At 38.3% G+C, this 129,796-nt stretch overlaps 2 protein-coding genes across 8 annotated transcripts in view; both read left to right on the forward strand.

Moving 5' to 3' along the window:
• The first annotated feature begins 27,686 nt into the window (after positions 1 to 27,686).
• On the forward strand, positions 27,687 to 108,677 carry mef2aa (myocyte enhancer factor 2aa). 6 transcript variants are annotated; one of them, XM_046864909.1, is made up of 12 exons: positions 27,687 to 27,842; positions 32,678 to 32,800; positions 54,162 to 54,381; positions 65,648 to 65,851; positions 86,903 to 87,034; positions 87,101 to 87,235; positions 88,964 to 89,192; positions 99,803 to 99,987; positions 101,888 to 101,911; positions 104,049 to 104,175; positions 104,496 to 104,619; positions 104,919 to 108,677. In XM_046864909.1, exons 3-12 carry the CDS (start codon positions 54,328 to 54,330, stop codon positions 105,259 to 105,261), a joined length of 1,557 nt encoding a protein of 518 aa, XP_046720865.1. In that variant the 5' UTR covers positions 27,687 to 27,842; positions 32,678 to 32,800; positions 54,162 to 54,327; the 3' UTR covers positions 105,262 to 108,677. The 6 variants fall into 6 exon arrangements, with proteins under 6 accessions (XP_046720865.1, XP_046720871.1, XP_046720867.1 ...); XM_046864915.1 differs by lacking the exon at positions 101,888 to 101,911; XM_046864911.1 differs by lacking the exon at positions 87,101 to 87,235.
• A 2,416-nt stretch (positions 108,678 to 111,093) lies between these two features.
• Positions 111,094 to 129,796, forward strand: part of mctp2a (multiple C2 domains, transmembrane 2a) — a 33,420-nt gene continuing 14,717 nt past the window's right edge. Inside the window, exons 1-18 of one of the 2 annotated variants that reach the window (XM_046864738.1) lie at positions 111,094 to 111,229; positions 117,788 to 117,991; positions 118,094 to 118,563; positions 118,649 to 118,702; positions 119,907 to 120,018; positions 123,098 to 123,240; positions 123,325 to 123,401; positions 123,521 to 123,632; positions 123,736 to 123,771; positions 125,593 to 125,742; positions 126,296 to 126,429; positions 126,665 to 126,845; positions 126,937 to 127,030; positions 127,114 to 127,216; positions 127,360 to 127,462; positions 127,650 to 127,751; positions 127,993 to 128,067; positions 128,289 to 128,408. In XM_046864738.1, coding sequence (XP_046720694.1) covers positions 117,823 to 117,991; positions 118,094 to 118,563; positions 118,649 to 118,702; positions 119,907 to 120,018; positions 123,098 to 123,240; positions 123,325 to 123,401; positions 123,521 to 123,632; positions 123,736 to 123,771; positions 125,593 to 125,742; positions 126,296 to 126,429; positions 126,665 to 126,845; positions 126,937 to 127,030; positions 127,114 to 127,216; positions 127,360 to 127,462; positions 127,650 to 127,751; positions 127,993 to 128,067; positions 128,289 to 128,408 — 2,235 coding nt within the window. In that variant the 5' untranslated portion in view covers positions 111,094 to 111,229; positions 117,788 to 117,822. Of the gene's footprint in view, positions 111,230 to 117,787; positions 118,564 to 118,648; positions 118,703 to 119,906; positions 120,019 to 123,097; positions 123,241 to 123,324; positions 123,402 to 123,520; positions 123,633 to 123,735; positions 123,772 to 125,592; positions 125,743 to 126,295; positions 126,430 to 126,664; positions 126,846 to 126,936; positions 127,031 to 127,113; positions 127,217 to 127,359; positions 127,463 to 127,649; positions 127,752 to 127,992; positions 128,068 to 128,288; positions 128,409 to 129,796 lie in introns of both variants that reach the window. The other variant, XM_046864737.1, reaches the window with a different exon arrangement.

Raw genomic sequence — 129,796 nt, forward strand, 5'->3', positions numbered from 1 at the left:
TTTGGAAGGGCGGGAGGGGGCTTTGATCTGGAAGAGAGGGTTGTGTATGCAGTGTGAGGGAAAAGGACAGGATGGAAATGTTTCAGATGCGGACAATGTAGCCACATGAAAAGGGTCTTTGTGTCTTTGCGCTTAGTTCTCGGCAGATGGACAGCTTCCCTCCCTTTAAAATAAACATGAAAACCCTTCTCCTGTCCAGATGTGGCAATTCAGGATTGTCTTGTAAATTAAAATGTATATAAAGAAAACCTTTACTATAAGTTGAATAACTAGCAATAATATTGAAACACAACTTGATTGGTCAGTTAGACTAGGACAATTGGATAGACAGCCAAAAGGTTCAGATGACAAGAGATCAGATTTGCATGTCAAATTAAGGAGGATTAATCTTTTCTCCATGTCAAAGCAATTAAGAAATAATTTTTTTTTTCTTATACAGAAATTTTATATATATAATTTCTGCTCAAACAGAATGTACAGAATGCTCACTAGGTGATTTTGGTACTGTTCTTTACTGCAACACAGTACAGAAGTAACAACACAGAGCAGTAATAACACAACAGTTTGCAGGTTTTGTGTTAGCATTACAAATCTCTAGTTGATTTAGCCTGCAAAACTGATGAGCTGGAGTGGAACAGGGCTATAGCAGAGACTAAAGCTGACAGCTTAATAAGAATATCCCTGGATGCCCCCATTATGGCACCACACTCCCTGGTCTTTATGTAATACTAGTGGCAATGGAGCATCTCATTGCCTCTCCTTTTCCTTATGAAAAATCGTCTGGCTTCCCCCTCCCCTCTCATTGCACAACCAATAAAGCATGTCATTATGTGGGCCTTGTAGGAGCTTTTTCCATTGTGAAGTGGCATAATTGACAATATGTCTTAGCTGTTTAATGGAAAATGAAGGAGATAGTTACCCAAAGGTAGCTGCAACGTACTCTGCTATACCTTCTGCCATGAATGTCCCATGACTTAAGAGGAGAGAAAGAGATTGAGCAGTAGTAGGTTAGAGATGGGTACAAATTAATACCATTGTTTACCATGATTAATACAACAGATACAGTATTGTCATATGTAATACACAAAGGTCATTTTCTTTTTCTTATCCATGATTTTTGCAGTTGGATAATAATGAGCTCTATATGCTAATACTAAGTAGAGTTTTCCTCCATGAATTTCTGCTGTAAAACTGCTTCAGTCACATTTGCTTGTTTTCTTATCGTCAGTCCAGGACAGTCTTTAATGCCTTGCACTTCAAAAGATTTTTTTCATGAATTTTCCTCAAGTTTACATTTGCATTAGATACCGCAAATACACACTCTTGATGCTTCTGCAGTGCTTTGCAACATCTGAGGAGTGTCTAGAGAGTCAGCAGTTTACTGTTTGACATTTAGTGGCGGATTAGTGAATTTCACGCCGCCTGTCCTCTCTCTCGTAATTAGCACGGTAAGGTAGTGTGCTCCTGTATGGAGCTGTATGTGTAGCATCATTACCGAACACCTGGAGATGAACAGCTTGTGGCTGCTGCTTGGTATGACCCTGAGTAGGGCAACTCGCTGAGCCCGGAGTTGGTGAATGATGGTGGAAGAGGATTTGTCAGATCTAGGGCATTCCCAGGAGCGGCAGTTTGTCTCTGTTGACAACCTGCACTCATCTAAAAGGCTACTTATCTAATCTTTGCACTAATGTGAATGCTGTGTGGCACCTGATGGCCTCTAGCTCATCTTCTGCAGTGTCCTTTGTAGTGTCTCCTTGTTTGGGCTTTTAAATATGTTTTTTCACACTCTCTTGTTTTTCACCCTCTTTTTATCGCTTTTATCTATGTTCTCTCCTCGTCAGATCAGTATGGATTCACAACAATTCATGTTTCAAATTACTAATGACATAAACGTATAATGATGACACCAAACAAGCAAACTGGAGATATCTACTTATTACTTATGAGACTAAAATGTTACACTGTTGCAGTTAAGGTTATGTTGAAAGGATTTTTATTCTCAATGTTACTAAAATAAAAATTTTTTTACTGTTTGTGCTGGCTGAGGCTGCCAAGTAAACCTGAATGTTATATGAGCTTTTTGTTATGGCAAGAGAACAAAAGGAAAAAGTGATTACATCAATGGCAGATGGATACAACAGGAAGCATATAGAAGAAGACTGTAGAGAATTGTAAGACTTTGGCCAGGGCTGACATCCTCTGGAAATGTTTGTGGTCTTTATGCTTCTCTAATCACAACAGAGTGACTTAATCTGCTATGAGATGCAAACTCAGCAGAGTATTACACCATGTCCTCTGTTCTCTGTTTATTATTTTGCTCTGGAAAGTTATGCATTATCTCAAAGTTCTATTCTGTGCATACAAGTGCACCTACTTTTTATTTAATCACTTTATATTTTATCTTATCAATCAGTATTTCATCTAAAAGTATATTATTTAGTATATACTAGAAAATGCCCAGAAATACAGCAAAAAGAATAGGAAAGGAATGTAAGGAGGAATATAAGTAAGAGCTCATTAGTACATGCTATGAGTTTGAAGAGTTAAATAGTATTAAGCTCTTAATTAATGCAGATTATCTAGTAAATAGTCCTCATGTCATGATGTCTCTGCCCAGGATTGATTTGTAGGTAGTGGATTCTTCACTGTTGCTAACTTTTTTGACCACATGTTGTCTCAATATGGTTTTTGCAGGTGACAGAAAGTGAGGCTTTGGCCAAAGCACTCATACAATGGGTCTCTGTAGTACAGCCAACCACAAGGAGCTCATTGTAGAGGAGCATCTCAGGCTTCTGGAGTCAAGTGAGATGAAAACTAATTGCAGCTGACTGCGTGCTTAGGTTCCTGCTTTTTTTTTGTGCTGTCTGGTTTTGTCCAGACCATTTGGCAGTGTTTATTAAAATACTGTGTAGAACTGGAAAGGGAAGAACTGACTGTTAAGGTTTGAAGGCTGAATCAAGCACTCTGTAGATTGTATTACACTCAAGCACTGGCTACGTTTGTACTAGGCTTGATCGAATAAATATTTTCTTTTGCTCACTTTTTCTCTCTTGCACTGTCTAAAACATTTTATTGATTATTCTATTACTAGTATGCTCAAGCAAGGCTATATGCTCAATTCTACTAGTGCAATATTACTGTTCTACAATGTCAGTGAGAAAACATTCTTTATAGACAGTTTACAAATTGGGTGTCCATTTCCTTTGTCAAATGGCTGCTGATTCTTTTGCAGGGAAGTCTATCGGGAATGTGCCCCTCCTGTGGTGGTCATGTTTACCAGTTTCTACCTCAGAGAGGTACAAGCAGGGGTGTAGCACACCGAATCCCCCCTGACTCCACATCTATTTGTAAACAACCTACATGCTGCTTGTCTTTTCCCCATCTTACTCCCTGTGCCTCCTCTGATTTCTTTTTCAAAGAAAAATGCATCTTTGTTACTCTGCAACAAATTTGTATTATGATCATAAGTGCAAACTTGAATTCAACCTAAACTCAGTGTAAATCCAGGCAATGTGTAATTTTTTCATTCATGCTATCCGACATACAAGAAAAGTGATCAGTTGTCCAGGCCATTACATCCCTCATTGTTGCAATTTTTCATCATTTGCCAAATCAGCTATCTGTTGAGTATCTGTGGAGCTGTCTTGTGTTTACTATGTTGCAGCTCCAGCTGGTGTACTGAAGCTCATCACCTGATCCTGATTGCTGCTTCCTTGCCAGGCATGGACTGCTCCTGGTGCTTGTCTGGGCATGATGAGAACTAATTGAAAGCGAAGGCTGCTCGGGTGCTGATCCGGACGAACAGGGATTTGTAGCCAGAGGAGAACTGAACAGTGCTGTGTAACCATGCAGGAAGTTAATATAGAACAAGAGAAAGTACATCATAAAGTATGACATATGGCTTTGCTGAGATTACCTGGACTGCCAGTTAAACAAGGTGAGGTAGACGTCAAGTTTTTTTTGTTTGGTGTAGTATGCTAAGAAGCAGCAATCATTTTAGAATATGAGGTCACAGCTGAGCAGCAGCTGAGCCATGGGGCCAGTTGAAACACATAGTGAGACAACTGCTTCAAATACCTAACAATGGAGCTCTTTCAATCTGTGAAGTAATGAGCTTTGATTTTGTAATCACATACTGCACAGATAGGTTAATTATTTTCATTAAGGTCTTGGTCCTTTAACTGTCACTGACGCGCTATGGAAATGTAAGCTAATACACAGAGACAAACAGGGACTGCTGCCTGAGCCTGAGCAAATATGTGATTACCACTGGCAATAATTTATAAGAACAGTTGATTGGAAACATGAGAGGTGGTAAGGGGCAAATAGGCACTATCTTAAGACGCAACGTTTGAGCTGTACCAACAGTTGAGACAAAAAAACATTTGCCAAGCAAGAAATGTCTGCATTAAAGATTGCTTGTGTTTCCATAATTTTCTTCCCTTTACCATTTTAGTCACGCATACTACCCCCCACCACCACGCACACAAACGAAACTCAACTACATACTGTCACAAACAATTACAGTAATATTTTATAATAATTCAGTTAGTGCCGATTGAGTGCTCCAGACTAAAATGTAAAAAACAGCAGTGTGCTGGTTTGGCCACACTAGCTTTATACTAACCACCTTTTGTCATTATTCTTAATTGAAAATGGCATGTTAATGTCTGAGAGATATGTTTTATATTTTATTATAATTGTATAGAAATATATCAGATTTTTTTTTAGCTCTGATCCTCTGCACCTCCACATTTGATCATCTAGTTAAGTACAACACATCATTGTTTACATCCTCATCCTTAGGACTATTTGGTTAAGAAATCAATGCCTTGGTAACGCCCTTGTATATGTTCTCACAGAATATAGTATACAATCAAAAATGTTCAGAATTTACCAATAGAGACCTGTTTTGATGCTGTCACTAAATAGTAATGTAAAGATCATATTGCTAGAAAAAGCATGAGTACAATCTACTTTTCCCCTCAAAGATTAATACACACTTGCATTACAATTGTCTTTTTTAATTGGCATTTTTAATGCTTTCATTGTAAACATTGTCGGAACTACTGCTAAACCTCCGGTAGAACTTTTTTTTTTTTACCAGTGTTCGAGTTAGTCTACCAAGAATGAATACGCTATAACACCACTTAATGATACAAGCTAATCGGCCTGTATCTACATATACAGGCCGATATACTATTGATACAGGCTCAAATACTTAAAACAATAAAAAAAAAAGAAAATGTGATGTGTGTGATGAAGTTAAATGATTGTAAGAATGTGAACTTTCAACAGATCTCATTATGAAGACTCAGTTGGGTTCCTATTTTACATAAAGATGGCTACTGCTCTTTGAAACTCTAGGAACCAGCTTTGCATACATCCATGCTGTTACAGGTAAAAGAAATTCACATTACATATCAGATAGGCAAAATGTTATCCCTGTGACTTTTAACATGGCCTCATTGTTGGTTCCAGACAGGCTGGTTTGACAGGCTGAGATTTTCACAAAAAACATACAGTGAACCACAGTTCTGTGGGCAGAAACGCCCAGTTGATGAGAGCGGTCAAGGGAGAATGGCCAGACTGGTTTAAACTCATTTCAATTGTATGGTAACTCAAATAACCAGTCTACAACCATAGTGAGCAGAAAAGCCTCTAAAAATGACAGAATTACTTGTCGACCATCCAGCTTCAGAGACCATGTGCCAATGTATCCTCAGATTCCTTTTGTTGGCTGATAAAAGCTAAAGCCAGTGGGGTCTTTTGCTGTTCTAAACATTATGTAAATCTTTTCCCTTTTTTTGAAAAATCATTCTGCTTATATTGAACTGGGTTTGCATGCCGTGAACCACACATACTTATTTTTTCTTATTGGTCAGTAAAGTCAGTAGCTTTACAAATCAATTATAGTAAGGTTAATTTGGACATCAGTCCAGCACTTGTCATTAACCCTGCCATTAGGGTTGCACAAGCCAGTGCACTCTTAGTGCAGATCCCAGGCCCGGATAAATGTGGAGGGTTGCGTTAGGACGGGCATCCAGCGAAAAACATGTGCCAAATTAAATACACGGATATGCCTAAATTTCATACTGGTATTGTTAGCCAACAGGATATCGATGAAAATTGGGCTACTGGGAGGAAGACGTCTACAAAGATATCAGAGAAAGGAGAAGTGTAGGAGAGTGGGGGTTAGGGCAGGCACTTTAATTGTTGGTACTATGATTGGTAAAGTGAAAGAGTTAGCTGATATGATGGAGAGGAGAAATGTAGATATGTTGTGTGTTCAAGAGACAAATTGGAAAGTGAGTAAGACCAGGAACATTGGAGAAGGGGGATTTAACTGTTCTATCATGGTGTTGATCGAAAAGAAATGGTGTAGTAGGGGTAATCCTGAAGGACGAGTACAGTAAAAGTGAAGTGGAGTGAAAGAGAGTTTCTGATAGGGTGATGAACATGATGCTGGAAGTTGAAGGGGTGATTATAAATGTGATCAGTGCTATTGCTCCACAAGTGAGATGGAGGAGAAGGAAAAAAAATCCGGAGTGAGTTAGATGAAGTGGTGGAGAGTGTACCTAGGAATAAAAGATTGGTGGTTGGGGCAGACTTTAATGGGCATGTTGGTGAAGGAAACAGGTGATGAGGAGTTGATCGGTAGGTATGGCTTTAAGGAGAGGAATTTAAAAGCCCAGATGGTGGTAGATTTTGTGAAATGGATGGAAATGGCAGTGGTGAATACATATTTTAGGAAGAAGGAGGAACATAGGATGACCTATAAAAGTTAAGGTGCACACAGATGGACTATATTCTATGTAGAAGATGCAACTTGAAGGAGATTGAAGACTGTAAGGTGTTGGCAGGGGACAATGTAGCTAAACAGCATTGGATGCTGGTATGTAGGATGGTTTTGGAGGTGAAGAAGAAGAGGAGGAAAGTGAAGACTGAAAATAGAATAAGATGGTGGAAACTAAAGAAAGAAGACTGTAGTGTGAGATTCAGGGAAGCGGTCAAACAGGGGCTCAGTGGTGGTAAAGAGGTGCTTGTTAATTAGGCAACTACTGCAGAAGTGATAAGGGAGATGGCTAGGTAGTTATTTGGTGTGATATCTGGAAAGAGAAAAGAATGCAGGAAAGCACAGGAAGAAAGAAGTTGGAGAAACAAAATTGGGATCGATGAGATGAGAAAAATTACAAGAAGTACAAGGAGATGCGGCAACAGGTAAAGAGGGATGTGGTGAAAGCCAAGGAAAAGGCATATGGGGTGCTGTATGAGAAGTTGGACACTATGGAAAAGGATTTGTACTGGCCAGGCAGAGGGATCATACAGGGAAGGATGTACTGCAAGTTAGAGCAATAAAGGATGGAGATGGAAATGTGTTGACTAGTGAGGAGAGTGTGTTGAGAAGATGGAGAGAGTATTTTAAGCAGGTGATAAACGAGGAAAATGAGAGAGAGAGAAGGTTGGATGATGTGGAGATGGTGAAGCAGGAAGTGTAAAGGATTAGGAGGAAGTGAGAGCAGCAATTAAGAGGATGAAGAGTGGAAAGTCAGTTGGACCAGATGACATACCGGTAGAAGCGTGGAGATGTCTAGGAGAGATGCAGTGGAGTTTTTTAATTAGATTGTTCAACAAAATTTTGGAAGGTGAGAGGGTGCCTGAGGACTGGAGACAGAGTTTGCTGGTTTAGATTTTTAAGAATAAGGGAGATGTGCAGACCTGCAGTAACTACAGGGGAATAAAGTTGATCAGTCACACCATGAAGTTATGGGAAAGAGTAGTGGAAGCCAGGCTGAGAGAAAAGCTGACCATCTGTGAGCAACAGTATGGTTTCATGCCGAGGAAGAGCACCACAGATGCAATATTTGTTTTCAGAATGTTGATAAAGAATATAGAGAAGGTCAGAAGGAGTTGCATTGAGTATTTGTGGATTTAGAGAAATTGTACAACAGAGTGCCAAGAGAGGAGTTGTGGTATTGTATGAGGAAGTCAGGTGTGGCAGAGAAGTATGTGAGGGTGGTGCAGGACATGTATGAGTACAGTGTGACAGCAGTGAAGTGTGCAGTAGGAACAACTGGTTCAGGGTGGAGGTGGGACTGCATCAAGGATTGGCTCTGAGCCCTTTCCTGCTTGCAGTGATGATGGACAGGTTGACGGACGAGGTCAGACAGGAGTCTCCATGGACTATAATGTTTGTGGATGATATTATGATTTGTGGTAAAAGTAGGGAGCAGGTTGAGATGAACATAGAGAGGTGGGGGTACGCGCTGGAGAGAAGGGGAATGAACGTTGGTAGGAGTAAGACAGAGTACATGTGTGTGAATAAGAGGGAGGGCAGTGGAGGGGTGCGGTTGCAGGAAGAACAGGTGGTGAAGGTGGATGAGTTTAAGTACCTGGGTTCAACAGTGCAAAGGAATGGAGAGTGTGTTAGAGAAGTGAAGAAAAGTGTGCAGGCAGGGTGGATTGAGAGGAGAAAAGTGGCAGGAGTGCGTTGTGATAAAAACGTGAAAGGAAAAGTTTGTGAGATGGTGGTGAGACCTGCTATGTTGTGTGGTTTAGAAACACAGGCACTCACAAAAAGACAGGAGGCGGAGCTGAAGGTGGCAGAGCTGCAGATACTGAGATTTTCATTGAGAGTGATGAGAATGGACAGGATTAGAAATTAGTGTATTATAGGGACAGGTCATTTTGCTGACAAGGAAGGAAAATTTGATTAAAATGGTTTTGACATGTGCAGAAGAGGGACATGGGGTATATCGGTAGAAGAATGTTGAGGATGGAGCTGCCAGGAAAAGAGGAAGGCCAAGGAGGAGGTTTATGGATGTGGTGAGGGAAGACATGCAGGTGGTTAATTTGAAAGAAGCAGATGTAGAGGACAAGGTGGTATGGAGATAGATGATCTGCTGTAGCGACCCCTAACGGGAGCAGCCGAAAGAAAAGTCCACTTATTGTCATTGCTAGTTAGAATGATTTTGTGAAGGCAAATAGCAAGTAAGTAGGTTTTTCATAAGGGGATATCAACAAGCACAGGATGAGATTATAAACTTTCAACCTACAGTTTACAGTGCAAATCTGTTGTGGCCTGAAGCAATCTTGTCAGCACCCTCCAATTTTGCACACAAAAGATACTGTTCGACACCTGAGGAGGGAGAGAAAAAAACAGCAGTACTGTAACTTCATTGCTGTCATTATACACTTTGTACACAAATTATACACTATCCTGAATTATAAACATGCTTCAGTAAAATAGGCAAAAATACAGTATAAAATTAAATTAGCATACAAATTGTGATATTATTAGCTCAAAAATATATATCCTGTAGTCTATATTGCTTTATTTCGGTACAGTGGTTTTCTTTATTTAAAAAAAAATATGTATTAGGTATTAATTAGGCATTAAAAAATTTCTAAATGTATTTGTAATCAGCAGAGCTGATAGTGGTAAGGAAAAATAGAATCAAAAGAAAAAACAGATCTTGTCTGGGTGACAGTGGATTGTGTTAATACAAATAGTTTCTCTTTGTTAACTGTGTGCTACACAGGCAAACAAAAAAAGTTTTAGTTGTTTTAACTGGAAAATAATTATGAGCTGCAGAGTTATTTATGAAATCGTTATTTTTTTGAACTTTTAGTCTGTTGTACCAGAATTACTGGAGTTATTGGAGTTATTAACTGTTTAATGATGTAGACTAGAGTGCAAACTGTTTATAGTAATTATAGTCCTAAGGCTGTCCAAGGAAGAACATACACAGTCATCTTTATGATTTCTGTGTGGTACCATCCACAGAAATCTAATGTTGATATTTAGGCCATATATATAAAAACTCCAGATCAGGCTGCAGATCAGACAGGATTAATTGTAATTTAGAAGTAGGATGTGTATATTGAGGTAAGTTCTTATTTTTTTCCCCATTGGCTTGTATGAATTTAATTATGTTTAAATATATATATATTTTTTGTTTATAATACTTTTTTATCTTGGTATTCAAAAAATATATATGTATATATAATACTTCTGCCCACTTTTTGCCAGTAGAGTTGACTATATTTCACCTCTTACTTTCCCAATTTAAAAAAACAGGTACTGGATAGGTTAAAGGTTAGACTCCACATCACATTCTAAAGTCTGCCTAATTAAGAAGCTCTACACCACTGATCTTGTCATGGGTAATATCTCTTCTTTGTGGGTCTGGAAAAGGACACCGTTGTTTCTTGTCTCAAATACCTGCAGGGTTTTCTTCTCTTAATCTCAAATGATTAGCCTTTGCCACTAGGTCCAGGTCATTAATCCCATTCCTCCTTTCAGTGAATGACAATAATCTCTGCTCACTGGGCTTGGCAGACCAGCTCCATTTGTCACTCTGTCACCCAATGGTTTGTCGCAAGGGAAAAGGACAAGGACCATTTACTGCATCTAGTGAATGTGCTGGAGAAACTGCAGGACTGGCAAAAAAAAGTCAGGTGCACAATAGGATGTGGCAGGTAGTATGTGATAGCTTTTCCACTGTATTAGCCTCCTGAGACCCAAACATTAATGGTATGTGCCTTGTAATTTCTCCTCCCTATTTATGTTTTTAGAACACCATAACTGTGGAAACAGCAATATTTTTTAAATACAAAGTACTTTCGGACAAAAACTCAACCTCATATCATGAATACTTGTTGTCAGCAAGTCATTAATTAATTCATCTTAAACTAATACTATTGCTTAGATGCTCTTCTGTGCAGGTAGCCTTGTGTTAAAGCTTGTGTTACTGCTGATGCCTACAGTGCTCTATTTACTGAGAGAGAGGGCAGAACAGCCACAATCAAGGCATCTAAACTCATGTGTTCTGTTTCTTTGTATTTTTCTCTCTATGTACCACCTGGAGCCTGCCTGCACAGAGTGAAGGCAGCTTTTCTGATGAATAAATTTGTATAAATTATAGCACACCTCTCATCAGTACACAGATCCTCCTAAGGTCTCTTTCTCATTCCAAGCATGGAGTCATTAGTCTCATGGCTGTATTGAGTCTTTAATCATCTGTAAGCCTGGGAGAAAGAACATGGGGAATGTGGCACTGTCAGTTCAGCCACTTCCCACATCGGCTGTTCTTTGAAGCGAATGCACTGTTTAGGTCAAACCACATATTCTGCCTGTACTGAATCCAGGCAAGAGAACTGAAGTCCTGTCGTCAGCCTGTACATTGTTAAGTTTGACACATTCCCAAAGGTGAAACTCAGGGTTTATATAGGCTTGGATTTTTTTATGGTTTTTTTTTTACCCTCCTGGCGAGTGTGATTTTTCCACAGATAGACAGCAATAGCTCTCCAGGAATTAGCTCTGGCACCAGTTTATACTCTCCTCTGCCTGGATACAGGATATTGTAGGCAGTTCTAACAGTCTACAATGGACAAGTGGTAACTTAGTTTACAGCTGGTCTGAGAACAGCTGGCTGTCTCATTTAATGTAGCCCCCTTATGAACAATCACGCACATGCACTTAAAAATTTAGGAACTGATGCAACAGCTCAGACTATGGGGATCAGCCACAGCAGATGCTGAAGCCTTATTCCAGACAAAAGTAGCATGGAGCACTATTACTGTAGGATGACCTCTCTGGCGACCTCATATATCAGCATGAACATTAAACTGACACTTAGACAGTAGCATATCAAGGGGGACCTAACCAGAAATTACCATTTGTTTTTTGGGGGGGAATTTTTAAATATACATTAGAGATGTGATTTGAGTTAAATGATATAGTTTTTGCAAAGTTTTTGTTGCAATTTTTCTGATTTATCCATAGCTCATTTCCTCTTTTTACAAATTTGCAAAAGCACAAATGCATGTCAATATCACACTTTCAACATATGGTACACACCTAATGCAGTTGGCCTCAGTTTGCTGATTATATTATGCTTCAGCACACATTTAGTACAAAAAATGTAGGTTAGCCTAGGTATGTTCATTTACTGTTCAATGTTTGTAGAGTCAGTGGCAAGTCTCTACTGAATACTTTTAGACCCTTTTTTTAATACCTGTTTTAAGACTTTCCTCTGGTTCTGTCACTTGATGTATATTATTCTGACCCTTGCCCGCAAAACTAATTTGGTTTTAGATTGTGTATCAGTATTATAAGATCTATCATACATACAGCAGGATATAGGGTACTAAACCTCCTGTTACCCATTTTTTCAACATAGATTTCATATCTGCCTGGAGTCAGATGAGTTAAACAGCTTATTATGATTTAGAGTGCAATTCAGGCTGCATTTATAAATTAAACAGTGACAAAGAATGTGTGATTTGTCAAAGCTGCTGTGTTTGTGTTTGTGAGATACCGTATCTATCTATCTATCTATCTATCTATCTATCTATCTATCTATCTATCTATCTATCTATCTATCTATCTATCTATCTATCTATCTATCTATATATATATATACATACATACACGGTATCTCACAAAAGTGAATACATTTCACTTACATTTCAGCAACCATTTTATTATATGTTCTAAAGGGACACTAATAGAGAAATGAAAAAAAGATATATTTTAGACTAGCAAATGTGACGCTTGTAAAGCCGTATAGATTTACTGTCCTATGAAAATAACTCAATATACAGCCATTATTGTCTAAATAACTTTCAACAAAAATTAGTACACCGTACTTGAACATTTTAAAACTGTGTCCAAAGTGTCAATATTATGTGTGAGCACCATTGTTTTTTAACATTTGCGCCATTTAGCAGTAGGATACTAAATTAACACATTTAACACTGCCTAGATCCTTCTGGGCATGGAATTCACCAGAGCTGCACAGGTTGTTGCTGGGATCCTCTTCCACTCTACGATAATGACATCACAGAACTTCTGGATGTTAGACAAATGGTGCTTCTCCACCTTGCCCTTAAGGATGTCCCCCAGGTGCTAGATAGTGTTCAAGGCTAGATAGTGTTCAAGACAAATACTTGGCCACTCTATCACCTTCACCTTCTGCTTCCTCAGCAAGGCAGTTGTCATCTTGGTGGTGTGTTTGGGGTCGATTTTTTTTTCCCTTAATGAACTGCAGCTCCCCACTTACACCAGCACTCATGTAGCCCCAGACAATGATGCTACCACCACCATTAATGTAGGCAAGACACAGTTTTCTTGGTACTCTTTACCATGGTGTCACCACACATGCTTGACACCATCTGAGACAAACAAGTTTATGGTTCCAGAAATTCATGGTTTTGTTCAGCAAACTGTTTGCAGGCTTTCTTGTGAGTCAGCTTTAAAAGAGGCTTCCTTCTGGGACGACGGTCATGCAAACCGACTGTTGCAGTGTGGCATGTGGTCTGAGCACTGACATGTGGACCTTTCACTTCTGCAACCCCTAAAGTAATGCTAGCAGCACTTGTGTCTGTTTTTTTAAGCAGCTTCTGCACCTGACGCACAGCACAAGGACTCATCTTCTTTGATGGACCCTTGCGAGGCCTGTTCCGAATGAAACCCCTCTTGGAAAACCTCTGTATGCCCCTGGCCACTGTACTGAGTTATAGGGTGTTATTGATCTTCTTATAGCCTAGGCCATCTTTGTGGAGAGCAACAATTTTAATTATTTGCCATGGGTGCCATGTTGAACATCTAGTGGTCAGTATAAGAGAATTGTAACTGCTCTAATAAATGATACACAAATGTGTATGGTCCTGTCAAACAGATGAAAACACAAACATGATGAAAAGGACATGTGGCTTTGCACGGTTACATGACATACAGCTGTCATCACTTAGGGTGTGCTAACTTTTGTTGCCAGCTATTTTGGCAGACAATGATGGCCGTATGTTGAGTTATATTCAGAGGACAGCAAATCTGTAATGCTATATAAGCTGCTCCTTGAGAAGATATACTAAAATTGTGTCTAAAATGTGAGGGGTGTACTCACTCTTGTGAGAAATGTGAGGGGTGTACTCATTTTTGTGAGATACACACACACTCACAAACACACATGCAGTGATTAGACTATTCATGTATGAGGTGGCACTGTGCCAAAAGATGCAGGAGGTTTTGTTGAGGCCCTGTTTGCCCTCTCTTGCCCAATTTAGCTTGCGAGTTCAATATAGCTCTACAAATATTTACTTGCACACACATGAAATGTGTTTTTTTTTTGGATGTTTCGACAAACAAACCACCACGGTATATTAAATGCAATATATGTCCAACAGCGCCTGCAATTATGAACTTCCCATAAGCTGCCTTCTGCAGTGAAAGATCACCTTTGTGTTTGTGAGTCTTATTTGCCCTGACTGTTATTCTTCTGTCTACACTGCTCTAATTATTTATATATAAACTATTCATATATGCAGCTAGCTCATAGAGAGGTGGAGGATGTACCTGCATTTTCTGGGAAAGGTGGTTTAGATTTATGGAATCCACTACAAACCTCATCTGCAACAGTGTTCACTGAAGGGTCAGTTTGTGCTGATGTGGAGCCAGGCTGACCTTTCACCTGGGTAGATAATGAGTTTCCTGCTATTGTGGGACACTTCCTCTCTGCGCACATTCAACTTTGCGTGTCATCCTGCTAGTGCTCCATGTCCTGCTGTTACGGCCCTGTCCCTTGGCCTGCTCCTTCCACAGCCTGTCATTGCACATCCACCATTATGTTACTCTATTGTTTAAACTATACCCATTTGAGTAGAATAAACCAAAGCACAATGAGCACACAAGTAAGCACATAGAAAAGCTTTGGTTGACCATGGCAGTTTCATAATTTTTTTGTTTTTTTTATTTGAAACTACATTGAGGAAAAAAATCTATGGTATTTGGGAAGGAAGTTGTAATGATAATCTTCAAAAATAAATTTTTTGTTCACCTACTCTTCATTTATGAATTCATTCTTTTATCTGCAGTAGCTGATTGATCCTTGTCAGGGTTGTGGAGGATCTGGAACCTGTCCCATCAACACTGTGCAGAAGGTGCGAGAATTCACCCTGGACAGGACACCAGTCCATCACAGAGCATGATGCACAAAACACCCACACACTTACTCACACCTATGGGCATTTTAGCATAACCGACTAACTGCATGTTAAGGTGAGTGGGAGGAAACAGGAGAACCCAGAGGAAACCCACGCAAACACAAGGAGAATATGCATAACTGCACACAGAGAGCATAACAAGCTCAGTATTGAACCTATTGCATTGTTGTTGCATACATACAGTATGTACAGAATGTAGTAAATGTGTTATTTATTTAATATAATGTGCATAAGTGTATTACAATCATAGTATTAAAATTATGTATGCAAGAAGTGCATTTCTTGTGTTTTTTTATAGGCATGTTATTACCTCCACAGTAGATGTTTGTTTGTAAGGACGTAAAAACACAAATAAATGCAACTATTATTGAATTATTGTGGAATGTTATAGTGTATAAAGCTGATGTCTAATGTGCAATCCGTAAAGAAAAATATTACGACATAATTTTGAGAATAAAGTCATAATGCATTACTATGACAGAATGGTGCATGCCAGAGCAACAAATTATGTTCCTTTTTTTCCTAACACAAATACATAATAAACTTGGTGTCACACCAACTCTGGAATTTGTCCCCGACTTCCTTGCATGACACTAGCACATCAGCACCAGATAATTATGTAGCCTATTAGAATTTTAAAATTACTTATTTAGAACAAATAAACCTGCCTCCTTGTTTGAAGAACAATTTGAAGTCTATTCCACAGTGAAAGCATTATTCATGAGAGAAAATTTCAATACATTTGTCAATCTTTTCAGGAGTAGACCACCTAGCAAATTCACCCCAAGGTCAGACTGTGCAGTGCTCATATAAATTGCACAAAAACAAGGTTACATCTTAAACACTATAGGCATAAGTAACAATTAGAAAAAGACTAAACAAGTACAGTATGGTTTGATTGGAAGGGTTGCCAGGAGAACCTCTCTTCTCTCTAAAAGGAACATTGCATCTCCTTTGAAGTCTCCATCTGAACAAACCACAAAACCTCTGAAACAATTTCCTTTAGACAGACTAGACCAAAGTCGAAATGTTTGGCCATAATGCACAGCACAACATTTGAAAACCAAAACACAGTATATCAGAAACACCTCATACCACCTGTCAAACACAATGTTGGAGGAGTTGATAATTTGGTGTTATTTTGCAGCCAGACCTGAGCAACTTTAAGTCATTGAGTTGGCCATGAACTGCAACTGTGACTGGACTATGATTCCAATTATTTATACACAGTGCATTAATTTCGAATTTATTGAACTGTCCAGAACTACCTGTGTATTCAACACACAACTTTTAGCCAAACAAAAATGAGTATTCAAACAGATCATCTAAGCAGTAAAAAGTAGTAATTTTAATTTCAATGGCAGTTAATCGTGTACCATTCATTTGTTTATCCTATTTTGGTCTTAAAGCTTACTCAAATCATATCTGTGCAAATACATAATTTCCTTAGCAAAAATGTACCATGACTACATTTAAATAAGTAATATTTCGTTTCCACTTAATCTTTTAAAGAAATCAACTTAAACAAAGTAAATACAATTTTATAACACACTGTTATTAGGTTAAGCCTTTTTAAAGATAATCTTCCCTATTCATTTTAAAATCATCTGATGAATCGCCTTTACAAACTATTTGAATGATTTCCAAATTCTTTAATAAAATGTAAAGTTTTCATTCAAAATATATTCCAAAACATTGATTATACCAGTGAGAATCTGTTGTATGGCATTATAAATTCTCCTAATTTGTAATGGAAATATTGTTTTCTATGTATTTTTTTATTTTTATTTTTTATAATTAATGAAAATAAGTATGTCATGGAAAATATAACTTTTTTTTTTTTGCACACTGTTCATGGCACAGTTCATATCAAAATCAAACAATAGCATGCCTCCTTTGCGCTATGCACAATGTCAACTCCAAGGACATTTCTGCTACAGCACCGGAGGCGATCCTGGGAAGGCTTTAACCCTGAGAACACTTGAAGGACTGAAAGTGCAACTCATTCCCGCATGGGCTCTGAATACCAGCCCTGCAGTTGGTCAGACATACTGTTTTTAGAGCTGTATGCCACACATTCGCCAGCCTGCACTGAGCCAGCTGTTTGGTTTTAAGGGTGAGTGACTTATTTAGATCTCGTGACTATTTGCTGAAGAAGGAATGGGTGTGACAGAGGCCTGCAAAGCATGTGAAAGAGTTCCCTGTGCTATTGGTCCTTATGAAATATGAATTTAAATGTCTGCATTGATTGAGCCTGAATCATGGCTGATTAACTTGTCAGGTACAATTTACTATCACATTTATTTCTTCAAAGTGACAAATATTGGCACACCTTAAGTCAGACACTGGACTTGTGTGAGGCAGAGGTGGCAAAAGTACACGAATCCTTCACTCAAGTAGAGGTACAGAAATTCATGTTTAAAATTCTCTGGTAAAAGGTTGAAGTACTGACTATCCTTTTTTACTCAAGTTAAAGTAAAGAATAGGCCCTGGAATTTACGTGTCCATTACTACTACCAGTTTTAGTGTCACACTTGTAACTGGATCTCATTTCATTATTAGTATTAGGGTTATCAATCGATTAAAATATTTAATCACGATTAATCACACGATTGTCATCGCAACTTAATCGCACATTTTTAATCTGTTCTAAACCTTAAATTTATACTTTTCAAGTTTTTTATACTCTAATCAACATGGGCATGGACAAATATGGATGCTTTATGCAAATGTATGTTTATTATTAGTGAAACCATCCTTAACATAGAGCATAAAGACAAAATATTCTTGTAAATGTTTTAAAGTAATTATTGTGTTTTAAATTAAGTAAATCATCTGAAAACTGCTTTGTTTCCACACGGACGGTTTATGAGGTGATTCCAGAAAAACTGTACCTCTTCTAATGTTCATATGGATTACATAATCAGTTAATAGTATTTGATGTCTATTTGTTTATTTAAAAGTAGACATTTCAAGCTTTCTATTCATATATTTATTATATCCGTGAGCAAATATTTATTAAAATTCAGGTTGTTTTATTTACGTGTCTGCGAAGAGAAATGAAGAAGAAAGAGACAGCAGAAAGCGCACACTGCCTGTTTTCTTTATTTTAAAAAGCACAGTGTTTTGTTGTTATAAGTGTATACAAATAAAATATACCCTTTAAAGATTTAAATGATGTATTGATTTTATTTGTAGGATCAAAAAAGACACTGTAATTTGAGAGAGAGAAAGAGAGAGAGAATAAAGAGAAAAGACGCTGTGAATGAACGTGTGTTGCGCTAAAGGTTTAAATTTCACCTTTTATATTTATTTTTTATATTTTTTATAACAATTGTCAAACAGAACTACACGCTGTATTAATCGCGGGTTAAAATCAGAACCGTTTAAATTAGTTTGCATTTCGACAGGCATAATTAATATATTAATACAAAAGAATTTCAAATGTTGTTACCTAATGAATGTATCCTGGCTAAACAACCAACATATAGAACACAAGCAGAAAAAAAAAGTTCAGGAAAGTCTTTGTTTTCGCTGACTCCCTCTGTCTTAACCCCATACTTTTAATTGCCTTCTGCCCTGCTCATTGTTAGCTCCATAGGCTAGCCTAACTCTGTGCTGCATGATAGCAAGGAAATTACACACTAGTGGTAGGTTGAAAAAGCCATGCAAAGACAGGAAATAGGTTGATTGGCTTAAAATGGTGTGCAGTTTGAAGAAAAATATTGACATTTGATCAAATAGATTAAATCTAAAGTAACACGCCTGATTTGAAAAGGCAAGAATTAGAAAGTACTGATATTTGTGTAAAAATGTAATGAGTGAAAGTAAAAAGTTGCCTGAAAACTTAATAGTGAAGTAAAGTACTGATACCAGAAAAATCTACTTAAGTACAGTAACAAAGTATTTGTATTTCGTTACTTGCTATCGCTGGTGTGAGGCTACATGAAGCCCTACGAGAAATGTTGAAAAGTAGAAGCAATTCTTAGCACCTCCAGCTATCTCTGTGCTCCTTATTCCTAAAAATGACTAACTTCAGGGTATGACTTATGGATTTAGTAGTGAAATATATATATATATATATATATATATATATATATATATATATATATATATATATATATATATATATATATATACTATATATACCATATATATATACTGTGTATATACAATTTACAAAAAAAGCAATGGTAGGAAGGTGAGATTTTCTCACCTGGAAGAGGAGAAATGTTGAAAAGTAGAAGCAATTCTCAGCACCTCCAGCTATCTCTGTGCTCCTTATTCCTAAAATGACTAACTTCAGGGTATGACTTATGGATTTAGTAGTGAAATATATATATATATATATATATATATATATATATATATATATATATATATATATATATATATATATACTATATATATACTGTGTATATACAATTTACAAAAAAAGCAATGGTAGGAAGGTGAGATTTTCTCACCTGGAAGAGGAGTCTTGGCATGATTAATAGTGGAAGTATGTGGTATGGTAGGCATCCACCAAGCAGCTGCAGATCCGTCATCATGTAGTACAAACATGACACCTGCCCCACCTTCTGTTTGCCTCATCCACCTCCTCTCTTGTGCCTCTATTTCTCTCTTAACATCATCACCAAAAACCTCAGCTGGTCGCTGCCAAGTGCATCGTGCCGCCATCACCCTCATAAATCACCCACCAAACAAAACATACTTAATCTGTGACGTGCAGGCCCGACACACAAATTTATCACCTGTGCTAGAGTTACAGTTGCACACCACTGCGAGCCACTGTTTTCCAGGGGAAAGAGAGAGATAGAGAGGGAGAGAGAGAGAGGGAGAGAGAGCTGAATAAAAGACTTAAATGGCTTGAATACTTGAATAACTCTTATCCACATGCAGAGGGGATGGCAGATGCTATTGGTTCAGTGTGAGGAACAAAAACATTACAAGGCTGCTTAATCTGTATGGCTAAAAATGTGCATGTTTCTGCACTATTGCCTTGGTAAAGAGTGTTAAGGATTCTCTTGCACAAGCATAAGTGACTCTGTCATGGATTAAGCTGGCAGAGAGCTATCAGTCGACAGTGGCTGCAGATTTACGGATACTGCATAATCAAAAGCACCATAAAACAAAATCTTAGTGTAACATAATCTTAGGACAAAAAAATATATAAATTAGCTTTATGTCTTGACTGCTGGCATTGCTCTAATAATATTTTGTAATGCATGGAAAAACTAAATTTTTAGACGATTGAACAGCATTGGTTAAAAATAATTCTTTTGTTCATTTTATGGGCAAAGCGTTTGCAGATGAATCATTTCCAACATTACAAAACAAATTCTGATTTGTTTTTCTCAGTGTCTGTATAAAAAAGATTTCCATCGTTTATATGATATACTCAAGTGAGCTTTCATGGGCATTGCCATTTTCAACAAGCACATATACTCACATGAGCATAACAATCCCTGGGCCCAGCATCTGGAGTAGGCAAAGAATACAGTCCAAGGCCGTCCTTTTACACCCTTTAAGGCTTTTGGCAGACAAAAACCAGACTGATTACAACAAGGGTGTGAGTCAAACAGTCAAAGCAAACCGCAGCAGGATTCCTCCCTCTGGAATTGAGCTTTGTTCATTTCATAGGGTGAGAGTTAGTTCCATCATCCTTTAACTGAAAATGAACCAAAATCTAAGTGAGCAAGCTTCTATTAGGTGAGAGGGCAAGACCTCTGCTACAGACTTGAGAAAAAAAGAACTAAACTAAAATATTAAATGACTCGTTACTGGATAATAAAAAACAAGCTTGTGCAAATATACTTTGCATCTTGTTTAGCTGACCACATGAATTTGCTGCTACCTGCCATTTATTTGCTTTCACAACCATGAGAATGCAACATGACAGCACCTGTTTAACCACTATAGCAAAAGCACGTCAATTGGAAAAGACATGGCATAGCACAAAAATGAACTCTAGCTGTTTTCAGAAGGAGCACTCCAGGCAAAACATGTTCCAAAGGGAACACCCAGATTTAAGTCTGGAATTTCGGGTGAATAAACCGCAAAAGATAAATTACATTAGATTTTCCTTTATTTCAGACAAACTCTTTGACAAACTCTCTCTATAAAATACATACATAACATTGTAATTAATATATACTTTACAAACATAATACTCAATCGGGTTTTATAAATAAAGTGTTTTACATGAATAAAGTGCAATTAAAGGCTTACAGGCCAAAGTTATTGGACCCTGTCTGCATGGGAAGAGCACATTAATTACAATCCCACTGACCTTTAGTTGCGATAGCATGCATATTGTTCATGCTTGCATTTAAAGCTCTGATCACCCTTAATTGAGAAAGGTCTTGAAATCCATTACACTTTTCCAATGAAACTCAGGATTGTTTAAAACATGTTCATTAGCATGTAATCAGCAAATATCCCCCAAATATCTAAAGAAAAACCTGGAATCCCTGAATTATTGTCTTATTATATATCATTGTAATATTATTATATATATATATATTTTTTTTAGCTATAAACATATAAAAGCCAATAAATATGAAAGTATGCCAATAACTTTCATTTCACAGAAATTAAATTGCAAGGTTATTTTATATGACATTGAGTTGTTTTCTTCCTATATTTCAGGGTAATGAGATGAAAAGCTGTGATTTACTGCATATTTTAATGTACATAAGAGCCCTAATCTAGAGCAGGTGTTAATGTTTTCCATACTCATGTTTTAAAAATGAGTTTGTCTATAAAGTTTGAAGAAAGATACTTTGTTGGAATGAAACAGCAATTTATTTACCAAATGCACCTAATTATTGAATTAATTAAACATCAACCTAAATGTTGGTAATCAGAAGAATGCATTTTGTTTTTGCAGACCATAAGCAAGTTTTAATTCAGTGATACATGGCCTCAGGTTAAAGGAATAATTCCACACCTTAAAAAGTGATTTTTCAGTTAATCATTTAGACCAGCGCAAGACAATTATTTTATGAATTGTTTTGTGGACATCAACACACTTTTAAGTCTGGCTCTTACTTATTCCATCCCATAACCATTTGGACTAAAGAGTATGCTAACAACCTTAATGTTAGAAAAAAAAGGTAGAGAACAAGGCATTTACAGTACACTCCGGTTTGCCTACATATTATTGTCTAAGGTGTGTTCAGGTCTCTTTTGTTAATGACAAAGCACATCCAATATTTTACATTGTGGTATGAGATACAAACAAACTCAACTCTCATTACAACTTTTTCAGTCAGATTGAAAGTAAATGTGTAGATGACCTGTGCCCTTAAACCTTAACATTTTACTATCACCATTTTAACAAGCATCTCTTAGTGTACCTAATAATATGTCATGACATACAAGCTCTGTTGATAATCAACCAAAATGTGCTCCTATTTCAACCAAAATATTATTTGAAATTTCTCTCTCTCTCTCTCTCTCTCTCTCTCTCTCTCTCTATATATATATATATATATATATATATATATATATATATATATATATATATATAAAGGACATTATTGGGTCTCATTTAAACTGAGCGGGAATTTCATTCATGACAAGGAGAATATCAGTATTACAGATGTATTACAGTTAAGAACAGTGGATATATTGTTACAAAGGAGTCAAACTTCTGTTTTTCTTCACTGAGCTTCCAATATGGTAAAATGTCTTTGTTTGTTGCTCTCTGCCATTTCAATCTTTGTTTATCAGAGGTAATTCTGCTAATGCTACCTGACAACAGCATGTCAGCATGAATTATTCTGCTGCCATTTTGCTAGATTAATGACATAATGGACAAAATGAAAAATGGGGAAGAGGAGTTTCATTTCTGACCTTGCTCAATTTTTAATGAACTTGTTACAGTCCATGCAGAATGGCTGGCTCGTTTTTTTTTTTTTTTGTTTTGTTTTTATATATAAATGGCATTATACAGTAGCTTCACCAACTATATTGGTGAGATAATTACAGAATCCCTACCATTTTTGGAAGTAACACTAGGCAAGCACAAAATACAATAGAGATGGAGATGGCACCAATCTGTGTTCATGAAAGTTAAGAATAGAGCATAATATGGAAGTGGTTTAAAGTCGAAAGCATCCTTTAGCATCTATTTTTTTTGTATTTCTTTTTTTTTTTTACAAATAATTTCCTGATTGTGTACTGCAGTCCACATATTTAGAACACAATATGACAGTTTTCCCTAATGAATGAACATAGAATATGGAAGACAATGCATTGCTGATCCATCCTAATGGAAGGGGCAAATCAGAAAAAAAGTAGAAAGAGTAAAAAAGCAGAACTTTAAACTTAAAGTTGTTTTGATCCTCTATATCCTCACATGACTATGTGACAGTGGTGGGGGGCTGTGCAATAAGTTGGGGTGGCATGCTCAGTGTTAATTACAGGCAGTAATGAGAGAGCTGATCCAGACTGCAAGACACAGGATATTTTTAGAGGCCCTACATAGTTATCTAATGCACAGGCAGCATCTGCACTGACACAGAGTGCCGAGTCTTAACACCAGATTCAGCTTTACGCTTAGCTTCATATCCTCACCTGTAGTTAGGCTGGCTTGCCGGGTGTGGAGAAATGATCGTTTCTTCACAAATTGCTGATCGCTGACAAGTTCAGGAAACTGTCTGCTTATTCACAGTCGGCTGATTCCTTAGTGCAGCCGTCCATGCCATTTAATAGTTTAGAATCCTCACTCATTTAAAGCTTTAAACAAGTCTCTATTTATTAGCAGTGAATAATACATGAGTATATTCTGCTCAGGTGAAACATTTGTCAAAATTGGGGTTTGACGGAAACAAGTTTTCCACTGAAATAAGGTAGAAGGAAGCTCACAGCTAAAACAGTTTGAGACCATGGTGGCCCATAAAAGACAATTTGGGATTTGGGGCTGGTTCCTCTAATTAGGAAAAAGATAATGATGCATGACGCAAGACATTGAAGCTAAATGGTGACCTTCAATTTGTGTGTGACTGTGAGAGACTTTGTCATTCAAAAAAGAAAGAATAAAATGACCTGCTCTTTTAGAGTTTGTACAGCGAATCATCTTGACTTTTGGAGTTTGTTGTGAAAGGACCATCACGTTTTAATTGGTGCCACAGTAGCTGCGTATTTGTGGTGTGATACAATCTTGTAAATGTCAGCTGTCTCATATCAGAACATACTGAATATAATGTGTGGCGTTTGTCGTATCTCTTTCACCTTAAACTGCTATTGAATAGATTCTACAATAAAATAATGATGGATAATAACAGAGGTCTTTGATATGTATACAGCTGTAGCTTAAATGATGCGAAAATCCATAAAATATGCTAGAAAATAGAAACCTAGTATATCAATAATGTACAATTTTGATAAAAAAATCAACTGATTTTTTTTTATCTTTTAGTCATGAGGCTTTTAGTCATTTGCAATCAGGAATGTGTCCTTCTCATGTTAAAAGTCATGTACTCTACCCCTCAATTTCTCACTTATATTAATAATCAAAACAAAAAGGCACCCAACAATCTTTGTGTATGTGACAGCTGTGACTGGTCACAAGCACTCCCCAGAGCCAAGTCATGCAACACACACACACACACACACACACACACACACACACACACACACACACACTTGTGTCCTGAGTGTGTGTGTGTCCATCTGGGATCATAGCCTTCAAACTGCTGTGATTGAGCTCCCTCCCGGCAGAAAGACCAGGGGACTGAGTGTGTAAAGGAAAGCCTCACACGGGTGAGGAGGAAGCAGTCCAAAGCCAGCTGGCCTGGCTTTGAGAAAAGCGAGAGGAAAAGTGAGAGAGAAATAAAAAAAAAAAATAAAAAAAACAGGCAATAGAAAGGTATGAAAAGGGGAGTGAAAGAAGGTATCAAGTTTATAAAAAGTTTCTGGCTGTTAGAAGGAAGTGTGGCTTAGCTAAAGTGAAGACAGACACGTGGAGAAGGCCTTTACAGCAGGTTCTGTCGAGGCAGCTGCAGCAGCACATTAGATACAGGTAAGATACAACATGGGCTTTGGGAAAGTAAACTTAATTTTCATTAAAAGCATGACCTCACCGACTATGCAATGATGCAAGTATGTATATATATATATATATATATATATATATATATATATATATATATATATATATATATATATATATATACACACACACACACACACACACACACACACACACACACACGCTATTTTCACATAATGGTGTACCCGCAAATGCTAAATATTACATTGACAATGCATTTTTATTACAATTGATTTAACAAGTAAAATAAAATCCCAAAATGGCATTTTGCAAAGGTTATGTAGGTGCTGCTTTATAAAAGAGTGGAGAATAAGTGTCTTAATATTTGTGCTATGGTATTCACTAGATGACTATTATATCCATTTATCTAAATGATAAAGGACACAGAAGTATACAAAATATGACCATAACCAAATAACTATTGAAATTACCATGTGTTTGATTTTTCAATATTATTCTAAATGTATCTGTTTTAATTTCAGGTTAGTACAATGTCCAAGCATGTATCTCATCAATTCTAATGAGAAATATATGCTGACAATTTCTGCATGTAATATAAACTTTAGCATTCGTAGCAGGCATGAAATAACAGTATAACCTCATGAAGGCTTTTGTGGTGCAGAAGTAATGCGTAAAATATGTCCTGCTTTGCTCGCACTAATCTCACGACCACAGGTGGCTGGGGTTTGGTGTAGGCGGCAAGTCCCCGATGCCAACAAGTGTGGTGTACATGCGCCCAGCCCTTCATGGCATTTCGTTTATAGGCAGCAACAGCTTTAACAGAGCTACAAGAGAAAAATAGATAGGAATAGGAATGAATAAACTCACAGAAATGCACATAAAGTGTACAAGGAAAAAATATGTGTGCTTGCAGTAAACATAAGCATCATCTGCAATGACATTCGACAATTCTCTGAACTGACAACTAATATCTGCTTAATTGCAGTATTTGGACTGTGAATTGGTGTAATTTGATATGCTCTCATAGTAGAAGTTAAAAGTGTACTGAGGTTGTGGTTATACCAAACAATAACAACATAACTGAAAGTGATCTTTATCTTAATATAGGTTGGTTTGATTTACACACATATCAATGTCATGTTTTTTTTTATAATGATGACTATTCTATGTAAATTATTATTTATTTATTTTATTATATTATATGATTCATATACAGTAAAGGCTTAATCCTTTTGTACATTAAGAATGTGCATGTAAATTATTCAGACGATTTCAGGTTCTAGACATTTTATCTCACCTCAAGAAGGCTATCACTTTACTCACAAAGTTGGTAAATGGCAATTGCACACATGAACAATGTAAACGTTTTCTCTGTTCATGTAATTTTGTTCTCATCATTTTTTTACTCAATTACATCAATACTTTTTTTTAGGTTAATAAAAAGTATTACTGCCAGTTGGATCAGCTAAAAGATTTCTCTATTTTGTCCCTTGAAATATATAGATTGCTATTTTAGTTATTATTAATTTTTATCAATTCGTTTAGAAACTGTTTGTTTATTGTATGGGAAATTATAAAAGTTCATTCATGGTAGAAATCCAAAGCTTAAAAACAAAAGCCAACAAGTAAATTTCTGTAAATTTTCTGCTGTAAATTTCTTGCCTGACATAAACTAACTCTTCTTGACTTGACTCTTGTGTTGCAGTGTGAATAATCAATGGTTAGGGATAAAAGGTCCAAAACATAAATACAGAAAAAAGTTACAAAAATTAACCACAATCAATCAAGAAATCTTGTCAACTTCACAGCCTGGGTTTCACAATAGTCATACAGCCTCATGAAAACAATGAATTCCATATTTACTGCTACAGCTTTAAAATGTAATATCGGGTGTAAAAACCGGTTTAAAGTAAGCAGTGATTTCTTTATCATGAGCTCCATAACTTAAATTTGAGGACGTTGCTCCTTTAAATTCTGGTCAAAACAACTCGTGTTGTGCAGCACCACACCTCTTCCTGAATCTCCGGCAAATTTACACGTGACTCTGCCACACGCGACGCAAACGGATCCAACCTCAATTCACTGATTGGACACTGACAATCCGATTACGAATCCCATTGGTCGAGACGGCTGTCAGTTTAGAAGAGTCAGTCCTATTGTTGCTGCTGTCAAGAAATGACGTCAATGGTCTCTAAGGCTGCGCAGCCTCCAACTTTGATAAATATTTAAGCGCTTTACTGGAGCGCAGTCTTACAACTAATAACGCTATTGCGTTACCTAGTTCGTATATCTTTTCTTATTAATGTATATAAATGCCCATTTTTTAGACACTTTGGCCACCATCTTGTTTGTGTCCGCCCAATATATAAGCGTGTTTCCTGTACTTTTAGCTTTTTTTCCCCCCATTATCTCACTTACACATATCAGCATCCCGTTTTTCAGCAACTTATCTGTTGCATCGTGTTCTCCTTATCTGAGTAAAATCAGCTACGCGGTTTTTAAACAGGTCTAACGTAGTAATATTTCTTGTTAAGGCGCATAAGTTTCCATATCAAGTTGCTAATTGAGACGCGAGGAGGAGTGGGCGGGGCTTACGGGTGTTCGTCTGACGTCACATTTCGGAGGCGGGGCTTTTGTTTGACAAGAGCCTGCTTCTTCGGAGTTTGTTCGCGTCCCGAAAATAGAAAAGCAGCCCTGCGTGTCAATGTGACTGAAAATACATTTCTGTCGCTCCGCGTCCCCGCGACTCACTGATACACCGTATCTATATCCAGCGAGGGAGTGCGGAGAGAGAGAGAGAGGGCGAAAGAGAGGGGTGAGTAGCAAAAATAGCAACAATGTTCCACAGTGAGTTGGTGTGAGACCGAGAAAGCGCAAGAGGGAGTAGTGGAGTGCGTTCAGGGATCACGAATTAATCGCGTCCTGTACACTTCAGTACAACAGTACAGCTTTTATGAAACATGTTTATATAGAAATATCTTTATTTTCTGTTAGTATCGAGGAAAAGGTTTCGTTTTTAGGTGTTTTGCTGTGCGTTTTAAAACTTTGTTTGACGAATTTCAGCCCGTCCGTAGCTGTTTATATTTTAGCGGCGAAGAGGAGGAGACGCGCGCGGGCTGGGAGCTTCACACACACACACACACACACACACACACACACATATATACATATATCTGTGTGTGTGTATGTATATATATATATATATATATATATATATATATATATATAAAATGTATGTTCAATATGGTATTTATTTCACTTCAGAAGACACAGCTGCTGTAAAGTCGTGCTTAATTGTGTAGTTGGTAATTAGAATTGTTCTGCATTCGTGAAAGATGCATAAGCAAAAATATGTTATATTACAGCAAAATAAACCGCTGTGGACTTTATTCTACTATTATAGTCGAGTAATAATACACACAGGCACATTTACGCCATGACTTTTCTTCTTAATACCGTGGACGGGAGCTCTCTCTCTCTCTCTGTGTGTGTGTGTGTGTGTGTGTGTGTGTTTGCTTTTGTGAAGAGAAGTTGAACTCCAGGAATCGATGCCACTGTCTGAAGTTTATATATTTTTTAAAAATAAACTCTGTGCCTTTTAGCCCACACACACCATCTTTTCTTTATCGTGTCAGAACAAACGCACAGATTGTGATTATTATTAAAAGAATGTGATCATGATTTTTATTTGTATCCGTGTTTAAAATGTATGTCAGATATTAAACCCAACTTCATGTCTTTTTTCAAATGAATGCTTTTCAACTAAGGACAACGTGTGATAAATACTGACATGAATCCAACCCAGGATTAGATTTATTTAGGCTAATTGTCTGGCTGGTGGTGATGAATTTACATCTGCTGTGTTATTTGAGCAGTTACAGTTCTGAATATCCATCAGCAGTGTTAAAGGAAAAGTTAGACTACTGAATATCCAGGAACAGTTACAGTTCTGAATATCCATCAGCAGTGTTAAAGGAAAAGTTAGACTACTGAATATCCAGGAACAGTTACAGTTCTGAATATCCAGGAACAGTTACAGTTCTGAATATCCAGGAACAGTTACAGTTCTGAATATCCAGGAACAGTTACAGTTCTGAATATCCAGGAACAGTTACAGTTCTGAATATCCAGGAACAGTTACAGTTCTGAATATCCAGCCACAGTGTTGCACGGAACAGTTACAGGACTGAATATCCAGCAACTGTATAGCAGGAACAGTAAGAATGCTGAATATCCAACAGGAGTGTTGAAAGAACAGTTACAATACTGAATATCCAGCAACAGTGTTGCATACAAATATTGTGGCTCGAAATTACTGTAGTGAATTTCCTGAAGAAGTCTAGTAAGAACTATTACAGTACTGAATTTCCCGAAGTGGTGTGGTATGCATTGATATAACCGTGTTATATACTGAAAATGTCCTGTTTTTGTTATCTAACAGAGGATTAGTTCTTATTGACTGCTTGTCTGGCTGATGGTCCTGAATGTATGTCTACTGTGTTACAAGAGCAGATATAGTACTGAATATCCAATGACTGTATAGCAGGAACACTTACAGTACTGAATATTCAGGAACAGTGTTGCAAAAAAAAAGTTACAGTACTATATTTCCTGAAACAGTGTCCTAAGAACTATTAGAGTACTGAATATCCTGAAGCAGTATAGCATAAACTGTTATAACAGTATACATTACTCTCTATTTCCTCTTTTGTGTACTGAATTAACGTATTGAATAAATCAATGGTACGTGAACTTTTGCTTTGTTGAATTTAGCTTTTGAATGTGCAGATTTTTATGGGAAAGCATAAAGTAAGCTGGTAAGTGGTATAAATGATTTATTACCTGCAGAGAAATAATTAGGGAAGTTAGTTAGAAATGTGTCTGGATATGTGGGGAGATTAAAGAGGTTCATTTTTCAGTGTTGAACAAACTGTGTTGAGTAAAATGCTACAGTGTTCAATAAGCTCTTACAGTGTTAAATTAAATAGAATTTTTAATTGAACTCATACTATGTTGCATTTTACCTCACGTTTCTCTCTTATTACTCAGCTTTTATCCTAAATCATATTGTTCATTGACTGCTATAAATAATTCAACAACTCTAAAACAAACGAAATTTATAGGAAAAACATTTTCTGTTTATTTAGTTCGAGGAAGATTGAGGACTGTATGGAGACACTCCAGAATTCTTTCAGTGTGCAACACACTCTCACTGTGTTGAAAGAAATACTGCAGTGTTCAATTAGCGGTTATGGTGTTAATTATATATGAATTGTAGTGTTGAATTAAAGACAAAATATTGCATGTAATATTACAGTATTTAGTGAACATGGTCAAATGTGTAGAATGAACAATTCGAGTGTAAAACAAACTTTTAACCTCACATGTCTAATGTTTGTGTGGATTTGTGAGGCTTTTGGCCGTGTGGTCAGTCTTTGTGTAGTCCTAAGAGCTGGCACATAGAGTCCCGTTGGTGCACAGTTGGCACGGTTTGATGGAAAACCGGAGCCGGGGTCTCCTGAGAGCAGCGCTAATTGATGCCATCAATTATAGCACAATAACATGTTCATTTCTGATTTGATTTAATGTTATTCATAATGTCAGGTCCCCTAGTTAAGCACTAGCGAGAGGTCCGTCTCTTTCTTGGCATCGCGCTTCTCACACAGCCACAGGGTCACCACCACCACACACTTCTTCAGTTTAATGAATTTCTGAAGCACAGTTCATACAGTAAATGATTATGCGAAGCACATTGTTTTAAAGAAAAGTGCAGGAGTCCAGAAGGATGGGTTGTAAATTATGTCCTCTGAATGGCTGCAAGCATTAATCCAGAATACAACACTAAGCCAAATGAAAGTAAAATTATAGCAAGTGAATACTGTGAAATATTGATTTAATTTTTCTGTATAAATATTTATTTTATTTTAAGTATTATAGCTGGATGAAACCTGTTCGATGATATTCGATTAACTTAAATGTGAGTCGGATATTTGAAATTGGAATTATATTAAAACATTCGTCCTGTAACCTTGTTTTTCGGTGCACTAAAACAACTGTTCCTGGAAACTGCAGATTGTTACTAGAAGGTGGTGTTCAAAGTCTTGCACACAGTAAAATCTAAAATGTGAAATGAATGCACGAGTCCCCAACCTGTGAGTGATTTAATGTTGTGAATATTGTGCTAGTTTCCTTCTCCATGTCAGTTCAAGTACGCTTGACACTTCTTCTGTACGCTTTTGGACCAAGATCATATATCAGATAAATCGGAAACTGCAGTCTTGCCATGTGAAACGAGAATGTCTTTTCATTTTGAAGACCAAAGGCGCTCAATAAAACAAGCGGCATCAACATTTTTTTATCCATCAGACTTCGTGTATTACCATGTGTATTGTTTTTCAGTAGCAGAATTGTACATAAACACTGCTTGCTGCTGCCATGGCAGTAAACGCGAAATTTTACTAACATGTAATTTAAATGAATGTTTCCAATAATATATTCAATGATGCATCAGGTTTTTTTTTAATGACTGAAATGAAGTTCTTATGAGCAATGTTGGCCTATTAGACTGACTATTTATTTTCATAAGGCTCAGGCCAGTGGCCTTGTCTGGCAGAAAGGCAGAATTTTCTTAGTGCCGAAAAAAAAGAAAATGATGTGATTAGATTGCACAGCATTTTTTAGGATTAGTTAAAAATGAATTACAGATAAAAGCTCAACTCTGAAGCATGAGGATGTGTCCAAAACCCCCCCCCTGCTCTGGCTGTAGTGTAGTCTGAAGCTGCACTAAAGTAAATAAGTGTTGAAGAATGCTATCAGGTACAAGACATATAGTGTCCTTTCTTAACTGGGGCATGTGGTCTCCAATTATTAATTCCCATATTGTGGCGCGAAAAACAATGACTGTTTTACTGTTTCAGTAAGAAAGTGAGAATGCAGCTCTGACCAGGTCAAAGTGAAACTCGTGTCATTAAGAACGGTTCCTTTCTAATTCAAATTCTTTTGCTTGTTTGCTAAAATCTGAAGTCTTTTCAAATCTACAGGAATTTTATATTTATGTCTATCAGTGAACATTTTGTGATCAACAAAATTTCTTCTGGAGGAGAAAGAGAATGTGGTTATTCTTTTTGTCTTGCAAAACCATAGTGCAGCTAAAGAAGTCTCTCTCTCTCTCTCTCTCTCTCTCTCTCTCTCTCTCTCTCTCTCTCTCTCTCTGTGTAAATATATATATATATATATATATATATATATATATATATATATATATATATATATGTGTGTGTGTGTGTGTGTGTGTGTGTGTGTGTGTGTGTGTGTGTGTGTGTGTGTGTTGGGGGTGGGGGATATGAACAACTCATGCCATGCTCTTCACAGCACTCCTCCATCTAACAGTCTGCTCTCAGCTTCTTCCAGGATAGAGGAAGGGTGAGAGAAAAAGAGAGATAGAGAGGAAGAGAGAGGAAGAGAGAGGGGGAGAGAGAGAGGGGGAGAGAGAGAGGGAGGGAGAGAGAGGGAGGCTGGAGTGTGTGGGCGAGTCTGATCTGCAATTAACGCTGGCTGTCAGAAGGAGAAGGCTGGCGTTTACACCGTCGCTTCTGAATCACTGAGTGCAACACTTTCCTCTGCTCCCCCCACCCCCACCCCCTCCTCCAGGAAAATTTCTTTCCCAAGGAGGAGGAACCAGCAGGAAGTGAAGTGCTGTGCAGGAAGGAAGAGTGCAAGATTCGAGCTGGACTTTGAGGCCTGAGTGAAGTTTGTTTGCGCCTTGATCATTGGGTGAGTCCAAATTATTATTTTTTTCCTTTGGTTATCTTGCTTTCTCTCACGTTTATATTGTGTGGCTATTTTGAGACATCCCAATAAAAAAAAGTTTACTGGTACTGCTTGGAATTTAGCTACTAATTCCCTCTGTGCTTTGTATACACAAATATAATGATGATGCATGATTGATGGCACAGCTGTGAAGTGGGCAGAGGAAATCCAGTGCGCAGAGTGAATCTTCCGCCTGTACTTCAGTACTGTAATCATTTCTAATGCGTCGCTGCATACAGTCGCTCTGTGTTTCAGCTTTGCAATAACGTTGCAGTAACTGGCATTAAACTGAAATGTTTTTAGCATGCTTTTGTTAAGGGTGTGCATTTGACAAATGCTGTATTTGACAAAAACATGGGCTTTATTTAATAATGAGGTGAACATTTTTAAGCTCTTGTTCCAAATAGTCATTGTCTCCGTACTGAATGCATCAGTGTCATGGCTCACTCATACACCCTTGTGGAAGGCCGTCCCTTTTTCTCAGAGTAAAGTGTGAAGGCACTTTGACAAATGTGTTCCACATATTTCCCAGATCAGCTGTAAGGAATGTACCATAATTTTGGCCCATGTCCATTAAACACCGTCTATGTTCTTTTTTGTTTTCTCTCTCTTCCTCTGTCTGTCTTCTTAAAAAAAAAAAAAAAAAAAAAACAACACACAAAATTGGTCTCTCTTAATCTTTGCGCATATTCATGGCCAGTGTGATTCATTGTTTACTGGAGCATCACCACTGAGTTGGAGATTCCAGCATTCTCCCGTGAGACCTGGAGGCAGGATGCAGAATCTTGAACCCAGCAGATAATGTTTAAGCCATAGTTTTGCTTGTGTGAACAACACTGAGACACCTCACTGAGGGTCTTTTATTAAATAACAAAATGGCCTAAATTAATCTTTGAAGGACGACTCTGTGAATGTGTACTGTTATAGAGCAGATTTTTTGGGTGATTTAGCCACTAGAGTCTTTCCTCTACATTATCCGTGGGCTCTGGGTCGGCGAGCTAGGGCGGTGGAATGCAGTGTCCCTGCGGGGTCAGCCCAGCATTTGGCCTTAAGGAGCGGCTTCAAAACAAGAAACCTCTGGCTGCCCCTGATTTTGCTGCATGTTTGATACTAAAAAGGTTACCTCAGGATACACAGAACATGCTAAACAAACATAAAGATCACTGCTTAAGACTTGTATGAAAACATTAACTCCTTGTCACTCCCCCCACCTCAGTGCTCTACACAAACCTGGCCTTGTTGTAGCCTGTAAATAGGTTTTTCTGGGACTTGCCAAATAAAACCCTCTATCAGAGTCTTTGGCTCCACAGTTTGAACTATAATAGTAGCTCCTTAATATGTAGCGATGATGATTTTCAAACCCATTGGCTTTGCATTTAGCAAGTAACTTTGGCATGAGCCTTAGTGCCACATGTGTCTTATTAATACTGCACACTTTCAGAAATGTGGATTAAGTTTCAGTGTGAATATTCATCAAATCATATTTAAACACGTATCCAGTGTTTACACATTTTCTTGCGGGGAATCTGGGAGCGGCGCAAAGTTATAATTAAACAGGAACATGTGAGAGGGACTTACAGTGGCAAATTATCTGGCTAGACCCGTGTCAGCTGAATATATTTTTGTTGTTCCATTTTTGTATACCTTGAAAAGCCTTCAGAATAGTTGCGCATTGATGGTCCCCTGCCTTCTTTAGAACTTAATTTCTAAATGCATGTTAAAACAAGTAAAGAACGATGGCTTAATTAACGGATAAACCCAAACGCCACTTTCATTAAGCTGGTAAATTAGTTCTTAAGCTAAATGTGATGCCATAGAATGTTTGTTCATCACTGCAAAGAGTTTTCATATGCAAGCATTTTGTTGGCCCGAAAATGTAGCTCAGTTTAACGATAATAAATGACTCCTGGATGTTTAAAAAAAATATATAATGACCACACAATTCCAATTTTTTTTCACACTATGAAATTGTCCAGAAATGTTTAGGAAAGGAGATAAAATATTTTTCTTATGTTTTTGTTATATGACTAGTATCTTTTTTTTTTTTTTTTTGCGATCACATTCACAAAACCAACAATTAACAGTCATTACTTTTCATTTATGAATTTCAGCTGATGCTGTGTACTCTATTCTGCCAGGCAAGCTGAAGTTTTCATGGCTTACTTGCTGCCTTCCACACCTCCACACTAACCCAATTTGACCTGTGAAACTCCAGGCTCTGTCACATGCACTAAAAAGAATGAACACAAATCCCCATGTAAGTCCATCCACAGGAGCAGCTGACGTTTACACACACTGCTAAGAGTGTGGGTGGTGCATTTAGCTGAAAGAATGAGTCTCCCCTGACCTTTCGACTGCCCTTGCTCTCGACCTGCGCTTGTAAGCCATCTCATACGGCTCAATCAGCACATGCACTGCTGAGCGGAGAAGAGCAGCTTAGGGATCGATGTGCTCTCTCCTGTCCTATTCCTTTTACTCTTCCTTTCCTGCAGGCAGAAAGGATGTGTCCTCAATAGGTGACTAGGTACGCACCAATAATCTGCTATACAGTACACAGGGATTTATTATAGAGTAGATTTTTTATGTTCACAATTCAGCATACTGCTGTTAGACTGAGCATACTGCCCAGAATAAAGATTGTTCTACATTCATAGTGATATTTTTAAGTTGTCAGATTTCATACAATTATCATCATAAACATCAATAAGTTCTTATGAACGGATAAAGATAACAACAGGAACTATGTTTATATTAGTAGTAAATTACTTGTAAATGTTATTTATATTTGTTTATAAATATATATCGTCTCTCTGTGCATTATGTTTTCTTACGTACGGTGGGGCTGAGGGTGATGCTCTCGTATTACGGCTTCATTGCTCTTAGATGGGCTTCAGGTTCAAGTATCCCACTGAAGATACTAAAACAAATCCCAGTGATAATGTGAAACTGTAATTCAAGCACTTATTCAGACACAAATATGTAACATCAACACAAATCTTGTTCTCACCCCATTGTTTATGTGTAACGTGTCTGTTTTGTAGTTGGATGTCAAAGAGTGTGTATAAGAGGTGTGTTTAACCTCAGAGCCAGAACACTGGTCCAAATCTGCAGCTAATCCTCTTTGCACCCCACACTGATCCTCCTGTCTGCCTCCTCGTGCTGCTGCTCACTCCGGGTTGAGAGCGAGGGCTTTGCTCACTGCCCTGCCAAAATAAAACGAAAACACAGAGCAGCTAATTGGCCTTGTTCACCACCGGGTGACTCAGTATAGATTACATCATTTTTCCCACTCTAGCACTTGCCTTTGGCCTGATCTGTGTAACTGATGCTGTGTCTACTGCTGTAAGCACTTTTAGCTGAGTTTTTGTTAACATAAGCATTAATGTTAATGTTAAAGACACAATGGCTGTCTGTGTTAACACAGGCAGTGATTAGTTCTGTTTAACAGTTTTTTTTTCATGCTGTGATTGGCAGAGACCAGGTCTGATAATTGAGTAAGAAAACTATTCACCAGTGAAATGTGGATTGATGCAGGGGCCATGGATGAGAGGCAGTGCCCATCTTTGTTTCATATCTTCTCGTGTTGTTTTCGTAGTGAGTCTCAGGGGATCAGCACTCAGCCCACTATCTTTAGAAGGCTCTCTATGCCCCTTTATTACTGCAGGCTTTGCAGGAATGGGTAGTAAATATAAAATGTGCCACTAAGGAATACAATTGTGTACAATTTGGTTGAAAAATGCAAAGTTTCAATAAGTTTGACTAAAGCTACTTTTTTTTTTTTTTTTTTTTTTTTTGCCGGGAATCTAATTCAGAGTTTTTCTCTACTTATCGTTGCTGAATATTACGGCAAGTGTTTTGGCTTAGATGCTAATCACAGAGAGTGCATGATTATTTTTTGGCCATGTGTCATGAGATGCAGACTGTTAACATATTAGGCTAAACTAAGGCGTAAATGTTTGTCTAATGAACTCGCATCAAGAGAAAAAACAGAGTGAACCATTAATGTAATCAAATGCACGTGTATTAAATTGACAAATTTATATATATATATTTTTTTTTTATTATTATTATTTTTTATTTTTATTTTAATATTTGTATTTAGCTAATGTATTTTGTATTCGTATAATGTTTTACAAAGTGAAGAGCTCAACTGCTTTCTGGTCATATCATACAATCAATCACAATAGGTGCATGGCAGGAAATGGGGCTTCTGAGGTGTTCCCAGGAGGCGCGCACACACACACACACACACACACACACACACACACACACACACACACACACACACAGAGGGGCTGATGGCTCTGCACGATGCAGACTGCACCTGTGTTCTGCACCCCCATGTCTCATTACCTCTGCTCTATGAGCTACAGTAGCTTCAAACCGCAGCTGTTTTGCGCTGCATGTCATGTTGCATGTTCAGAATATCTGAGCTGGATTGTGTTATGTGAAGTGCGCACTTCATGAGTGACATATTCCTACAGCCTGCTGCAAGACTTCATTGCCACTTGTTAACAGGTTAAGGTGTGTGAGTAGTTTAGCTCCTCTTACGAGCAGAGACAAAGTTAAAAAGCCGTCTAACCATAGCTCTGTGGAGGCTTGTAGAGTGGAGTGAGAGTTTTATTAAATACCAGTAGTTCTCTCTCTGTCTACGTCACCAAGTTCTTAGACATTCCTCAATAGCAGGCTGATGTCATCCAGAGCTGAAAACATGTTTGGCACTTTAGGAACAAAGACATTGGCTGTTTATGGGTGTGCCTGTTTTGTTTAACATAATATACTATTAGAGATGTGCTTTTTTCAAACTTGTTGCTGATAGCAAAAATGTATCTGACTGGTTTAGCTCAATTTATGCTTCCATTAAAACAGGTTTCTTCTGTCTGCAGAACACTGGAAACATTGGTAAGCACAACTGGCCAAAAGAGACGTGTGAATGAGCTTGGGGTGAACACCCTCTCATCAAACGTTTATCTCTGTGCAGTGTTGAGCTGCAAATGAATGAATATATTTACATTTACTAGATAAGATACGTGAATCAGCGGGCAGTTTTAACTTATGAAATGATTTTATTGGTTGAGACATAGAAACATCATTATACATTGTACTTAACATATCTTACAAATTTTTGATCTGATCACATCTGAAACACTGCTCGTGATTCATTACAATAGTTTACCTTTCTAGCCATTTTTCTCAATTGAACTCAGTGTGATTGGTTACTTATTGTATTAGTGTTGTTTTAATCTTACATTTACATACTTTTGTCCGTTCAAGTGTGTCATTATAGAGTTTAGTGCAGGTGTTTTGCCTTAATTAAGCTATGAGAAAAATTCACAATTCTAGAATCATGCTTTCAGATGAACCTACCGTATGCCATTAAGCAATGTGATTTTTATGATCTTTGAATGAGGCTACAGCAGACATGATTTTCTCATCTCATATGATACATTGCTACCTTTTATAAAATAAACTATGAAACAAATACTTTCAGTGAAAGACTCACTGTTTACCAGTAGTCTCATTTTGATGGGTAGGTAAGATCATCCCACACCATGAACGCTCAGAGCTGTCTGATATTCATTTTAGAGTCTCTTAGGTGCATAAGCCAAGTAAGATGTGGCGGACTTATCCTGCCGAGCTGAGGGAACACACAAGGCTAAATTCCCAGGATATCTTCATAATTTTGATTGCTGTGGCTGTCCTTTTTTGCAGAATGTTTAGATTTTCAATCTGTCGAAACTGACAAAATGTGTAATTAAAGCGTTAATGCACAGGGAAGGTATTAAGGGAAGGTGGGCTTGACTGTAGTATCTGGAAGACACGAAGCTTAAAGACAATTTGCCAAAAACATGGTGAGCTCATCGACTTACTGATACAGTACAGCGCTTACACAGATACTACGTCACTTTAGACTGCCTGGGAGTTTTAAAAGACCTTCATCTCTTTAACGATGTAATTCCTGTAATTTATGAGTGGAGGTATATGTTATGGCCTCATGTGGTCTATGCTCTTTTAAATCTTTATTGTTGGACAAAAAGGTACTTTGTAGCTTTACTGACAAATGAAAAATCTTTGTTGTTTGAGTCCACATTCAGTGATGGTTTTTTTTATGACTGACTGGTCCAACTAAACTGGGAGATTATCTAAATTTTGCTACCTGTTTCGTAATTTTTGCATCATAATATGAAGTTCTGTATAAATTACTGCCTTAGAGAACAAGGAGTTAGTTTTGTGACATTAAAAGCAAACCCAGGCCTATTAGGTTCCTGTGCACTGTAACCAGAGCATTGACTTTACTCCCATCGAACATAGATCAGTACTTGAAAGGGTCAGCAGTGGCCATCCGTCACTAGGCTGTCTATTAGATACAGGCAGACGGATGAGAAGGTTCCCAGCCTGCTGCGGAACAGTTGACCTCTGCCATGTAAGGACAAGAAATGAAAGCTGGGACAAGAAGGTATCAACTTCACTGGCATGACATCAGTCTCCCTACGGTCTCAACAGGCACTGGGGTTTCTGAGCCAAGGAAAACACGATACCATTCCCTGTAGGAAAAAAGTGCAATTACACAATCACAGTGTGCAGCAGACTTTGAAAATGAGAAATGCACTTGATGGATGTGTTTTATGACACGATGAAAGGCTTCCCATTTACCTAAAAATAGGCCAGTGTGGAAATGCAGGTAGTTGATTTTACAAAACCTTTTTTTTTTTTTTTTAATATATGAATATTATCCATTAATCTGAGATAACCTATATATCTGAACAATAAATGTTCCTAGTTATCAACCTTTCCAGGAAATATTTTCTGCCTTTTTTTTTTTTTTTTAAGCAATTGTACAGGTTCTTCGTCATGTTTTCATTTCTCTCTGCCTTTCTACTTTCTACCCTGCTTGTGTTGGATATTACCCTGATATAGGTAAAAGAGTAGCTACGGATATCTCAGCTGATCTCTGGCCCTACTCTGGTCACATTGTCTTGCTCACTAGGGCTTCTACTATCTGTCCTGCTGCTCTTGATTGGCTCTAAACTGAGCCCCATTATGCCAACTGCCTGAGCAATTGTGAACTTACAAAGTTGGGAGGATGGAAAAACAGACAAGTTACATACCACAGCACCTCAATCAAAGCTACAAGCCATCAGGGAACATATGAGGAATCCAGCAGTGATGAAGGCAACTACACATTTAAACAGCAGCATGTTGTCTAAGCAAGAGCCACAGCACGTCTGCAGTCTATTTATGAACCGAATATAAAGTTCTTGGCTGTTCTTCGGGACATTGAAAGGAAAAATGGCTGAAGTTGTATCTTTGTAGAAATGACAGGAAAGTTTTACTTGTGAATAGGAAAGAAATTGAACTGAAAATCTACAAGCTGATGCAATCAATCACTGATAATCCTTTCCATTTTCAACCAATAACACAAAATGCTAATAAAGAAATATAAAAAAAATAAAAATAAATAACAAAACAAAGAAACACAAGTTGTGGTATGTTTACACATCCTCCATATGGACTGGACTGTGCCAGAAAATATGGTGTAGCATACATGTGTGAAAATTCCAACGGCAGCTGAAAATTGGTTGGTTCCATGTCTCCAACCATTATTTAATTTCTGGCGGACAAGATCCAACACGTCTAAGATTGCCTGCATAGTGTCAGCTTTGATCTGCTGCTTGCACTTTATAAAAAGTAAAAATGGAATTAAAATGTTATAAAAAATTTTTAAGCAATAAAAATATATCAATAATGATATATCATACTTTGTGTCACGTCTTTTCCCTGACAACAATCGTCTAATTTCTATGATAAGCATTTTCAAGTTTCAAGTTTTATTTGTCGTATGTACAGATGTCAGTGACGGTTTGTACAATGAAATTCAGTTGGTAACTAGTAATTATAAAAAACTCTTGCTAGCAGTTACATGTGTTTCTGTATCATGGTATGGTGGAAAAAAAAAATTATCTGACTTTGGTGTTATTTTTTTTTTTTATAAAGTATGGAGAAATTATGGAAAAATGACAATGGCAAACTGTCATAGATCTTGCTTTGTGCACAGGGACATTGTCATGATGGAACAGGAAATCTTAATGCTACAGCATGCAGAGACATTTTAGACATTTGTGTAATCACAGTTTAGGGAACTTACACATATAGAAGTTATGGTCAGGTGTCTAAATACTTTTGGCCAAATAACGATGATCATAAATTGTAATTGTTTGAAATGATTTGCCAGGTGCTTCATTTCAGCACATTGTTGTAGTGATTAAAACCAAAATGTACAACGCAAAGTGTACTATAGGCACATAGTACATGGTGCATTTTTACATGGAAACTGTTACTTGGTTTGGACACTGACTGCACAAAGGAAAAGAACAAAATGACCTGCAATTTTACTATTAATAGTCTTAACCCCAAATCAAGTAAACAACCTTTTAGCATGTAATTAACTGAAAGGACTATGGATTTTTTGTTTTGTTTTTTTTCGTGATCTTGGCATCCGAAAGTTTAATGGTCATTTATTTTAAAAGTCAAATCCAGATTTTAATTTGTAGCACTGCTTTTAAATTATTTATTTTTTTCATGTTCTTCACCCCTAAATCTTTTCAAGCTTATAATAGATCATTTACTCACTACATACAATACATGGTGTACATTGTGTTTATTTTCCCTTCCATGTACATCTTTTGTAAAGCTGGTGAAAGGTTATTGTACAAGTTCACAACCTTTCCTGGTTGGTGAGTCACAGGCTTTCCATGCTGCCTGGATTGCATAAACCTTTTATATAATACAGCATTGTGGAACACAGCCACCATGAAGAGGATTGAAATGTCTAAGGGGAAGAACATAACATCAAATATTTATTCTAAGGCATAAGAAAGTTTTCCCATGAAAAGCCGAAGCACTGACCCACCGACAAGAGTGACGTAACTGGCAGGGAGATACAAAAATAATGTTTTTGTGGTCTGTTTAATACAGAGAATATTTTTGTTGTTCCCTGATGTAACCACTGTAGTTATTTTTTCCACTACATATCTCTTCCCACGTGGAGAAAGGGCGTAATGTTAGAGATCTCTAGCATCTGATACACATGTCTGTGTCACCTCTGTAGTCAGTGGATTATTTATTTGAGTGCGTGCATGTGTGCGTGTGAGAGAAGACGTGAACTGCAATAATGTGATGCATTCTCTAATATCTTCATGCACTCCGTTCCCCTTAGGAGGAAGATCTCGATTCATCTGCACTGTTTATCATTTCTGAGTTAAGATCTTTGTAACATCAAAAGGTTGCCACGAAACTTAACACAACTCGCAGGCTGCATTTGGGGACAAAGTAGGGGCATGGGAGAGACATTTTTTTTCTCTACATCTTCATCTCTTCCTGTCTAACTTGCCTAATGAAAAGCCTGGCAAAAAAGGAGCCATGGACACATGCGGTCATTTCAGACATGTATGAAAAGAATGCTTTTGTGTTCTCTTCTAGCATTCTACATGCTGCATCTATGCATACATTGGTGCATAGAAATGATGGGGAGGGAACAACACTTCTTCTTAAAGTTGCATCTTTATTTAGGTCATCTTAATGAAATGCAAACTTCTGAAAGATTGCATGTCGATCCTCATTCTCTGTGTAGAAAAGCTTTAACAAACCGGAGAAATGAACTTGAAATTTTCTTCCAAGGAGAATGTTGACATATTACTCTGACTTCAACATTTGGCACCGACATATAGATGTCACAGTTCCTTCTCAACACTGTGATACTTGATGCAAGTGTGAAATCTTGGTCTTGATATGAAAAGATTGCTGATATTTGTGCCATGGAAAGCCATTATTCTTCAGATTAACAGCTTAAGCCGTGTTTGTATTGTTGAGATTCAATTCCATGTGTAACACACGCACAGAATCAGATTAGCTCATCGGAAATTCAGATTTTATCCTTGGCCTAGGTGCAGATTTCATTTCAAATATAGATGAAATACAGAATGTTTCAAGGGTAGATATTCCAGGAATCTTCTAAAACATGATGTTAATTTACGTCTTACAGTATGAGCATGAAAATCCTCCTCGATCACATTATTACTTTTGAGAAGATGATGTGCACATGTGCATTAAACTGGTGCTAAACAGTTTTGTCAAATTGTGGAACTAAAGCAATTGCAGATGTGCCACAATTAGCAGGAAGAAAAATTCCACATGGAGAGTATGTCCTCTTCTGCATGTAATGGATCTAACCATAAGCTGAGGGTCATCACTTTATCCTTGAGAAACTGAGAATCCATTCATCGGCTCGGCTCCGAAACCTGACTGACGCAAATGGATCACTGGGAATAGGAGCATCCCAGCAGTAATTATGTTACAACGCTTCTGCCGCACACGACCGGGAGGTGGGGGAGCAGTGATGGCACATCTCTTGTTCTACTGCAAGCTTTTTTTCTTATTAATTGTATGTCCTTTTCTTATTGCCATACATAAGACATATGCCTACACACACACACACAGACACACACCTAGGATTATGTTATACCAGGAGGTCAGACCCAGTTTTTACTGTGACATTTACATGCTTTGTGGAGGAACATGATATAAAGAAGTTGCGTTTGAAAATTCAGTCCCAAGTGTGGTGTGTAATCTCTACTGAGAACCAGATCCAGACTGTAAATATCCTGATTATGTCTATGGCACTTCGTAAAGCTCTTTAGAGACTGTGCTAATTTATCCTTCTGAAGTTTTCGCCTAAACAAAACAAAATGGCACGGTGTGCGGATACTAAACAGGGTCCATCGAGGGCCGCGGTGCCCACAATGCTGTGCAACCTAAGTTCTGCTTGAACTAATTGGGATTCTGCTCTATTAAGTCTGAGCTGGCTTATGTATTAGAACTCAGGTTGTGTTGTGCAAGAATAGAAGCAAAAAATATAAAGATGAAGTTTTCGCTATGGCCTTTGCTCAGCCCTTCAGGCATCAGAACTAGTCAAAAGCACCTTGGCCAGTACTCCTTTCCCAGCTCCTACCATTGTTCAAGTCTATAATTCATTGTAGAAATGTCTACTCCAGCATGACCTTGTTTCCTTTTATTTTATTGCCTTCAATTTTCAATTGCCTTGTAATTTTTGAAATACAGACTTTTTAGATTTGAAATGTATGCAAGTACAGGAAAGGATATGAGGGCTTTCAGTGACCCTAATCCTAGTGTTGAATCACACTGAGTTGTCTCTAGTGTTGAATTTGGAAGTGTCATGCCTGGATTTCTGCTTACTAAGCATGTGATCTATGTTACTCGTGTTCCTGACCACAAGCTTCAGACTTCTAATTAGTTGTCTTCACTTTGCATGAATACACAATGCAGCCAAAAGTGCACACGCCCATCATACCCAACTTACAATGTTGGAAGTGGAGGTCATTGTAATTTATATCATTACTAATTACCTTCACTGGAATAAAGAGTCCCAAATCTGTTTCCAAAAGTGTAACCATGCAAGCAAAATGAAGTCACCTTTGGAATGAATTGGAACGCCCGACATCAATGCTTGACCTCACTAATGCCATTGTGGCTGAATGAACCCAAATCCCTGTATCCAACACCAATCATTTGTGGAAAGACTTCCCCCTTAAAGAGTGAAGGGTATTAATGCAGCAAACTAAATGTGGAAAGAGAGGTTCATTGGCACACATGGATGTGATGGATAGATGTCCACAAACTTTTGGCAGTGTAGGCACTTGTAGTGTACTAAACAATCCATATTCAAAATGTATTTTGTTAAAGGTGCCTGTAATACTGTATGTACTCTATACTATATATCCTATATGATATAATTATATAATTTGCAAGAATAGTTCTCTATTTTTCTCATTTTTTTCTACACGTTTAATGCCAGTGGTTTGCTCAGTGGTATGTGATCAGCTATCAGGCTGTTTTTCAGGCAGCTGTGGGACTTTCTCCATCTTGGGATTTGGAAGGTGGTGATGGCATTTTGGAGGTGATAAGTGGCTTTTTGTCATGCTGTGTAGCTGGTTGAGGTCTTGTACTAGCAGGATAGGCATTTGCCTGAACTGGCATTGATCCGGTCAGCGATTACAGTGTGTTTAGTAGAGAACTGGAGTGAGCACTTACTGGCAGAGATTAGCCACTTGCGGCTTGCGTCCTCGGTGATAGTCAGCAGAGCTGGCTGTATAACCATCACAGGCACTACACATTATATTCACTATGTGCTTCTCACACACACACACACACACACACACACACAAGAGTACAAGAGTACCTATAAACACTAGCACATGTGCATGCATACCTTTTTGCCTACCATTCAGGATACACAAATTCACCCTGTTGACAGGCCTGCCGTGAGAGATCCGAGTTCCTGATAAAGAGATGATCAGTGTGATAGCCGTGGCAAAAAAACAAATCCAGCTTCCGCCTACCTCTGAATGCGAGCGTACTGCCACAATTTTTCACCATAGATCAGCACAGGTTTATGTTTACATTACATTTACCTAGTGTGGGAGGTTTGCTGCAAAATGCACAGGTGTAGCTGTTAGTGCTCTGCTGCAGGTTTTTGACAATAAAAGGCTCCAGCTCTCAGACACACCTCTGTATTAACGTCAGGGAAGGACACAAAATCTGCTGATGGAACTATTAGGTTTGCGGCAGATTTCGAAGATTTCCTCTATAATAGACACACACTCTATGTGTGAGGAAATGCTGTCAGGGCCTATTTCTGTCCATTTTGGAGAAATGAAACTGAGCTATTTTGGCCCATACCTCATCCTTCCCCTTTCCCTCAGCAACACCCACCATGCATACATGAAATCACAATCTACTAAAAGAAGCGACGATATGTGGGCAGCATCAAATTTTTTAGCTCTTGATGGAATCTCCTGATTTCTAGCTGCTAAATAAATGTTTTTATTGTTGAATGTAGTTTTCAGAATGTCCCCTTTGACCATTATATACAACATACTGCTAACATTTTCTCACAGATTTTTAAAGATGTGAAGTGCAAGAATTCACACCTCAGTGTAGAACTTCTGATATAATAGATGTCAGACTCAAATTGCATTCCTTGTTTAACCCGAATATAATAATTCAAATGTAGTCCAGAAAATCTGAAGAAAGAAAAAGATTTTCGTGTCACTCACTTATTACATTTCCAATTCTGTTCAATCTTTCTGACTTTGTTTGAAAATCCACAGGCTTTAACATTCTATTCAGCTACATTTGCAACAGAGAGTTGTGTGAACATGTGTGAACAGTCCTAAATGCGGAAGATAGACGCGGCGCTTTACATTGTTCCCCCTGAGTTCACACTCTCTGTTTGAAGCCTCCGTCTCACTCATTTCTGCACACAGCCATCGCTCCGTTCTGTAGATCTTATTAATTATGTCTCATTAGTTGCCTTGGAAACAGGTGAGGGAATGAGGAATGGCAGGAGGAGAGCGAGAGAGAGGGAGTTAATGAGGAGAGGAACAAGATCGAGCGCGAGAGATTAGAATAGAGAAAAGTGGCTCCAGCAGGATCAGGTTAGTGTTAGATTAGCATCAGTAGAGCTACCTGTGGGAGCTGAGGCCTTGCTTCAGACCTGCTGCAGAAGAGGAGTCCTGCACTAAACTCAGAAACAGAGCTCCACAGCTTTGTCTGTCTGTCTCTGTGAAAAAAGGAGTCAGAAAAGGGACGAAATTCAGATTCATTGTTCTCTTTCGATTATTTTAATGTTTTTTTACCATTCATCTTTACAGCTGCACTGATCAGTGACTTTAACACTTCCTTCCTGTATTTGGATTGCTCATTTGCAGCTCACAGTCATGTGAAGTTGGTGAGGTGGGGAAAATACATACATGATATGAACTGTCCAGCAAAATATCACACTTCTGGTGTATCACATTTCTTTCTTTGCACTTAAAAACCATCAAAAAACTGCAAACCTAATAGATGTGAAAATAGGCTTGTCTACAGAAACCACTTTATATTTTTATAACAGACTTGGTCAGAACATTTGTCTGTCTCAGGATCTTATTAGTTTTCCAGTGAAATATAAAAAAAACACATCAATTTTCCTCATATGCTTCTGTGATGTCAGCCTTTGTACAGTCCCATGCGACATTTAGTTTTTCATTTAAGAGTTCCTTCTGGTCGTATGCAGTCATATGGGGATCCCATCATCAGATTTCGACTTTACAACACTCAGACATGAATTCCTGTCTGCTGTATTGAGTTATCTCAGCAGTTGACTAACTCAAAAAGTACCTCTTTGGTCTCTTGCTGTTATTGCATGTCTATTCTCAGTTATGTAAGCCAGGGCATGTTTTTGCTGCTTATCAGCCAAGGCCAACATAAGGGATGGTCTGCCTTTTTCTTTTTTTGTCAAACAAGTGAAAGCATGGCAGAGAAAACCCAGCCCAGGTTGTAAACACAGCAGAACATGGCTCGAGAATCCACCAGAGATGGGCTTGTGTTGTTGTTTAGTCTCTGACTCTACAGGCAGGAAGATAACAAGCGGAAGGATCAGAGCGGATGCTTGTCCCACAGGCGTGCTGCCTTTTTGCTTTTTGTCTTTCTCTTTTCTCTTACGGACTTATGTACGACCGCCTGTTAGTGGTCATCTTTAGTGGTCTGAAAAACAGGAAGTGGAAAAGCAGGATGTAGGAGAGTGTTTTGCTCTCCCTATGGCTTGTGATGTGGAACTCCACAGGAAGTGCCAGTGTCATGGTTGTGCACACAATTCTGGCTGCACACTACAAGTAGCCGAAATTAGGGAATGGAAGGACAATTTTCTGTCATTATTTCTATTCACATTCACTTTAAAAAGTTTGCTTGTTTTTCTCCATTTTAATGTGTTTTATCTGATGGTATAATGTAGAAGCACTGCCATTTTCAGGCCTGGAGGGGAACGACTTCATCAGGGTTACTGTGTTTGTGCTTCAGTAAGATTTTTTTTTTTTTAAGTCTTACTGATAATTGACTGCTCTAATACAGTAAACATTCAACAAGCCGCAGATACTCCTCAAAGCTATGCTAGCTATATATGCTATGAGAGAGTTGGCAGCGTTCCTACTGTCCCTATAATGACCAAAGTTGTTCTACTTCTGATAAGATACCATACACCCTAAGTCCCTCACCCACCTGGCCTTAAAGTGCCAATAGGCTTCTGTGCTCGCAACAGTGTTGGGACTCTCCAGATCAGGTATTGGGGGATTGTGTTTGCAAGAGATTAATGTTTGCAAGGGAAAACAGTCTGAGAAGATTTCTGCCATTTTAGGTGTCATTAGTAGTAGTAGAATTAGTAGGAAAGAATCATCAACATCATATTTTCTCAGGTATCTTATTTTTGTGGCTGAAGTTCAGTCACAAATATGAAAATATCATGACAGAAATGTTGAAACATATTTTTGTATTATTATTGTTATAATAATAATTATTATGCTATTAATAACTTTGTATAACTCGTTTCAATTACTGTTTTCTTCCATATGCTGCCTATTTACAAAGTCCTGAAAGGGCTTTAATGCAGTAAAGGGGATTAGGGCAGCCCTGGGAAAAATAACAGGTTCATGCGGCAATGAGGTGGCAGGGTCTTATATAAAGGTTTTGGCAGTTTAAAGACTGTATGGTCTGTGTGTGTGTGTACAAAAATATGGTGCGTGTTTGTGTGTGGTAATTATAGTGGTAGCAGAGTGTTTTATTGAGTGTGAAAGGCTTGACCCTTGAATCAGCCTCCCACTCCCCCATGTCCTAGAGGGAAAAGAAGAAGGAGAGAGGTATGGAGAGAAAGTGAGACACACACACACACACACACACACACACACACACACACACACACACACACACACACACACACAGGAGCACCCATTCACTAGCACAAGACCCAAGTCTCATTTTTCAAACACACTTAGATGTGTTCACTTTCTTGCACACAAACACAGATGTGTCAGAGGAAAATGGTTCAGGCTGACAGGAAGGATCTCAAATAATCACTCTTTACTGTGGTGACTTGAAAAGCATCTCCGCATGCACAAATCCTCCAGCCGTGAGGTGGTCTGGCTACAACAGCATTATACCAGATTGCATTCCACTCCTGAAAGAACAAAAAGTTTGAGGCAATCCGGGGTACAGACTCAGCAAAAAGGACATTTTAGAGGCATGAAAAAAGAAGATTTTTTTGTTTCTAATCTTTAATTGAAATAGATGTGTGTGTATATATATATATATATATATATATATATATATATATATATATATATATATATATATATATATATATATAGCAATTAAAGATTAGAAAACAAAAAAAAGATTTATTTGTCTTACTTTATTCTTTCTCGCAGGATCTGTCTTAACATGCATGTTTTCACTCGTAGAACTGTTTTTTGTCCCTCACGTAATTCTTTAAAAACTTTAGAAACTGATGTGTGTAAAAGGAGATTAACAGTTTCTGGAGTACTCAAACCAGCCCAACTGGTAACAACAAATGCCATAGTTATAGTCAAATTGATCAGATTCTTCACTCTTCTGATATTTGTTGAGAATATTACCTGAAGCTCTTGATCTTTATTTGAATAATTGTCTGGATTGTGGTGCTGGCAAATGATTGGGTGATTAGAAAGTAGCATAAAGTGCTCCTGTTAAAAGTGGACGGTGAGTGAATCACTTATCCTAACACAATTCAATCAGTCATTTAGTTCACTATTTATTCCACATCAAAATAATTTATTTCAGGTTATGAAATACTTCAAAACAATGAATAATCTTATATTAATTTGTATGAAACACATTTGCATGCAGATCGAAAGAGTGATTGAAAAGGGTTACAGTTCAGTTCTAAAGCTGTTTTACTGATGAATTCATGATTTAACACACCAGTGATGGCTTTCATTTCTGCAGGGTTTATTTTACAAGAAATTACACCTAACTACCCACCTACATAATTCACTCAGCAGAGAATATGGAAACATTTTAATTACATGAATTAGAGGGAGTAGTTTTAAGAAGGCAGGGCATTTCTTGTCATGTCTCACAGACATTCAGTTACATATTTGATTGTGTCTAGGTCAGTGCATGCGGACATGAGCATATTCCATACACTATGTGCAAGCATTGATTTTTACCTTAAAAACAAAGCCAGTGTTTGTTTTAGAAACATGTTCCAAGCATATAGATCTGCTCCTCTACAAACAACTGATAAACACCTTACATAGAAGCTGGGCTGGGTGCAGTAAACTCTAGCCTCCTGTGCATGTGAACGCTCCAGTGTGTTTGTCCAATTTGCCCAGTAGCACAATTAACCAATCTGAAAGAAATCTCACTTAAAAGAATGACAAGCCAGTCATTAATGTCTAAAACATACTGTGGAAAATAATGAAGCATTTGACAATAAGTGAATCCTTCTGGTGATTTAGATTTTTTATTTATTTTACTTTTAATCCTCTTCTGATAATGGCTCTGCTGATGAAATGTCCTGTTTTTAGGCAGAAAGTCGTCTAACGTTTCAGCTGTGGGCTGTGCTCTTTTCTTCTCCCACGTCACGACGCGTCTGTGTAGCATCTTAATCTTTGCCTGGCGAAGTGTTTAAATGAGAGGTGACTTTGAGTTAAGCTAGCATTAGAGTTATATAATTCTAACTTTTGAGTTTCTGTGCATCATTGTGCTGTTTTTTTTTTTTTTTTTTTTTTTTTTTGAATCAGTTTAGTTTTCCATATTTCTGAATCTGGAAAGAAAAAAAAGAAAAAACGTCAGCAGCCAGATCATATCCATAGTATGTGTGCATGATGTGCAGGTTCAAGATTGGAAAATAAAACAGCACACGCTACAGCGAGGTGCATCACACCACTCACAAATATATAAGACGGTTGGTGTGGCATTTGTGGCAACAGACCATTTAAACAAACATTCTTTTGTGAAATGTAATTAAGAGAAGAGATTTGTTTTTGTTTTATTAACAGTTTCCTGAACTTGTATAATCACCAGGCTACAGTAAAAGAAAAACTGATAGCCCTGATATGCAACGAGCTGCTCCCAATGTTGGAGTAAATCTATAAATAATTATTTCAGTTTTTAAATTGCAGCTTTCTAATTACATGTGACAAATTACAGTATGTGTGGACAGTACTGATGTAATTTACATGCATTTTATTTGCAGCTGATTATTTTGATAAATACTAAAGAGAAGACATGGCACAGGTGTTGAGAATCTTGTGAAGTAGAAAGAGGGTGTTTGCATTTGTGCGTGTGCGTGTGTGTGTGTGTGTGTGTGTATGAGCCTTGAAACTGACCACAGAACAGAAAACAGTCATCTGATACTTCCTAAACAGAGAACAGGAAGGCAGGAGGTTTCTGGATCAGCATTTACCGTTTGTAGCATCTTGTATTAAAAGCAGAGTTTAATAGAAAGCATTACTCTCGCTTATACTGCACTAGATTTACATTACACGTTATTTACTATTCATGTTTTTTTACAATATAGCAGTTTGCTTAATGATTATTATAGCAAACAATAGCTATTATTTGAATCCATCTTGCAGAAGAGATCACAAACCTTATATAAGCTCTTGCCTTGCTGTCGTGTTCTGCATGTGTGACAGGTATGCTGCACTGCTAGACACATAAATAACATAACACAGACTCCACAGGTCCCTGCTTTCCACTTGACAAGGTGTTGATTGTCTCAACAGCATGTTGTGTGTGTCTCACATGCATTGTCTTTAGGCAAATGTACTAAATGATGAGCAGAAAAGAAATGACATTTTCACTGCACTTTCATACATCTTACAGAGAGAGTAGTGGCCTTCTGGCTGCTGATAGGGCAGTGTACTGCTGGCACAGCGAGGGGGAACTGGTGAGGGCAGAGCACATTCATCAGGCTGTGTACATTATTGTATTTGCACACTTCATCATTAGTGCCAGTGTTTGGTTTTTGTTAATCCTCCCTGTGCTCAATGTAATATTTGATAATAGATTAGAGTTTTCAGTGCAGGCCATTGCTCACAACTAGACACTGTTTTATAGTTTGTGCAAGCAGATGCCCTTGACTTGAATGTGTTAGGATGAGTGGGTGTATGAAGCATTGAGTGAATCGCTCTGAAATGAAAAGAGAAATAGAAGGAGCTATGAGGCACTGGCGAACAGTCCATTTTCAGAGGTAGAAGCCATAAGACAGCCTGAGTGAACGCAGAGCGCGGGGCCAAACAGCTGCCATCTCGCTACTTTTTCATGCTTTACACAGACACAAAAAGAAGAACATGACATCTTTGCTTGCAGATCGAACGCTAAAATGTTTCTCTCTATTCATCATCAACCACAGGACTGAAGCGTGTCAGCTACCATTAACCTGACAAAATGTCATGACACGATGCACTGTGCTCACAGAGTTGCAGATGGTCATGACAGCGCTCAAGTACAGGTTGGAGCCATAAGCTGTGGTTCTGCATCTGAGCAAGCAGAAAACTCTGTGATGACTGGAGATGGTTTACCATATATGAATAATATATTTTTGGATATTTTAGCTACTTGTTTTTCATTTAAGCAAGTGTTTGATTTAAAGAGGTTGGTGTACATACCAAAAACTACACAGTGTAAAAACAACAACCTCAAAGGCACAAAGCTCTTGATACCACATATCAAATGGAGAGAAATGTAACTTTATGCATCTTAACAGAAATTATACAGCTATTCCTCCATTACATTAGGTAGTTAAATGATTGCACTCCACATTTTGTGGTTTTAAAGTGCACTAAACATGACTGCATGGCGGTTAATCAGCCATGCAGCAGCCAGTCAGATTTAAAGGAATATGTAAGAAATGTTCAGTCTAGAGCTGTCAATTCACCTGGCTCAATAAAATGCCATAACACTTTTTACTGCTCATCTTAAGTATATGCACATCTTTCTCCGAAATACCTAGCAATGATCTCACTCTATTCCCAAACATAAATGGCCCGATAAGACATTGAAGGTACCGAGTTTATATTATTCAAATGTTGAACAGAACTGAAAGCGAGTCGAGAAGTTGTCAGAGTGCACGAGCTGTGTAGGACATGGTGTACTGATAAATAATAGTGTTGGCCATTAAGATGTGCCATAAGGGAACTTCCTCATTTGGCTCTGGCATGGTAACAGTTTCCTACTGTGAGTTCCCAGGGACATGACCTCCTGCGAAACTTTTCAGCAGAGCTGAAGCTCACCTGGTGACTCATGGACACCCAGACAGTGTCTATGTTTTAACCTGCTAATTATTGGTCCTCTGTGCCTCTGCTCCCTCTCAATCCTCCAGGTCATCACATTCTGCCAGAGCACAACCACAAAGAACAAGACGCTTGTGTTTCATGCCACCTCTCCATCTCTGGAGTAGAGTGAGTGTTCTCCAGCTTTCTCAGCTGTGACTCTCTGATCAGAGATGTGTTTACCTAGGCATTTTCTATTTGGACAGGGATGATGAATGCCGCCGTGGTGGGGTTCTTTGTGAGCAGGTTGGCTCTAGGAGCAAGGGCGAGAGAGGAGGGGCAGACGGCCAGCTCTCTGGGGGCAAAGCATGCTCTGAAGCCCAGGGCCCACAGTGCGAATTGCCTCATCCAAGGCCCTAAGGATTTAAAGCTAATATCAGCCTGAGACTGGGTGCACTCTTAATCATCTTAAGCGCGAGAGCCGGCAGCAGGAGAGAGAGAATGAGGTTGTCTCTGGAGGCATGCATGTGTGTGCGTGTTTATCTACTACCGCACAACAGTGGAAGACAAACCTGGACCCAAAGAAGGGAACTGAGTAAAGAAAAAAACCTTGCACAGCAAACACATAACACGAAGACTGTCTCAGGGTAGTATGCATTCTGAAACCAGACAGGTGGTCTGATCTGCTTTCTGGTGTTGTATTGATTACAAGTTCTCACTTCCCACTTAATCAAATGCTAGACTATCAGACAGTGAAAAGCATCGCATTCCGGAAGAGTTTGAATTTTTATGTTTGTTCATTCACTTATCTACATTTCATTTTAATAATGGACAGGCTGCATTCTGAAGCACGCTTTGCCACAATTAAGCTTCACAGCGTGGATGAAGTGTGTGAGAGGAGGTTGATTAGTGCACTTGTGTTGTGTTGAGTTGTATTACTGCTCTGTATTAGCTGCTTTGCGTTGAGCCCCAGCTGTTTACCGAGATGCAGGTGTGGAGATAGATATTATCATGGGCCTCTTTCTCATATCCTCTTCACGAATGGCAGCCAATAGAACGCAGAGTGCTCGCCTCCTTTCATCTGCCTTGCAGCACTTCCTATGAGTTCGAATGTCACCAACTCCTGCTCTCTTTCTCTCCCTCTTTCTCTCTCCCTCAATATCTATCTCTCTCTGCAGATAGCGGTGCAAGCACTTCAAGAGAAAGAGAAGGAGAGACCGAAAGAGAGGAAGATCGAGAGAGGAAGAGAGACGGTGTACAATGTGCTAGTGGAGAGGAGGAAGACGAGTGCGGGTGTTTTTCTGATATTCTCTGGGTACCAGAGAGACTGACAAGGACGCAAAGATGGGACGGAAGAAGATCCAGATCACCCGGATTATGGATGAGAGGAACCGTCAGGTATGCCATTATCAACTTTCTCTTCTTCTTTTAGTGTGAGACTTTTGATACTTTATCTCGATGATAATGAACAGTCATGACTCTAATCTAGACCTAACCAAACTTTAATTAATTGAAATCTAGACCCGATTGTATAAAATACAAAATTAAGTGTACATGAATAATTACAGTAAAACTGTAACTTGGTGATGTTAAGGAAAATATTGATAACTTGCAGTTCTCCGGTTCAATCCTGGTGCTGATGTTACTGTCGGTGTGGAGTTTCCGCTCATGTTTTCCTCTGTCTGTGCGCATTTTCTCTGAGTTTTCTAGTTTCCTCCCGTCTCTTAGAAACATTGCTAGTAGGTGGGTGGTCAATGCTGAATTGCTGCTAGGTGTGAAAGAGTATATAAATGTGTGCGCAATGTGCCCTGCGATGTATTAGTGTTCAATTTAAGGTTTTACCGCTTTTAACAAGTGTTCCCAGATCCACCAAAATCCTGACCTGGTAAAGCCTTTACAGAAGATTCTTCTTCTTCTTCTTAATAATAATAATAATAATAATAATAATAATAATAATAATAATAATAATAATATTACTACTACTACTACTACTACTACTACTAATACTAATAATAATATTTATAATAATAATAATAATAATAATAATAATAATACTATTTTGTGTTATTGCATAATAATACAAACAGCTACTATGATGATGATGATGATGATGATAATGATGATGATAATAATAATCATCATCTTTTTGATTATTCTCCCATTTCTGTGTATTGGTTTATTGTATTGGTTTAGCTCTATTACTGTTATTTAATCTTTCCTCTTTAAAAAGTGCTTCAGTAAGCACCCTGGTCAAGCTTGCAGTGAATTCAGAGATTAAAACACCAACCATAATACAATTGCAGTGGACTTGTACATACATGCCACAAATTCACATTTTTGGAGGAAACTAGAGAACCCAGAGGAAACATACACACTCCATACAGAGAGTAGCAAAAAATATAAGAATGAATCCATGGAACTGGGAAAATATTATTATAATAATTATTATTAATATTATTAGTAGTAGTAGTACTGTTGATGTTTAATTGTACAAACGGAGTCGTTAAAAATGTTAGAATTCTTGGCATTTTATTTTAATCAATATTTTAAGATTTGGATTAAAACAATGATTTTTAGGAGTTTCATGGCCATTTAAGAAGCTTCTAATGGCGAAGCGTGATTATACGATATTAAAAGAAAAAGAATGTCCTTAAATTAACTGTACAACAGAAGTTTCCTTTTCGATTCCAAATGTCTTCAGGAAACAGAAACCCCTCCAGGAACCTTTTTTTCTCTAAGAATGTAGGATCCACAGTAAGCAAACCTCTGCTGAGTGAAGTGCTTGAGATGAGCTGCACAACTTCGCCACATCAGAGAATGATGCTGGAGCTAAAGCATTTAGGGCTTAAAATGTCATAAACATGGCTCTGTAGTCATTTACCTCGGGATTTATAAGTACTTATTTGCAAAGTTCTCATTATTACCTTCAGCTAAGCACAAGAAGCGAAATAATTAGATGGGCAAGGTGATTATTGGTCTTAAGTTAAATTCAGTAGTACAAAAACTAAAATGACCGCCACAGCATTCCTTTATAACATTCTTAGACTGTCCCATCTTACGCCTACCACACAGACAGTCGTTAAAATGGGACCAGGACACGTTTACAGAGATATATATACAGACGTGGCTCCCACATATCACCCTACAATTTAAATCCCTGTGAAAGTTGATGAGGCAGCAGAAAGCTTGGTGTTAGCAAGCCAGGATAGTAGCGAAGGCTAGCAAGAGGTGAATGAGGTGAAGAGGACTGGCTACAGCCTCCCTCTCTTTCTGATTCTCTCTCCCACTGTCTCTATTCTACTCTCTGTCCTCAGTGGAGGGCTCACGGCCCAGAGGGGGCTCTGCGCTCCCTGTGGTTGCAGCTGCTTGCTAGTAATTAGGAGCGGCCACTGCACCACAGCACCCTCTCATTAGCAGGGAGGGTCAGCAGGACACACAGCATCCCTCTCTCTGTCTCTTTCTCTGTCTGTCTCTTGACTCCCTCTTGCTCTCTTGCAAAAGAAAAAAAAAAGTGGCAACTCTGGCCAGCCACAGAGACAGGCTGGAATTCACCCTAGTCTGCACACACTAAATATAAACAGCGCAAGCTCGCTCAGTCTGCACTGCTCCACCACTGCCTCCCACACACATCCCTTTCATTCACGGATGTCTCCACCAACTACTCCTCAGTGCTCTTTCTTATAAGGAGAATACACCGTACATGAGTTTTTGGGTTGGGCTGATGTAAAACATTGCATCTTTAAGCAAGGTCTCTATGCGATTTAGACATTATACTGCATGTATAATGGTTTTTCAAAGACTACAAGGGCTCCTGTTTAAGGATACGATAATGGAAAAAGAAGTACCGTGTCAGAACCTGGATGCACCCCATTCACACCCTCTCAAAATATCATTTGCACTGTCTTGCCAGCGAAAGAACTTTCTTGCGGTGCTGGCGGAAAACTAATTGAGGTTTTTTTGCTCGCTCTCCTGAGGGTGATAACATAACAGCCAGTTGCACCCCCCCCTCCTCCTTGCCGCCCTCCGGCTCGCTCGCGCTCATCCCCTTCTCTTCGACAGCAAGTGTGGAGCTTGCAGTTCATTCGAGTGAGAAACTCCAAATTTACAGGACAGGCCAATTATCAGCATAACACCAGCGCTGGGTGGGATCCAAACACGGAGGCAGGCAGACAGAGCGACGGCTGCGAGGAGCATCAGCATCTGTGCTCTCTGCCCTGGCTTACAACATCAGCAAAAAAAATCAAAAATTAAAAAGGGAATACAAGCAAAGGGAAAAAGAGTTGTGTGTAAAATGACTTTGTAGCTTAGTGCTGAATTAATGAAATGTATTCATTTATGCTGGAGTAAGGAGTTTTAAGTGAAATTGAATGGAAAATATGGGCTGAAGTGGCAGGGAGTGGCTGTTTAAAATGCGCCACTTCGCAAGTCGTCACTGGAAACATATTATTTTAGCAGGACTTGGACTCGGGTCTTTACCTGTAACCACAGCTCAACACACAATGCTCACTGACATGTAATTAATAGTTATTGCAACCAAAAGATTTCAAATGTCAGCATCTGCATCATAGTTAGAGGTGTTGCTGGAGATGACTTTTCACACGAGACTAGACAGAGTTGCTTTATTATGCAGAGTATGTGTGTGTGTGTGTGTGTGTGTGTGTGTGTGTGTGTGTATTTATATCGTTTTATTTTTTCCTTTCTCTGAAGCAAGTTATTAGCATACTAGGCTCATTGCGGAGGTCAGTTTAAATCTTTATTTGTATATTTGTGCTGTCACTAGTCTGCATTTACAGCACTGATTCGAGAAAGCATACCGTGCAGGCTAATTTAATAAACTGGCAACGCTGCACACTGCTTCCTCCAGCATTATAGAAAGTACTCTAGAATGCTTTGTAGAGCTGTTAGGATTTATGAAGAAGAGCCTGGCAGGGGTTGGACGGGCCATATTTGCAAAATCTTTTAAAACAAATGGCTCCTCCTCAATTACATTACAGTATGAATACAGTTCTGTTGCTGCTCCACATTTCATGATATTGTTACAGCTTGAATATTTTTGCAGTTTGAATGGTACAGTGTGACATCTTGAGCTCTCATCCGCTCTTAGAATGACTTTTTTGGTAGCCTGTCCAGTCGATGCTGTTTAAACCGCTGGGTTTGTTTTGAGTGGACCGAGTATAAACCTAACAATATCTTGTTAGGTTAATGACATTTGAGCCTCTTCCTCTTTTCTTGGCTTCATACTTTGTCCTCACACTATATTAAAACACCTAATAGGTTTAGAGCCTGTCATACAACCTGCGCTATTCTTCAGGAATGTTCCCCCGGCTGCCATGCATCTTAAAGGAGGAAGAAGAGGAAAGGAGGAAAAGAAGGGAATGAAAGAAACCGGCGATCCTCACAGCGCTGCTTGGTCTTGACAAGCTAATTGCAAAGCTGTGCAGGGGCGTATTTCTGCCATAATAGTGCAGGAGGGCAGAATTATCCTGTAACAAGCCCTGTTTCTCCCTCCTCCGTTCTTCTCTGCCCATCCGTCTTTCCCCACAGTTCGAGCTCTGATTTACTTCTCGAGCTCTCAAAGCCTGTAATTACTATGCCTTGACGATGACGTGCACCTGTCTCGTCTGGACAGCATGGAATATTTGCGCAGAAATGTGCCATCAAATTAGCTCTCGCAATCAAGTGCATCTTAATTACTGTAGTGGACTCAGAAAGGTTCTAATGAGAGATGCCTCTTCTGGAATAAAAAAAAAAATTAATCCAGCTCTTCAGTTTCCTAGATTGTGTAAGTGACAGCACTTTGCCTCATGGATAGCCACTCATAATATTATAAGTGCTATTGTAAGTAAGGACACCAGGGGACGGTTCTGCGAAAGCATGCAACAGAACTTGACCACGTGGAGAGAGACAGATTGAAGCAAGAGGTGAAAGGGATTCTACCGAGTAGCTTTTCACTAGGAAAATGTTTTAAAATAAATACATTTTATATATATATATATATATATATATATATATATATATATATATATATATATATATATATATATATATTCTGTGTGCACATGTGTGATTCCTCCTGCCTAGCAACGTCCTCTGTACACCATTAAGCAGGCTCACTGGGGGTAATTGCCCAAGTCATTAAAAGTTTGATGATTTCGCTGTTGGGAGGAGCTCTGCCTGCCCTTGCTACTTTGACGTAGCCATGCTGCATGCTCACGACTCTCTGTTTCTGTCTCTGGTTCTCACATCTATTATCTGTTTCTCAGCAGTTTAAGGGAAAAGCACAACCCATTCTTCTCTACACGATTTGCGTCTCTAAAAGCAATATTTTTTCCTTTAATGCCTTCAAATATACGTTAAATAGAAAGGAAGGTTGAGAAAAATGGGGGCAAATTACAGAGTAAACGGTTGAGCAAGTCATAGGCATATTTATAGACCTCGACTAGCTATGCAATATCTTGTAGAATTTTTAGTGGATTATTTAAAGTGAAGTGACTTTTGTTTTTAGTGTAATTATATTAGCCTGCAGTAGTAGGTTTTGAGGGGAAACAGTGTAGGTGGCTTTTGTGTGTAATTTCTGGCTGATGTCAACATTTTAGATCATCCCCCACCTCTCCTCGTAGCTCCGAGACTGTGTAATGCCGGATGATTCATTTTAATAGCAATAGCAAAATCATCCAAGTGCATCAGCTCATTATTATATCATTCAGTGAGTGGTCATGACGTTTTTGCCCCAACATGTTTGTGGCTTTTGATTTTGATTAGCAATGTTATCGATTTCATTTGAGCACATTATGACCAAATATACAGTATGCTGATAAATGGTTGATAATATGATTGAGATAATGCTCTGAGAGAAATGTGCCAAAACAAAATAATAGATGAGGATGATTGTTTCAATGTTTCAATCTTGTGTTAACTTTGCTATAAACATTTGAACCGAGGTTAAAATTCATATTGTCTAGCCAAAGGTTTTCCCAGTTTACATCAAATGTGAAATCACAAAATGTAATGACTGTCAAATTTGTCTGAACCTTAGACTCTCTGACAGCAATTGTACTCTCTTCTGGCCACACTTCAGAATTTTGAAGGTTGCAGTCTGATTGGCTATCTGCACTTCTGTGCATATGTACTTCCTGGCACCTGTTTCCAGCGGAAAAACACTGTCACAATGAACCCTTTTGATGAAGAATAAAGTCAGTGGACTAAAAAAAGTGAACAGAATTTCTTTAATAAACAGTTTTTGTTTTTATGTTGTTTTTATTATAAAAAAAAACCAATAGTTTATGTCTATACAGAACTGTCAGGTGTACAGAATGCATATTTAATCAAATTGAACTTCAATTCAGACCCCTTCACCCCATGTGCATTATTTATGATTGGCAGAGACAAGATGACCTGTGAAACCAAGGCCAACCCATCATGGTCACAGCTGGACTGCATGGCCCTCTGGGTTTCCCTAACTGCAGAACCCAGACATGAATTGTGCACCCGTTGATTCAGTTGAAGCTGATATGATAAGACAGGGAAGAGAGTCTCTTGTTTCTGCTGCTTAGGCCTGGATCTCCTTCTGCCAGAAAACTTAGGTTTATACAGCAGCTGCTATATAAGACTGCAATTGACACATAGCACTTATGATGCATCTCCAAATCTCACTTCCTGCTTTTCCAACATTTTCCACATTCGAAATCAGACACAGACATTACCTTCATCGCCCCAGACTGGTGTAGCCCACCATGCCTCATTTTGCACGTTGGCTGTCATCCCTAAGGACAGCTTGTGATGCAGTGCCTGACTGACAAGCCAGTCCTTGTCATTTTCAGAGGCAAAAATCATCCACAGACATACACGGACAAGCATGTGTGCTCATACATACCCGCTGATGTAGTCAGATAAACATAAATACACAAAATATGAAACATATTTTGTCCTCTAAGAAATTTACATAAAACACATACATACATTACAATGTAGTCCACAGGAAAAAGCCTTCCACCAAACACATGCTTTCAAAATGAGTCTCCTGCAAAATCTTTCTCCATTTCCTTTTCCGTTGCACTAAGGAGGGTTTATTTTTAACTCTCTTCACCGCTATTCCATGGCCTTCCATCATCACCCCTAATATCACATCCATTTTCATTCACATAAAACCTCTTCGCAAATGCATAGCTGGACCTGCTGCTGGCACTAGAGAGAAGAGCAGATGATAGAATGGGTGAACCAGAGACAAACCAAACAGACGGGCTTGTAGCTGGAACTGAGTTAACACCAGAAAACTGCTCACTTGGAGAAAGAAGTTTTGAAAAGGTCAGCGTTTTCATTCCTGGAACAATTCGATGAGAAATGCTAATATAATTACTGTATGTCTGGCATTGCAGGTCATCAGAGTGACCTTATCAGAGGCTGTGTGAAGTTAGAAAAGAACAAGGGAGAAGTTTGGTGTACAGTACATGACTCATAGTTAGACTTCTTTGTTTCAAGTACTCAGCATCTCTTAGATGTCAGATAAAACTGTTCAGAAGCTTACGATTTTTGTACTGACCAAAACGATCAATACGCTAAACCTCTGTCTTTTTTTTTTTTTTTTTTTACAAGGCACATGAAAGTTTCAGACCTTCTCTTAAAAACACATAACAGATTTAGAGTTGAAATTGGTTTATAATGATATATTTTACACTCTATATAGTGCATGCTCTCTGTAGTTTGATAGCATTTCGAACTTTCATCAAGCATACACTTAGTGTTCGTGGTTTTGTTTGTTTTAATGATCGCAAATGTCATCTTGAGTAATCTCAAGAATCTTTGTGGTTTCCCAGTCTCCCAGACATCGCCCCCATAGTGACTGATGACTGGGAGCAATGCCACAACCTATATATGCTGTATCTTACGCACTTATGGTCATGAAACCGTGGCAGTGACAGAGTCATTTCCTCATGGGAATGTAAGACAGTTGATTCATAACTGCTTGACACATATTGTGTCAATAAGGGATTCGATTGATACGCACATCTGATGGAGCACTGTTAGGGTTTGTTAATTGTGATGCTGATATTGATGTCACACTGTATATATATCCTCTTTGTAGTCTGACTTGGAAGGATATACTTCCTGTGTGTGGTCTGCCACATGAGAGTGTCATTTTGTGTGTGCGAGTGTGGGAGAGTGTGTGTGTGTGTGTGTGTGTGTATACTTTAGTGACCTGCTGTGCAGGTGAAATGAAGTTCTGTCCTGGTTCAGCAGGCCCACGCATGCTGAGCAGCAGTTGGACAAAACAATGTCTTAGCATAGTCCTTCACAGCAGGCTTTTGCTGTTCTTCCAAAGACATGACCAGCTTCAGCCTGCTAGACTGGCTCCCTGTAGAGTTGTAAGGCAATGCTTCTATCTCTGTATCTGTGGCTATGTCCGCATTAATCCAGTTACATTTCAAATCGCATCTAGGTTTTGCTCTTCCATCCACGCTGAGATGCTTTTTTGTTTTTTTGTTTTTTTGGTGCTTTTTAAAAACGTTCTTCTCAGTGGAAACATTTGAAAATAAAATCTTCATGTTGTAATGTGGACCTGGAAAACGAAGATTGTTTGAAACAGTGAGTAATCAGGTGACCCATTTATCTTAATTGAAACAAAAGGGTGTGGACAGTGTACTTTAGTTGTGCCTGCTAAGTTGTAGGCCAGGGTTACTTATGTTTTTAGACATTTTAGATTATTCCGGACATTTTAGTTTGGACAAACAAGTTTTGGAAAACATTTGATCCCATGTAGACTGCATTTAAAATGAAAATGTAGTTATAATATCCATCTGGATTAATATGGACATAGCCTATATTTGGATACTTAGCTCCTCTGATTCAAAATTGCTCCTTTTGAGAATATAACTACATTTTCATTTTAAATGCAGTCTACATGGGTTTAAATGTTTTCCAAAACTTGTTTGTCCAAACTAAAATGTCTGGAATAATCTAAAATGTCTAAAAACATAAGTAACCCTGGCCTACAACTTGATTGATTTAATGTTTTTTAAATTTTGGTTATTTGTAAAACTAAAAATAGAAAATAGAAAATAAAATTCCAGAACTAGAAATGCCAGCACTGTCAGCATGAGCAAGGATTCTTAACAGGAATTTTAAAACCTCTCGCACAACTTTCTGTTGCATTTTATAAAACCCCTCCGTCCCCATGCATAACTCAGCTGCTCCTTTAATACTCAAACACTACAAAAACAAATCAATGTATAGTGTGACTCCTAAAATGTGTCGATATAACTAAAAGCTGAGTTTGATCACTGTTTCTCTATTACTGCTATATCTGCTATGCTTTTTTTTTTTTTTACACCCCACACCCATGGATCGGATCCATGAAGATCTTGTGTTGTTTTTTTATATGGACAGATTGGCATTGCAACAACTATGGGTTTTTTATTTGCTGGGGGAAGAGAAAGCAAGACTAATGACATCTGGGAACGAGATGCTTTTACTGGGTCTTGGGATTAAGAGGCATGCAGAGCAAGCTGCTCTCTGTCTGCTGTGAGCTCACTCTTCATCCTGGACTTCCCAGGTACAAAAGGGCTGCCTACTCAACTGGCTCAGCCAGAACTAGTGTTTTTACACTTTCCCCTCTCCTGGGTCTTGCAGGATGGACAAATACATCTATCTAACTTTTATAATTGTATAAAACATCTCTATCTATAAAAGATTTCAATTAGCACACTCCATGTCTTTTAGGCAGTGCGGTATATAGCTAACGAGACTAGATTAGATGCTGGCACAGTTGTTATGTCTGTGCAATGTTACACTGGATTTGGAACAGGCTGTGAGCCTGAAATGGAAAATGTCAGCTTTAATTAACTAAGGGTATTGATATTTTTACTGATTTAATCATATGAGTAATATAACTAAATAAAAGTCCCTGGTTTTGATTGCCATGTGTTATTGTATATATCAGGTGAATCACTTTAAATCCCCATCACTTGAATATGGAGTAATGAGAGGGGATTGGTGTTGTTTGGAGGACATTGAGCACTGTAATCACCTGCAATTTGCAACATGTGACATTACTCCTACTCCATTGGCACTGACCCACGTGCTGTGTGCTTTCAGAGACACTCTATAGCTCATTGGATTATATTGCATTGAAAGGGTTGCCGCAAGCTGTGACCAATTAAAATTGAACAAAGCCAGCTCATCTACTTAGCTCTGCTTAGTAGGTCAAAGAAATTGGCAGAAGTAAATGCACACACATACACACTCCCTATGACTCTTTTTTTTTTTTTCCCTAAGGCACTGCTTTTCTAAGCCACAGCTTTACCATCCATGGATATTTTGCCATGTGCCCTGCCAACCTGTTCTGTGTAAGAGCAGATTACTGCGCTTCTCTGTGCTGTCATCTGTCACTTCAGTATCACATATTCAGATCTGCTGTTCACCTCTTTCATATACTGGAAGTAGAACATACCATGGAACTAAGCTTTCATTCATAAACATTTCAATGTATTCTTTTTATTATTTGATTTTTTTTTTTTTTTTGTGGAAAGAGGATGTTGAATGATCTCTCTGGCTTTCTGCTGTACAGCCTGCAGGTAAAGGTAAGCAGAGTACAGCTCATAGAGCCTGAAGACTAAGAATAGGTCATCTGTGTATGGCTCAGGTTACTACAGAATTGATGCGTGAGCTGCAGGAGTGAACTCATGTTACAGTTCCAGCAGATCCAGAACAGAGCTGTGAGCAAGAGCATGGGGAGAGTGATGACCCTGTGATTGTGCAGGCTTGGAGCCATGCATGCAGTTGTGCTTTTTGACACGGAATGTATTAAGCATGGCTGATTCGCTGTCTGGTGGCCTGAAAAGACTGGGGCAAGACTTATTAAATCTAAGACTTCATGATCTTCTGCATCTGGATGATCCACAGAATATGCACTCTAGTTAACAAACCATATAAAGACTGTTAACAACCTTCCAGGTGAATGTCATTAAACGGCCGGTCATTGTTGCTCCGAAAATATATTTATATACTAATTGCTTGAAACATACAATAAGTAACAATGTCTATGAATAGGGTTAGTAATTCTATTTTGTTTATTATAGGAGATACCAATTAAATTTCACAATATTCAAGATATTCTCACTTATTGTCATTTTCCTAGTGTTGAATATCAGCTCGTATCCAGTCTTATCCCATTTTCAAAACCAGTTCATGTAAACTTTGTTGTACTACAATGTTTGTAAAACTACAATTATTTTGGAATATTTTGGGGAAAAAAGGCTGACACCCTTTCACATCTCAAGCCCTGTAGCCTTTAGGTGGACTGTAGAATATCTTAGGTAGAATTTCTAATTTAATCAAAATAATTCCTGTCTAGTTCCCAAAAACAATAGTTTAAATAGTCATAGTTTTGAACAGTGAACACTTAAAAATGCCTGTGAGCAAAACAAATCAAACCATTATCAGACACAATATATACTGATTGATCAGTAAGACAGAGACAAGTTGGCACTAGTACTGAAAAATATTATGAAGTGGCATTCAGAAAAGGAATTTATTTTTTTTGCTGGTGGAGGATTGTTAGACATCTGTCCTGGTATAATAATCCAATAATCTAAACGTGACATTTCAAAACTTTCCTCACTATTTTAATTTTCTCTTACATGCTGTTATACTCCCTCCTGTCTCTCAGGTCACCTTCACTAAGAGGAAGTTTGGCTTGATGAAGAAGGCCTATGAGCTCAGTGTCCTGTGTGACTGCGAAATTGCCCTGATCATCTTCAACAGCTCCAACAAGCTCTTTCAGTACGCCAGCACTGACATGGACAAAGTCCTGCTCAAATATACAGAGTACAACGAGCCTCATGAGAGCAGGACAAACTCTGACATTGTGGAGGTGAGTGGATTTTCATTTGCTGCTGTACTGTATGTCTAGCTAATAGTTCATAATTAACACTTGAATAACGCGTTAATGCAAATTCATTTTAACAACACTAATTGTATTAACGCGTGATTAATGTAGCACGCATTTCTGTTTGACGATATTCATACAAATAAATAAATATAAAAAATAATTTTGAATCACTAGATATTTGTTTTACTGATGCGCCAAGTCTCAAATCAAGCACCAAAATCCGCCATGATGCACACATCCGGCAATTAAAACCATCCGTTTGGAAACGTAGGAAAAGTTCCTTTTGGTGTCCTGATGATTTACGTTATTTAAAATACCATAATTTAAAAAATGTACGAGGATTTTTACGAGCCCCCCAGTCATCTGAAAATCAAACAGTCTCGTGTAAGTAAATTGCTCAGTGCAAATAAAGAGGAAACCTGGTATTTCTGTGTACTTTTTTTCATGTGTCTAATAGACATGAACAAGATCTTTAAAAACACATCTATTCCCTTTGAAACATGTCTAGTTTTCATGCCCTATGTTGAGTTTGGTTTCACTAATAATAAACATATATTTGCACAATGCATCCATATTTGTTTATGCCCATTTTGATTAGAGTATAAAAAATGTATACATTTTTATAAGTATAAATCTAAGGTACATTTAGAACAGATAGAAATGTGCGATTGAGTTGTGAGTGTGTTTGTTGTTGTAATTGTTATTTGATATTTTTTAAACTCATTATGCCAGTTGATTATAAGCTGGAAGATTTAGTGCCAATCATTATTGTAATGTAATCTAATGCAATAGTCTTTACCAACAATAAAAGGATAGAAGAAATTTTTCCAAAATACGTGAGAAGCTTAAACAGCACTGTATAACAGTAAAGGACAGAAAGACGTCAGGCTGACGGGTAACTGTTTCCGTCTCATCTTGTTCTGATATGTTCTGAGGTTTTCAGGATATCTGCTAGGTCTGATAAGTTCAACTAACAAAAAGCATGGATCATAAAACAGCTACACCAACTGTATTACTAGATAAACAGGAAGAAGGTCATGTTTAAGATTGCAGGGATGAATTTATTTATTTATTCATTTTTTCAAGTAAAGATATTTCACACTATAGATTTGTTGCTCCTTTTAAAATGCCCTCCTCTCTAGCAAGTGTTTGTATAAAATGAAAAGCCATCCTTCTGGTGCAGTAGCAGTAATAATAAGAGAAAAGAGCTTGCTTGTTTTACAAACCTACCACCTTCAAATGGGCTGGTTTTATTGAACACATTTGTCATCAGTCAAACCTTCTGGCACAGCTGTACATTATTTCTGATTTCAGTGAGCCAGGTCAAACCAAATACTATTTTGTAGCCCATGTTTGACAATTGGGATTCAATAGCTCAATATCCTGATGTAGAATGGTCTGAAGTGTCATGGATCAGAAGGTTGTGAGTTTGAATCCTAGGATTGCCAAGCTGCCCTTGAGCCTTTTAAGTTGCAGGGGCTCATGACCTTGTGAAATGACCCCCAGCTTTCTAACAATTTGGAATATGTGAGAAATAACCACTGTACTGTCTTTGTGTATATGACAGTAAAGTCATGGGAACACTGGACAGAAGGTGGGAATACATACACCATGTTTTGGATGCCTGGACAACATGCAAACACATTTATACATTTCTTTCATGCCTGTAGGTAATTTATCACAGTCAGTAAACCTTAAATATCTCTTTAGGAGATTAGAAGTCTGAGAATATAGAGTAAACATCCAAAACTATATAAAAAAAAAAAAAGGAAAGCAGTCGGCCATGCAGCATTATTTTTCTATTCATGCTGATGCCACTGCTAGAGCATTACCTGCTTGGCAGAGCTGTAAAAAAATGGCCAGCCATCCGCTAGGCCTTGTTTTTGTTTTTTTCTTTCAAGGGCCCTTATGCGTGCCCAGCCCTGCCGTTTGCAAAGTGCAAGCCCTCACATGTGTTAAAAATGAATAGGCACATGTTTCCTATTATACAACTCCCATCCCTAACAGCTTTGCTGTTTCTTATCTTTTCTTTTGAGGAAGATGCTAAATAACTTTGCTCAGGTGCTTCTTGCAGTAAACAAAAGGCAGCTTGGTTACGCTTCATTTGTGTGCCCTGCTGCTCAGAAGTGTTAGGGCTATAGGCTGATGTCTTCAGCAGCTGATGGAATGACAATTCTGTCACGAAAATGACATCTAGGACACACACACACAGCATTCAAGTGTAGAAGCATACAGGCTGGCTGGCGAGGTGCTATTTTTCCCATGTCAGTGTTGAGGGAGCCTGGCTCTGTGCATGAAAATGTCCAACAAAGCACTTGTTGTCCTTGCTCAATGCCGAGCCACAGTGATTCCCCCTCAACCCTGCTGCCTTCATATAAAGGCCACCTGAAGCCTGGTCTCTGTTTTCTTATCAAAACCATGTGAATGCATTGCCAAAGAACATGGTCATAAGGCAAACCAGGCCTGTTGTCAGCATGCCATTTCTGATCATCATGAGCTGTTTTACAGAGCCAGATAACAGTTGCACCCTGCATTTGGTTTGGTCAGAGGATAGCAATGCTAATTATTACTGAATGTTAAGCTCATCCTCTCGTTTTAAACATCATATTATGTAAGTATTTGAGCCTGAGGAAGGGTTTATCCTAAATTAGGAGAAAAAAATACAAATATCAAAAGTGATTGTGTAAGTCTGGCTGTCTGTGAAAATGGAAAGCTCATGTCCCAATAGAGAGTAACAGCGATGTGCAGCTATGCTATCTGCTCTGGGTTTGCACTCAGCTCATCCTAATGGGCATAAAAGGCTCAGAACAAGTATTTAATGGAGGAATTCTCCATTCACTTGCATCTCATGCTCTGGTCCTCTCTCCCTCCTACCCATCTCTTTTGGTGAAACTATTACATGAAGGTGCTTTACATGAAGCCACTTACACTTACCTTAAATAAAGAATGGCATTAACATTATAAACACCACATGTACTGAGACTGGTTGCTCTCACATTTGTAATGTTTGCCTTTCCCAGTTTTTTCCACTGGGCAAGATTGGCGTTCGTTCCATGTGAGAAGCCAAATCAAAGGTCACATTCCTCCTCACCAGCACCATCTGTAGATAAAGGCTTGGCCTTGTAGCATGTTAGAACAGATGCCACACTTTCCACAGATGGATGTTTGCCTCGGGCGCAATTTGATAACCAAGTACAGGGCGACGGACTTCGTCTGTTGGGACCAGTGCCATAGACTCAGATCTTGAGGAAGGGTGTCTGAAATGGGGGGTAATGATGTGAAAAGTCCATGTCTATGCTTGTGAATGCATATCTGTGACTCTGGTGTGTGTGTGTGTGTGTGTGTGTGTGTGTGTGTGTGTGTGTGTGTGTGCATGGCCAGCAAGCAGCAGTTCAGCTTCAATAACACTCCAGGCGACAGGTGAAGCGTTGCGTAAAATCTCCCTTTGTGGATCCTGTCCACTTCTCTGTCTGATTAAAAGTGGCCACGATCCCATCTGTGTCTCCCTTTTCAAAGGTTCTTGGTCTGAAGCAATCCCTTTTATTTACTGAATAGAAATGCAGGGTTGATGGAGCGTTTCCTTCGAGGTTACAACTCTCATTCTGGGAGTGTGTGGGGTCTTCAAGGACCACAGGTGTTCTAGCATATCAGGTCTCCTTCAGCACACTCTGTCCTTGCTTTCACCTTCCTTCCTGGCTTTAGAGTATGGAACAATGGAGGTTCAGAGATCGTTCATAGCACACTTGTAAAACTCTAGCAAAAAGAACTAGCAGAAAACAACGAGAAAAACCAAAAAGAAACATCTTGCAATCCAAAACTGAGTTTAAAATCATGCCATAGCAATTGCATGATTCTGAATTTAAGAGGTAGTATTTAGACAAAGAGAATATCACCGTTTTGCTTGATTGATGTAAAACATTCTGTACAGTTCTGCCTATTTTCATACTCTAAGGCTGAAGTTATTCAATCTCCATTATTCACAACCTTTACAATATTAATTTGACCATAATGTTGTTTTCAAGTCTATCACATGTAATTTTGAAACAATAAATTAAAGACCGATTTATTTTAGCTTTAATTCAGTATTGTAGAATTCCAGTGGGTCAAATATTTACATACACCATATTGACTACAGTGTGAAAGTTTCCATAAATTAATGTTATGACTTTCAGAAGCTTCTGATTGGCCGGTTGTTATAATAATAAGTTGTATTGTTAATGGATACATACCTTTAGTGATTGCACTTTATGCAAAGGCAAAAAATGATAGAATTGGGAAATTGTTCATGAAGGATACAAAAATAAACTCCAAGACAAGTCTAAACTGAGGTCAGAAAGGTTCAACTCAATGCCAAGGCACAATGAAATAAGGGTTAAAGGCATCAGACACTAAATATGTATATCCAGTTATAAGAAAGCCCTACATCTTAAAGGCTGTTGTGAATTGAAGAATCCTGTACTCCAGATTGGTGTATAGAAGCCAGACTGAAGTTCACAGGTGATCAGCAATCTTTTGAAGGTGTGTTCTCTTGTCAGATGAAACAAAATAATTATTGCTATGGCCATAAGTCCCCCAATAGGTGAAGCGTTTCAACCGAAGAACTCCATGCCAACTGTGAAGCGTGTGGGTGGCAGCGTTATGTTGTGGGGGTGTCTTGCTGGAGAAGGGACTGATGTACTTCAGAAAGTAGGAGGAAATATGAGGAACTAAATAGATCTAAAAATACTAAAGATAAGCCTAAACACATCAGCCAGAAAATGTAAACTTCCATTAAGACAATGTATCCATACCAATGATCCAAGATTATGCGGAAAAGTAGCTATAACATGCCCTAAATATTTTAGCACAGGATGCTGATTTGATGTGTTTAGTTGTGAAAAATCAAGTTTGAATATCTTTAGCTTAGGAATATGTAAGCCTCAGCTGTATTAGAGCAAGCAGGGAACTATGTCATTGGGTAAGCTATATAATAAAGATAATGAAAGGATTATGGTTTTTGTTCTTGTGCTAGCCTAAAGGACAGCCTTAATTACAGCCTAGAGGGCAGCCTAGAGGACAGCCTAGAGGACAGCCTAGAGGACAGCCTAGAGGAGAATTTAACGGCCTTAAGCACAGGGTCAGACTTTAGTCCTAGGGGGGGGGGGTTTACCTTACAGACATGCATATTTGCCCTTTTCTAACACACTAGATTCATCCTGCGGTGGCATTTGCAATTAACTAATGAGTTCAATCACGTGTGCTAAATAAGGGAGAACATTTAGAACTAACTTTTCTTTTAGTTTAGTAGCCGTATTTTTTAGTGCTCATAAATTCAGCACAAAGCAGTGGTGGATGACAAGTTTCTAAGAGTCTAAACATTCCTACTATTTATGGAGGATTCTATTTTTTCTTTTTTTATTTACATGATAATACAGCCATTAGTAGCCAGGGGTCCAAACAGGAACAACTGGTACTGCTCTCCAGGTGTGAAAAATATTTCCTTTCCTAATTCCTCTGTCCATCAGAAAGGAAAAAATCAGCTTGTAATGCAGAAGTATGCGCTTCCCAAGTTTTAAAAGGATGTGGATAATATTTCCGTGCATCATTCAAACCGACGTGCGCTTCTTTTACTATTGTAAACTCATGTAAAGGTGCAACAACAAAAAACAGTGTGTCAGTGGAGGATTCTGGGCTACAGTATATTCTTTATGCACGACTAACAAACTATGACAAACAAACACACACGCCTTTATGGACTACCATAACAACCCACCCATATACAAGGCCAAACATAATGCAAGATGAAATACAAAGTAAAAATGATTTACTAAATGATAAGAACAAGTTGAGACAAACATCCAGCCAAAAGGTATTTGTCAGAATAAGGGTGTCAGTTCTAGTGTTTTGCTGTGCTTGCTATGATAATGTAAATGATCAAAGACTATCTAATTGATCAAGACTCTAGCAGGGAGAGCATCCCCAGGGATCTGTGGGGAACGTACTGACAAAAATCACCTCTCAATCATTTTCTTCATCTTGATAAAATGATAGAGATGCTAGTCAAAACAGAGTTAGCATTTACTCAGTTGCTAGCGTTTCTCAACAAAGGAATTACACTACATGCACAAAAGTATTTAGACACCTGACTTGTCCAGACATATGAGGCATGGATGCAGTAGTTGAACATTTGCTGTTCACTTGACCTAGGAGATTAAAACCTGTTCTAGCATGCGAATGTCCCTGTGCAAAAGTGAGCTCCATGAATATATATTTTACATCATGGGTCGGCATGGAAGATCTTAAATGGTCTGCTTTGAAGCACTGAACCCTATTAAACACCTTTGGGATGAATTGCACCCCAGGCCTCCTCACCCTTTATCAGTGGCTGACTTGACTAATGTCTTTGTAGATGAATGAGCACAAATCTCCCCAACCACACTCTAAAATCTAGTGGAACATCTTCCCAGAATAGTGGAGTTTATTATAATTGCCAAAGTGGACTAAAATTGGATGTTCAAAAAGCATATTCTATTCTTTGCCAATGTGGGAAAGGTCTGTACAATGCACAGCTCATTGTCCGTATAGTGCATCTTCATGCCATTGAATGGTCCATAGACTTGCACATTATTTATAATCATTTATGAGGCGCATAATATGTGAAATGCACAGAGTAAATGCAAGCAGCACAGTACTTAATCAGTCATCATGTCTGCAATTCCACACTGCACCAAGACCCCTGGAGTTCCTGTTCTTGTTCCTGTGTGTTTCAAATTCAATTTTATTTGCACTGCAAATGAAAAAGCTGCTGCAGGTAATTAAAATAATTCAATCGTCTTTACTCTTCTTGGTCTATGACTTGAAGTAATGAAATCATCCTTGAGTTGCTCTTGGGGCTTCTTATTTCAGTCCAAACACAGACTCAAGATTTCTTGCAACTTCATATACATATGGAGCACATGCATATAAACTTTATTTAAAAAAAAAAAAAAACATATTTAGTGCATAACAAATTTTTGATTGAATGACAGATAAATGTCAGTGATCAATGTTCATTGATTGGATGACATTTAGAGTCTGGCTAGTGTTTTGACAGTATGTCCTGTTCATTAAAATACTAAACAAATCAGAGGCAAATATAGTGTCTGGTTTTTAAAAGGCATATAAAGGTGACATTTTAATTTGTGGTTAAAAAAACCCCCCAAATGTTTCTTTATTTCCTGACACTAGTATTCAAAGGTGGAATTGTATTTGATACAAAGAGATTTTGAAATGTAATGAAACCTGTCCTGATACTTTCCCATGTCAGGAAACTTGATGGAGCAACTTTAGCTCTGGCTGTTAACACAGTGCTGACATTTGAAACCTTTACTTTATCAATTACAAACATTTTTTAAAAGATGTGATTGTTGTTGCTATATAAAATAAAACATATTAGAACACTCATTAAAGTAAAGCTAATGATTGCATAGTGGCCAAAGCTACTGCATTCTAACCAATCCAAATTGGAAATGAAGCTTTGGTGTAAAATAATGAAATACAATACAGTAGGAAACAGATTTACATTTTCTGTAAAGAATGTGGAATTGTCTAAAATAAGGGGCTGTACGGTTAGCAATCTTATAATGGATTTTAATGGGTTTTTGAATCCTTGAAAAAAACCCAACTGCCTGTCCTTTAAAGGCATGCTTCTGAAGATGTTTAATGGTCAAAATAAAATTTGCATGATATGTAAATCTTGACCATTTTAAAATGCCAGCGATCCCTTTTTCTCCTTTTCTCTGAGTTTCCACTTCTGTTCCACATGAATTGCACCATTGTCTTTCCATAAAGCACGGGACCAAAAAAAAAAAAAGTCAAAGTCCCTTGGTCCCTGCACTTGAGATTGTGAAGCTACGCATTTAAACTGGCATACAAAGCTGCCAAACAACAGCCTGACTGAATTTCTATAGCATACATATTCATTATACAGTCATCTGTGTTCATAAAGTCCCATTGACAATGAGTTGGCAGAGTGAGTAAAGCTGTGAATGTTGGATAAAAAAGAGCGACGAGTGTCTGGGAGCGAGGGCGAGGAAAGGAAGGAAATGGGGCTGAGTTGAATGTCTGGGCCTGGGAGATATTTCTGATAAAGGACTTTCCTTCATCACTGTAGCCTCAAGGGAAGGTGGAGGCATGGAGAGAGGGGCGTAGCTGATGCCATGATGTCACGGGGGATTTTTTCAGTGACTTGACTGCTGTGCAGAATCCCCATGGTTCGCTTTTGGTAGAAATGCCACAAGAGTTAGGTCATTTTTTCTGCTTTACTTTATCTGAAAGAGTTGAAATCATAAAAATGTACGTCTGCCGTCTTTTAAAAAGACAGCTTGATACAAGCCCCTTTGCATGTCAGTGTGCATCATTACGCTGATAGCAAAGTAAGTGGAGGCACACCATGGGCTTTATGTTTAGAGCGTTAGAAACAGAATTGTTTGTGCTGTCAATCACAGCGGGCATAGTGATTAAGACCCCCAGTCTGTCTTAATGAATGCAAATTGGCACATCTGCTTCTGTGCTCTGGCTGGCCAGACTGTTCAATTAGCGTGATTGATCAATTATCCTCCTCCTGGTGTTGAGTAGGAGAAAGGAGGAGAAAAAGCAGCAGCATTGTGAGGAATGGAAGGGCAAGAAATCCCTTAAGGTCAACCATTAAACTACAGTTTAAATGTCATTTGGGTAAATTGATGATGATTAAATCACTTAAGTCATCATTTGCAAAAGATTCAGCCTTTACATTTACTAAGATGGGATATAAAGGTAGCTTTCATGTCTTGCAAGCATTTATCTCCACTCGTTTGGTACCACAGTAAATAAAGTGAAGTAAAGTAAAAAGTGAAAATTGTATTCATTAGTATTTTTATTATTCTGCAGTAGTTAACATGCTATCAGCTAGCAGTCCAACTAAGAATGTTATCAGATTTTGTTAGCATTTATACGCGATGAGATTGATTAAACCTGAAAAAAGAAAAGTGAGTCCCCATAGTTTTAATTGTCTGTTGTATTGCCATTTGTCTCTATATGCTTGACTGTTAAATCAAACCACTGCTCTGGGGTGCTCTGCAAGCACAACATGCGCAGTTAACACCATGGCAATTACAAACCCATTTCTCTTTTAGCAGGCAGGGGTGGCACTCCTAATAGGGGTATTATTTATATGCCGCTGTTGATTCGGCCTTAGTGGCTAAACTAATTTTCCAAACATTAGGGGGCTGGGTGTTTCAGAGGGGCCCTGTCTGGGCTCTTTCACTGACAGATCAGGCCTGGAGTGTTGAGGATCTGCGATCCTGACATGCCTAGATAATGGAGCGTTGCTCACAGGCTGTTGGAGCTGGCACCATCCAGGCCTGTCACTACCCTACAGGCTTCCCGTAATGCCGTTAAACTCTCAGCCGTCAAACAAATAAACAGCCATAGAGTTTCCTCTTTGAGGTGTGGACATTTGTACTGAAATAAAAGTGGTTAATAAAGTTGTAGTGTTGTGTAGTTCCTATCTGTCTGTCTGTCTGTCTGTCTGTCTGTCTGTCTGTCTGTCTGTCTGTCTGTCTGTCTGTCCGTCCGTCTTTTTACAGTAAACTTGTTAGATTTACACTTAATGGATAACTAGATGAGAAACTAAACTATATTGTGGTACTTTTCTCTACTTTAAGGAGACTGCTTGTTTGTATTTATGAAAGCCATTTCAGTCATGTTGCATGACCAAATTAAAGATGCTTTTAATTCAGTTATGAAACAGCTCTTATTCTGAGGTCATGGCTAGGACATTTAAAGTGAGAACCCATCCTTCATCAAAAGCTGGAGTGTTTTCAGTCCTTAAGGATTACCTGTCTATACACACACACACACACACACACACACACACACACACACACACACACAGACACACACACACACACACTATCAAGGCATTGCTATCATTGAGCAATTCTCTTACATCTGCAAGGAGAAATCTAAAAGGGGTCAGAGGCTTAATTTATGTTTGATATGCACAGATGACAACATGAGAGACGGAAGGGGAGTAAGATTACATTTTAATTGGTAAGTGCTTAACTTAGCAGCTTGACTTTGTGACTGGCCACAGGCCAGGCTCGCTGTGTGATCTGCTAAAGCCTTGTTTGACATTTGAGCAGGCTCACGGGTCTGCCTGGTTAGTTACACTGCTTGGCGCTTGAATTGGGGAGGATCAGGTGCAGTTTCCTTGCTTCTTAATATAAAGCAGAATAAATCTGTCATGCTGCCTCTATATTTAAAAAAACATAGATAAATAAGGACACCAAAAAAAGGAAAACATTCTTTATGATGAACCTCAGTATGACAAAAAAAGTATTTTGTCCTTCTAAACACTGGAAGAAAGTTTCTGACATGATAATTTAAGTCATCTTAGCAGCCCTCTTTTTAACAGCTGTCAGTTCGATTCAGATATCACTTTGGCACTATTTTTTTGATGTAACGGTTATTAAAGCTTGTCTAATTTCCCTCATGATCTGTAACATTTCGCTTCATTTCAACGATCCTCATCTCCGACTCTCTCTGCTCAATTCCCCAGCGCTCACTCCTTAATGTCTTCTCCTTGGCAAGTCTTTAACCCCCTCCCTTCACCGCACATCTTTTCATACCCGTTTCCTTCTCACATTGAGACGTCTCCATATTAAAGGAGCGATTAAACCAAACCAAATGTCAGCTCTATTGACACAAGGCTGAGCCTTTTTTTTTTTTTTTTTTTTTTTTGAAGCAATCGGGTATAGAGGAGGCATTTTTTAATAATGAGTTCCAACCACAAATAATTACAGTTGTGTGCACTGAAGTTTTATATGGTATTATAAATTATCTGACTTCTTCAGCATTTTTTAATTTTCACATTTCCATCAACATTGGAGATCATCTGAAAATTCACTGTGAGGATATGTACAATTTATATGTGGCAAATGTTTGTTTTGTCAACCGTTATCTTTATCTGGGGAGATTTTTTGTGCCTCACAAATGTAAATGGCTTTTTATTTGCTTCAGCTGTGCATCACTGTCTGGTGTTTAATTAGCAAAGGCCAGAATAGATGTGCCAAGTTACTATAACACATCACAACAGTACAGAAGTACTGTAGTCTGTCACTGTCTGGGAATGCCTTCTATGTTTGGCCGGATAAGACAACTTTTATTCATTCCGATTGACAACATGGCGTGCTGTTAATGTAACGTCTCAGCACGCCATATCAACTGTACAGCGTCCGCATTCCCTCTGTCCAAATTTGGTCTCGCGCATAAACCTTGCTTGTCCAGTTGACCTGTTCTGTCTGGAAAGCTTCTAAACAGCATGACCACATTTTTAGTGTGACAAATAAAAGGAAAAGCAACACTATGAGATGTCAGCGCATCTTGGCAGACATTGGCAAAACACTATTCTATCAAAAGATATTCATTCAATGATAGGGATCACTGTCAACCTTAAAATCTCACAGGAGGTTTGAGATCTGGTGACTGTGAAGCAAGGGAATATCATTACAATCCTTTTCAAGCTCATCACAGCATTCAGTAAACTCCAAGAGGATAGAAGCATTGTCATCTGAAAATAGACCACTCCCATTAGGAAAGAAATGCTTCATCAGATGAAAAAGGTGATCCGTTGGAGTAATTCTGCAATGATTTGTAATGCTGCTTTTCTCTAGGGGAAACAGGTGGACCCAAAACAAGCCAACAAAATATATAACTGAGATTCATTATTGTGAGCTACTATATAAACAAGCCAATATAATCATAAAAACTTTGGACAAAGATCGAACATTATTTTCCCACTATTTGGAGAAAGAGGTTGGTTACTTTAAATCATTAACTCTTAATTGAAGTGATAACAGCGCCACCATTTCTATAGTCATATATACAGCATATGTGTGATATTTCTAGCACATCTGTTCTCTGTGATTGACTAATGCTTAATTCGGGCGTATTCCTGTATCAGGCATGATGTTCTCGAGATATGCCCTGGATCCATTTCATATCTGTCCAGGATAATGAATGAATCCCAACAAATGTTATAGGCTGAAATCTGGTTTCAGTTTTACACTCAGAAAGGCTTAAATACATTTCTGATGTCACATGAAATGGATCAATTGCATTTTTTGTACGCCTTATAAATACAATTACTTTGTAAATGAATTGGTTCTTTCTCTTCTGCTGCGGTGAAGCACATGTGTCGGGTTTAAAAAGCACTGCCTTAATAGACCATGCTGAGGGCCAGAACACTAATTGTGTTGTTCCGAGCCTCCCACTGCTTTTCAAAGTGCCCTCTTTTATAGGACAAGGACTCCCTTTCCTCTGGGTGTTCTCTAGGACAGGACCAAAGCTCTCATTCAGAACATCCCATTTCTTCCTTCTGAATCTGAACCAAAACAGTGATTCGTGCACTTGCTGCTTTAAACCAGACATGAGAAAAGATATTAAGTCATGGTAATTTTTCCTCATATGTTAAGTGTGAGAAGGTTGCTGTGGCAACACTGTAGCGTGTTTACTTCCTAACAGGGAACAGACAGTGAGAAACACGACTCAGATCATCTTCATCTGCACTATGAACATTAGTCCAACAACAGGAAAAATAGTGTGTAAAGAGAAAAAACTCAAGCAGCACAGCGTTTCAAACTTGCACTTTTTTTCAATTTCAGGTGCCCCCTTTCTCATTTTTCTGTTGACCATTAGTACTATGATGCATCACTTAATAGCCTGTGTCTAAAAAGCTCTTTACCAACGATGTGATGTGCGTGTGTTTTGCGTGTTGTTGTGTTGTTGTGCATGTGTCACAGCCTCTCATACTCCGCTCTTACAGAGCGTTTCTGCCCTCTTGAGTGCACCGTTTGTTACCTAGTTACTGCCAAGAGAGTCTTATTTTCAGCATGTCATGCCTCATTGACGTCAGTGACTCTCTTTTTGCCTGCTTCCTCAGCCTCCTCTCTCCCCTTTTCTCACGAGTCTGATATTTTTTCACTTCAAAACCAAGTATTCAAAATGCCTGGACAAAACAGCAGACAAAGTCTTGCCCTCTGTAAATATTAATCATGATTAGACTAATGAGGCTGCCTCTAATCTTGAGTGCTTGAGTGCAGGCCCTGCTGACTCTATGCAGAAAACCCTTGTGTTTTTTTTCTTTTCACAAATTAAATGAGAGAGAAGTACAACACGAGCAAATGACTCATTTTGCTGCATCATTGTAGCCTTTTAGTTTAAGAGATGTGCTGTTGTCTTGGTTCACAGATTTTATTTGGTCCTTTGAGGCAATGAGGGCCAGTTGAATGCTAATGAAGTTATTTATGTGGGTTTTTTGGTGTAAGGTCAGAAAAACAGAATCATTTCACTCATAGCAAGAGCTTAATCCCAGGCCAGTTTCGAACCATCTATGGCTGTGTATGCAGGCAACCTAAAGACCCATTTTTCTGCACACACTTTCAAGCTCAGCCCGTTTCCCACTGAAACACTATATGCTGCTATCCTATTTCCTGCTACTAGTGATGGGTTATAATGTCATGTTAAATGCAGTCAGCTTGATCATTTGTACAAAATCATGCCACCTCAGTTCATCCTGATGCTCTTTCTGCTTAACTATGTATTGGATACATGATGTGTATGTATTAAAATTGTATTTATTTAACTGCAATTTTGCAGGTCTAGTCTTTTCACTTTTCTGCACTGTTTACACTCATTTGTGTATTTTTGTGCATTGTTTTGGGCAACATTTGGCTTCAGCCCATACTCCAGACTATACAGTTCATGCGTATGAATGGGATAGCAATAGAAATCCTCTAGATCTGACCCATTACTTTTAAAAAGATGTAGACACATATTTCAAAGGCCACAACACTTTTTTTTGTCTTGTTTTTTCTCAAATCAGGAATGAATTTTTCAGTAATCCTATACCTTGAAAAATAGCATCACAATGAGATCTGTGAAAGCTCCTGCAGAGAAAGCAAAATACCACTATCCATTTTCCTTGTAATGTGAGCTGAATGAGCTGTAATATTTTACCAGGAAATGTAACTTATAGCTTATGCACTCGCACAATTCGTCAGGCAAAATTGGCAAAAGACCCACAAGGCTGGAAATGCTAGTTGTAATAGTCACAAGCAGCAATTCACAATTAGAAATCAAGCATCATTGGAAATAAGCTTTGCTGTGTATCAGTCTTCAGATTTTTAAGATGACTCAAGAACAGGCCTTTTGCTATTTGTTGAACCAGCTTGTGGTGATGTGATAGAAACCAAATAGAAAGCAGTGAACTACAATGCTTTGTTCACTATGCTACTTAAACTTAACCAGCCTCCCCTTCAGCTTTTTCTCCCTTCTCATAATCAGTCCCTAGACAACAAGAGCTAGGGCTAATGGAGGCCTGCTCTTGAGCTATTGATTACTCTCCAGTGAGAGAGGGGAAAGCAGCACCAACACAGCCAAACATGATTGACTGTGATTCAGTAAAAGCAAGAATAAATCTCTATCCATCCCTTTCTGATACATTTGCTCATTTTACTCTATCTATCCCTATATCTCATATTTCCTGAGACAAACACATTCCGTCTGCTATAGTTCATCTTTAATCATCCTGCTGTACTCTCTGTGCCTGTTTCACTTCAGTTACCCAGAAGTGTCTTCTGTAGTGCTGAAGTGAAAGATTAGTTTTGTTAGCTCAGGCTTAGATTGGGCTTAGAAAGTGCACATAAACTGTGACATAGGCACACACCTCTGCTTTTGAACGAAAGCTTTTGACTTTGCTACTAGATTATTACTTGCCTTCAGTGACTCTAGCACTTTATGAACTACCCAAGGAAGGTTTTCATTATGTTTCCAGTTTGGTAAGGTGTTTACTCTGATTCAGGTTTCAATAAAAGGAAGAGAAGGACTTTTATTGCTAACAGATTGTTGGAGTGCAAGGTGTATGGAACTGTTAAAAAAAATGGGGCTACGCATGCCTTCTCACTTTATCTACCTTCCATCATCAACCTGTCTTCATCTCCATTGTGCACTTCCTTCCAGACTGTGCACATTCACTCTGACATGCATATGCAGAGACAAAATCATTCCATCATGTCCTTGTTCCTGTTCCGCAGGTGTTTACAAGAGCATGCATAGTAACTGTTGCCAAGAGAAGGTTAATTCGGATTCGGTGTGGAGGGAGAGAAAGAGAGAAAGAGAGAGAGAGAGAGAGAGAGAGAGAGAGAGACAGACAGACAGACAGACAGACAGACAGACAATAACTTGAATTTTCTTTACAAACATGATTCAGAAGTCACATCAGGTTAGTAAGAATCACTCTTGTTAAGGTTTTTTCTTTTTTCTTTTTTTTTCCTTTCCTGTATGCTATGCTTACCCTACATTTCAGAGCTTTTTCTCACTGAGCAAGGTTACTTTGGCAGTTTAGTGTAGCAGAACTTGAAGTATGTCATCAGCTGACCTAATTTGGTTGGAATTGCTAATGACAGCCAGGCAGCCTCTTTCACATGAGGATATATATGAGGGTTACCAAAGTGATGCCCGGTGGTTTATGAAGCCCTTCAGTTTTTGACCTGAATTTACATTGTGGCTTTGAGGTAAGTCAAACCCACCAAGCCACGCAGAACCATCGCAAATGATCGCTCTCCCAGATCGTACAGACCTTTGTTCAGTAAGTGTGTTATTGCAGATGTTAAACTGTCTGACAGCACCTGAACACCTTGCTACATAAACCAAAATCATGCACATTCTTGTACTTGAAATATCGATGGTAGGTAATTTTCAGGCTGAAAGCCATGGATAGTGCCAGAAAGCTGTGTGTTACAGTGATCTGGCTGGCCACAGATTGATCAGGCTGACTCTGTGGCAGAGAAGGTATAAAGTGCTGCAGTTGTGCTGGCATGTCCTGCCTGCTCTCTTCTCATCCTTCTCTCTTGACTTATCGGAACTCCTAATTGTCTTTATGAATATTTTATTGGCCAGCAGGAACAAGGTTTCAAGGTTCTGACAGCTAATGATCCAATCTAAGGGAGAGAAAGGAATCAGAGAGCAATGGATTGAGAACAGGAGAAAGAGAGGTATAAACGAATACGAAGGAGAGAGAGAGAGAGAGAGAGAAAGAGAGAGAGAAGTTTGTCCAGGAAAGCTTAAATGCAAGCTTTAAGAAAAGTTGTGCTCTTAATTTATTGTACAGTACAGTAGAATAAGTCAAGTTTTACAGTTGGGAATGAGATTTTGAGGTCAGTGGGGATGGGAGGCGTACTTTAATGCCATGTCGTTTGCACTATTTCATTTTCACATGAAGCCCATGCAATGACTTTGAGATGCCTTCATCCTCAATTCTGAGTTGAATTCCCAGACTGCTCTGGTGTCTCAAAATACTCCCTGACTAAAAGTGTGTTCTCTCTCACTCTGGCAACCAATAGCTTTGTCGAGTCTGATCGTGTTTTGTCTCTGGGCAGCTGCCTCTCTTAGTGGGGTAGCTATTGCTCCCTGCAGTGCAACACCCCAGCTAATAGAAGATAGTCATGTCTATAATAGTGATAATCTCAGTGGTCAACCACTGGTAATTAGCGACCATATACGGCTGAGTCAATATTAAAGCATTCTCTTTCTCACAGTCTGCGTAGACTCCCAAAGTGCACATAAATTTTTTGTTGTGTTTACATGTGGAGGGCTGAGATGTGTGCCCATATCAGCATCCTGAGGAGACGTATAGAAGTTTTTTTTTTTTGGTTTATTTTTTTTCTATACATTTACGTACTGATCAAAATTACCAAAGAAAGCCCCCCACCAACACACTTCCTGTGAGTATAGCTAGCGGACAATAGCACCTTGGCAGGAAAGACAAACATGAAGTCACATCCTGTTTTACAGTCTGGTCAGCCAGGCTCTCAGGGGCTTTTGAGATTCTCGACAAAATAGGTTCAGCAATGAGAATAATGCACAACATATATATTTTTCTTTGCTATGGTTAAACAGAACACACTTCCACTGTAAGCTGTGCAGATGTTTATACTTGGGCAGAAATGCTTGTCAAGCAGATAAAAGGCTTCCTTTCAGCCAGCATGCTGTACTCATTTTATTTTGCTATGCTGCACACTTAAAAGCCAATTCTGATAAGCCTCTTAGACTGAACAGCAGGTGGGAGTTCTGTCCGAACCTAACAGCCATGTTGTAAGTTTCAGTGTGTCACCTTACCCATGTTGCCATGTGACCATTTTATCTGCGTTTAAGAACATCTATTCAGCTTTTATATTGACAATCTGTTTTATTGTATGTATATTGCATATATTTTATTTTATTTTATTACTATGCATGCTTATATCAATACATTTCGGGTTTTCATTTGAGACAGAGAAATTACATTTCTAGAATTACAGTACATAGCTCTCTCTCTCTCTCTCTCTCTCTCTCTCTCTCTCTCTCTCTCTCTCTCTCTCTCTCTGTCTCTGTCTTTCCCAGCCAAGTGCTTTTTTTCCAGGTCTGTTCCTCTTTTATTTCTGATCTTGGGCTTTTAGACCCACAGTTTCAGTGAACATTTATTCACATACAATACATAAATAAGTCAGACTTAAAAAGCCTAGACACCAGAAGGTTGCAGCAGGCTAATGGCATTTCAAAGCATAAAGCCCAGCCATTTCTCTGAATGTACATCACGTGTACAGGTAATGTAGGTGGCTTATGCTATTGCTTCACTTGAATGGTATTTTTAGCTCTCCAAAAACACTTAGGATTTTAATTTGTTCATTAATGGTTGACCTAAACAAACACATGTTTTTACCTGGATTTTATGGGCGCATTATGATGTGTGTTTCTGATGTGTGATGTGCATATGGAAAACATCTAATTTCAAGAGCAATTATTTATTAGCTTCTATTTGTCTATTCAAGGTAAATGAATAGTAGCTAATACTAATGGAAGAGTAAGAACAAGTTTTTGAATAGAATGGGGCTAAGAGTAGAGCCATCAAACAGTCTATTTTTGTAATTTATGCATGAATCTGTTTTGTACAGATGATTGAGGTTGTCACTGTTCTCTTTAGACCCTTTGATAAACTCCTCCCTTTCTGTCTCCTATTAAAATTATACCAACATTAACATTTCATTACAAATTCAATTCAAATCAAACTTGGGAAAGATCTCGTAACCCTTTTTCCTTGTGTTTGGGGGTGGAAACGGATCCATCCATGTGCATTAACACTTGGCAACCCCTCATACAATGTTGGGGCATTTGTAGATCCAGTAAGGTGTCAAATGACAACAAATGTGATGGTTGGGTTGGTAGTTGTCAAGGGGGCAGGAGGTATTGCAGGGGGTCATAGCTGATGACCTTCAGGCTCCCTTCTAAGGCTATGTTGGTGTGCAGAGGCTGCTGATTGGCTGGACTAGGCAGCGAGGCGGGTTGGCAGGTGCTGGGGATAGGGCCACCTGTTTAGCCATGTGCTGATTTAGTGATCCGTTTACTAGGAGCCGCGGGCAGAGTCCGCAGGACAGCCGAAACGTGCCAAGTCATTTAAGAAGGATTTACAAGTGCACCATCCCACATTTTACTCTGTAACACACTCCATGTCACAGGTTTTATATACATATATAGTGTTGGGTTTTCTCAACGTCTCACCCATACGTATTATTCCCAGTTCTAGCACTTGAGCCAGCAAAAAAAAATAAATGTGGCAGCTCCATCCATCATAGACCTTCACCCCGCAGCATGCATGAACAGGCCCTCATTGTTTGGGTGTGTCATAGTGTCTCTGTGTCACATATTTCATGACCTGCATTATGCGCTCATGCTTTGTGTTCTGGCACAGCCATTGGGTGTGTCATTGGGTTTAAGTTGCCCCGTCCTTATCCCGCCTCCAGTGCTCCAGCCCAACCACACTATTGCCCACATAATGAGCAGGTCAGGCTTTAATTTGCAGGTCTTGATGGAATCTGTGGCACTCTTGGGGAGAAAGTGCATAGTTTCTCGGGTAAACACAGGCGTTCGGGTGTAAAGAGGCCTCAATAAACAGGAAATGACTCAGGAAGGCGTTGCTCGGAAAGAGCGAGCAAAAGCCACTCTTGCCGACCCACCCACAGTTGTATGGGCAAGCCAAGCACCTTAGAAGTTGTTAACAGCAAACCATTAGTGGACATTGCCAACTGCCAGAAGCAGCGTTTTCATATTTCTTTATGTACAGAGTGTGTGCGTGTACATATGCCTTACAAGATTTGCATTCAGTTCAACTCTGGTAAAGCAGCAGGAATATGTCTTTTACAGCACAGTCACAATAAGAGCAGCTTATGAGCCTTAAAGCTTGTGAGAAGATGAAGAACTGTATGTGCCACAGTACAGTGCGGAATTCATATAATCATAGCATATAACTGTTTCCATACAGTGGGTTCTGAATACAAGCATGATAAATGCATAAATGATGAAAAGAGTGTCACCATTCTGCTACGTACCGACCTACCTGAGAATGACAGCTAAATCACACACACACACACACACACACACACACACACACACACACACACACACATATACACATAGACATTGCATAATTCCTTGAACAACATAACTATAACACCAGAAAGTTAATGTAACGATGTGTATATTGAATAGGAAAATATATTGATCATAACACATAATTGTGCCATTTTCTAAACCCTGGGCGCACACATTTCCCATGGAAACATCTTTTCCATGTTATAAGATCAATACAAATGTACTTGTTTCTCTTAGAATAATCAGTCTATTTTATGCCCAAATAAGCATTAGTGGCCAGATATGACAATCCATTATTTTAGCACTTGACATGCTCTGTGAGTGGCAAGTGTGCTGGAAGAAACTCAAAGCAGCATCCAAATGGCTGCGCTGTGGGACCTTCTTATGTGAGGCCGCCATCCAGCTGGGTGGCTTATGTTAACTGAAAAATAATGAAAAATGTATTGAAACACACACACACACACACACACACACACACACACACACACACACACACACATTAAGCAGGAATATGAGTGTGTATGTGAGATATAGACAGAGTATAAAAGAAACATGATTTGACTTCTCCAGAACTAAATGGTTTAAAAGTACAGTGTAAGAATTTACTATATTCTCTAGAGTGGCTAATGCATTGTCCATGGAGCAAGCATCACAGTAATAAACATATTTATTCACTGAACATCTGGCTAACATCTCGGTTTTTTTTTTTAATTCAACCAATAGAAGCTAACCGTACTCTCTACCTGTACATTTACAAGGTAGACTAACTGAAAAAATACAAATAAAATGAATAAATATATCTGTATGTATGTGTTTGTGTTTGTGTGTGTGTGTGTGTGTGTGTGTGTGTGTGTGTGTGTGTGTCTGTCTAATAAAGTGGCCAGTTAGCATTGCTCCTAAGCTTGCTACACTTATACCAGTGCACCAGTGCCTTCTCCTTCATATCATTGTACTGAGAATCTAGCACCCAGATGATAATGGTCAGTGGTGGTGGTATGATGATCCCCTTTCATTAATGGATGGGAACGGGACTGGCAGCTTGATATGTTGCAGTCAGTAACTATAGACCAACAAATAACATCATCTGTCCATAGGGTCCGTGTCGATATTGCGGTTGTAAACAAACACTGATAGATTATTCCGAATTGACAGATAATCTATTTCACAAAGATACGAATAAGATTCTCTTCAGATTTTCTGGAATATAAGAAAATAAATATTATCAGATGGCTTTTGTTGTCAGCTATAAACATTCATTAAATAATAAACAGTGCTATTAAAACCCAAAAGATTGACAGGAGCCCTGTTATTAGCCCTTAGGGGCATAACTGAAGGGTTTACATATAATTTAAAAAATCCTTCCAGTACACACACAATATAGATATGCATGTTTAGACACTAAATATATAGATATAGTATGTAAGCATATAAGGTAGGTATAAATAGAAAATGAATTGTGTGCATGTGTTCTTTGCATCCTCAGAACAGTATCTCTGCATAAACCTCTACAGTCTTTGTGTTTGCATGTGCCTGTGTGCATTGTATGTGAATTTTCCAATTTTATTTCAGAAATTAAGAACCAAAGGCCATAGTGACTGTGCCAGTCCTGATCCTGATGACTGTTTTGGCCATAGTCCCCTCATGGATGACCGTTTGGGCAAACTAAATGAAGAGAGCGATTTAATATACAAGCGCTCTGGTGTAAGTACTGCTTTCTCTTCTGCAGTTTTTTGTTGATCCCTGTTTCTATGTTGATATTTACTGCAGGCCTTAAACAAGAAAGAACACAGAGGCTGCGATAGCCCGGACCCTGATGCCTCATATGTCCTCACACCCCACACAGAAGAAAAATATAAAAAAATTAATGAGGAGTTTGATAATATGATGCGAAATCATAAAATCGTAAGTAAATGTAATATTTTTGCTTGGCTTTGTGGCAGAAAGGATGCTCCCTCCCTATTTTTCTTTTTTTTTTTTTTTTCCTCCCTCATCACTCCACCCTACAACCTCTGTCCGCAATTTTGATGCAGTCCTTTTTAGTATTAACCTTTCACATTTTTTTAGTTGAAAGTGTATTTTGTTTTCCTCTGTTCATTTTTTTATTCTAAGCTGTTTTTAAACACCCCGATAAGATCACATTGTTTGGATAGGGTGTCACCCTTTTGGAAAGCTCCACTGCAGAGCTATTTCCACAATATTAGGCTTTGGCGTAATCAAACAGTTAATCGAATTGTAGCCGAATGCCTTATATAAAGAGTTTTTTTGTTTATCTACAGAGACAGCTTTACACTTCCATCGGATGTCTCCTTTAGTTCACTGTATTAGCACGGCTATAGACAGATATGAAGGCTGTAGTGATTGATGCATGCTTTATGCTGAATGTTTGCATCCTTATAGTGCTGGAAATTTAATCCTTTTGCTCCAGACCTGCGTTATACCTGAGTCATGTGTAAAAGACAAGGAGAACTTGAACATGCTCTTTCTCTGCTTCATGTTCTCTCATTAAAAGGTCCATTTTTTGACTTGCCAATTTTTTGGTCTTTGAAAGGCATCAATCGCTCCCCCAATCAGACTGCTTCCTCTAAGTCTGCACTTTTTTATACAACCTGAAGACATTTTACCCTTTTTTTTTCTTGATACAATGGTGATCTTATTGAGAGTGGTGACCATAACATTTTGAGACGCTAAGAAGACAAGCCACCTCCACTGTCCAATCTGCACATGAACAAAGCACCACTTCTTTGTGCCATTAACTCACTAATAATATCACTAACGTGCTCACTGTAGTGTGCTTCCAATGGAGTGGTTTCACTTTCACTACTCACACTGACCCACCCAGAATTCACTGAGGTTAATCAGCACTGCACTGCCCTTCTGTATTATGCTTTATTTATATTATACAGTATGATATGTACTCATTTGTTCACCTTATTGCAACAGAAAGGAGAAGTAGCCTGGTTTTTGTACAGTGTACTAATCATTTGTAATTCTTGTAAGCAGTATATACTATACTATAGGTAGAAATCTGATCCCACAAATTTTTGCTCTTTAAAAAAAAAAAAAAAAAAGATATTTGTTTTATTAGCGTGCAGTGCTGACTATTGCGATGCTGGAATGGTAATGTCTTACTGATATATGCATGCTAATCTGTGTATACATTATCTCTGCGTTCTTATGCGTGTTGACCGGTCTATGTGCACAGTGCAAAAACAGTGCTATAACAGACAGTTGTTTATTACACCAGATAGCTGAAGGTGATCCTGAGATTTTCCTCCCGAGATTACCTTTTTTCCCATTGTGCTATCCATCTTCTGGTTTACCCCATTGTTTGTAAAAAGCACTAAAAGCCAGAAGTCGTCTTTCAATCCTGATAGAGGCCTGGAGATATGTATGCGTTCACACACGATGTTAATATGAATCTTAACTGGATAATGAATAAAATCTGCCTCAATGTCATTATGGATTATGATTTGACACTTCACAATGCTCACATATTTTATGCTTGTATTTGATAAGTTCCCTGCAGAAAAAACACAAACCCTATATATATACATATATATATATATATATGTGTGTGTGTGTGTGTGTGTGTGTGTGTTTCTTTGTGTGCATTGCTTCTTCTCCCTACAGCCAACAGCTTTGCCACAGCAGAACTTCTCCATGCATGTGGCCGTGCCGGTGACAAACCCAAACTCCATGGGCTATAACCCCGGGGGCATTCTGAGTAGCCAGGGCCTGTCAGCTGCTGCCACAGCCTCACTAAGCGAAGCCACCATGCTGTCCCCTCCCCAGACCTCTCTTCAAAGAAATGTGGTGCCTGCCGGCGCCCCCCACAGGCCTCCCAGCACAGGCAGCGCTGGTCAGTAGAGCGTTACCTCACACCTTAGGGGTCTAACTGCAAAAAGATGTTATTTCATATTTACATTACTGCTGCTATATTAACTCTTACGTCTTTCTGCTTTGAGGGATGAACCTGTGGAGAGGTTTCAAGATTGGGGTGGGGATGGGAGAAAAAGATATGATTTTACATGAAAATGGTCTACTTAACGACTGCTTGTGGGAACCAAAATTCTCATTAATGGGTGAGCAAATAATGCTCAGATCTATAAATATGTGATTTTATTTGTACAAAAAAATAGTTTATTTGACATTTTTATTTTAAGGTTTTACTTAAGCATGCTGGTCTGTTTACACTTTGGTTAATAGTTTTTTTGTGGTAGCAGCAGTGGTATTTAGCTCTCGCAAGTGTGAAGAGACACTTTCGTTTCTTAGTCTGTCCGCCTCTCTCATCTCATCACCTATACACTCTGCTCACATAGATAAGGTTATATTGCTAATACTGCTGTCCTCCATCAAACCCATTGTGGTTGTAACCTTATAGAATGCTTGGAACTAGCTGAGTCTCTGGTATAACAGTAGTATAGATGACCTGCATTCTGTAAACCAGAGTTCGTGCCGCTGGACTGTCATATCAGTGTGATGCGTAACTGCATAGTTTATCATAGGAACTGCAGAGATACAGCAGCAATCTACAGATTAGCACCAGAATCGCTAAGCAAAAAATGACAATAGATATTCAAAAGATGATTTGGTGTGTTTGAGGTTGGACAATTCCTTTATAATAAAGCACAGTGAAGCAGGGAGTGTGTGCTGCTACAGCTTACGAGAGTAATGTAATGTAATTGTTTAAGAGTTTGGTATGAATACATTTTTGCAGGCTTCTTAGTGCTTCACTTCACAGCTTTTTTAGTATTGGAAATGCCGCACTGCTTTATTATGCGTGTGTGTTCAGTGTGGAGGGACAGAGCGAAAGCATGATTAAAAGTGCATGCAGGGGAAGTTGGCCTGCGTTGCAGTGTTGCAGAACACTACTGAGGTGTTGCCGCAAAGCCCCATACCCTGACCACAGCTTTGGCCATGCGCTTCTTTATTCTCCACATGCATATGGTAAACACTTCCTGTCAGCCAACACCTGCATCTGTGTCTGAAAGTTCCATTCTGCCGTTTAGAATTAATATTAAGTAACTATGGCAAAGTACTTTTTATTCTTTTTTATTTATTAAACAACAAACTTACATAGCATAGCCATTTATTTTAAATATAAGACTCACAAAAAAACTACCTTTTAATAATTAAAAATTAAAAAAACTATAACAAAATAATTTTATTTATATATATATATATATATATATATATATATATATATATATATATATATATATATATATATTGTGATCCAGTATTTTGTCATTTCACCCACACCTACATTAAATATACACTGTTATTACTGTTTAACTGTGCAATAATAACTATAACAAAGGTTGTTTTTTTTCAAACAACACACGGGCAATAACAATAATTTTAAACCATTCAATATTACCTATGTGCAATATGTCTGTTAGAGTAACTACTTACTCGTGTTTTTTTTTTTCTTTTTGTATTTATACGTTGTGCTGTGTATATACTGTATACTGTATTACGTCCCCATTCTATTATATATTTGCACATTTCTGTTCTTTGCTGCTGTAACAGAGAAATTTCCCCACTGTTATCTTATCTTATCTTATCTTATCTTATCTTATCTTATCTTATCTTATCTTATCTTATTTGAAACCAATACACCAATATCATATATAGATTTATCACATGAAGTGAAATCAGAAGTTTCACTATTATTCAGTATTAAATGGTGTTGCTTATGGAAACAGTGCTTACGGAAAGCTGAAATCAGCAATTCATGCTTGATATTTTCAGCGTGGCTCTTTGCAGATGAAAAACTTCCGGGCAGTTGACAGTTACTGCTAGTTGCACAAGATAAGTATTGTAAATTGTTAGATGTTGTATTTAACTTCATAATAATGTGAATTGTGACAAATATATAATGAAGTGAAATTGAGAAGTTAAATTATGTTGTAACATGTAGTCTGAAGAATTAACTCCCAGCATCAGACTTGTTGTTGGCCAGTGTTTTATATACGGTTTGTGCAAAGGGTGACTATTTCACTATGTCAATTAGTCAGTGTGCTGGTACAGCACATGTAAGAGTTAAGATAAGATAAGATATACCTTTATTCGTCCCACAGTGGGCAAATTTCTCTGTTACAGCAGCAACAAAAAAAAAAAGTGCAAATATTAAACATAATACAGTATATACACAACAAAATCTATAAATGCAAAAGAAGAAAAAAATAAAATGTACCTCTGAGAATAATCACAATTTGACCAGTAATACTAACCTGAGCAACACTGTATGAAAGCTAGTACTCATTATTAGTGATATAATATGCATTCGCTGGAACTGTACCTTTAAAACGGTCAATCACACAGCTTTTTCCAAATCAGCAGAAGGGTACAGCAGTGTAGTAGTATTTTATACAGCTGGTATTAGGCTTCTCTGTTATATGTGAAATGAAGTACAGTAGTGCTCGCTTTTCTCCTGCTTCTGCTGATATTTGGGAATTTAGGTCATGTGCACTCAGTTTTGTTATGAGCTTGTGATTGATAGTAAAGAGACTTTGTCCTTTATGAGGACAACAGAAGGAGGTTGCGGGGAATTGTTTCTGAAGCATCTTGCTCAGACTGCATTAATGCCTTGTTCAAGTCAAAGAAAGCTCAAAAGTGTAAATGAGGGCTAGTGACCATCATTGTATTTACATAAGTCTACCTGGCATTCTGGAGAGTATTAGCAGCTGGTTGGCCACTTGGTGTGCAATAGTTTTTAATGGGTTGTAAAAGATAACGGCAAGCTGTTGAGTGTCAAAAAGCTAAGTCTCACCAGTCAGGTGTGTCCACTTGTCCAGTTGTGTTTTCAACAGAGTGAAGATAAACAGTGGAATACTCAAAAAGTGGTGACAGCTGCTAGCGTCCCTCTGCCCTGCTGCTTGTGTGTACACACACTCTGTTGAAGGACACACACAAGGTCATGTGTCCAACTGTTCCACTGTGACAGTTACAAATAGTAGGATCGGCTGTCTCAGTGACAATGTTGTTGCGTGGCTGCCTTTTCCCCCCCTATTCCACCAGAGATCATTTTTTGCTTATGTTATACACTGTCACTCCATTGTGTGGCCTTATTGAAGTCCATGTTTCTTCTTACATAAAGGCACGTCTGTGTATGTTATCATGACTATATCAAATTGGAGTACTTGGTGAATGCAGCATTTTGAGCAGCTAAGCATTTTTGTATGTCTTTACACCTGGAATGCTTAAACAGTTTATTCTGATAGAGACAGGCCAATGAACTAGCTGTTTTATTTTGAGCCCCCCCCCTTCTGTTGCTCCCTCCCTCTTGGAGTTTTCTTTCTCCTATTGACATGTGCATCTGTTTTTCCCAGTACTGCAGCAGTCCTTATATGGCTGGCGCAGGCTTGCAAGATAACCTAACCCAAGCATTTGGGCCATGACATCCCTCTAAGTCCTCCGTGCACAATGATCAGACTGGCTATCATAAGCACTTGAGTACGTGACGGGCAGAGACAGGTGGCTTTTGACCGTCTGCCTGGGTTTGTGTGGGTGTGTGTGTGTGTGTGTGTGTGTGTGTGTGTGTGTGTGTGTGTGTGTGCACGCACATGCGTATATGCTGTATAGTGTGTTACTGCATGCTGAGCCTGAGTGTGTTAGGGTTGGATACCCGCATGTGATGATGAGGAGTGACATCTATATGCAGCGTGGTGATTATCGCATTTAGCCATGCACAGACTGAAGCTCTGTGTGTGTGTGTGTGTGTGTGTGTGTGTGTGTGTGTGTGTGTGTGTGTGTGTGTGTGTGTGTGTGTGTTTTAGACAAGCAGTTGCTTTACTGATCATTCAATGTCAAAGCTTTTTACTTTATTACTTTTAAGTCATGCCGGCTAATATGATGATTACAATATCAACATGATTATGAATTATGTCGCATTAGTCCAATCAATCATCCCACTCCAGTAACCACTTTATTCTGGCCACAGTGTTTTTGGAGCCTCTTTTGTAAAAGGTTATGTAAGGGACACAGAGCAGCAAACACACACACACACACTCACACACACACACACACACACACACACACACACACACACACACACACACACACTCTCACATGCTCATTCACACCATTTAGCGTAACCTATTTACCTACCAGCATGTTGTTCTGGTGAACCTGATGGAAGCACATGCAGAGAAGTGCAATGCATAACCCACACTCAGTTTTAAAACTGGACCATGAGAAGCTGATTTCTGGAGCTGAAAATGTTTTTCAGTGTAGATTATTTACATTCTTCAAATAAAATTGTATTGATTTATTTTTTCAATAAAATATTTTATTTTGCTTGTAAACCTGCATATTGCGATGCCTTTAAGCATTGTGATAAATTTTGTGACATACAGTATTACCCACTTCTACTTAACGGATGCTTTCTCGTTGACCCAATTCCAGTGATATGGCAGTGCAAGAGTGTAGTCTTGATTAAGCAGCCATTGCGTTAACAAGGATTACTCATCTGAGATGAGAGCGTATACTAGTGCAATATCTCTTAGCGAGAGTCTGGGCCTCTTTTAATCATTAGAGTACTGCTTATTAAGCGCAGCCATTGCAGGGTGTGGTGAGGAACTTGTGCCTATACCATAGCTCTTAGCCTTTTCGCTCTCTGGCAGCTCAATTCAGCTGTTGTTTGTTTCCTGAACTACGGCCTGGAAAGAAAAAAAAGTCCAATAAAGCGAACATTCCACACATACCCCAGTTTTTTTTTGGGTTTTTTTTTTTTGAGCCACAGGTATCGTGGGAGTAGTGACATTTCAAAGCAGCAGTTCTGGTTACACCACTGGAAATATACACTGCTGGAAGTGCTGGAAAACACTCTGAAGAGTTAACTCAGTGGATGGCAAACATACTTCCCACTGCAAAGGTCCCTTTGCTCTTTTCTGTTTTAAAATAGAACTTATAAAGTTGCAATGCTTTTGTTAGATTGAAAACACATCTACACCCCCCCCTACACCCCCCCTCTCATTCGAGCTTGATTTGTCCTGCTTTTTTCAGTATTTTGGTGCATTACTTAACCATGTGTACAGTTGCCAGAGGACAGGGTGACTCATCACATCTCTGGAACAAAATGGCTTACTTTTTTTTGCTTTTAGTTCTCCTGCTGCTGCAAAGCGCTGGAGTTCCAGACGCTGCTCTTCCATTTGCATTTCACATTTTATGTGTGCGGAAAAGAACAGATGGCTTTATGCCAGTTGTCTACATTTTCTTTCGTTCTTTTTTTAATTGGCACACCAAATTTTCACGTGAAGCAGTAAAAATCTCATCACACATGGTGGAGCGAGCTGTTCCAAACATAGCTTGAGAGAAAATACTGTTCTCCTTACAAGGATTACATTACAATACCCAACTAATCCATTTAACATAGATGGATTCAGGAGTGCCTTTAAAGGCAGCTTACACACTCATGTCAAATTTTTTAAAAGGAATTATTTGCTAAAAATTAGATAAAAAAAGATTATATCACTTTAAATTGTTCTCATTAGCATGCATGTATTGTTTTTCACATTGGAAACTTAGGGGACACTATTTCTTTCTGGGCAAACTATTAGTCTGGTTTAACTACTACTACAGGAAGGAATCAGTGGCACATCATATGTACAAAGACAAGAACCAGAATCACAGATTGAATGCCTCTCAGAATAAGACAGCTGCTCATTTGGACTGGCTGTGCTTTGCCTGCATGGCACTGCCAATATATACATTTCCTCAGTGCCTCAGTGCCCTCAGTGCCTCAGTGACAGTTCTCTCTGGATGCTGACCAGATCTTTTTTTTCCCCCTCTAAGCCCAGCTGACTGTGCAGTGGATGCTGCTGTATGTGTGTCTATTTTAACTGAATGATTGCTTATACTACAAAGAGGAATGAATTCTAAGGCAGCTTATGTGGAGTTAAATCAGATTTACCAGAACCTGAACCTGAATTAATGGTGCTTAAAATATGCACCTGAAAGATTTTCCTGCAGATTTTAGTTATTTATATCTTTAACTATTATTAGGTTTTTATCAGCTGTTCATGTCCAAGTAAGTCACAGCATAATAGGGAAAGTAGAAATGAAAAAAGTGCTTTTTCAATCAAATTTTTTCTTCCTGACCTTGATTTCAAATACTACGTGTAATCAAATGTATAATAGCTTCAGTAAAATAAATGAGATGACTTCAGAATCACAGTCGTTTTTTTTACACACACACACACACACACACACACACACACACACACACACACACACACACACACACACAATTATCTTGTATTAATATGTAGATATTGCACCCAGTATGCAAATATTAAACTTTCAAATTTACACCACATGTTTTATTCATGCATGTTTTATTCTTTAAAATGTCATGATTTCAGAAATCTTGACCGGCAAGTGCATGCCGCCAATTGATGATTCAGGCCTCTCTGATTTGTGCTTACATCTTACATGATCCCAAAAATGTATAGTTTTATTTAGATTTGTATGGATGTGTGCGAAGTGCATTTTTTAAATAAAATCACATTAAAAGTAATTGAAAATGGTATACATGCACTGGTTATTATATGTATCTTTGTATGACTATTAGGTTTCAGAATAATTGTTACAGGAGTCTAGCACTTTTTTCATTTGATCATTTGCTTTTAATACGGCTGCGAGCTGTGACCCATGAGTATAGGCCAACTCTTACATAGATAATTTTAAGTTGCACATAAGTGTGATCGTGTGCAGAGAAGCAGTCATGCTCTAAATTGTTCCAAAAATATGCTGTGAGTGTTGTGATGAGCACCAGTTAGCGAGATAATATGATCTATGAGGCAATTTCATAATCAGCTTTAAACATTGCGTGCTTTGAATCTCTTTGGTATACCAGATAAAAGCCTTTAAGTATTTGCTCGGCTGTGCAACATGCCCAGAAGCGTAGCAGTTTCCCTGACTAATACAGAGGATTTCCAGGCTGTTAAAGAGCAATTATAAGGCCTGTTGGTTTGAGTTGTTGGAAGAAACTGTTTCTGTGCATGTCGTATCCTGTCATGAAGCCTGTAACCACCGTAGCCACTTTATCCAGTTTCCGAACCTAAACCTTTTTAACTCGCCTAGATGCCGTGAAGTATTTATTTTTGTGCTAGAAGACTCTCCAAGTAAAATGTTAAATCGAATTTTCTTGGCGATTGTTGTCTGAGCTTTTTTTTTTTTTACAGGCCTGCATTGTTCTCTTGTGCAGTTTCCTGAGCCAAAACAATACGTCTGCACCCACTAAGGAGGTACTTTTCAGCCTCATTAATTAAAACTATAATTAGAATTTGGTCTGTTTTCCACTTAATCTATTAGGAAGGCAAAGCTTTGATTCTGGCAATCCATTAGATTTTTCTCACTGGCTTCTCCCCCCATCCAACATGCTACACTTGCTTAAGGTAATGATAGCTCAGTAGCAGTCAGGCCTCATCTAGCGCCTTGTGGTGCTTCTGGAGAAATGGCATTTTTTGTTTTTTTCTGCTTTCAAAAGAAAACAAAGTGTTCGTGTTTGTAAAGCCAAGCCGTTACATAAGTGTGTTCCCAAAGGATGCTGCATTTTTCAGAGCTGCAAGAGGCTTTGTTTGACTACGTGCAACCGAATAATGCAGCCCGTGTTCTGTGTTCATTTTTGGGCAATTTTGTACTGGGTCCAATCGATGGGATGGAATCCAGCACGAATCAAACATAAACTTTTCTTTCTGACAGACATGTATGAAATAACTTCATAGTACTTATTTACAGTTAATGCTCAGAAAATTATAGGCAGTTAAATGTAGTTTATTATATTTGTGCTTCAGTTAAATAAAAATTAAATAATGTTTATTGAAGGTTTTTGCACATTGGTCTGTTATAGAATAAAACTTTCTAAAAATCCATGTGAATAATACCTACATAATACACATAATCATACACTTTATGCATAAATGTATTGTACATAACTGCCTTTATGTATATTTTATAGAATTGATATCCATTCTTGAATAGTAAAACCACCAGTTGGGTTTTCTTTTTTTTCTTGATCATCCTCTTTAACAACACCGTGCGAGAGAAGGATGTTGTTGTGTTTTTTATTTTTGTTTTGTTTTTTTATATTAACCTAAGTGTGAGTTTAACACCACACAACTATACAGGTTTGTTGCTCCTTTGTTGAGTTTCGGTTACTGTGCAAGGCAACACCTCCAAGTTTCAGAGCAGAACTTTTGGATTGCTTCAAGGCAATGATATCATAGAATAACCCTTTTTCTGATCTTTATCATAGCTGCCTTATGTTGCTGTGCCTTTTACAGTAAAAACACATCTTCCTTCCACTCTTCATCAGGTTTGCACAGACCCCTCCTACCAGCCACATGCACACTCCCTCTAGCACGTGCACTTTATATTTCCTGTTCAGAGTTTTAGATTGTTTACTAAAGGTTTTGTGAGTCCAGCAAGCTCTGCAGAGTGGCGTGTCTTATTTATGTCAAGTGTATAATAAAAAAAAAAAAAACACTTTTATTTTGTTGTATAGCATTTTTGGTGAAGTGATAAAATGAAGCAGAATTCATAGATCAGTGTTAAATAAAGCTTTGTGTGTGCATGCAGCCCCCAGTAAAACTGTCCATTGACTCATTATTCATTCATTGCTTGTGATTTGTGTATAAAGACACTTGTAAAAGAAACACGATTTCCTCATTATTTATCGAATCGTTTTGTACCATTTCCGATGCAGTCTTTTGTCTTAAATGGTATCAGAAAAATAAATAAATAAAAAAAACGAATCTAAGTTTAGACCTACTGAAGTAAAATTATTTTTACTTTGTTAAACTAAATTACTGTAATTATTTTCATTCATTCACACTAAAATAGGAATTCATAATATTTATTTCATAGTTATATATTTATCAGAATAAATTAAGCTCAAGACAAAATGTTCCCTATATGAAATGTGTCATCATAGGAGCACTAAGAACTCTAAACACAGATTAATATATGTTTTGTTTTGGGCAGTAAAGAGTTTTTTCAGGCAGCACATGATCAAACCTGTATTTATGCATATATACAGTTCAGTGCATCGCCTAAGTGGGTAACAGTAGATAAAGTTGTCATGTTCAAAAGCGTGATAAATCCTGAACTCTGGTCAGACAGCTTCATGTCTTTTCTCCACATGACACTCTCTCCTCTGCCCCATAGCTGTCTCTCACAGCAAATCAGCGTGAGGGAGAGGACGGAGAAAAACCTCTGGAAATAGCGTCATGCTTTGCTAAGCATGCTAAATGCCAAGAGAGTAGAAATTAAATGATTCTTTTCCTATAATGGATTGCTCACATGTTTGCTTTAAGGGCCTGTTTTGTTTGGTTGCTGAGTTAAAACCAGCGAGGTTCTATGACCATATGATCACACACAACAGGAAAACAGTGCTTGTTCCCAGTTCACAAAACAAGCGAGGCATGCACTGTCTCCACTGTGTACAGTGCACATGTGTGTTCTGTTGGTGTTATTTTCAGTGACCAGTAGTAATTCCTGTGTTTGTTTGCCGGGATTGTACATCCGTGTGGCCAAGTGACCTGTGATTGTTGGAGAATAAGTCAAGCGGTTGTGCGAAGGAAACTCCAACAATGTGGGCCAGCAGATGGTAGAAAGACAGCTTTGTAATAAGCTGATGTTCACACAGGGAGCTGGAAAATCTAGCAATGAATATATGGATGGCCATGACGTCAAGCATAAAGATGCGGTCACAATAGGAAACTTGTTTTCTCATTAGGAACTACAATTTTGAACTGGTTTTTATTATTGTTTGTTTTTATTTTTACTAGGCAGGATCCTGTGTAGTGTAGTATGTTAAGCAGTGTCAAGGCTGGTACTTTGTAAACTGTGTGTAAGTTTATATGATAAAGATTGCATAAGGGGTATAATTGAGTTAATTACATCAGATAAATAATCCATGTGCAGGATATTCCTTTCTTTTTTTATTCCAAAGTGTTATAAATATCAGGAGGACAGGGTGTTATTTAGAAATAGTAAAGTAGAACTTAATTTCTACCTGCAGTGAACCACTAGTAAAGCGTTCGACTTTTATTTTTTCCAAGTGGAGCTTTAATAGTTTTTTTATGGCATTAAGTGGTTGCGCTCAACTCTAACGACTTTAGCCATTCGCATCTTAAAAAGCTCAAGTCACACTACATTTGTTAAACCGAATTGCCTCCCTCACCCATGGACGCACAAAGCCGGCTTTGATACGTTCACTCACTGAGAGAACCGAGGGCTCATCAGTTCTAATACGCTCGTTTTATTTTCGTAAATGTGCGGGATAATTAAAGAGTCTATTATAACTTTCCCAGAGGGTTGGGAACGCTTAACGTTGCATGCCACTCTACGCCATGACTGCAGCTGCGTAATGGCGTGTTGTCGACTCGGCTTGCGGCTGATGGGAATCGGATGATTGGAAAAACGTCCCATGATGCGCTACATCTTGGTGTGTCTCCACAGGAAACGGCTTTGTGAACCCCAGGGGCTCACCAGGACTTCTGGGTACCAGCAGTGGAAATGGACTGGGAAAAGTTATGCCCACGAAATCACCACCTCCGCCGGGGGGAAACATGGTTATGGGGAACCGGAAGCCAGACCTGAGAGTGGTCATACCGCCGTCCAGTAAGGGAATGATGCCTCCATTGGTGAGTATGAAGAACATAGTTATTTCTCTTAATCTCTGGTCTAAATGTTATACACGACAAAGAACACACACACACACACACACAGGGCTGTTTTGTAGTTTTACCTTTTGTTTTTTTGTTTTTGACAATGAAGCTCTGTCGAACTGTGTGTACTGTCCCTTTTACTACTGTGAATGAAGTTCACACTGCATCTGTGTATACCAAAAGAAAATTGGGGGCATAGATTCAAGAGAAGCAGCAGAGTGGAATGTCTCGGAGGCCCAGGTGCCATCACACTCTCTCAATTATTTATATAGAAATTAGAGGGCCTCTCTAATGATTATAATTAAGGCCCTGACAGTTCAGACCATATTCAACACCTGAGGCAATGCTAGCCTGTCGCTTTCATAAATCACTGCAAAGGGAAAGGGAAAAAGAGAAAATGGAGGGAAAAAAGCTATCCAGAATTGGCCTGCGATGTGCTTGTTTCAGCCTTGCGTGCCACTCAGCTTGGAGTTCTTACAGAGTTGTTTGGGAAATATAGCCAAGGTTACATTGGGTCAGCACTGGCTGCTCTGTGTAAAGTGAGTATGTGTGTGTTTTTGCTTTCCAGCATCTGGAAGTAGTGGACTTTGTATATGAATCAAAATAGCATCTACATTCCAGGCTGGTGATATTAGCAGCCTGGTGGATTAAGTGGTTAAGAGTGTGGATAGTAGAGTACACGTGTGTGTGTGTGCGTATAAGGATTGAGGACTCCCCCTCTGTGTGCTTCAGACAGACAGGCTAATGCAGGGGCAGGCGGTGTGCCCTGCAGACAGCCTGTCATTAGGATATAATGGCATTAAATTAATCACATCCCTAGTGTGACAGAGTGGGGATGAAGGCTTAATCAGAAGCCCAGAGTGCGAGCCAGATAATATCTTGTCGCCCTTGTCGTGTCTCCTCAATGTTATTGATTGAGTGTTAAGACAGTTGTGACCTGGGCACAAATGGAAGACCAGGCACAACTGTATCTCCAGCGAGTAAAGGCAAATCTCCATCTATTTATTTCAATCTCCATGTAATGAACAGCTCTTATTTCGAAGGTACATGTAAGTTAATGATACTTGTGCAGCCTATTAGATGAGGTTGGAAGGAGAAAATAGATGTAGAAATAAATATAAATAGACGTCTGTACTAATGACCAACCAACATATATTTCACTACTTTGTACTGACCTACAGATTTTTACACCTTTAACACTTTGTGTCTTTCCCACTTTATTATCAAACTTATGATAGAGCAGTAATAGCAGTGTTCTCATGTGTTAAACCAAAGCCGTTTAGCTTCTAATTTTATGAGCCATCTTTTTTCTGCAGGATTACTACAGTACATCTTCAGCCCAGTGTGTTTTGTTACTCCCCTGTGGTGTCACTTTTCCCCTATCCCCTCCAGTAAGATCTAGTAATGTAAAAGGAGGGATGTATAAAGAAGAAGTGAAGGATTTTGTGTAGTTTTTGGCTTCAGTGGCCACCTTACTGATAAGTCTCACATAAAAGGTTAACACATCTTAGTAGTGAGGTCAAGTCCCTGAGAGAGCATTGCTTGAGCATTTAAAGACCAGCTCTAGTACATTGTTCTACACCAATTAAGGCAGCTGTAATCCTAATGTGGGCTTCGTTTCAATTTATTTCAATTAGAGAGCTCTTGTGCACAAACAAATTGAAACAGGAATGTGGTATAGTTTAAAATACATTTGACTAGAGTGTGCAGGTCATTTGACTAGTGGACAACTACACAGGTAACTTGAGTATTGTCATTCACAGGATTTAAATGAGTTTATTCTATGGTTTGTACTTGGGGGAGGGGGGGGGTAGAAAAAAAACACAGGTGTTAATCTACACTCATACAGCACACGATTTTTTTCTGTTTGGAACAGTCAGAGGAGGAGGAGATGGAGTTGGTGAGTTGCATGGTTTGCCTGGATGAAGATTGTCAGCCCTCACTTTATAAACTAGCAAAGCGGCTCATTATGCATTATGGCTTTTTAGAAAGACATGACTAATATGAGTGCACTTGCTTGAGCTGGATGGCAGTTAAACCTGGCTAGGCTGAGTTCTGGATATGTTTACCAGTGTGCTATGCAAAGACAGCCTCGTTTCAGCATTGTTTCTCACACACACTCTGCATGATTTCTTCAGGCTGGTCAGGTTAAGCTTAAAAGTACCAACTACCACAGTGTCAGTTGTGTGTTTTTTTTTTTGTGTGTTTATGTGTGTGTTATTGTTGCATGTTGTTCATGTCTCTCACTTTTGTCTCTCTCTCTCTCTCTCTCTGTTTCTCTCTTTCACACACTCTCTAATTCTGTCTCTCATTCTCTCCCTTTGTGTGTATCTGTGAGAAGGAGACAGCAACAGAGATCACTCATAGGAAAACAAATCCTCCGAGACCCATTAATCAATAATTTCAGTATGTACATGTAGCTCTCCAGTTTTTCCAGTTTTTGCTCTGCACAGACTTTTCTTCCTTTTCTAGAGTCTGGTTACTCAATTTGGGATGATGTCATACAAAGATAGAGTACAGGCCAGCATGATGTCATCCTGTCAAAGGGAGAGGCCAACCACAGCTAGCTCTATTTTATTATTTTTTTTTAACTTCTAAAAAAAAAAAACAGAGGTTTATGCGAAATGATAAGAAGATATTAACTGAGCCGTGGTAATGTGTGAGTCCTTCAGAGATGCCTAGGTCTTTTACATGCATATTCAGTGAGTCATTTTTCAAACAGAATAGTTTCTCACCACAAGTTTTTGTATGAATATATTGTTTGAATAATAACTTTGAAGAAACACGCTAACCTTCGTTCACTTTTAAACCACTTTCTTGCATTAGTGTGAAAATATTCAGCAGCTGAACTTTAAAGTTGACTCAAATTCTTTGATGTGAAATCATTGACCGTTTATTATTCCTCTGCAAGTGTTTGGTTTGGTGTCAGTATGTGTGCATGTGTGTGCTAGGGATCAACATGAGGACATCTCTTAATAGAACTAATTGTCCTCACAATGACAGGAATATATGGCAGTTTTGACCTTGTTGCCAAGTCTTGCTGCGGAAAATAAGTTAGAAAAAGGTTTTAGTGTTAGGGGTGGATGTAGGCATATCATTATCAAGCTGTGACTACATGACAAGTTAGTGGAAATATCCCACAATGATACAAGCTTGCGTGTGTGTGTGTATAAACTGCATGAACACAATTTCCAGGAGTAAGGGAATGCTTGCACTGCATGTGTGTCACCACACTGAGATGTATTCACAACAAGTCACTGCATTACCTTAAACACACCAGGCAAGTGGTTTGTTTTGACACTGAATAAAGCACTTGGGGGAATTCGAGGTAAAGGCTTGAATCGAATCTTTCCCTTTAAAAGAAATATGGACGTTGAAAGCTATGGATGAGTTGTTTTTATAGTTTAAAATGATGTGGAGCGATACCTTCTTAATATATATTAGATTCTGAATGGTGCTATTAGCTGAAAAAGATTTGCCTACCGTGACTTTCATTTGGCGAAATAGAAAATTAGGAGATAAAATACAATAAGTAGCAGAAGCCATATAAAGTATCACCCAGTTTTGCAGCATATTTTAAATGTAACGTACTGTACAGATTAACGCCAGCTGTTTGATCACATTTGTAACGTCGAGCAGGGCCGTGTTTAAACACAAGCTGGCTGGTGAACACAGTGTACTGTATTATTCTGATGAAGCTACAGCGCCCCACTGTGGTGTGCCACAAATCCATACAAAGAGAATCTGAGGAGTTGGCACTTTGTTTTTCTTAAGACTTGTTAGCTATCTATATAGTTGCGTGCTGCTGAGAGGGTACCAGTGGTAAAAACCTGCTTCTGCCCGTAGATATGCCGTAGAGGTCTAATCCAGGGTGATGTGCTTCAATCTTTCCAGGCATATACACATACAACTCATGAACAGCAGTCCAGAAAAAAGCAACTAAAATCTTAATCTGAAAGTGATCTTAAGATCACAAGTTGTGATTCTGAAAATGTGTGTTTCATTGAGTGTGTTTGGCTTTGGTGTGGTTTGTGCAGAACACCCAGAGGATAAGCAGCTCCCAGTCAACCCAGCCTCTTGCCACACCTGTGGTGTCTGTCACCACCCCAAGTCTCCCACCACAAGGCCTTGTGTACTCTGGCATGCCAACCACCTACAACACCGGTGAGTTTGTGCGCTCACACACACACACACACACACACACACACACACACACACACACACACACACACACACACACATTTTAACATTCAGACATCTTTTATTCTTGTAAAAAGGACTTAGCATCATCTGTCACATATGTGACATACTAAATATGATAACCATAATGAAAAAATTTGATGTTCAAAAATGACAGTAATGCACACACACTCATCTGTTGCACCCAGAACGTTCTCTGAGGTATGTAGGTGTGAGAGGTGTGCTCTCCAGAGGTGTGGAGGTGTATGTTGTGCTCACTCATGACCTATGTTGTGTTGTTCCAGAATATTCCCTGAGCAGTGCTGAGCTTTCCTCGCTGCAAGGCTTCGGATCTCCAGGGCTCTCGCTGGGCTCCATGTCGGCATGGCAACAGCACCAACTGGGCCAAGTAGCTCTCAGCTCACTGGTGTGAGTAACACAGACATTGTGTTAAAAAGCATAATAAAAGCACTCATATACACATGCACACGCATGCGTGCAAGCTGCCATAAGGTCACATGAACGTGTTGGTAATAAAATTTTCTACATAGGATTTATGTCATGCTCTTTCTCAAAATTGTAAGCTTTTCCAAGAGTCCATACGCATGCGTTTGACAGAAGGGCTGTGGTGCTCATCGGCTCCATTTGCATTTCCATAGTTCCATCACTTGTTTTTATATGTAACTTCCTGTGATAAAGCTGGTTATTTTTTTCTCTCTCTTTTTCAGGGGTGGTGGTCATTTACCTCATGGCTCCAACCAGTCCATTAACACCAGCCCAAACTTCACAATCAAGTCAGAGCCCATCTCACCTCCACGTGAGCGCGTCACTCCGTCCGGATTCCCACAGCAACAGCAGCAGCCTCCCTCCTCCAGCCGTCCTGATATGGGCCGCTCACCGGTGGACAGCCTGAGCTCCTCGTGCTCCTCCTATGATGGCAGCGACCGCGAGGACCCACGTGCTGATTTTCATTCGCCACCGATTGGCCTGGGTCGAGCCCTCGCACCTGGAGCCGATGAGCGCCACAGCCCTTCTGTTAAACGCATGCGTATGGACTCCTGGGTAACATAAAATGCCCAGCGAGGCCAAGACAGGCCACATAGGCAAGCGAGAGCGACAGGCCAGAAGCAGGGAGGGTCATATTTCTATTATTATTATTATTATTATTATTATTATCATCATTATTATTATTATTATTATTATTATTATTATTTTTAATATTAATATTTAAGTTCGCTTTTTTGGGGGAAGGCTGTGGGCATGGCAAAAAAATTCAAGATATCCCAACATATTGAAATTAAAGTTGGGTATTAACTGTTATTATTGGATTATTTTTTATTTGAGTTGTTTTGGAAGGCAGGCACACAGAAGGAAATTTCATCTGTCCTGACATATCAGAATTAATGGTGCAACTGGGTGGTAAAAGAGAAATCAGTTCCTCAGACTGGTTGGGTTGCTTAGAACAGTTATCAGGTACTTGAAGCAGTAAAGAAAAAAAGGAAGATGTGTGGAGATGTTTCAGGATAATGTTGTCTGGTCTGGCACTTGTAGTAGCTGAATTTCTGCTGTCGAAAATGCAGGGTTGCACACAATCAGAGCAAGTTTAGTCTGTTTGCAGGCTCTTACCAGCTGGCCTCTTTAATAATCCAACTTTATACACACAAACATTTTAACTTATTCAGGATTGATCATGTTTCCAAAATGTTTTTGGTTTACAAAGGGAGGTTCTTGACAAAAATGAGATCACACTTGTACCGTCTAACATAGGAAGATGATTCAGTTATGTCTGTGCTTTTTTTTTTTTTTTTTTTTCGTTTTTAAAATGAAAAATTAAACAGTAGCCCAGTTGAACTGGAGACAAGAGTTCTAAATTAAAATGCAGCTCAAACAATAGTTACAAAAAAGCCAAAGTATGTTTGTTGGTTAACGTTTTTGGTTTGAAAATTCTCATTTCTCTTTCACTATTCGTTTCCTCTTAGTTCTGTTGTAATGTATTTTGTTACAAGCTATGAAAGAAAAACAAATACAAACCAGATCTTTAAACCGATATCTAAAGCCATGAACACTTGTTGTTCTGTTTGTAAATTAAAGATTTGAGCCAAACCTTTCCTTTTGTTATGTATATAGCAACTTTAATATATATCACCATCGGTGTAAGTACGTATGTATTGTACTTTCACCGGATTGAAGAAAAAAAAAAAGTATATTTTTGTGGATTACTGCCAGTTTTACAAGGCGAGATCCTTAATAAGTAGAGTATTCACTGGTTAATATTTACTATTTTGTTAACTATACTGTACTTTCTTTGAATCTGATTTATTGCTATTAATAATCAAAGTGTTTTTATTTGAAAGAAGGACGTTTTATGGGTCGCGTTCCCATTAACAATGGTAAATGTCTGTCCTTAAAAAATTGTAACAGTGCTGTAAGTTTAAAACTCAAATGTCTCTTTTTTTTCTATTTTTGTTTTTGTAAAAGGATTACTGTAACATTAAGGAAATCTTTTTTTCCCCTCTCTTTCTTTACTGTACACATTGTGGGAGGGGTTGGCTAAGGCTGCTGAACACACTGCCTACTTTCACAACCAAGGATTCATTTCAAGCCAATTAGTGACACACATCTCTCACTGTATTTTTTTTTTTTTTTTACTGACTTGAATCACAGTGTAAACAAATAACACCCTTTGTTGATCAAATTAGATTGATACACTTGCCTCCTTTTGATGGAAGCCTTCATTTAAGTCAATTAATGCCCCCATTATTTTCTACATATTGTAAATAATATAACCTAATACATACATACAGTGTACAGAACACGTCCAATTTTTGTTTGGTGAATTGGCTCGCTAAAATATTGATCCTCTCCAGACTGAGAGGTCACTCTGAAAGCGCCAGACGCTCTGTTGTTGTGTGTGTGTGTGCACTTGTGTGTGCGTGACTCTTCGTTTTCGCATCAATCTCTCGACACTGAGGCTCTTTCGTCCATGCTTCTTTCGCCTGCCTCGCACCTCACTGCCCCCTTCAGGTGGAAGAAGCATCAGGGGATTCAGCAGCAAAAAGACAGTTCAAATGCTAGACAATGCAAAACCAATCTCTCTGCTGGATTGCACATGTTTGTACAGTCAGGTTCGGCAAAAAAAGGCTTCCTCTCTTTAAATTTGCTATCTGTTTCCCCCACTTCGTGTGCTCTTGTCCCCTTTTTAGATACCTCTCTGCCCTAACAGGCACCATAGCAGCTGGCAATAAGCTGATGTTAATCTATGCAGACTCTGAACACACAGCACATCCAGAAGGCTCATTCCCACAGCATTCATAATGTTTAGGATTTAGAATTGAAATTGGTTATTATCATCTGCCCATTAAAGACATTTCCTTGCTTATGAACAGCATTCTCTGTATGTGCACAGTTGAGAAAATGACTGTTAACCTTTAAACCCTTAAGTGCTTGTATATTAAGAAGGCACACTCTTTTATTGGCTACTTTCTAAGTACCACAGAAAGCCATTTCATGCTGGGTAACCTTAATGCAGACCCCGGCTTCAATAGCTTTCCCTGCCTTTGTGTGGGAACAAGTTTAGCTGAAAAGTGAAGTTTCAAAAGTTCATTAGAAACCCATTTCAATGATGTCTATTGCTAATGTTACCACAATTAATGCGTTTCAGGGTAGATAAGCAATAATGCAATAATGCCATTGCAGTGCTGTAAACAGCACTGTGGAGTATGATATGCAGGGCACACACACACACACACACACACACACACACACACACACACACAAACTAGATTAGGAATCAGGGAGTTTTTTCTCATGTGCACAGTTAGAGCTTTATCCCAAAGAGTTCTAAATTGTGCATGATATTTTTCATCAACATTAAATTCATTCCCAATTTTTAAAAAAATGAAAAGAAAAAATGGACAAAGTGCCAGTTTGTCTATCAATCCCCCAGCAGAAACATACAAGAAATACATAGGAAATCTAAAGAGAGGAAGTTGCTCGTCTTGGTCTGAGTGCTGCTTACGACATCAAAAAAAAAAACAAAAAAAAAAAACATTGAACTGAATGTGAAATGAAGGGTTTCGGGAGGAAAACAATTTGTAGAGAACTTCACTTTGCTGTGCAAGAGTACACTGCTTTGCTTTATGGCTTTTTCTAAAAACAGAACTATGTATTTGGTAATTGTTTGTAGTTACTAGTTCAATTCAAGAAGCTGTTTGCGGTTTGGATGCTCAAACCGTTTGGCGGCACAAGCTGGACTTTGTTGCCATGAACGAAATGAAATGTTTTAGATGAAAAAAAAAAAAGAATCAAGAGAAAATTTTAAGCTAATCTGCATTCTATTTCCCTTGAATGTGTTGTTTTATCTTCATTATACAATAAATATTCTAGTGAACTTTTTATTGAATGACTAAGATATTATGCTAGGGATTGTTGTACAAATTTGTATTCTGCATTCACTTAAGTAAAGATATTGGCTTTAACTGTGTAAACATAGATTCTCTTGCTTATTCTGTAAATCTGAAGTGAACATATCTCTGAATATGAGTAGACTTTGTCCACCTGTGAAGTGCAGAACCTTAGAAACTGTCCACTTTATTAAAAACCTAAATGTAACCTCAAATATTAACTCTATGTGCCTTCCTCTTATGACACTGAGGGAGTTTCACACCTTGAACAATGGATTTAAAGGATTTAAATTTATAAAGAAACCTTTCACTACTATACAAACATCTCATGAAACACTTTCAGATAATTTGACTGCATGTTAGCCACAGTGCGTGACAAAGAATAAGCATGATATCTGAAATGTCTCAGATACAGTGTTGGCCTCAGGTGTTCCAGGATTATCAGGTAAAATTGTCATTAACCCCAGGCAGGCAGTTATTCTCAGTTCCATAGATATTTATTTAGTTGTCGGGTATCATTGATAGTGTTCAGAATCCTACAGCAAAGTAAATTAAGTAGTTCATACTCAAGGCAGGAACAGAATCATTATTTTCTCATGAACTGCTTTAACATGACATTAGAACATAAGTAAATAAGTCAAAATGTAAATTAGATTATATCAAGCTTTTTTAACCGTATCTAATAAGAGAAGTTAAGGTAGGGGCAGGGAAGAGATGCGGCAAACCTTTTGGATGCATTCTTTCAGATCTTCAATGATTAAGGTTTTTAAATTTAAATAAAAACAGGCAGGTCGTTAGGACCAACCAACACCAAAGGGCACATACTGTGACCTCATATTAGTCATTTAAATACACATGATTTTTCCTACATAATTCCTACTACTGTGCCCCCCTTAGACCACAATTACAAATTCTGTTAACAAATGATCATGTCTAACATAAAAAAAAGTTAAAATGTTTAGGCAAAGGCTACAACAGATATAAAATTCTATATCTATACACAACTCTCAGTTATGCAACCTAATGCAATAAATAATATGCTTTTATTAATGAAACCTGTTCATTGTCGGCTCACAACAGATATTTTAGTAAACAGACAATAAACTTAACTGTAAAGTTAATTTGGAAGTTCTTTGCCCCTTCGACACACAGACACAAACTATCCAGGCATTAAAACACAGGCCAATGTGTCCATAAGGGCATGGTCACATAACTGTTTAATTACCCATGAATTTTGTGACCTGACTCACCCCTCGTGATCTGCTGGCTAACCCCTTACTAATGTTTTTGCTAAACCTCTCACCTATGATTTAAACCCTGACAGTACCAAAATAAACGATTGCAATTTTCAAATAACTCAGCTGATTAAATACAATAACATTTAAAACATAATGATAGCTACTTCTTAACTTCTTTCAATATTTGAATACTAATCCCTAATTAAAAATAATTAAAAATTATAATATAAAAAGATGAAATGTCTCGACACAGGTTATACATCCATCCATCCATCCATCCATCCATCCATCCATCCATCGAATACTGTATTTAAATGCAGCCTAGTATTAAGTTAGCTTGCAGTTACACACTATGTCCAGCAGATGGAGACAGAATTCCCACCGATCAACGCGTAATATCGCAGTATAATAATCAATAATAATCAGGGGTGGAACAGCGCTGAAGTGTCTTTATTACTATAATTCATTATTTCTTTTTATTTAAGTACTTTTATCAGTACATTATTATGTTATTATTTTATTTTCAGAACAATTTACTTGTATTTCACTACATTTCAATGCGTAATATATTCGTTTTAACTCCATTATATATTAAAACATGCTGTTATTTAAAATAAATACATCGCGTTGTGATAACCCATCTAATCTAATCTAATCTAATCTAATCTAATCTAATCTAATCTAACAGTTAACCCGCACTTAACCCGCTGTGCGCCTGCAACAACTGAAAACTGAGAGATAGCAGAGATAATGCGCGGGAGAGTGAGAATTGCATAAATTATTAAAATATAGTTCTCATAAACTCAGCAATAATTCAATACTTTCAAACGCAAGCCTTTCTGACTTTTACTCAAGGAGAAATGTAAAAAGTGTTACTCTTAGCGGAGTAATATATTAAGCAGGGAATGTGTACAGGAAAGAATTATTTCATCCGCCACTGGCCACAATAAACACGAATAAATATTGTTCCCAACCTGTGATAACGTTTCCTAATCACATGTTTAATATGATCAGTGATTGTTTCTAGTATTGGTGCCTTATTGTTAGTTCTCTTACAAAAAACAAAAGCAAACAAAAAATATATAATAATAAAAGAAAAAAAAACGATGGTTTCGTTACTAGATGCGATTCAGAACGAGTTTTAAGCTAATCAGCTCTGGCCAGGTTTCAGCAGCTGATCAGACTGGATTTTTCAGCAGGAACGCGATGTAAAGGCGCCTGAACCTCAACTACAGTGTTGACACGCTCTGCTCCGCCCAGCAGCGACACAACAAACCGGTCAAATCAGACTGACAACTTCACAGACTCTGGGTGTTTGAGTTGTACCGGTTTAATACTTTACACGAGGACACGCACAACGCACAAGTCTACATTACATTTGAACGAACCTCTGTATAGGTAAGAACATGTTTTTCAATTTCACAGGTCTGAAGGTGAGTTGACTGCTGCCGACCAGGTGACCAGGTCAACCATGTCTTAAAGGCTGCTAATGTAACACAGATAACAAGTGTCTGCTCTCTGTACACGCTTATCCACACTACTCTTTTATTCTTCTTCAGAGAAACAAGATATTATATCTTCTTTAGTCATATAGAAATTCATGAACTGTACAATTGAATCTTCTTATATGTATATATTCATATAACATAAACAACCTAAAGATCCATGAAGTTACTGAGCAACTCATAAACAAAGAGGATTGGTTTGAACCTAATATCAACTGTCTTCTACACGGGCTTTCTTCCTCATACCATCTCGGGGAGTTTTTACTTGCCATAATCGCCACTCGTTCGCTCATTTTGGATAAACTTATAAGGAATAAACTTATAGGCACTAAACTTATACATTCAACTTGATAGACTCTTTATATCTATAAAGCTGCTATGGGACAATGTCCATTGTTAACAGTGTTATAGAAATATACCTGAACTGAATTGAATTAATACCATGTTGATGTAAAATATCATTTTCTGAACCTGTTTAAACTAGACAGGTTCGAAAAAAGTCTTGGGTATTTCCGAGAAAACAGAAAATCTCAAAAATGTGAGACAGCAGAGGACTCTTTTCACATTTCACATGTTTATTAGCTTCACAAGACAGACTACTGCATCTGAGAGCTGAGGTACAGAAGCATTTTCATGCAGTAAGATATATACATGTATTTTACATACTGGTAGCCTAAGGTTTTCTATTTATCTATCCTTGTTTTGATGTCATGTGGACCTAAAAAAAACATTCATTGCAGAATTACTGCACTTTGGTATGCTGCCGAATAGAACAACCAGCGTGGAAACCTGTTTGACACCATTACGTATGCAGGTGAACAGGACAGGATTTTCTACAGCATTATCATGTTCATTGTTTCACTTTTAAAAACTGCACTTTTTTGCCCTAGTGCATTAAGCAATATTCTGAGCAAAAATATTCATTTTCCAGAAACAAAATTCAAGATTTTTTTAATAGCAAACAGTTTTGTATGGCTTAAAGGTTCAAATTATACACTACTATAGTCACTAGAGTGTGCATTCGTATTTGTAGAAAACTAAAATAATAATGTATTGCTACAGATAGATGTTTAATATTGTAAGAAAAATGCACAACGAGAGCAACCATATCTACATAAATAATTAAAGAAACTGATAAATTCTCCCCCAACTTTTATTATTTTTTGATTCAGCAAACAAAGCACCTGACTTTAAAAGTTAGTTCGTGAAACATAATGAGCTCTAGAGCAGAAATAAAGATCCAATGTTGAAATGCAGAGTTTCCTCTCTCCTTCTCATTTTTATTTCATTTCTATGTATTTACTCATTTTCAAGTATTTAAAATTCAGTATTTTAAAATTCAGTGGGTGCGGCTTATATTTGGGTGCACTTTATAGTCTGGAAATTACGGTACTTATAATGATCTAATTTATAAAACTTTTTAAGGTTTAAGGTCATTCTTGAGGACATAGCAGTAGCTGGGAATGGGATTTGAACTCTAATTTTAATATAAAATAGCAGCATTTTTCCCACTATGCTACCACTTCCCTGGCAGTGTCAATCTTTTAAAAGCTACCAAATCACTCAAGTCAAGTCCTCAAGTCCTACTGTAAAAATGAGACAACGTTCCCCCAGAACCCTGGTGCTACACTAAACAACATAGAGCTACATAACATAAGGCTACATAAAGTACATCGAGTGCAACCTAGTGCAAACAGTGCAGATGAAAAACAGTACAGACAGACAGTACAGACATACAGACCACACAAGACAACACAAAACATTGTGGGACAATACACATAACACAAGATAGTGCTGACCAGTAAACTTACTGTATACTCTGAATATACAATACTGTGCAAAGAGGACTATAAAGACTATAACCAAGAGTTTATATAAACAAACACAATACATTGCACTCTATTTAACCATTATAAAATTGATCACTATATAACATACAGTATATATATAACATATATAACATACAGTATATATATAACATATATCTGTTCACAAGTACCGATGAAGCTTAGAGAAGCACAGAGAAGTATATTTGTGTGTGTGGAGTTTCATGTTCTTTTTGTGCTTTTGGGTTTTTTCCAGGCACTTTAATTTCCTTCCCCAGTCTACAGACATGCATCATAGACTGATTGGCATTTCTAAATTGTGTGCTCTGCATTGGGTTGGCACCCTGTCCTGTCTGAGAGAGGCTCCAGGCTCCCGTGATACCCAGTGTAAAATAAGGAACATAGAAAACGGATGGATAGGTTAAGCAGATTGAACCTCTTTTGTTCAAACAGTGCAAGTGTATGAGATTCATGATTAATAGAATGCTGGTATAATATGCAGTTCCTCAATGCACACTGTCTGATTTTTGTTACAGAATGCATACCATTATGATCTATTTTTACACTACAAATGTGAAATTTGCACACAAGAACTCATAGGACCACAGCATTTAGCTGCGTGCAGTAGTAGTATTGAGAGTAATATTTTACAGTGTACATTTACATTTAAAGCATTTAGCAGACACCCTGATCCAGAGCGACATACAAAAGGGCTTTGAGTCTCTGTCAACAAATTTATTAACAATAACAGTGTAGTAAGGAGGGTAAGGCTAAACAATGATATTGATGATATTAAATCTTTCATTTTAGAATATTGTTATTAAGAATTTAATCAACGTGGACCATTAGCCTAAAAGGAGTAGAAAAAGTTAAATAATAATAATAGTAATAATAATAATAATAATAATAAATTGTGAAGTCAGGAATTGTGACAATTGCAGAAACTCAGATGGATGGGGGACCTATATCAGCACATTTTTGATCAAATCCTTTCAACATTTGTCCAATAATGATATGGCTCTCTGTTGAGGCAGAAGAGCTCAGGAGAGAGAAGAAGGGCACCGGTATAAAACAGAAAAACCTTTAGTCAATTCCTAATGATTTATGTTGACATTATTTGTAGAATAGTGTAGTATCAGTGTTAAACATAACATTGCATATTTTTCCAAGATTTTGGTGGCATTCTTAGTAAATAGTGTATAGTAACACAATGTTAAATACATATTTGATTTGATATTAAAATATGAATACGCTAAGTAGGTGACATACAATGACTATTTCACATAAACACATTTATAGGAGATAAGATACAGTTGTGTTCAAAATTATTCAACCCCCAATGCTGTAAATGGTTTTAGGGAATTTAGTGTACATTTGTAATTGTATTCAGAATGAAATCCTACAAGGACTTCTTAAAGAACCATATGCAACTAAAATGACATCAATTAGTTTTGTAATACAGTAGTAAATGTTTCTTTTGTGAATTCTTCATTGACATAATTATTCAACCCCTTAAAGACTACCACTCTGAAGAACAGAGGTTCAATGAAGTGTTTTTAATCAGGTATTGAAAACACCTGTGGATATCAGGGAGCAGCAATAAAGCCTAATAAGCACCAATTAGGCAGCTTTAAAATGACTGTGATACTCAGCTCCTTCTAGACATTTACTGGTGTGGTTACAAACATGGTGAGGTCAAGAGAATGGTCCAGGAAGACAAAAAAACAGGTGATTACTCTTCACAGGAAGGGCAATGGCTATAAGAAGATTGCAAAGATGTTAAACATACCAAGAGACACCATAGGAAGCATCATTCGCAAATTCAAGGCAAAGGGCACTGTTGAAACGCTGCCTGGTCGTGGCAGAAAGAAGATGCTGACTTCGACTGCTGTGCGCTACCTGAAGCGTAGAGTGGAGAAAAGTCCCGTGTGACTGCTGAGGAACTGAGAAAAGATTTGTCAGATGTGGGTACTGAAGTTTCTGCTCAGACAATACGGCGCACCCTGCGTAATGAAGGCCTCCATGCCAGAACTCCCAGGCGCACCTTGCTGTCCCCAAAGAATAAGAAGAGTCGACTGCAGTATGCCAAAAGTCATGTGGACAAACCACAGAAGTTTTGGGATAGTGTTCTGTGGACTGATGAAACAAAATTAGAACTGTTTGGGCCCATGGATCAACGCTATGTTTGGAGGAGGAAGAACAAGGCCTATGAAGAAAAGAACACCTTGCCTACTGTGAAGCATGGCGGGGGTCAATCATGCTTTGGGGCTGTTTTGCTTCTGCAGGTACTGGGAAGCTTCAGCGTGTGCAAGGTACCATGAATTCTCTTCAGTACCAGGAGATATTGGATGACAATGTGATGCAGTCCGTCACAAACCTGAGGCTTGGAAGGCGTTGGACCTTTCAACAGGACAATGATCCCAAGCATACCTCCAAGTCCACTAGAGCATGGTTGCAGATTAAAGGCTGGAACATTTTGAAGTGGCCATCGCAGTCACCAGACTTAAATCCGATTGAGAACCTCTGGTGGGACTTAAAGAAAGCAGTTGCAGTGCGCAAGCCTAAGAATGTGACTGAACTGGAGGCTTTTGCCCATGATGAATGGGCGAAGATACCCGTAGATCGCTGCAAGACACATGTGTCAAGCTATGCTTCACGTTTAAAAGCTGTTATAACTGTAAAAGGATGTTGTACTAAGTACTAAGATTGAATGTCACTTGGGGGTTGAATAAAACTGATAATGATGTGAGCTCAGAAAAGACATTTGTGGTTATTTCATTATAAATGTTATGTTATATTTGTCTGACCTACATGTGCCTCTTTGATTTAATTGTAAGCAGGATGACTGAATGATCATAATCAATGTCAAACCGACCAAAACAATCAATTTCAGTGGGGGTTGAATAATTTTGAACACAACTGTAGATAGAGATCAATAGGTCGAGATCAAAATACCAGCAAAGATCATTTAATATACAAATGCCATCCATATTTTTATTGGGGGAAAACGATTACTCTTACAGTGTATTTTGAGTAATAACTTAGACTAACAAACTATCATGTAATGTACTGTAAACTGTATACATGTACAATAATGAAATATAATTTAGGGACAATAATAATATTAAATTGCACAAACCTAATTTAAAGTTTTGGTATTCTTTGGTGGTGTAAAGGTGAAAGTAATGATTAAAGTGCATTTTGAGAATTGAATAGATGAGAGAAGTCTTTTTAACTAAGAGGAGTCGCTGCATTGTTTTGTAGAGCAGGAACGATTTTTTGAAGTTGACAGGCATGCAGTTTACTCAGTACAACTTTTTTCCTGACACACTTATTTCACAAGTCACAAGGAAGTTATTTTTGCACCTCTGATGGTATCTATATATTAAATTCTCTAGTTTAAACAGGGGAATGTACAGTAGTCTGAAATTAACATTGTAGAGGAGAAGTGATGTCAGTTGAGTAAAACATCACATACCTCCTATATTAAAACATGCTTCAGTTTGTTTGTATGTAATAAAACATATAATAAAAGAAATCCTTTGTTTTAAAATTGGATAAGAAATAATGTATGTACTGAAGAATAGTGACATATACCAAGGAAACACTAATATTATTCGTAACGTTTGTAACTGCAAATGTTTAACAGTGGTTATGACTGATAAAATATATGTTCTCACACAGAGGTTTAGCAGTAACAGTAAAGTTCCTGTTTTTGAAACTATGACACTTTTTAACTGCCAAGAGTTTGCACTCTTTAAACTTTTGTGATGTATTTCATTAATATGCTGCATGAATAAACAGACTCTTTATTAACATAACATCCAATACTCTTTGAATGTTTTGAAATGGCAAGGCTAATTATTTTGTTTTTGCTACACGCCAATAATTTGCTACACCTGATATTTCAATCTGTATGCTTTAAACAACTTAGAACATGGTGAAGTAAAACTATTGGAAAAGATAAGCAGAAAATACAGTAAATAAACAGTTCTTTATATTTTATTGCATATTCCTTTCCTTGCTTGATTCCACTGAGTTCAGAACTCATCTGAAGATGATAACTTTTATTTTTTTATGCTTTTTCAGTTTGTATAATTTAGCTTCTTTCAGTCTTTTTGTATTTTGCGGTTCCTCACCCCGATTAAGTTCCTTGTTAAACTGACAGTGCATTTTGGCCCATTGCCTTAGTGCATGATGATGCATAATGAAGTTCCTTCCTTAAAGGGGATGCATTTCTCTGTAAATTGGCAGATTATTTTTGTAGACCTCTGAATTTATTTTTCTCCATCATCAGTTACATCATAATCAGTAAAAAAATTTGTGACATCATGCCAGAAGAAACCATGCATGATCTTATATGTATTGGATTATTAGCAGAACCTTAATCAGTGTTCTTCAAAACTGTTCATTTCTCTCTTGTAGAGGTTATTGATGTCAGTGAGAGCTGTTTTTGTTCACTCCTCTCAGAATGCTTTTGTCACCAACTGTTATTTTTCTTGGCTGACCTGGTTATTAGTACATTTGTGTTTCCCATTTCTTTTGGAGCATACTGTATGTAATGTTTTTGTTAGAAATGCAAATTAATTTATATAAATCCTTGTGGTCTTTTGTTTTATTTTCAGCTATCAAGGAAAAAACGATCTCAGCTCCATTGAAAATGGATTCTAAAAAGAATGTTTTTGCCAAACTCAGAGACAAAACTAAGCCATTGTTTAATGTAAAAATGGGGAGGAAAGGCAAAAAGACTCCCCTGAAATACAGAAGGAGTATCTCAGTACCAGACTTGTTAAGTACTCAATCCATGTCATCTTTTCTAGACCTATCTGGTGAGTCTTCATCCACAGGCCCATTTGCTAGGTCGAATTTGTTTGTTTCAGATGATACTAAGTGTGAAACATCCAGTCTTACTGACAGTCTCACTGCCACAGACACAACATCTGCAAAAGGCACTGACTCATGCACTGCCCCAGGCACTCCACTTTCCAAAAGTGCCCTGGGCCAGTGCAATGCTACAGACCTATCTCTGGATCAAGCTAGTATCCCAAATACGCCATCTTCAGCCAGGCACCTGGACAAATATACTGCCCCATACATACCAGCCAAGGTTGTGGACAACCCGCTACTTTCAGCCACCCCACCAACAATCATATATCCTACATCAGAGCGGCCAGCATTTGTGAATGCACCAGGCACAAAGGAAAGTTTAGAGAAACAGACGGAGGAGAAGGAAAGAAACACCACGTGGTACATAGAGGACAGTGAGTCAGCTTGTAGCACACCATCTGAGGACCGCTCATTCAGCTACTGGCCTCAAGATCATGACCTGGCAGGGTTAGATCCTGTTTCACCAAGGTTTACAGAGATGTTTATAATCGGCTCAGCTGAAGACACAAATGAAGTCAGTTGGCTTAATTGATAATTTTTTTAAGAGTTTTGATTTTGATTGTTTTATGCTCATGACCAGCAAATTGTTTACTTCACAGGTTTCCAATGAGACCAATGACTATGACACCAATTTCTCACCAAAAGAAATAAAAGTGAGTGCAGTCCATTTTTTGTTTAATTAAGTTTCATGGTAAAAGTACCCTCCAGCATCTTCTGTTCAGCCTCAGACAACATCATTGAATTAAAGAGGAGATATTGTCCTGATGATTTACGTCATTTAAAACACCATAATTCCTTTAAAACATTTACAAGAATATTTTGGCTTCATGCTCTATGTTAAGTTTGGTTTCACTAATAATAAACATACATTTGTATAAAGCATCCATATTTGTCCATGCCCGTTGATTAGAGTATTAAAAACTTGAAAAGTAGAAATAAAAAAAATAATAATTATGCTACATTTAAAACAGATAAAAATGTATGAATAAATTGCGATTAATCATGAGTTAACTCACGACAGTCATGCGATGAATCGCGATAGAATATTTTAATCGTTTGACAACCCTAACTTAAATATATATTTAATTTTTTTATTTGGCATACTTTCATGTACAGAGTAAACCAAACCTTAAAAAAGGTGAAATAGCTAAAGGTGCAATATTATAATCTTGAAAATAAGCAAAGTATAATATACAGAGAAGTAAAATGAAGTATGCTGAAAATATAAAGACACTACTATTTGGAGTGAGGAGGAAGTGCCGGTTATGTACCAGGATATATGTAAAAGCAACAAAACTTCATTGTGGCTCAGGTTACAAGAGTTTTTATAGCATCAGATTTACACATTCATTTGCATAGAAATGAAAAGCTGCTGCTAGAGCAAATATGGAACCTGCAGTGTATTTCAGGAGCTCTTGTGCTTACTGTCCACGTGCACTCATAATGTGAAGTCACACAAAGAAAAACAAGTTTAAACACAAGCAGTTTGAATACATTCATATAACACATATTTTAGTATATTTTGTTTTGTCAGTGAGTGTTTCTTAGGTTAGGGTGTGACACTTGAAGCCTTCATAGTAATCAGTGAAAAGTTGCTAGCGGTCATGTTAGTATGTCTAATAATCCTAGTTAAAAGTTAAAAGTGCATCTGTTTAGCATAAAAAAGTACCACAGTTAAAGTGGATTTGATTAAATTACAATAGCTAATATAGTTACCTAGCAGCTTTGTGAAATGTCAGTTAGATTTGCATTCTGAAGAATAATAAATTAAATAAATTTTATTTTAAAAGCCGTTTTACACATTTTACAAATCATTTCTACATAGTAAGTGTTATATTTGGTGTGTATTATACACAGAGCTCGGGAGTAAGCAGTGAAGGCCAGGCTACTGCAACAGGACAGAAGACTCATTATCTTCTCACCATCAACTTAAAGGAGGGAAGGAACCTAGCCATCAAAGACCGCTGTGGTAAGCATGTGATCATGTTCTAATGTTAAGTCACATGGTGTACTGTTTATAACAGTGCAGATATCCTGACCTTAATAGTTTCCTAAACAAATTTTAAAGAAACGTCTTTGACTGTAGCCTGAATTGAAACATAAATTGTGCTGTTCTGGATGTTAATTATGGCTGTCTGCCACATGAAATGTATATGTGTATGTGCGGTCTCCCCAGTTGTTTCTATTTCACAACATGACCACTGTTATGTAGTGATGCAGAGAAAAATAGCTGACACCATCCTACACCACTCAGCATTTGCCTGTATTGGCTGTCTATAGATTGGTGACTTTTTTCTGAATAGAATTCTTTGAGCTGCTAAGAACTGAAAGTGGTGTCCTGAGATAAAAGCATGGCATGCGGTCAGACTGGAATGTAACAGTCACACTGACTTTAGGCCTCTCCCTAATAGTTATTGTGTTACAGATAGTTTCACAAACAACTTCTCCACCTTTTGGACAGTGTGTTTTAACATAGCAATTAAGAGGCCATGTATATTTTAATGATGATGTGAAATAACAAATACTTTGGTGTAGAGACTGTCCTTCAGAGCAGAAATTATGCAAATGGATGGAATACATGGAAGAACAAGTTGCAGAGACATAAGGTCAGGCAGGCCTAACTGTTTTGTAGAGAGACTGGAAACATGGTTTCTATTATGTTCTGCAGGCTTTTGCTACTGAGCATTAACACAGATGAATCCTCCCAACAGCCTTAGGTTTGATATGTGTTTACTTTAATCTTAGGCACAAACAGAACAGTGCAGTTCTTTTTGATGCCCAGAGACATTTCTTTAGATCCAGTGCCAGTTTATGTGGCAGGCTTTGCCAAGCTGATTGGGCACCTAATTCTCCTGATGAGTGTCACAGGTGTATGCCCAGAGGCTGTTAATTACTATCATCCTCTCATTATTTCCTCATAATTGCAAAATAGTCTGCATATTTCTCATGGCCAGTTCAATCTGGCAATGCATCGACTCCCCAATTTCAAAATGAACAATCATCTGTTATAAACGGATGTATATATCTTACAAAACACAGACACTGACTTAAATGGACAGGAGAAGAGCCTAGCATATTTAAAACTTTCCTCTGATCTTTTTTTTACCTTCCTTTTTTTTTTTTTTCATTTGACAGAAACGTGCTTATTTTTTTAATGTAATTGAAATACATCACCTTATGCAGGTCCTAAAATAAAATAAAAAAATTGCAGAAGAATGCATCGCCATGTCAGGAGTTCATATCAGGAATATAAAACATAAAGTAAATTACAGTTATCAACCAGTAAATCAAGGTTAAACCTGTTAATTGAAGTACTATGCATTCATAAAAACATGAGTAAACTAATTTGCACATAACTAATGTTTGCTTGTTAATAATAATGATAATATTAAAATAATAATAATAATAATAATAATAATAATAATAATGTATGCATTATTCATCGTTTTAAAGAATATTTTTTTTAAATACCTTCAATGTTCTTTAATCCAAATTGTTTTGTAAAAATGTGAGAATAAACCCTTTTATATAGTTTTGGCACGGGGGTAGTGGGGGGGGAGAAGATCTATTAGTAATAAATGTAGCAGAAGTTAACTTTGACTAGCACTGTGCCTTTTGACTCTTTTTGAGATGATAAACGTGGTCATTATGAAGAATTGCTCACACTGATGTAACCATCATTGGGCAGCACATGGCACATTTTACAGATTTTAAGAGGACAGCACATGTTAATAACTAGCAAATGATAATGTCTTATAAAATGTTTGTCACATGTTCAGCATAATGGATTTACCTGATTACATTCCCATTTACTTTTCAAACTTTATCTAGAGAGTAGAAAATACCTCAGTCAAACCAAGGTGGACTTATTGTATTTGACAGCTCTTGTCAAAATTTCAGTTGTGATGTGCCCCATTCAGACCCAGGGCTTTCACTGTCTCCTCACTAGTTGAATCTTCACTTTTTGTGACAGGTTGGCATAATGGTGATGTGGTAAACCCCTCCATTTCCCCCCTACATTGCCTCTATTTGCTTAACAATTAACGCCCAGCCCACGGCCGGCTGACACCACACACATACACCGCCTCTATGTTCTCTAAAAAGCGTCCCGACAAGCCCACAAACCCCCCACATGCACGTTCCCTCCCTTATTTTGTGCCCGTTAATTTCTGCCGTCACTGTTTTTCCAGTCCCGCCGCAGCTCCTCCTGTCAGGCTGCCTCCTGGAGCTGTTCATTTGGATAGGCGGCACGCTGACAGGCCTGACAGCCCGTCCCCACAGGGCCTTTTGTCATGTGATTCCAAGCTACCCGTCGCTTTTTCTCAAGCACCCCCTTTATCCATCCATACAAACGAAGCCACGGGCTTCTTTCTATCTGCTCATGTTGTTTTTTTGTTGTTTTTTTTCCTCTCCCCTTGTCTTCTTCTTTTTTACTTCAATCTGCATGCCATATCATAGACAAAGGCGGTCTGTCCATCTGCTTTTCTTTGTCCAGCTTGAGCAGGATGGAGTCGCTTAACAGGGTTTGAGATTAACACCGGTTGCACTTAATTTCAGGGGTTTAAATATGCTTGTGGATTCATGCTGCTGAGTTTTTGTTCTGTTCTATAATTAACCAATTAAGAGTTGTGAGGGCCATCTCCCCCACGTTCTGACAAGTCTCCCGAATCAATGGCAGTGCAGCTATATCTAGTGTGTGTGTGTGTGTGTGTGTGTGTGTGTGTGTGTGTGTGTGTTTGGGAGGTAGGCTGTATGTGTGTGGTTTTCAAGTTGGCTGGACCACATGCATACACGGTCACATGACGGTCCTTCTTCTATTGCTATCTGTACATTTTAACCAATTTTATACCCATTACATGATTCATAAAACTTAATTACTTGAGCTCTCTCGCTCTCTCTCTCTCTCTCTCTCTCTCTCTCTCTCTCTCTCTCTCGCTCCCTATCTATCTATCTATCTATCTATCTATCTATCTATCTATCTATCTATCTATCTATCTATCTATCTATCTATCTATCTATCTAAAATAATAAGTTAAATATTCCAACAGGTACCAGTGACCCTTATGTCAAATTCAGAATAGATGGCAAGACGGTCTACAAAAGCAAGGTTGTGTACAAGAACCTTAATCCTGCGTGGAACGAGTGCTTCTCCATCCTTGTCAGGGACCTGGAGCAAAATGTCTATGTTAAGGTAGGCTCAGATTCCCACAGTTGATTTTTGTTTCAATTCAAATTTTTCAAAAACTATTTTCAATGACTTATAATTCTGCTGTAGGTGTATGACCGGGATCTAAGATCACGGGACTTCATGGGCTCAAGCTTAATCCCGCTCAGTACCTTGGAGTTGGACAAGTATGACACATTCATTTGCATATTTTTTTGAAGCTCATCATCAGGCATGATCAACTGTAGCAGTCTTAGAATAACTCAACCTAGTGACCTTCAACCCATAAAGATGGTGTTTCTTTCAGAACATCTGAGATGATCCTACGTTTGAAAGACCCTGGCAGTCTGGAAGAGGACATGGGAGTAATAATCTTAGACGCCTGCGTGTCCATCTGTGAGGGGCCCACCAAACGAAATGTATGTCCTGAAAACAAAACACAACAGATGTCAGGCACAACAAGCGTGTAGTCTTATGTAGCAACAGATTGAATGACAAACATGTCTCTTGCTTATATTTCAGAAATGGCCTCTTAAGAGGAAAGGAAGCTTCAATAAGGTAGATACAAATAACTGCATACAGATACACATAACTGTATGTAATTTTGCAATGTTCCTGTTGTTAATTCTCATTTTCTACCTTAATTTCTATTTAAGTTTCACAGTCTGAGAGTTGATAGCAATGAGTTGCACCTTACCCTGAAGCTTTCCCTTTTTTAAATAAAAAAATATGCTTTATTGTTTTACAATTGGCCACTGGGGGGCAGTAAACCATTGTATAATATCTCGTGCTTTGCTCAGCTTACTGTACAGATTTTGCTTTTATAATAACATTCATTAATTTTACACAACGTACAAAGAATCTGCAACTAGACAGAATGATATGTTGCAGTGATCTGACCATGTCATGTTTTTGTGTTTTGATTAAGCTCAAATGGTCTAGCACTATTTGGTTTAGTTTGAGCTGAAGTACAGTAGCTTTTCTTTTTTTTGTCAGAGAGGTAAGACTTGTTTTTGCTAGAACTTAATGCCTTCATGCCTTAATGCAAACTGGTTATATTTCTTACCTTTTCCCAAAGAAATTCAATTTGGCAAACAATATGTAAACATACAGGCAAATGCATTGAACAATAAAATTATCAAAATCGTACTTTTGGACTGGACCAGGGCTTAAAATTTTAATGTGTTTATTTTGTATACGTAAATATGACTGCTTTTCTGTGGGTTTTACACTGATCGTTCTTCTGAATCACATGTCTGTGCTGGCGCAGCTGAGGCTCGGCTCTATTTGACACCTATTCGGGAGAGGCGGAAGATGGTCCTCTCATCTGCTCTACTCCTCTCTCACATACCCGCCATCACAGTCGTGCTGACACACACTGCCTCTGAGATGGAGGCTGGCAACTGCACTAACACACAGCGTGTGGTGCTGCTTCTTTCTGACAGGGTCGCTTGAGCTCCACTATGTGTGTGTGTGTGTATGAGTGTTTGCGTGTGCATGTGTGTGTGTACGCATATGCGTGTATGTGTGAGTTTGTCCGTTTTCTGAGGCACTATGCCAATGTGGGATGGTGTGGTCCATTCCCAGGCATGGTGAGCTATAACCCAGATGTTAATATGTAATATCCCAGCTGTGGATGGATAGAAAGCCAAATGGACCAGGCCCCCACGTCCCCATGCTTTGCTACCATATGGAGTCAATCCCCCTGACCCTTTTAGCACCAGGAATAGCCTCTCTTTAGGGCCCACTTACAGTTAAGTGGAATTGTTTTATTGGCCATGCTGATCACACTACACGTCCAAAATAAACACTTGGGATGACTTGGCTCAGATGAGCATTCTATCTCTCTCCCAAACCCTCTGCCCTCCCCCCTTATCGCTTTTTAAAGAGCCTTGTTTATGGAGACATGGCCATCACATTGAGAGTTAAAGCAGTAGTGTTAATGGGGAATAAGTTCAGCTTCATCCCAGACCAGCTTTGCTGTGCTAACAGCTCTGCTGTTTGATTTCTGGCAAACCTTTTATATGTCGTATTTTTTTAAAGTGCACAGCGATCAAGCTGCAAGCAATCTCTTCACTGCAATGCTATCCATCTGCACTGCCTGTAATGGACTCGATGTGCATATCGATATGGAAGACCTTGCCAAGTTCCAGCAGTTAACTGAAATGCAGTGGATGCAGCTATTCTCATCACACATGAGATGCGTGTTGGTTTTTGATATATTGCCTCATGTTGGCTATTTAATTGCACTTGTAATGACTATCTTATTTAATTGCTTCTTTCAACAGAAATTGCTGTTTTAAAAGCAAACATTTCAGTTTGCAAACGTAATGGACTTACTGCTCTTTTATCTGTTTTTATGCACATTAATGGTTCCAGGGTCAGCTTCGAGCGGCTGCCGTGCAGAAAAGCCAATTGTGGTGTGGAGTATATACTGTGGTGCTTGTGGAAGGGCAGGACATGCCTGATGGTGGCCAAGGGGATCTATTTGTTCGCTTCAAACTGGGAGAGCAGAGGTTCCGAAGTAAGGTAAGGTTTCCCCTTCTAAATAATCTCCATCATACAAACACTTGGGCTGTTTCACTTGCAGTACATTCTATAAGCCTATATGTCCTTCATTTATATCTCTCTTGTTTCCCCTCTCACAGACTTCACTGTTTGAATCATTGTTTGGTTGTGGCTGTCACTGCAGCCCTCCTAATGCTTGTGCTGCTGCTTTTCTCCAGGCTCATTTGCGTTCCCAGCATGCATTGCTCATCTGGCTTCACCTCAATGCGTTAGCCTCCCCCCTGATGAATCTACCCAGTGCTAGTCATGTGTTCACGTCTTTTTTTTTTTAACAGCTTCAGCTGTGTTTGGGCTTGCTTGTTTGTTGAGCAAAGACGATTCTAATCGACTGGTGTCAGGATCTGAAATCCCAGAGAGGGATCAGAAATGTGTTCTCCAAAATGATCATTTCATGCCTCATCCTTTACCTTCAATCAGACTTAGAGTGAAAGAATAAAATGTTATGCACTTTGTAGTGCCATTTCCTTGTGTCTGCATACTACAATGAATCCTTTTTTCTTTTTCTCTGCCTTAGAATCTGTGCATTAAGACAAATCCACAGTGGAGGGAGAGGTTTGAATTCAACCGTTTCGACGATGGCCAAACAGATGTGCTGCTGGTCGAGCTCTACTGCAAGAAGGGCAGAAAGTGTGAGGAATGCTGGGGAGCGTGAGTTCAGAACACATGACCTTTAGCTTTGCAGTTCATTCTCCTCAAAGCAGTGACAAGAGCCCCTCTCTGCCAAAAAGTTATTTTTTAAAGAATAGTATACTTGCTTGAGACACATTTTGATGGTGGAAAATAAGTTCAAATGTGTTTAGCTTATTTAAATTATTTTTGTAATTTTGTACTTTAAAAAAAAAAAATATTATTGATTTCTGACAGCAACTGCTCTTATATGCAGGGTTGAACTTGACCTCTCACAGCTGCCAGCAAATACAACACAGACATACAACGTGATTATTGGCAAAGGTCGGTTGGTGTTTCTGGTCACGCAGAAACCCTGTTCTGGAGTCTCCATCTCTGACCTGAGCTCCACAACCGTAGACAACCCATACACCTATGAAAACACCTTGCAAAAATATGTTAGTCTTTGGTCTTTCTTTATAAATGCTCTCATTTCTAGACTGGATCAAATTAAATATTGATAAAGAGTACTGCTTGTCTCATGCACAGAGTCTGAAGAATACGCTGGACAATCTGCATGATGTTGGCTATCTCCAGGTCAAGGTTTTGCGGGCTACAGACCTTTCATCTACTGATCTGAATGGTACTCATTTGAGAAAAAAGGTAATCAAAGCTTCCACATTTTCCCTAAAACTAATACAACTGTTTTTTTTTTTTACAATTCAGGTAAGAGTGACCCATTTTGTGTGCTGGAACTTGGGAACAGCAAGCTGCAAACTCAAACAATCTATAAGACCATCAATCCAGAATGGAGAACAGCTTTTACATTGTGAGTGGTACATTATTGTTCTGTTATTGAAATGTTTATATTTATACATATATCTGTTTTAGCTAAATGATCCTAAGTTCTCATAATACCAAAATAGCATTAAATGGTATCATTTAGTGTGTAAGAGTTTTGACTTTTTGCAGTCCAATTAAGGACATCCATGATGTCCTAATGCTGACTGTTTTTGGTGAAGATGGAGACAAAGCACCAGACTTTCTGGGGAAAGTCTCTATACCTTTGTTTTCTGTAAGTTCAGAAATTAAAACCTGGCTTATTTTTTTGCCTTCTTCTTGTTCTTGCTAGCATTGATTATATTTTGGTTTGGAACCAACAAATCTTCTAATCTTCATTGTTAGGGAATACTGTCCTGGAGAGTGAGCATACATGTAAAACCTACACTCTGGGAATATAAACACAATCTTTATTCTCATAGGTGTCTAATGGACAACAAATAACCAGTCTTTTGAAAAAGTACAATTTGGAAGACTTGTCGAAGGGAAGCATTACACTGGAAATGAATGTTTTCTACAATCCAGTAAGAATACTTTTTTGATCAATGGCACTGACACATGACAGTGTTAAATATATTCTTTACCAAGTACACATATTTGAGGTTGGATTTTGACTAAGCACATTATAAAAAAACAAAAAAAAAAAACAGTTTCAATATTGTGCCCAATTCTTTTCACAAAGGTTGAGTTAAAGCCAATGGAATGTAATATTGTCATTTGGAGTGGCTTATACTTTAAACTGTATTTCCATTTCTTCCTGTCAAGGTCAGAGCTGCTATTCGAACCTTCCATCCCAAAGAAACAAAGCTTGAGGAGGACAACGCAAAATTCAATAAAAAGGTTGGTACTGTATACTGATCATCAGTAGATCTTCATCTTTTGCAGGACAGTAACGGTATGTTCTCACATGGCCTTCCATCAACGTGTATTCTAAGTGGGCTTGATGGATTGATATTTATCACCCCTAAAGTGTCCTTTGTAAAAGCCTCCATACACCTCACTTATTGTGAACATTATTTCATGGCAGGCTTTTTACTAACTACTGATTTGTCGCCCATTAGCTGTTAGCACGCAACATTTACCGTGTGAGGAGGATCAGCATGGCTATTCTGTATACGCTGCAGTACATTAAGAGCTGCTTCCAGTGGGAGAGCACTCAGAGGAGCATCATTGCCTTCCTGGTAAGTCCTCCAACCGATGTCTTTATAACGCCTCCATAGAGCCTGTACTGACAAAGTAATCACTCATCTATGATTAAGAACATTTATCTTCTCACTCTTAAACCACAGTCAGAGTAGATGTTTACGGTTAATCTCTCCTTGCATCAAAGGCATGTCTAAAGTGAGAGTAATGATTGACATTGAAAAACTCACCATTTTGGTGCAGTTTGTAATTTAGCCACAAATTTGACATTTTAGCCTTGGCTGCATTTGCTAGCTTTAGAAATGTAATGTAACTTTCCTATTTGTAATTTAGAAATACAAAATTCTGCACACCTCATTTGATGCTTTTACACAAATGGTCTCTAAAAAAAAACACCTTTTCTTATTCTATTGACAAATTATTTTGCTTCCTTCTGGAAATAAATGCTTAAAAATGAGAAAAAAAGCTATCTGTCTATAGAACAAGTCAATTTCAAAAACTGCCATTAGTAAAAATTTTATAGAAATAGATGTAATCATCATATTTGGTTTATTTTAGTCTTATAATATGGCATAAGGGATCATGGCCAAGATATATTTGCATAAAAGATGCTATTTTGTGAACCATTCATTCCTATTGCAAAATCTAGTGCAAGTCTTAAATGGGATTTAATTTACCATTAGCACACAACACAGTGCAGCTTTGCCTTCATGTCATGCTGCACAATACCAGATCTTGTCCTTGCCATGTTGTTCCAGAAGCCTATGGAGCGTGCTGTTCCACTGTAGTTGGGCAGGTATTTTTAGACTCAAGTCGTTCTAAGAGCTGAAAGTACATTCTGCAATCTCCTCTGTGCTGCTGAAATGAACAATGATCCCTAAAGGTAATGTGTTAAAAGGTGGTTCGCCTGGACACCTGGGGAGTGAAATAAAAAGATGAATAAAGAATTTTAAAGAGCAATATATACACTTACTGTCAGTTTATTAGAAACACCATAGTTATATTTGGTAGGACACCATATTTGGCCATTCTCCCCTAAACTCTCTAATCAACAAGGCAGTTCTATCTGTATCTGCTTGAATGTATGCGTTACACTGACTGCATATTAATATAAAAAATTATAATTATCTGACTGATTACCTTTATCCGATGAAGAAACATATCCAAATGGCAGTGGTCCCTTCCTGGATGATGATGATGACTAAGTGAATAGTTTGAAGAGTTTGTAAATTATGTAAATCAATTAGCCTTCTTACTCACCAGATTTCAGCCTTTATTAACAAATATAGCAGACTTTGCCAGATAGTCTACCATTTTTTGTAAGAATGGTGTTTTATCTGTCCAGTACAATTACACAGACTTGAAGAATCTGTGCCAAAGCACACTAGAGCTGTTCTGACAGCTTGTGATGGATCAGCACTAACAC

This window comes from Silurus meridionalis, chromosome 13 (assembly GCF_014805685.1).
Source record: "Silurus meridionalis isolate SWU-2019-XX chromosome 13, ASM1480568v1, whole genome shotgun sequence".
NCBI lineage: Eukaryota > Metazoa > Chordata > Actinopteri > Siluriformes > Siluridae > Silurus > Silurus meridionalis.

Bases quoted from the DNA above. Each gene is read 5' to 3' on its own strand.
- mef2aa (XM_046864909.1), top strand. From the start codon at position 54,328: ATGGGACGGAAGAAGATCCAGATCACCCGGATTATGGATGAGAGGAAC. The intron at 87,236-88,963 runs GTAAGTAAATGT...TTCTCCCTACAG, and splicing joins TGATGCGAAATCATAAAATC to CCAACAGCTTTGCCACAGCA. The intron at 104,176-104,495 runs GTGAGTTTGTGC...GTGTTGTTCCAG, and splicing joins GCCAACCACCTACAACACCG to AATATTCCCTGAGCAGTGCT.